The sequence below is a fragment of the Thermobia domestica genome, chromosome 1 (assembly GCF_964235325.1).
Source record: "Thermobia domestica chromosome 1, izTheDome1.hap1.1, whole genome shotgun sequence".
In the NCBI taxonomy this organism is placed as follows: Eukaryota; Metazoa; Arthropoda; class Insecta; order Zygentoma; family Lepismatidae; genus Thermobia; species Thermobia domestica.
This window is the reverse complement of record NC_137454.1, coordinates 124,544,680-124,680,426: the sequence shown is the minus strand read 5'-3', so window position 1 is coordinate 124,680,426 and position 135,747 is coordinate 124,544,680. Positions and strand designations below refer to the sequence as shown.

The window sequence follows — 135,747 nt, the reverse complement described above, 5'->3', positions numbered from 1 at the left end:
GATGAAAGTGGCATACTTGTAGTACGTTTAAAGATATACTAAAGACTAAATGATGGGGTGTGCGCAACAGTGGTCTAACCCCGAAAAATGTGAAAATGAGATTTTCATGTAATCGTTTGTCATTTAAATTGAATTATCTTCCCACTGAGTTAGATAAAATTCACCTAGTAAATTTTATACATATGGATATTTTAGTTCTGGGTCTCAATCTAAGGCCTAAAATATTCAAAACAGGAGTCCGAATCTGAACTTCGAAATTTCGGGTGTGGATCCAGGAACCGAATATCCGGATCCGGATCCGAATCCAAGATCCGAAACTTCGGATCCGGACTCAAGATCCGAAATTCCGGATCCGGATCCCAGATCCGAAACTTCGGATCCGGATTCAAGATCCGAAACTTCGGATCCGGATCCAAGATCCGAAATTCCGGACCCGGATCAAGATCCGAAATTTCGGATCCGGATCCAGGAACCGGATATCCGGATCCAATATCCGAAATTCCGGATCCGGATCCGTCTGGCCATCCCTAGTATACAGCTAATCATTCTACCTACAACCAAAATGTAATCTTCATTACAGGACACCATTTTGAGACGAGACTATCCCAAATCTCGTCTCATGGGCAAAACTATTTGAAATATTCGAATCTATTGTTTTGAGCAGATCTACGATATGTGTATTTGATTCAAGAATGTTACCTATATATCTATTTGCTACACTGGATACTAGATCCTGCCACTGGACCACTTGAGTTTCATTTGTAAAATCAGTGAAGTATTCTGAAGGATTTCCCATAATCTCAAATCCTGGGGCCAAATTGTGAAGCCATAACCAATGAATAAGTTCATCTAGGTACGTGTAATTGTAAACAGGGTTTCCATTTTCTATATTCCTGGAAGAATTATAAGACATAATAAATTTATATTTATAATATGTAAATTTCTTTTCATTGGCATCAACATCTTAGAAACACCTTAGAACCTATGGTTATAGTTTAAATAATTCAAATAAGCTTTAAAAGTCTAAATGATATTTTTAATACAATGAAAAATAAACTAATTAGGCCCTAACAAAATTTTAAACATATATTTTGAATAGAATATCCGTTCATATAAATATCCATCTAGGAAACAGACGAGTACATGTAATACCTTTCTTCTGTTAGTAAAAGTTTCTTATTTGAAATATTCCTGAAACCATCTACAGTGAAGAAAAATTTAAAAAATGGGTACAATGTGGTCCGCGTTTAATCTGATTATTAGGATTAGTCCAATGGATCTTTTAAGACTGTAAAAGTATGTACGCTCGTTACTACACAAGAGAAGTCTTGAACGAACATTAAGAATAACAATAAGTTGTCATAACTATCCGACTTGTGAGTTTTAATAATAATAATAATAATAATAATAATAATAATAATAATTATTATTATTATTATTATTATTATTATTATTATTATTATTATTATTATTATTATTATTATTATTATTATTATTATTATTATTATTAAAACGTAAAACACCTAAACAGAAATTTTATGTTAATTGTGTATTCAGAAACTAGTTACTTATTAATGAAAACGAACAATTTTATCAACTCTATGAGTATACATAGACGTGACTTATATAGTACGTGTTACCTTGAAATACCTTATCTTGATTAAATTAAGTAACCAGTGAATCCTGACTTGTTCTATTGCATTGAATGGTAAAGCTCCAATCAGAGCGAGATTCACTTTTTCATCGTTAGTTAATAGATATTTCTCTGCCTCCTGGTGTGGGTCTGGAGGGCTGCAAATAAAGTAAATAAAATACCATGTTACGAAAAGACAAAACATGCTGAACAAAGAAAAGGAGTTACATAAACTTAAAGGAAATTTCTTCTTCAGAGGGCATTACTCTCCGTATTTACAATTTTATTGCAATAGATAGAAGTGATGTCTAATTCCCTGTTGGTCACCATAATCCCTTTGTTTTCTTTCGAACACAGATACTTGTTCAATACAGACAACCGCCACCAGACTTTCTCCGAGAGAAAAAATGTCGGAAGTGGCAAAGTGAAAGTGTGAGGAGGACTGCATAGGACACTAGCAAGCCTTTTGCACACAAGAAGGCGTTAGTGTTCCCAATCTTAAGATATATGAGCCACAGCAGGTCCACCCTAAATTCATTTGACAGCTGATTGTTGAAGCTAGTAGAAATGCAAACAGTGATGGAATTCTTACAGTCAGACCTAAGGTATTGTACTTTAGAGCAAGGGCGCCGATTTTTCTGTAAATTTGGGAGGGCCGATTCAGATGCAGAAGGTATATGAGGATTTTAAGACAAATTGCATTCAAATTATGCCAAATATTGTATATTCATAAATACAATAGAGGGCATATATGAGCCTTGGGTGGTACCCGGGCCCCCATGCCCCCGCCCAGGATCGACGCCCTTGCTTTAGAGATGACTAAACTTTCTGCAAAATTACACTAGATTTTATAATTCTACTTCGATAAAGGTGCAAATGCTGCATATACCTGTGAAGGAATTTGCTCAATTTATGAGCAAGATACGTTGTCAAAAGCAATGGGCAAAAGGTAGTTCAATCGCTTTTATTTTATAAACTTCCATGTTCACGATACTCCTCGCAGAGGGTGACGAATCACAGCAAATCTGGATGATATTCTAGCAAAAGTTCTCCAAGATTGTCATATAAGCAGTCATGACATCGCCAATGACCTAAGCATCCATCACCAAACATGATTCAATTCTTTGAAGAAAGCTATGCTGGCTGATCAAAAAAGTTCCTAACCCCCTTGGTTATATGCAACCAACCGACTTTACTTTGTTAATTATCTGGTTGCTGTACATCTTAGGATACGTTTTTCTCATCAGGCGTTAAGGGCGCAGACTACTAAAAATGATACAAAAGCTAACCATTTTCCCTTTACCCGTTTTTCGTAAGTGAAAGGAGATAATGAAATGTACACTCATGTCCAAAATTATTGTTGCATGTCTATAAATATGTTATTGTAGGAATATAATTTGATAACGAATTCGCCCGGTATTTCTTATAATGTTAGTATGTGTATAATCTGCAAAGACATGTATGTTGCAAATTTCATGTCAAAAGAGCAGTAAATAAGAACAATAAAACGAAAATAAAATTTTCTTGTCCATTTAGCAACATTTTTTTCCACTCATTCTAATTTTCTTATTTATAATTCCTTTCCTATGAAGTTTACCACAAATATACATTTCCCGATTATACACATATTGTCAGTATTAAAAGTACCCTGCAAAATCATTATTAAATTATATTCTTACAAGAAGACAGTTATAGATCTGTGACAATCATTTTGGACATGAGTGTACCTTACAACAATAGATGGTTACTCTAGAAATATAAATCGGAAGAATTTTTAGTGTTGCCATCCACAGAAATTACCGTGTGGCCAGAATAGGAATTACCCAAAAATCTAGGTTAAGGATGCGAGTAGAAAAACTAACTCAACGGTAATTGATAACTTATTATGTTATCTTGATTCCTTGTTAACTAATTTTTAAATAGTATTTGAATTTATTTTGCAATCAACTAAAAGTGTAATACTAATATTAAAATAACACACACACACACACACACACACATATATATATATATATATATATATATATATAATTAATTTCCATCTTGCCCACAATGAGAAAGAATATATATATATACAGGGTGTTTCAAAACAACACCGACAACGTTTGGGAGGTGATTCCTGACACCAAGATTAAGACAAAAAGTATACACCAACCTGGATGCACAAATGCGTCCTTTCGGAGTTATAGGCTACCGAAAACACGAAAAATAAACTTTAAAGGTCCATCGCTCCCAAACTATGGGACCTACCGTGGTCGGGTCAAGAATTCACTTAGGAACAAGTATGTGCCCTATCCAAAAATCCATGTTTCAGAATCCTAAGGTACTTACGAAACAATTTTTATAGAGGGAGTTTGGCTACGGGCATATAATTTAAAGCACTCATCAACTACCTCTATAAAAACTGTTGTGTGAGTACCTTAGGATTCTGAAACATGGATATATATATATATATATATATATATATATATATATATATATATATATATATATATATATATATATATATATATATATATATTAGAGTGGCCCGTATTTTTTTTATTTCCGACTTTTTATGAGTCTCATCCAATAAAATGGCCCCATACTAACCCAAGGTAACTCATGAAAAAAATTAGTTCAGTTGAATAATTTTAAATGGTGCCCGAAGTGACCTCAAGTTTTTAATGCATTTTCGATATACATTATGAGGTAAAGGTCCCTTGTATGCTTCGAACAGCATTCATATATTATCAATATTCCCTCTCCACTCAACGTAGCAATAGACCATTGCATTGTCAACAGTTATATGTCCGAATGTAATTTTTTTAAACAATCCACAGTAGGTAAGTTATTTCCAAAACAGCTAACGTATCACACCGGAAAATGTATAATAAGTTCTGATTTCTAATTTAATACAGTCAGTAGTAGTAATGCTTAAGGTCAGGTCAATGATATGCTTCAGTCTTCAATAGTTCCTGATGTGTTTTACGTTTTCGAAGTGTCGGGCGTGAGCCCATGCCTTCCAGTTGAGTTGTTTTTGACGGAGTGTTAGTGCTCGTATCTGATATTTTTGGGCTGCTACTGTCGCTAGCTCGTTGTTTCTCGGCTTGTGGTGTTAGATGTTTATTGTGGTCGTGACATGCGGTATGCTCCGGGGTGGTTCAGCCGTTGCGATGGTGTTAATGACATCGTTGTTGTGGTTCTGGACAGTAGCCCAGAACTGTGTTGTGAATTGCTGTCGTACTTCTTCTAAGAGTGGTAGGTCCAGGTCTTCATGTAACTGTTTAATCCTCGTGTCCATGGTGTGACCGGTGATTGCTCGAGCTACACGGTTCTGAACTCGTTATAGTTGACGAAGATGTGTCAGAGCTGCATGCTGCTACACAGGGTGGGCATATAGCAATATGGGTCTTATGCATTGTGTGTAGACTTGTCTTCTTGCTTCGTGAAATTGTTGCTGAGGAGGAGCGGCAGCAGGGCACCAAAGGTTCTTGTCACTTTGGTTGCTGTCTGTTTTTTATATGTTGGGCAAAGGTTAGCTTCTTATCTAGAATTACTCCTAGATATTTTGCTTGGTCCGTAGGTTGCAGCTGGGTTCCATACAAGCTAACGTCGTAGGCTTGTCTTTTGTAGTTTTGAGTGAAGTGCACCAGGGTTGTTTTTGTGGCGTTGACCTTAATCCTTGTCCAACGCTCTAGTAGATGGATGTGCCGGTTCAAAGCCGCTTCTGCGTAACGATAATTGCGGTAACTGGCGAAGACAGCCGTGTCATCCGCAAATGTTGCAAGCAACGTGCGAGGTGTAGTTGGCATATCAACTGTGTAAATAGTGTACAGCAGGGTGACAAACACGAGCCCTGTGGTACTCCTGCTTCTGTTGGTCTTGCGTCCGTTAGTTCTCCTTCGTGTGAGACTCGGAACGAGCGGTTTGAAAGAAAGTTCTGTATTGTCTTCACCAGGTATGTTGGGAAGCCCGCTTGAATAAGCTTGTGTACTAGTCCGTTATGCCACACCCTGTCAAATGCCTTCTCGATGTCCAGGAATAATCCCAGGGTGTGACCTCCAGCATTGTATTGATGTGTTATTCGATCTACGAGCCGGACTAAATGGTAAGTGGTGCTATGTCCTGGTCGGAAACCGAATTGATGGTCTGGTAGGATGTTTGCCTCCATTGCGTGGTGAAGTAGTCGGCGTTGGAGAACCCTCTCGACTACCTTACTCAGGTCGGAGAGTACACTGATGGGGTGGTACGATAGAGCTTCTGTACGCTTTCCTGTTGGTTTGGGGATCATACTGATGCGGGCTTCTTTCCATACAGCTGGGAAGTGGCCAATGCAAACGAAGTATCCCGTTCGTAATCTTGCTCAGGAGAACTATCGCTTTCCGTGGTGCCTGCTTCAGCACAAATGGGGTGATCTTGTGGAGCCCTCCTGCCCGGCGGTTGTTTAGGCGCCGATTGATATTGCTCACTTCTCTAGGGGTGGTTGGATGACCAGGTTGGAATTGGCGTTCCTCGTTGAGTTGAGAGGTCTTCGGTTTCTGCATCTGATTTCGTTTTTTGTGAACGTTGCCTGTAGGTGCTCCGCGAATACTGCAGCATGCTTTTCTGGTGTGAAGACGAGCCCTTGGTGGGACCTGAGCGGTTGAATTCGTGGATTTTCCCTTGGTTTGCCCTGTGCTCGGATATGACGCCAGGATTCTGGGGATGCTGCTTCCATATTCTGGAATTTCTCGTTCCACAATTGGATTTTGGTGCATTGGAGTCGCTTCTTTGACTCTTCGTGAGGGCGTTCCAGACCGCTTGGAATCTTGGGTGACGGGTGTTCTGCCATTTCCCTCGTGCCCAGCGCTTAAGGTGGATTAGCGCTGAGGTACGGAGGTCCTCCGGTGGTGGTGCTGTAGCCTTGTCCTGTTGTCTGGTTGCTTGCCTGTATGCTGTCTGGATCGATACTGTGAGTGCCACTAGTGCTGCATCAATTTCTTCTTGTGTGTTTGTTGCCATTCTCGGGTTGATCATCTCCGCTAGATGTTGCCGGTATTGATCCCAAGCCGTGGTGTTTGTCCGAGGCAGTTTCCTCTGCGGGACGCAGTGGGTGGTTGCCACTGTGAACAGCACTGACAGGTGATCAGATTGGAGGTCGTGAAGGACTGTTGGACCCTCCAGGATAGCTGTGTTTGTCATGAGGAGCATGTCCAGGATATCCGGAAAGTTTCCGTTTTTGGAATAGTGAGTTGGCTCTGTTGGGGCGTCCAGGATGAAGTCGATTTGCTGAAGGGCGTCGTAGAAAATGGTTCCATTCCTGTTGGTCGTTCTGGAGTGCCACGCCGGATGTTTGGAATTCAGGTCACCAGCGATGAAGATGCGGTTGTCGAGTCTGTGGAGGTTCTGAATGTCTGGTGGGTCGAGATTGCTGTCATGCGGCCAGTACGAAGATATGATATGGAGAGGTCCTTCCGGTGAGTACACTGTGATTCCTGTTGCCTGAAGGGCTGGTAGTTGAAGCAAATCGTGCGCTATGGAGCTTTTGATTAAGATAGCTGTTCCACCGTTCTTCTGCTGTATTATTAGAATGTCTTTTTTTAACCTCATTTCTTTTAATGTGTGCAACTTAGAGATTGAAATATTTATGCCGCGAGTGTTTTCAATAATTTCCGTAAATTCAATTTAGTCTATGGCATCTATTTAGTGGAAATATAATATACGTGTAAAAGTGCAAAGTTTATTGTTAGGTTCAATGTGTGAATGATCGTTGTCTACTGTTCCGACTGGAGTGCCATCTGTTAGCCTTCGCTCAAGGTTACTGTTTTGTTTTAATAGAACAATTTTCATCAAACTTCTGCGGCGAGCATGATAAGACGACCCGTTCGGGAGAGTAATGATCCCGGAAGTATGTTTTTTCGCGCGCTACTCTAGCCAGCTGTTTTATGAGCTATCCTAGCCAGTAGTTTTAAGTTGCACAAAATTTATATAATGAAGTACAAGAGGAACAAAACGAGTCCTGCGGGGCTTCTAACGCGTTCCTAGTACTACTACTACTTATCTGCACAAAAGTAAGTAAATCACTTTTTTGAAAACTATTTTCATATTATTTTAATTTAAAAAGTGTTATAATAATGGAAAAAAAGTAAAAAAAACTTTCCTCGGGCCGGGTTTGAACTCACGCCAAAAGAGATTTTCATTACTAGCATATAGCGCTAGCTCACTCTTTTTTATTTTATTTTACTTTATTTTTTTATAGTTCGTCCCAACCGGGATACTGTTCGCCATTGGCAATTCGCGCAATTTCTGCGTAATCCAAACACGACAGAGACACAAACACAGAAAGATCCAGGACAGTTAAAATTCCGACCTTGCTCTTCAGGGGGGATTCGAACCACCAGTGGATTGCGCCTCATGGTCCGAAGCCGAACGCCCAAGACCACTCGGCTATTGCCACCGGCCACTCGGCCACTAAGACTGACAACAACAATCGTTTGATTTCTGCTACCTGAATGCAACGTGGCAAGAAATGGATAACGCCAACCAATCAGAACTGTTTTTCGTTCCTACTTCCGGGAGCATTACTCTCCTGAGCTAGTCCTATGATAAGTAGCTGATGATATGCAGTTGTTATTCGCTTAAAAAAAAGTGGTCTTTGATTATTTTTTTAACTACGAAGTTCTTCCTTTTCGTGTATTATGCTGTTGTTGATTTGATGTAGGGATTTAATCTGAACGTGTTGGGAATGTGTTAGTAAATGGAAGTGAGTGTAGAAAAATATAAATTCGTAATAAAATTTAAGAAAGTGATGCTAGCAAATCCAGCTATTTCGAGACTGAACAAAAGTGAGTGCGTGTTTTTTGCTAGCCATGTCACTTACCTGGTTAACATTTACTCACTTATATTTTTAGTTTAGGAAAATAAGAGTATAGTTTCGTGGCGGAAATGTTATGCAAGGGGATCCACATGTGTATCGATAAAAGTGAATAAAGTCAAATTGTGTTTGACTGTGTTGTGGCTATAACGTAATATAATGATAATAAATAAATATAAACAATTTATCTACGAGTAAGAGATTTTAGACATTAGAATGTCTTGGCCCAAAACTAATGATAATTTATAAGAATATTGATAAATCGCTCCATGTTATTTTATTCGAGTATAGGCCACGGTTAATTTAAGTACATGCGTAATGATGAGTGCGTGTGATATTTCGGCGTCTTGCGATAACTGTATGAAAGTTATAATCTACACTTAAGTATTTCTTACTGCCCAACGCCAAGGAAATATTTTACCCCTTAAGTCCAAACATTATTTCGCGTGGGTGACTTGCGTTGTGTGTTGCTGGCGTGCAGTAGACAAGGTGTTGTATATATATATATATATATATATATATATATATATATATATATATATATATATATATATATATATATATATATATATATATATATATATATATATATATATATGTATGTGTGTAAGTTGATTTGGGGGTATGCAATTTTTGTTGTTTTCTGCAATTTCGTTTTTGTACTTTCGGAATCTGTTAAGTGCAACGAGAAAATCGACAGAGACGATGTTCAAACTTTTATCATTGACTTCCCATTACTATATGATAACACGCCGCTCCCTTGGTATATATTTCCTCTTACGTTCTAGAAAACGGTGCATGTCTGTGGCGAGCATGTCTTTGTGAGTTCATTTTGGAATTTTGGCAGTTTTTCTTTCCCAAAATGTTGGAATTTTGATTTTTTTTCTTCTTATTTTCTTGCATTGGAGTCAGTGCTTTACTATTTTCCTGTCTTCTACGGACATTTAAAACTACCACGATTTTTTTTAAGAATATTTGAAAACTAAGCAGGCAAACCACTCCTCCTATGTACATCGGCCGTAACCAACATGGACATTTCTGGCAAATTACAGCAACTAGGGCGCAGGGAACTTAAGGGCGGCACCTAGAGCGTTTTCTCTTGGTTTTCCATGCTAGGACCCAGCAATTCCAGGGATCATGTCGGGACATTTCAATCCGCCCGATATTTGGGGCGGAATTCTTTCGGAGTTTGTGAAGTAGTTTGGATATTCAGCGAATACTTATACATAATAAAGTACTTATAGATTAATACTTATAAGTATTAATAGATTATTATATACTTATATATAATCCATACCTAAATATATATATATCCTAATCTAAGAAGTATTTGCGGTTGTTATGTTAAGTGGAAGTGCTAAAATGTTAGTTCATAAAGTTATAATTGATCAATACATATCTCCACGAGCATCATCAATTTAAACAAAAAAAATCTCATCACCATGGAGTTTTCTAGAAATGTTTATCAATTCATAGACTACAATCGACCACTTGAAAGTTCCTCTTAATGACTAAATATGCTATTCCCGCATGAGACGATTTTTGTGTGGAAATCTAATTTTCCTTAGTTATAATACGTATAAATAAGTAAACCGATAAGTTCCTTTAAGCAGATCAGTTGGAGCGCTGATCAGTGATATATATATATATATATATATATATATATATATATATATATATGAAAGTGTGCTGTGTACTCTTAGTGAAATTTTAAATTAGAATCTAATCGAGGTAGAACTCAATATAGATTTTTTTTAATCAGACGATTTAAGATCTAATTGGATGTGAGTGAAGAGACTCAAAGTTCTATGTATGCATACTAATTTCACTTATGTTTTAATAATTTGGTTACCGATGTGTTAGATATTTTATTAATCTCAAATGTAATACAATTTTCATTAGTTAAATCTGTTTGGCGAATAAAAAAATTAAATCTTACTTTTGAACTTTATTACATTCTGTTATACAGATATTTTTTCTTTCTTTCAGCCTCTTTCTGTAGGTTCAAATGAACATTTCGTTTCTTAAAATGTTTAGTGGAATTGAGTTATTTGATTCAACATGTATTAGTAGTGGGTAGTAGCTGACCTTTGAGTTTAGTGTTTAGTATAACTTAGGAATATGTAATAAGATAGTTTTGGTGTGATACTAGTAATATATGACAATTCAACAGCATTATTTTAAACTTGGATGTCCATAAAGATCATATTTAATGTGTGTAGCTGAATGCTGATATATATTTACACTCTTGCGATCGTTATAACAATATACTGTCATAAATATCAATATATAACAGAGTTACAATAGCAAGCCTAATAAAACATGAAGTGGTGCATTATCATAACAAAAGGAAATAATGAATATGGTAATTTAAGTTAACAATACCATTTTATTAGGAATTTACTATTCAAATATGATTGGTACATTCATATCAATTCTCAGTTTGCAAAGAAGGGTTCCAATCCATATTCAATTATTTGGTATAATTGAATATGAATCGGCCAAACACCAGACTACTGCTAACTTCGAATTTCTGGTACTACAAGCAAACAATAACATGAAGTTACCTTAGGAAAGGTAATTTTGTGTCGTTCTTTTGATCGAAAACGACTCGTCCTCATTCCTCCATTCTGGACATGGTCATGTATTTAAAAGAAAAGAAAATATAATTTCGGAAGTCCGTTGCCCTTAACATATTAAAACTTTAATACTTTTTATAAATTATTCAAATCCGTTAGGCTCATTACAATTTCTTTGGCGACTAATCAAAATAAACTATAACCAGAATGTAGGAGGAATGGCGTGTTCCAACTTTTGAATAGCCAATATTTAAATTTAAAAGACTTGAATCGAAAATCAAAACGTCTTATTTCTTTCGTTATTATAAATATTCCAGCGAAAACTTTGTTGACTTTACAATTCCCATCTCTTGTCTCGTGTTATAAACATAATTCTTAACAAATTCTTACAATATTTTACACTTACTTGACGATAAGGGATTCAGATTAGTAATTTACAAATTGTCCTTAGGATTATTCAATCAGATATCGCATTTTGTAAATCATATTCGCTCTACAATAACTTAAAGTTTCGACATACAAGAGAAACAAACTATTGAGGTATACTTACAAACGTAGTTTACATGCGTAGATCATGTAGTTTTTAGGCTTAATGTACGACTTACGACTATATGTAAATCCGTGCCACAAATGAAATATTTTAATGTTACTTCTCATGGTTATGCCCACTAGGCTAAAGAGGGCGGGGATGATGAGAAATGAATGAAATAGTGGAATGAAGAAAGTGGAAGGAAAGGAAGAACCCCAGAAAACCTACGCATACGGTGTTTGTCCACCACAAAGCTCACTTGGGGCGAGCTGGGGTCGAACCAAGGACCCCATGCACCAGAGGATGACGCTCTACTACTGAGCCACCGCTGCTCAACACCCTGCAACAAACGTGTAACGTATGCTTCATAACACTTTCCGTATAAGTGTTCCATTTATACGCACTTTCCGTATGAAAGAAAGATAGGAGGTAAGGATCTCACATGTATATGGACGTATATAACATATTGCTGCCGTATATAACATACGTATACGTATGTAATATATGGAAGACAGATGTCAGACATCCTGCAGCAGCACAATGTGACATCTAAGCTGGAAAAAGGCATTACGTATGCATACTATGGATAACGTATGCCCGTACAGATTTTCGTAATGTACATATGGACTCCGTATATTTCTACAATATACTGCTGTTCTGATAACGGATTTTTCTTAGTGTATTAACCGAAATTTACGTTATCTCATTTTGTCTGCAATCCAATAAATAATAAATATATTAATAAATTTCACTCCCCTTGCTGCCAATTATCGTTATTCAATTCTCAATTTGCGCTACCTTAAGCTCCCATCTGAACGAATCTCTAGAGACCACTGGAGGGTCAATATATTCTTTGCTTCAAAGTTACATTTTAGAAAGGTGAAAGGTGTTCGAACGAGAAACGGTCGATATGATTTCACCTTTAACGACGATTGTCGTCTGTGTTTACATAATATATTATATAGAAATACACACATGGTTTGACGCAAAAGAAAAAGCAATCAAGAGGGGAAAGACAAAGCTTACCACAAGCCTGTGCTCTTCCAGAAGTGCTTGAGTGTCCCAAGCGAGGCTTTGTCAAAGTCTATAACAACTCCAGATGATACTTCACTTCCACTAACAGGATTGTCTATCAGTATCCATAGCAACGGTAGGACCCTTGGGATCTTCAGCATCAAAGTCATCTATAACAGAAACAAGAAAATAAGTTTCGAAGCTTCCACTAGTTGCTTTTAATGAGTCTGTTATTTTGGATCAATCAACCAAACATAAGAATCTTCTCAATTCTGTCCTGAAATTCAGCGTTTCAGTAATACAAAAATTACACATTTTCTAACTGATTATCGTATACAACAGAGATAAACAAAAAAAAGTACTTTTTTTTTTTTAGATAACGTAGGCCCTAATTTTGTATCATATTACAGTAACAGGTCATTTCAGGTCTTGGTTCAGGAACAAAAGAAAGCAAGATTCCCGACTTAATTAGTTTCATGTTTTTCATTATGTGTATTATTATACTATTGATAATATAACTCATATAATTCAGATCGTAAGTTAAGCTGTAGATTTACGTCTCATAAACTTGGTTGTAGTCTCATAAAGCGATACTGAACTCCATTATCAACCTAACAAAGGAAATTATTGTTATTGCAGTTGTAAGACCTAAAATAATAACATTGAAATTAAAGGACGCGAATTCATTCACCATAAATATTATATTCATCAACGCTAAGAAAAATAACTGTTTCAATTTCTCATTTTCATTCTTCACTGCTTTAAATATATTTTTAACTATGTCTTGATACCGGTATTTTTCAAGTTTACAAGGGCATGCATGACCTAACAAAGCATGTAATGACTGTGTCGATAACTTCTTGGCTTGGGGAGGGAAAATTATAGAAACTTTTGTACATGATGTGAGAAATGATTATTACTTATATTTCCGTCCTGTCCTGCTCTAAAAAATATAAAATTGAATAATTTCTTAGTCAATTAAATACCTTTAATGTTAACTTTTAACAAATGAGGATGAAAAACGGACTCAAAACGCACACTTTAAGTGAACACAGTCTTCTCCTTTAGCTATTCTCTGCTTGATCTCAAGCTGCTGTGGCACTCTCTCCGCATTTACGGGGTCTGTGCAATACCATCATTTCAGATTTTTCCAGGGGGGGGGGATTGTCCACCGACATAAAAGTTTCATGGTTTTGTTAGTACATTAATATACAATTTGTCAAAAAGCGTCTCTACCTTAAACTAAAGAGGTCCCCCTGCCCTCACGAAATTACGCCATTGGGTCTGTGTTCCAAGATGTCTACTTTAACATTTTATTAAAAGAGAGAGGCACATACTGTTAATTTAATAGTAGTACAGTACTAATACAGTGAAACTTCCTTTAACGGACACCTCTCAATAACGGACACCTCTATAACACGGACAGATTTTTTTGTCCCGGCAAAAATATATGTTCTCTTAAGGAACAAGACCCTCTCTTTTACGGACACTCTCAGATACGGAGGCGGACAGTCCTTTTTTCCTCCCAAACGTAACAATAACCTCTTCATAACGGACAGGAATTATTCTCGGTTCTGCGATATATTACAGTAGAGAGAAAAGTCTGTCCCCTACAAGTGTATCTATCATCACCTATTGAACCATCAAACAGAACAGCTTCAACCTTAACTTGAAATTCTTTTTTTCTGCCCGCAATCAACTGCTTTCTGGTGGAAATCCTAGACAACCTTCAATAAGCAATAGGACTAATGCAGGGTCAGTCGTATGGCCAAGAATTCTATACGAAAGATCTCCCCTTCTCTTTTAGGGAACAAATTTAGTCCTTTTTCATCTGGGCCCTGGATCTTTCCCGACAATTTCATACATAACAAAACAAACATTGTTTGTTTTACAATAACATTTTCAACATGAGTTTTATTACTCTTGTAGAGGAAAAAGCATGCCCTTTTCGCTAAACAAAAGAGTTTAGCCGGTAAGTTAGTTCCTAACGAATCTTTTGAGGTTTTGAGACTTTGAAATGAATGAAAAACAAATGTATTAACACATCCTCCAGCAATAATATTATTAAACTGAAATGAATTTCTCTTCATCCCTCTGTAATTCAAATACTGTACGTACTAAATACAGTATTTTGATATTGAATTTTACGTATTTACGCTCATACATAATGTATTTACTGTATATTACTGCATACAAATTAAATTTCTGTAACCTCTCCGTAACGGACACCTCTCAGTAACGGACAAAAATTCATATCGCACTGGTGTCCGCTATTCAGAGGTTTCACTGTAATAGTATAAAGATATTTTCTCTATTATTATTATTATTATTATTATTATTATTATTATTATTATTATTATTATTATTATTATTATTATTATTTTAGTGTAGAAACATCAGTTAACATGTTATAAAATCAACTACAATAACTCGATCATTTGGTTTTGAATTAAACATCCCTTCTGAGCACTACGCTACATGAGACATGAATTTACAGTTTCGATTGGAATCCGAACCACGTAAGTTTCCACCACAAATTAAACATAGACCTCTAGCGCCAACACTGAATATTTAGCCACAAGAAACCTGAGAAATTTACTGGTTAACGCGGTTAATACACCTCCTATTAATCTCGTAATTGAGACACATAAGATAACCCTTGAATCGTTTCGAGAGGAATAGTGGAATTCTTCATGCAGTGTAGCAGTTAGTTGGATCAGCTGTGATGGAGAAGGAAATTTGAACCGAGCTGTCTGCTCTAAAAGTGACCATAAATTTGCGATGGTATTTAAGTCGAGGGAGTAATCATGCCAGGAGATATGTTAAAGTTCATCTTCAAATGCTTAAAATACACTTAAACATTTGTGGTCATGTGAGTTGGTGCATTGCCAGGCCGGTAGCCAGCCCAAAAATGTAAGGGGGCGGCTGAAGTTAGTGGGGCCGATCCAACCATATTATAGTTCATCATCATGTTATAGTTCATTTGCAAGCCTACCGTGAAAATTTTAGGGGGCCGGTCCCCCTAGACCCCCTGGATACGGGCCTGTGCATTGACATTTTAGAAGATTCTGTGGTAATTAAGGACCAATGTCTGTTCCATAAGATACAGCTAATCCTCTAAAATGTCAGTAGTATGGACATCTGTAAGGGCAACCACATTCTTTAATCACTTAATATACAAACACATTTTACGACATCTGTATGGATCCCAATTTTTGCCCAATAATATTCTTTAAAGTCTCGCCCTAAACTACCCTTAAATAAACCCCTGGCGTCTGTACGGATCAGTTTTTTTGCACCACATTTGTTAATATGTAAATATCCCTATTTAAAACACCATGTCCAAAACACATATTCAAAAGAATACAATTACATAGAACTTTATGATTCGATGGCCCTGGAATCAGCAAGATCCAGAATTTCTGGAACTTGTTTTAACACGCATTGTTTATATCCATAATTTCTATATATAAATCTCGCTATGTAAAAGATCATATCCAATCCCCATGCCCAAAAGAACATGGTCTCATGGATCGCATAGCTATCTATTGCAAAAATCAGACTTCAAAAATTCGCTTTCGTTCAAGATTTATCGTGTGAACTAACGAATAGATGTGTAAGTTACCATTACCCATTAAGATTCCAACGGATTGACATCATTAACGAACTCGGCCGAGAAGAAATAAGGAATTCACTTCCGTTCAAGAGTCATCGTGTGGAGTAACGGACGCACCAACATTATAATATTATAAGTTCCACTTGCGTGATTCTAATAAATAGTAAACATAATGTGCGAGGTAATAATGAGCCTAGTATTTTGCTTCTCAGTTGGGCAAAGATTAATACATCCAGATACCCTGGATCAGTTTCAATTCAAATAGGTACCACAGGTAATTCTCGAAGTAAACTAGTAATCATGAAAGCGGGAAATAGTTCACGAAAGTTACGTGGTACATGTGTTTTAAGCTCTGATTGGAGAAAAGTCAGCCTTTCAAAGGAAATACAGGTACATTCAAGACAATAAATGTTTGCAAGTGTTATCGTGATTTAAACACCCAGACACATACATTCATATAAATGCATTTTTTTCAGTTTCATTTTTGTTAAGATTTTATGCAACGCCGACATTATCAAGGATTGAATTTACTTGTAATACAGGCTCCCAACTACAACCAGAGGTTGAATCTCGTGTAGTTGAAGTGTGACGTATGTGAAGTTGCCCCCCCCCCCCCCACTTTCAAATTTCGATTCGAAACTGAAGCCAATCGATTGTTTTTCGTTTGTTATTGATTGTTTTGAAGAAAAAATCGTTTGTTCCGATAAACGTACAGAAATATTCAAAAAATAAAGTTGGGGAGGCCAACTTCACACTAGCCCCCCCCCCACTTTAAAATTTCGATTCGAAACCGAAGCCAATCGTTTGTTTTTCGTTTGTTATTGATTGTTTTGAAGAAAAAATTGTTTATTTCGAAAAACGTACGGACATATTCACAAAATAAAGTTGGAGGGGGCCAACTTCACGCTGCCCCCCCCCACTTTCAAATTTCGACTCCAAACTGTTGCCGATCGATTGTTTTTCGTTTGTTATTGATTGTTTTGAAGAAAAAATCGTTTGTTTCGATAAACGTACAGAAATATTCAAAAAATAAAGTTGGGGAGGCCAACTTCACACTACCCCCCCCCCCCCACTTTAAAATTTCGATTCGAAACCGAAGCCAATCGTTTGTTTTTCGTTTGTTATTGATTGTTTTGAAGAAAAAATGGTTTGTTTCGAAAAACGTACGGACATATTCACAAAATAAAGTTGGGGGGGCAACTTCACGCTGCTCCCCCACTTTCAAATTTCGATTCCAAACTAATGCCAATCGTTTGTTTTTCGTTTGTTATTGATTGTTTTCAAGAAAAAATTGTTTGTTTCGAAAAACGTACGGACATATTCACAAAATAAAGTTGGAGGGGGCCAACTTCACGCTGCCCCCCCCACTTTCAAATTTCGACTCCAAACTGTTGCCGATCGATTGTTTTTCGTTTGTTATTGATTGTTTTGAAGAAAAAATCGTTTGTTTCGAAAAACGTACAGAAATATTCAAAAAATAAAGTTGGGGGGCCAACTTCACACTAGCCCCCCACTTTAAAATTTCGATTCGAAACCGAAGCCAATCGTTTGTTTTTCGTTTGTTATTGATTGTTTTGAGGAAAAAATCGTTTGTTTCGAAAAACGTACGGACATATTCACAAAATAAAGTTGGGGGGGCCAACTTCACGCTGCTCCCCCACTTTCAAATTTCGATTCCAAACTAATGCCAATCGTTTGTTTTTCGTTTGTTATTGATTGTTTTGAAGAAAAAATCGTTTGTTTCGAAAAACGTACGGACATATTCACACAATAAAGTTCGAGGGGGCCAACTTCACGCTGCCCCCCACTTTCAAATTTCGACTCCAAACTGATGCCGATCGTTTGCTTTTCGTTTGTTATTGATTGTTTTGAAGAAAAAATAGTTTGTTTCGAAAAACGTACGGACATATTCACAAAATAAAGTTGGGGGCTAACTTCACCCTAGCCCCCCACTTTCAAATTGCGATTCGAAACCGAAGCCATTCGTTTGTTTTTCGTCTGCTATTGATTGTTTTGAAGAAAAAATCGTTTGTTTCGAAAAACGTACGGACATATTCACAAAATAAAGTTGGGGGGCAACTTCACGCTGCTCCCCCACTTTTAAATTTCGATTCCAAACTAATGCCAATCGTTTGTTTTTCGTTTGTTAATGATTGTTTTGAAGAAAAAATCGTTTGTTTGGAAAAACGTACAGAAATATTAGGGGGCAACTTCACACTAGCCCCCCACTTTCAAATTTCGATTCGGAACTGAAGCCAATCGTTTGTTATTGCACTAGTTTATTATCTAGTCTATATTCGATTTCGCGATTTAAAACCTCCCTGGAGCAAGATAGTATGCAAAAATAAGCATTTATCACACATAAACATACTTACACACACATATATATATATATAGGGTATAACAAAAAGGTAAGACAAAATTTCAGGGGTGGATCCCTTATGGGTAGACAAGCAAAAAATTTCATTTGACTATATGTCAGGAAATGCATCGTTACAGAGTTACGGCCATTGAGCCGTCTGATGCTGTTAACAGTCAAATTCTGGTCGCCCCTCAACGTGATTCAATTTAAACCTCAATAGTTCACCCACTAATTAAGCTTGGAAGGGAATTTTAATAGCAATGTGTTTCTGAAAGATGAAGCTTTCGGCTGATATATATTTCATGTATAAGAAAGGTATCACGGTGGACAGGGGAGGATAACTAGGTGTTTTTTTTTTTTGTTTGTTTGTTTCTTGCCTCAAGATTTTGGAGAAGGCATTCCTTCCCCAAGGGCGTCATTTCAGACTTCGCTTGAGGGAGCAACAGTATCACCGACATAAGCCTTTCCCGTTTTGTACTAGTATATTACTAGACAATTGATTAAAGTAAATGTATTCCTCAAACTCTTGGGAAGGCAATTGCCCCCTCCTAGCCCCTCTAAATGACGCCCCTGTCCTTCCCCCTTTGGGGTACACGCAAAAAATTTGGTATGTGAAGCAATAAAGTAGTCCACTATATGAAACCCCAAAGGTGTGGTTTGATGATGCCAACTTGTATTCTTGGCTCTGATGATGCACATTTTGTGTTCGTAATTGTACTGATTTGAACAAAATCGTAGACTCTCACAATGGGAACTCTGGTGACATACTTAATTACCAAAGAGTCATGATTCATACATCGTTGGAAACTCTAAATAACGCAGATCCCAACGAGGTAACATTTGTACAATTCCCTCCATATTCTTAGAAAAAGTCGCCCTGAAAATAAATGTAATTTACGACAAAAAACTGAGACTCAAAAACTTGTCCAACTTTGGCCTCCTCCCCCATACAAGCAAGAAGTACACATATAGGGGTATTAGCATATAGTGAACTACTTCATTGCTTTCTAAACCAATTTTTATGAGTGCACCCCAAGGGGGAAGGAATGCCATCTCCAAAATCCTGATGCAAAAAAAAAGGGAGTTTCCCACCCCCGTAAGTTGAAGTACTGCCAGATACATGAAATACATATCGGCGGGATGCTTCATCCTTCATAATCACATTGATACCAAAATTATCTTGCTACTTTAATTAGAGAGTAGGTTATAGAAGTTTAAATTGAATCACATCAAGGGGCGACCAGAATGAATTATACAGCATGAAACTGCTCAATGGCACCCCTAGCTTTATTTTTTTGAATATTTCTGTACGTTTTTCCAAACAAACAATTGTTTCTTCAAAACAATCAATAACAAACGAAAAACAAACGATTAGCTTCGATTTTGATCGACATTTCATACTAGAGAGCCCAGCGGGAAATTGCCCACCACCAAATTTTATTTAGTGAAAATCTCTGTAACTTTTTCGAAACAAACGATTTTTTCTTCAAAATAATCAATAACAAACGAAAAACAAATCATTGGCGTCGGTTTCGAGTAGAAATTTGAAAATGGGGGCAGCGTCAAATTCGCCGCTCTTACTTTGTTTTGTTTATATGTCCGTAGCTGATTCGAAACAAACAACTTTTTCCTCAAAACAATCAATAACAAACGAAAAACAAACGATTGGCGTCAGTTTCAAATCGAAATTTGAAAGTGGGATATAGTGTGAAGTTGGCCCCTGAACTTCATTTTGTTTATGTCAGTACAATTTACGAAACAAACGATTTTTTCATCAAACAATCAATATCAAATGAAAAACAAACGATTAGCTTCGGTTTCGAGTCGAAATTTCATACTAAGGAGCCCAGCAGGAAATTGTCCAACCCCAAATTTCATTTAGTGAAAATCTCCGTAACTTTTCCGAAACAAACAATTTATTCTTAAAAACAATCAATTACCAACGAAAAACAAACGATTGACGCCGGTTTCGAATCAAAATTTGAAGGTAGGGGGGCTACTGTAAAGTTGTCCCCCGAACTTCATTTTGTGATTATGTTTGTACGATTTTCGAAAAAAAAACATTATTTCTTCAAACCAATCAATAACAAACGAAAAACAAACGATTGGTTCGCTTTCGAATCGAAATTTGAAAGTGGGGGCTAGTGTGAAGTTGCCCCCAACATTATTTTTTGAATATTTCTGTACGTTTTTCGAAACAAACGATTTTTCTTCAAAACAAACAATAAAAAACGAGAAACAAACGATTGGCTTCAGTTTTGAATCGAAATTTGAAAATGCGGAGGCCAAGCGGGAAATTGCCCACCCTAAAATTTTATTTAGTGAAAATCTCCGTAACTTTTTCGAAACAAACTATTTTTTCTTCAAAACAATCAATAACAAATGAAAAACAAACGATTGGCATCAGTTTGCAGTCGAAAGTTGAAAGTGGGGAGCAGCGTTAAATTTCGGTTTCGAATAGAAATTTTAAAGTGGGAGGCTAGTGTGAATTTCCCCCCAACTTTATTTTTTTGAATATTTCTGTACGTTTTTCGAAACAAACTATTTTTTCTTCAAAACAATCAATAACAAACGAAAAACAAACGATTGGCATTAGTTTGGAGTCGAAATTTGAAAGTGTGGGGGCAGGTTGAAGTTTTCCCCCCAACTTTATTTTGTGAATATGTCCGTACGTTTTTCGAAACAAACGATTTTTTCTTCAAAACAATCAATAGCAGACGAAAAACAAACGAATGGCTTCGGTTTCGAATCGCAATTTGAAAGTGGGGGGCTAGGGTGAAGTTGGCCCCCCAACTTTATTTTGTGAATATGTCCGTACGTTTTTCGAAACAAACGATTTTTTCTTCAAAACAATCAATAACAAACGAAAAGCAAACGATCGGCATCAGTTTGGAGTCGAAATTTGAAAGTGGGGGGGGGCAGCGTGAAGTTGGCCCCCTCCAACTTTATTGTCTGAATATGTCCGTACGTTTTTCGAAACAAACGATTTTTTCTTCAAAACAATCAATAACAAACGAAAAACAAACGATTGGCATTAGTTTGGAATCGAAATTTGAAAGTGGGGGGGGGCAGCGTGAAGTTGGCCCCCATACTTTATTTTGTGAATATGTCCGTACGTTTTTCGAAACAAACGATTTTTTCTTCAAAACAATCAATAACAAACGAAAAACAAACGATTGGCATTAGTTTGGAATCAAAATTTGAAATTGAGGGGACAGCGTGAAGTTGGCCCCCCAACTTTATTTTGTGAATATGTTCGTACGTTATTCGAAAGAAGCGTTTTTTTCCTCAAAACAATCAATAACAGACGAACAAGAAACGATTGGCTTCGGTTTCGAATCGAAAGTTTAAAGTGGGGGGCTAGTGTGAAGTTGTCCCCTAATATTTCTGTACGTTTTTCAAAACAAACGATTTTTTCTTCAAAACAATCAATAACAAACGAAAAACAAACGATTGGCATTAGTTTGGAATCGAAATTTGAAATTGGGGGCCAGCGTGAAGTTGGTCCCCTCCAACTTTATTTTATGAATATGTCCGTATGTTTTTCGAAACAAACGATTTTTTCTTCAAAACAATCAATAACAGACGAAAAAGAAACGATTGGCTTCGGTTTCGAATCGAAATTTGAAAGTGGGGGGCTAGTGTGAAGTTGCCCCCTAATATTTCTGTGCGTTTTTCCAAACAAACTATTTTTTCTTCAAAACAATCAATAACAAACGAAAAACAAACGATTGGCATTAGTTTGGAATTGAAATTTGAAAGTGGGGGGATAGTGTGAATTTGGCCCCCCAACTTTATTTTTTGAATATTACTGTACGTTTTTCGAAACAAACTACTTTTTTCTTCAAAACAATCAATAACAAACGAAAAACAAACGATTGGCTTCAGTTCTGAGTCGACATTTTATACTAGAGAGCCCAGCGGGAAATTGCCAACCCCCAAATTTTATTTAGTGAAAATCTCCGTAACTTTTTCGAAACAAACGATTTTTTCTTCAAAACAATCAATAACAAACGAAAAACAAACGATTGGCTTCGGTTTCGAATCGAAATTTTAAAGTGGGGGGCTAGTGTGAAGTTGGCCCCCCAACTTTATTTTTTGAATATTTCTGTACGTTTTTCGAAACAAACGATTTTTTCTTCAAAACAATCAATAACAAACGAAAAACAATCGATTGGCTTCAGTTTCGAATCGAAATTTGAAAGTGGGAGGGCCAACTTCACATACGTTGAAGTGTGCACAGACAATCATGCAAAAATCAATTCTCACAATATACATTGTTGAAAATAAAATGAAATCTCTAGTTTAATGTTCCACTGTTATGTCCGTTATCTTAGGCAAAAGGAGACGAATGATTAATTAAAGTCAATGATTTTGAGATAATTAGTGGAATGAAAACGTGGGCGAAAACGAGGAGAAAACTCCAAGAAAAACAACATGAGCACGATGTTGTCCATCACAAACTTACATGTCTTGAGATCGAACTAGGGATTTCTCGTACCAAAGATGAGCGATTTAACAATTTTCAAGCAATTTGCTTTACCAATTTTCCCTTATAGGTCCTATATTTACCATGACAGTACAAGTGTCCGCCCGTCCAGGAGGCAAAAACTCCCGAGAACTACTTGATGCATCAAGCACCAATTATGGCCTGAATGTACACGATCAAAATTTAGGAATTGATTTCTTGGATGGACATGATATTCGAACTGGAAGTGGTAGAGTTCAACTATTTCGATTTTAAGGGGGCAGACTACTAAAATTGATATAAAAGCTATTTTTCTTTTGACCGTTTTTCGTAAGTGAAAAGAGAAATATAAACAGAGAGGTTTTTTTTTAATACACTTTATGTTATTACAAAATAAATGCAAATATTATTTAAGTTAACAAGGAGCCAAGATAACATGTTAAGTCATCAATTACCGTTAAGTTCATTTTTCTAGTCGCTGCCTTAACTCTAGAGTTTTGGGCAATTAATTTCTAGCCACACTATAATTTCTATGGATGGCAACACTGAAAATTCTTTTGATTCGTATTTTCGAGTGTAGAATAACGTTATCTATTATTGTGGTAAGTTACATTTCATTATCTCCTTTCACTTACGAAAAATGGGCAAAAGAAAAATAGTTAGCTTTTGTATCATTTTTAGTAGTCTGCCCCTATAGAGTAAAAAGGATCATATATAGCAGAAAGCAGTTTTCTGCAATCAGTTAAGCGTTCCAAAAATACATTCTATCACCATCTTTAACTCTGTACTAAAACCGGAAGTGATAGAAATTCATTAGAACTACCGGCTTCAATATTGATCTACATTGAGCAAAACTGAGAAGAAAGAGTGAGAAGTTCTAAGAATAGATACCATTTTCTCCTGTAACCTATTCAAACCTGAAGTACCAGAAATTAACCATTTCCGGTTTTAAGTTGATCGCTATAGAGTAAAAATGAAATACATATCGAGAAGCTGTTTTCTTGAATGAAGCGTTCTAAGAATATATTCCAATAGTGGTTCTCAACCTAATTCCTATCACGGCCCCCACTTTATCACATCCTCTTGCCAGTGATCCCTTATAATTTCTGGTTTTTAATAAGCTTGTGTTTGATTTTTAATATACCTATTGCGGAGATTTCATGATATCCATATATTTCTATTCTTGTACATACTGAATGTAGTAACTTCCTTAAAAGCGAATGGATTAAAACCAAATTTGGTCAGTTCATTCATATTACAAATATGGAATCCGATTCGGAACACTGTTTCAAAATGGAGGTCGTTTGAAAATGTTAAAACTTCATAGCTCTCTTAATTTTGGGTCATATGATAAAAAAAAAAGTTATTTCTAATTTTGGACAGTTGTTTTAAAAAGTTATTGAGTATTTTAATTTTCGATAGGGCGCCACTTTAAGTTTACCTCATATTATTGTAAATTTGATACTTTGTTGTGCATATGTTCAGTATCACCAAAAACTATTAAAAGCAAGTTATTTACATTTGAAATTTAGGAAACAAATAAAATCCCTCACCAAAAGTCTAACTACATTGTTCCAAGCTTGCTGGAAAAAAGACTATTCGCTCACACATACGTATCTCATTAAATTTCAATTTTAATTGTATTTCAATATGCAGGTTTTGTTTTGTTGCATTTGTCTTTTCTGGTATTTCAATATGCAGATCTCACTAGTTTCATATCGTACCTCTTTCATTTAAATTGATTTTTAAACAACTCTGCACCTATTGAAAATGTTTAGTAGACCTATTTTTTGTTGTTCTTAACAGTATATGTAAAAATAAAAAAATATGCCTGTCAAAACAAAATTCAAAATTATCTTTAAAAATATTTTCCGATATTAGATTCTAATTATATCTCTTGCTCTTATCTTTGCCACTCGCAGGAAACCCTCTCGCGACCCCCAGGTTGAGAAACTCTGCCATACACCATACAAACAAAACTCCTTCACATGGTGTACACGTGATACTACTACTACTACTTGTTTAAAATATATAAAATTTCCTGACTCTGAATTTCTCAGCTTTATATATTTCAGGACCAGAGATGAATCTAGCCCGGGGGGGCTAGACCAGGCCCGTATCCACGGGGGGGCAAGGGGGGCCGGGCCCCCCTAAACTTTGGCTGGCCCCCATAAAATTTCACAGTAGGCTTGCAAATGGACTATAATATGGTGATGAAGTATAATATGATTGGGTCGGCCCCCCTAACTTCTTCCGGGCCCCCCTAAATTTTTGGGCTGGCTACGGGCCTGGGCTAGACCCCCAGCTTTTTAAGTGGCATAAGTAATTGAAGCTATTGTTTACATATTTTGAAGGTTTAAACTCATAATATACTCATCATAGTTTGTGTACTGGTTGCCCCTCAGTTTTTACCTTCTTGATCCGCTAATGTTCAGGACTACCGGATTCGACTAGGACACGAACACACGAGGGTAGTTTAAAAAAATCGGTCATAAAATACATAGAGACTCGAACCCCCAATGGATTTCCGCTCATGATCAGTGGCTACCACTGAGCCACCATGCTCATCGTACAGGTTGTTTTCCACATCTCTCCTCCAAGAGAGATGTATATACAAATGCATTTTTCTTCTGTTTACGTTTCGAATCGCAGAAATAAATTTATTTCAGTCAAGACATCAAATGAAGTGGGGGAAGGTTGGGCCCCATAAGATTTTTTGGGCGAGTACATATATTTTCATTGAAAATTTCACAATCGATCTTTAATTATATCGTAATGATGCTTTTAGAGATCCGCGCTGATGGCTCAATGGTAGAACGTTCAACTCTGGTGCGTGAGGTCCTTGGTTTGAACACAGCTCGCACCAAATAAGATTTGTGGTGGACAAACATTGTGTGCGTGGGTTTTCTCGAGGTTCTCCCGTTTCCTCCCACTTTCTTCATCCCACCATTTCAATCACTCTCATCATTACCCTCTTCTTTACCCTAGCCGACATAAGCGTGGGATGTAAAACTTAAAGATTTCATTTTCATTTCATGATGCTTTTAAGAACAACAAAAAGTTGTGAAATTCAACAAAATTTTAGTTCACAAAGCAAGTTATCTCTGCTTTGTCACAACTAACTAGAAACCCTTCTAGTATTTTGGGGCTGGGGGTAAATTTAGGGACTTGCTCCTAACTAGTGATGGGCAGTGGGAATATTCCCGGTGGGAAAGAAAATAAAAATGGGAATATTCCCGGGTTTTTCCCCTTGCATATAAATTCCCGGGAAGGAATTTATTTCCATTTCTTTACTTTATCTTCCAAATTATAAGGACCACATGACTAATTACTTCATCTTCATTTATTATGATTTACTTCTAGGTTTTAAATCATTTGGAGGTTAAAAAAAATTAAAATTCGATGACTGTACTTTATATAACTACTAATATAAATCTTTATGTTCCATTTCCATTTGCACTAAAATGTAGCAAAGTACTAATTTACAAATGATGAAAAGGAACCAGTTTGTAATGTAATGTAAAAATTATGTAGAAATAGAGATGAAGTACTATCAATACACTCCAAACCACCGTTAGTAATAGGCGTCGATCTGTCTATTGTCTCTGACTCGAATTTCTGAAGAGGTACCCGGACTTCTCCTACATAGTGAATTAACGCATGAAATTTCGAGAAATAGGTAGGAAGAAATGTGTGGCAATCTTACGTGCAAAATTATAAAGATAAGTCAGTATCTTGCAAATATTGTGAACATAAATATGTATGCGCAAACGTTGATAAAATGATGATACATGTATCTTCTGGCAGTTACCCAACCTAATTTGTTTATAACATTTAAAATTTTAATATGTTTATAATATCAGTAGTAGGTTCAAGTTTAGAAAATCCAGTTACATATAAATTTAAACTGTTTAGCGGTGTAAAAGTATGTGGGCTTACTATACCATTTTTCCACATATTTACTTGCATAGAACATATTGTAAGTAAATATACATTTATATGTACTCTCTAAATATAATAAAATATTAATAAAATAACATAATACAGTTCAGAATATACATTTTAAGGAATCATCTAGAGACAACAGTAATAAAATACTCTGATAAAAAAAAACTAATTTAACTTTGAAACCATAATATAGTAATAGAATGCGATTTTGTTTGTGATTTACATAAATTCAAAAAAAATCCCATGTTTGGGAATCTTCCCAGGAAATATTCCCGAAAAATATCTTCCCGGGAATTTACCCATCATTACTCCTAACCACTTGGAAGCGGAGATGGGTAACGCTGTTCAACAACTATTGTTTCTAGCTAAATTCGTAGGTCGACAGCATTGAAATGAAAAATAATTAAATTTGGTTGTGGTCTGCGTTAGTCCTAACATCAAGATTTAAACACTACTTTCGTCCTACCGAATTAATAAATGACACAATACGATGTAACAAGTGTGAAAAACTAGCTGTATTTAATGTATTCCTGTAGTATGCATGCTTCTTTTTTTTCAGTAAAATAATATTGGTTGTAAAACAGTGTCAAGCATACGAAAACAAATTGATAAATTACTCACGGCTGTAGTAAACAAGTAGGCCCTATCTTTTCAACAACACACTACACAGTCCCATGTGTCCTCTTGCGATCAAATCATTCAACTAGCAAAATAAGATAATTGAAGGTCACTTTATTGGTTTTGTTTCATGTACTTTGATCGAAGGAGGAGCTAGAATTGGAGTATAAATATATATAGCTGGTTCTGGATAGATTGAAGGAATTAAATTAGCATTAGTACAAATTATTCAGCATCGTATATTCAGGGACAGCTACTAAAAAAATTACATATAGCCCACTTCGATTTGTACTATCTGTTGCTTGTTTTTCTTCTTTTATTTAGAATAAAAACGTCTTCCTACTCTCTCTCTCTCTCTCTCTCTCTCTCTCTCTGACCAACTTAAAACACTACCTGTATGTTAGTATTGGATTCTTATTCTCTTCATTGTTTACGAGTCAATTCGGCGTTTTCAATCCTATCTTCCTATTCAATCCTTTCCCAATTTTTGCTAGCGTCTTATTTCAGACTTTCCCAACCCCTGAGTCGCGACATACTGATGGGTCGCATAGCTCCATTGGATGTCCTGAAATTTTAAATTTAAAAATAAATTTATATCATCCAGATGGCCTAGAACTCTAGACTTAATGTGACACATTTTCCGTCTTATGCAGAGTCGTTTTGACGTATGATTAGCGTCATACTAAAAGCCTGACTACTGCAGGAAACATTATGTTAGTCGAACTCTTTAGTATGACACTCATCACGTGTCAAAACGACTCTGCATAAGACCCTTTATTTTTAGCCTGAAGCCTTTAATAGCAAGTTAAAAACAATTTTGAGACAGGTTATACCATTCAATGGCATCAGTGCTCAACTCTATTTACCGATACTAAGATAGTACTTTGTAAAAATCTAATCTTATATTATTATAACTTGTGTTATAATTATGATTCAAACAGTCTTATATTATACTTTTAAAAATCTGATAAGTGTGTTGCGCACGCGTCCTCGACGGGGACATCCGGTTTTGAATCTCGACGGGGGCTCATGTAGTTCGAATCCCCTGTTAAGCTATAGGTCCATATCTCATATAGTCTCAGTACAGAGCAGGAACACTAAACTCGAATCCAACCAACCAACCGTGTCGCAACGTCGTGAGGACCTATAAAGTGTGTCGCCAACCAAAAGAGATTGGGAAACTCTGTCTTATTTTATGCGCTGAAATTTCATATTATGTTGACTCCCAATTATCTGCCTAATGTAGTGGATGGAAGGGCAGGCCGGATAAGCTGGAGTTTTATACAGTATGTAGAAAACATAAGGGGACTTTTTACATTAAAAAATAAGAATCAGGTATTTTACCAACCGTAGTTCTTTTTATTCAAAATACATCCCTTCTGCATCAATACACCGCTAGGCACATTTAACCAATGCTAGCATAGTTTTTCATGTCCTTTTTCGGAATCGCCTCAATGACCCTGGTTAGGGATTAGCACGAGCGAGTTCGAGCGAGTTTTCATTGAGACTCGACTCGAGAACTCGGCTCGAAAAATTTCCTCCAACTCGACTCGAATTTGACTCGAGTTTCGAGTCGAGTCGAGCCAAATGTTTTTTTTTTTTTCAAACGCGTGAAAATGTAAGTTGAGAAATTTCAATGTTGCGAATATAAAAAAAAAGAAGAAGAAGAACTCGAAAATAAAACTGTTGTAATTACTCTTGAAAATTAATAGTCTGCACTCATTTCCTTTATGTGCTTTCTGTCGTTTATTCGTGGTTGTGCATTAATTCCAGAACTTTTACACTTACATACATATCTACCATCATGAAGCTTTTTTGTTGCAACAAATAGGGCTCTTGAATGAAACTACGTTCTTAATGCAAGGTGACCAGAACTTCTACTTTCAAAAACGGGACGCATACGAATCGGCGCCGGTGGGGGGGGAGTCACTTCCACATTGCATTTTGGTACTCAGCAGTGTTTTCAATTTACAAAATACATAAGTAAGAATGATAACACAGCGTTTCTAACTTAAGTACAACCAAACAATACTTTTAACTACTTGAACACTCAGAATTCCAACTCAATTTACACTTGAACCACAGAATACTCAATTTCCATTTGAACATTCAGAATTTCTAGGCACGGCTAAACCTTCCCAATGAGTGTCGGTACGAAAAAGCGTAGAATTTGCATTGACTATTTATATTTTGAATAATAATTACAGGACACCTGGGTCATTTTTGCTTAGAAACGGGACATTTAGGCGTCCCGTTTGAGAATCAGAAAAAAACGGGACAACGGTTGAAAATAAGGGACTGTCCCGGCTAAAACGGGACGTCTGGTCACCTTGTCTTAATGTGCTCCTTGATCTGGTGAAATTTTGTTAATTTTAACCAAATTACTTCTTAAAAGAGTAGCAGTAGGCAATTTTCACTAATACTCATGCACTAAAACATATAATTACTGTTATTTAATATTCAAATATAGACTTTTATATAAACTTTATGTAGCCCTACAAAATTTTGTATGTAAACAAATACCTGTTTTCTAGTGCAATAAATTATCTATATATGTATATAAAAATGAAAGTAACCATACACAAGTGTTCAAATTATTAGACAAATTATTTTTAGACTTGAAAACTGCAAAGTTGATGTTTCAGTCCTAATTTCGGAGTTCTAGAACATGTAATTTAATGGTTGGATCACCAACATAGGATCTTTCATTTGTTTACTGTATAGTTGAAGTGGTGATATCACCGTTGAACAGCAGATGGCATTAGTAGAGGGGAGGGAGTTCTGAAAGTGGTATTTCAGTTGTAGACAACTATTGTGGTTTCTAACAAGTTACAATCCGAAGTATTAGTCGTAGTCGTAAGCAGTTGCGACATTCAAAGCGTTCAACAGTTCGAATGGGCTAGTTTAAAGTGATCGTGACGTGTTTTGTGTATTAATTAATCTTTTATTCTGTGAAGTCCTGTAATCGCAGCATAATGGGAAAAGCCAGAGACATTTCTCCGCGTAAAATGGAAGTTGTCAAAACACTTCTGCCAGAAGGAAAATATACACAACGACAAATTGCTAGTAGAGTCGGGATAGGACAAAAATCTGTGAATAGAATCTCCGTTGCGATGAGCAAGAAGCAAATGTATCAGCAAAATAGGGTTGGAAAGTGTGAGCGAAAACCAAAGCTATCGCTAAGGGGTATCAAAAAACTAAAAAGATTGGCTCTGGGAAACAGAAGCGCAATTTCTAGAGACTTAAGGATAAAAATGTCTGAGTATGGCGTAGACATTTCGCCTGAAAATGTTCGAAGGATTCTTTGTGCTGAGGGAATAAAAGCACTCAGGCCAAGAAAGAAAGCAAAAATTACTGCAATCATGGCAAAGAAGCGCATCGAATGGGCACCAGGTCCAGAACATTGGACTGCTGATGATTGGAGAATAGGTGTTTCAGTGATGAATCATGTGTCTTCGTGTCTGATGGATGTTCAAAATATGTGCGATGTCGACCTGGGGAGGAATTCAAGTTGGAATGCCTCCAACAAACTTTGAAGCATCCTACTTCAGCCATGGTCTGGCGTGTGATGTCTGTCTTCGGGCCTGAGAATTTGTATAAAAAAAAAGGGAACAATGAAGCATGACCAATATTTACAAGTTCTTCAAGAAGAACTGCTTCCCCAGACTGCAGTCTGGTTTGATGACGGACACTTAATCTTTATGCATGATGGAACCCTATGCTATCGGGGCCAAAGTGACAAAATTCTTCGAGTACAACGAAATTAGTGTTCTTCCGTGGCCGAGCAATAGTTTTGATATGAACCCAATTGAAAACTCTTGGAGTTTCATGAAGGAAAAACTAAAGAAGCATATTACAACCAAACATCAATTGATCGAGGACATTGACAATTTGTGGTATCATGATGCTGAATTGAAGTCAAAATGTGCTAAATTCGTATATAGCATGTCACAAAGGATAAAAGACTTAATAAAGAATAACGGATTTTATACGAAATATTAATCTTTGTGTGAGAGATCATTTTCTTGTAAATGTTCCATTTCCTTTTTTTGTTTCCAATTTAGATACACACACTGTATAGCATTTATATTTGAATATCACGTACGCGTTTGTTTTATTGATATTGAAAAGCATGTGCCATGACCACAAGAAATTACTCTGTAGAACAGTTACAGAACAGTAATTTGGACCAAGTTCAAACGCGTTTTCTGACGTAATATTTTAAGAACAGTAAAATATTCGGAAACTGAATGTTGAGTCTAATAATTTGAACACGTCTGTATTTGTAACTTAACAATTCTTGAACCACCAGACCGATCTCGATAAAATTTTTAATATAGATGAGGTTCGGGCCTGGGATGGTTTTTATCATTTCTCTTTGAAGGTGCGATTTGGAGGAAGGAAGGGGAAGATACATAAAAAATTCACCGATATTAGTGTCGAATCCATATTTTCGGGGTTGCTGAGATGAACAGTGACACCTCCGATGCCGTTTAAATAAAATTTCAGGCCCACAACTTAGGGGGAAGGATAGAGGAAGATTACCAAAGAGCACGCACTTAATATTCATCTTGAAAAAGCTCCAAAAGTAATGAAAAAAAATTATATAAATTGAATATAATTTTAATTGAAGTTTAAGCTACATTGTAAGAAATGGAAAACTTTACTACTAAATGTAGATATGGAGATATACGTTAAAAAGTAAAAAAAATCCAAATGCATACTCTTAAGAACCTCTGTCCCAAAGAGTGCGTTTCGTGGTCCCAAAGAGGGCGCACTCAACACCTATCATACTTGAAACCCAAATCCCCTTCGTAAGACGAACACTGATCGTGTCACCATCGTTCACAATTAATGCACTGAATCCAGTCCTCGTCAATTGGTTCCTCATACAATTCGTGACACATTGGGCTTGAAATTTGGTTGATCTTAGCTGCAGTTTTCTCTGTTGAAGTGGATGGTTCATTGAGATGATAAAAAAGTTTTCTCTTTGACTTAACATTTCCTTTAATTCGTTTGTTCTGAAGGACCTTGTGAAATGGAGCACTAATAAAAATTTCAAATCGACGTTTGGTACGTACAGTTTGTCGTATTTCTTTTATTTCGGAAGAGGAATGATGTATCTCGGATGAACAGACATGTTTGAAGTTACAGCGTCTGTACCTGCGAAGTTTGGTACGTGCAGTTTGTCGTATTTCTTTTATTTTGGAAGAGAAATGATGTATCTCGGATGAACAGACGTGTTTGAAGTTGCGGCTTCTGTACGTGTAAGACGTTTCCCTTTCTCTATGGTAATCGGAGCCATGTTTCGCTCAACATCAGGATTTTCATTTTAATCATTTCCTTCGTTCATTTCCTCACTACTTAGGACGTCGTCGCCATACCATGAAAGGCAATAGCAAACTACCATGGATTCACCATGCCTGGGGATCTTCGGGCAGAACAGAAGATCATCATCATTATCATTTAATTTAAGAAATTCTGTAAATTGAAAATACTTCTTATAGAAGATTTACAGTTGGTGCTTGAATCGAATACAAACGATTGTAAATAATTCTACAATCCATTAAAACACTCTGTTACGCTCCGTTTTCTTAAACTAACTAACTACAGAGAATAACCATATAGTCTGTATGATGATTGCCGCTACCCACACACACTCTTAACGAAATTATCTCAAGGAGTACGCACGCGCTCTTTGGTAACTCACTAACGCCCACTCTTTGGGATACAGCAGTCAATTCGAGTTAAATTCATCCAGGTGGCTGCACATGCAATACCCCCGAAACTAAGCCATGGTAAACAATTCTATCTACATTCATGTTTTCTACCATGCAACAAAGGTACTGTAGTTAGCTATTATATCAGAAAAATTTCTTAACTAAGAGTACTAAAATATTACATCAAGAATTCACAAAAGTTATTTTTATCTGTATTGCCTGTTTGGAGCTGTATGTAAACCTCTGTTTTCTTCGTATCAACACTCACACACAACGCATCAAACAGCGTAGCAATAATAATTCTGTGTGTTACCACTTCAGCGCAATTGGCGCTGCGCGCTCTTAGGGCGTGCGTACTCTTTGGTAACCCTCCTATATATATTCGAATAGCCTATATTCGTGTCGAATCCATAGTTTTTGGGGTCGCTAAAATGAAGTGTAACATTTCCATTTAAATCAAAATTTATCCCCGTAACTTGGGGCGAAGAGATCCCCGTAACTTGGGGCGATATATATGATCGAAAATGACAGATATTAGTGTTGAATCCATGTTTTGGGGGTCGCTGAGATGAACAATGACACTTTCAATGCCGTTTAAATCCAAATTCAGCTCCCATTACTACACCTCAAGGGGGCGGTTGACATGTAAAAATAATTGAAAATGACCGATACTAATGTCGAATTCACAGTTTTTGGGGTCCCTAAGTTCATTGATTACAATTTTGGTGCCCTTTATGTCCAAAATTAAACGCACTCTCCCCATGCGAAGAACGGGTATTCTGCTAGTCTTTAATAATAATAAACGGAAGTTTCACGTGTTAAATTCTTTAATATATTTCTCGCTGATCAAATTTACGCACTTGTCCGGTATATGCATGTATGTGTAAATAAGATGTAAATAAGTAAGATGTAACGACTCTCTTTGAGTTGTTCGAAAAATATACAAATAATAAAGAGGGATTTTTACCAGAAATCAGAAAACTAAAACGTAAACTTAAAACGTGTTGCTTTAAGTACTTTTCCTGCTAGCAAAATACATTGTATATGTGCTGCAGACACGTTACAGCAAATAAGATTAGCATCAAGCGAGGAAATAATTTTTAAATTATATTTTCCGTTTTTTTTTTGTCAATATTTCCGAACAAAAGGTTTTTTGTAATGGGTTCAAAATTTCCGGAAATTTTTCACGGCACAAGGAAGATATGTATCTTCATAAAATATATATTTGATGTTAAAACATGTTAACTAAAATGATTCTGGCCCCGTTATTTTAATGAGAACTTCATAAGGTTGCTTAAGATAATTTAAATGTGATTATATTAATTAATCTAACTAGGAATATATTTTAGTATATTTTGTAGCCATAACTCCATTCTATCACGGTGCTAACTGTAAAGGAATGGTACACATATATTTGGTGCCACAAATTTTCTCTGTTCTAATACAAGAAGGATGAGTACTTAATAATCTTAACTATAAACTTGTAAATATAAAGTAGTTTTCATTTTAAACAAGCATAATGTAGTAAAATATTCGAAAATTTTATTTTTTCCCAAATTTTCCGGGTTTTTTTACAAGCTCGGGGAAAAACGGCAAAAAACTGCTTTTCTAAACCCAAAATTTCCGTTTTTTTAGGCCTTCACAACATTAATACTACCACACACACCCACAGTGTTTCAAGTGTTATTTTTCCACACATGTACCTAATATTCTCCCTCAGGTGACACACGGTTCTGGATCTGGTTCAATACAAAATTGACTTTAGATCCCTCACAAATAAAATCCTAATGACGTTATGTCAGGTGGCCATTTCACAGGACCCCTGCGACAGATCTATTGACCAGAAAGTACCTCATTTAGCCAGTGCTGTATTGTACGGACGTAATGTAGCGGTAGTTCATGCCGGAAGTAAAAAAAAAGTCTCGATGCCAAGAGGGTATCACCCAGATGCGGGTGTAGTGTAGTCTAAAGTATGGTGTAAATCACAGTAGAGAAAAAAGTTATATATATTTTTAAATATTTTTTTTTTTTTCATAAAGGTTAAAAAACCAGAGATTTATTTATTTCTCTATGTTCATTGAGTTAGAAGATACCAGAAGTTTCCACCGTAAACAAATTATTTTGGGAAGAGATTTGATTATTCAAAATGTCTGTCACTATTAAATAAGATACGCCTTTAGTTTAATTATGGAAACGTGAATATTTAAATGATGTAAGAAGGGTTGCTTGTATATTTACAATGATTTATTGAAATATAATAAGACTTAATATAATACTAATTAAATGGAGTTATAAAAGTAAGAATTAATTAATTGAGATAACAAAAGTGAAAGCTAATTAACTGAAATTATAAAAGTATGATTTAGATGGGAGACATTTTTTATTACACGGTAAGAATCCTGAACATTTCCTATTTAAAAAATTACAATTTAACATTTATTCATATTTTAGGATAAAGAAAAGGATTGTCACTTACGTTAATATTCGGCAGAAGAGACCAGAAGATCCAACTTTTGGTGGGCAGGAAAGATCCATCTCTATGCTTCGAACGATGGAGACTTCTTAAAGAAAACTGCCTTGCCTCTCCACTGTACTGACTGGAACCCCGAAGCAAATACAAGGCAGTCTTTTATATTAATCATGTAACTCTGGTTAAATTCCACTTAACCTATTTTTGTTATGAAACACTCACCTACAGAAGTCACGTAGCATAGATAATATTTAGAATTTTACTATTAGGTGGAAACTTCTGGTCTCTTCTAACTCAATGAACATAGAGAAATAATAAATCTCTGGTTTTTTAACATGTATGAAAAAATATTTAAAAATATATATAACTTTTTTCTCGGCTGTGATTTACACCACATAAAAACAGAGATTTATTTATTTGTTTATGTTGAATTAAGCGGGTTGAATTTCTTAATGATAGACTCTCTTTTATCACTCTTAAGGGTAGATGGTGTGATATTATTGTTTTAAATGTACATGCCCCAACTGAAGATAAGGATGACGATATAAAAGACAGTTTTTACGAAGAAGTGGAATGGATATTTGACCAACTCCCGCGATACTATATGAAAATTCTGTTAGGGGATTTCAATGAAAAAGTAGGACGAGAGGATATTTTCAAACCGATTATAGGGAACGAAAGTCTACATAAGGAAAGCAATAATAACGGTGTTAGACTCCTGAACTTCGCAACATCCAAAAACCTTATCGTGAAGAGTGCAAAATTTCCACATCGTGACGTTCATAAATATACTTGGACCTCACCTGACGGAAAATCACAATCAAATCGATCACGTTTTAGTAGATAGAAGAAGACAATCTAGCATAATTGATGTTCGGTCGTTTAGAAGAGCTGATTGTGACACTGATCACTACCTGGTAGAAGCGATAATAAGAGAGAGATTATCGTTGAATAAAGGAAATATTCAATGACTGAAAACGGAGAAATTTAATCTACAGAAATTAGAAGAGAGCCAGGTAAGAGAGGAATACCAAATTGAAATTTCGAATAGATTCTCGGTGTCAGAAGTTACGGAGTGTACTAGTGTTGAGGATACTTGGATTGAAATTAGAGATAGCATTAAAATTTCAGCAAAAGAAAAATTGGGACACCCGGAAATACGTAGGTACAAGCCATGGTTCGACCAGGAATGCATTCAACTAGCGGAGAAGAGAAAACAGGCAAAATTACGTTGGCTACAAAATCCGAATGAAATAACTACACAGAATTTCGTAGACATCAGACGGGAAGCTTCCAAAACTTTTAGAACAAAGAAACACGATTTTTTGATAGCTGAAATTAAGGAACTTGAAGATAATAGTAAAAATAAAAACATTCGGGACATCTATAAGGGGATCAACGAATTTAAGAAAGGCTATCAACCTCGCGCTTATATTTTAAAGAAAGCTGACGGAACAGTTCTCACGGACACAGATATGAGGGGCGTTCAGTATGCTCTAATACTCACCAAGAAAGCAAAATATAAAAATGAAAATATGTTTATTTTTCAACATAATCCCCTGCCCTTTCAACGCACTTATTCCATCGCCGCTCCAAAGCTTCTATACCCTGTTGGAAGAAGATGTCCTCTTGCTCCTGCAACCACGTATTAACAGCATCCATGATGTCCTCTTGCTCCTGCAACCACGTATTAACAGTATCCATGACGGCATTGTCATCCCGAAAAACCTGTCCATGGAGATGCTGCTGCAAATGTGGAAACAAGTGGAAGTCACTTGGGGCTAGGTCGGGTGAATAAGGGGGATGAGGTACCAATTCAAATCCAGCTGTATGAATTGCAGCCATGGCAACACCGGACTTGTGAATGGGAGCATTGTCCTAACGCAGCAACACTCCACACGCCAACATTCCTCGTCTCTTGCTCTTTATTGCAGATCGCAATTTTGGTATAAGGTCAGCATAATACTGGCCCGACATTGTGGTTCCATGTTCCAGATAATCCACCAGCAGTATTCCCTTGGCATCCCAGAAAACAGTTGCCATAACCTTTCTGGCTGACTGTTGAACACGAAATTTCTACGGGGTTGGGGAACTGGTGTGCTTCCATTGCATTGAACTTTGTTTGGATTTGGGGTCAAAGTGGTGGACCCATGTTTCGTCCACTGTCACAAATCGTGTCAAAAAGTCCTTTGGATCTGCGCGATACCTGTCCAAAAGTTGCCTTGAAAATGTCACTCTGCTCCCCTTCTGATCAGCATTCAGGTTTCGCGGGACCCATAGTGGCGAGACTTTCTTCATACACAAATGATTGGTCAAGATGTTATGAACTGTGCCGGTTGACAACCCTATACTCTCTGCGAAATATCTGATGGTAACTTGTCTGTCTGCCATAACCATGCCCAGGATCTTCGCAATGTTTTCTTCGGTGGTCACTGTTACTGGTGGCCCATCTGCATGGGCATCTTCGCATGATTGTCTGCCACATCTGAACTCACGGCACCAACTCGCAACTATAGGATATGATGGAGCAGACTGTCCTAATGTTTGTACCAAGTCGTCATGAATTTCCCTTGGCTGTAAGATTTTCAATTGCAGGTACTTGATGACCGCACGAACCTCACTATTTTCCATTTTCACAGAGTTCTTACAGATGTTGTACTGCAAACACCTGGAAAGAAGAAAGTACAATGTCAAATAACTTGCACTGCGGCATAAAGTCATCATAAAATGTCTACTTTCTACACATGTTAAAATCATGATCCTATATGAGGGGGGAGGGGGTCAGTATTAGAGCATACTGAACGCCTCTCGTAGCATCTTAAATAAGTGGAAAGATTTCTTTGATGAACTGCTTAACACGCAGCCAAAAACTAATGTACATGGAGAAAGGGAAATACACACCGCAAAACCATATATCCCAAAACCTAGCCAAATAGAAGTAGAAATCGCTATAAAGAAATTAAAGAAACGCAAATCTCCAGGGGTAGAGGAAATTCCGGCTGAGTTAATTTCAGCTGGAGGCGAAACGTTGTGGAACAAGATACAACGACGAGATACAGATCTGGGACAAGAAAGAATTGCCACGAGAATGAAAAGAATCAATCATTGCTTCAATTCACAAAGAAAGGTGACAAAACCGACTGTAATAATTATCGAGGCATTTCTCTTCTGTCAACGTCCTATAAAATCCTCTCAAACATTCTGTTAGCAAGATTGACCCCATACATAGATGAAATTATTGGAGATTATCAGTGCGGATTTAGACGAAATCGATCAACTATCGACCAAACATTTACCATTTGCAAAATACTCGAAAAGAAGTGGGAATACAATACCCCGGTACATCAACTCTTTATTGATTTTAGAAAGGCTTACGACTCGGTTAGGAGAGAAGCATTGTACAACATTCTTACAGAATTTGGAATACCAAAGAAGCTAATTAGATTAATTAAGGCATGTTTAAATGAATCCCAAAGTAAAGTTCGGGTAGGAAAACTTTTGTCCACGAGCTTTCACGTCGAGAATGGCCTGAAACAAGGAGATGCGTTGTCGCCATTACTATTCAATTTTGTCTGGAATATGCTATAAAGAAAATCAAAGATAGCAACCAGGGCCTAGAGTTGAATGGGATTTACCAGGTTATGGCGTACGCTGATGGTGTAAATTTAATAGGGGATAATAGGAGAACAATAGAAAGAAATGCAGAGGTCTCATTAAACGCTTGTAGGGACATAAGTTTAGAAGTAAATGCAGAGAAAACTAAATACATGGAAGTTCGTCGGGATCGTAATACAGCAAATTATGGATGCGTTAAAATATCAAATAATACTTTTGACAAAGTGGATACTTTCAAATATCTGGGATCAATATTAACAGACGAAACCCATATTCACGAAGAAATTAATTGTCGATTAAAAGCAGGGAATTTGTGTTATTATTCAGTTCAAAATCTCTTGTCGTCGCGAATTCTGTCGAGGAATTTGAAGCTTAAAATATATAAAACGATAATCATGCCTGTTGTTCTGTATGGTTGTGAAACATGGTCACTTACTCGGAAGGAAGAACATAGATTGAAAGTATTTGAGAACAAGATCCTGAGACGAATATTCGGACCCAAGAGAAACGCGAATGAGGAATGGTGGAAACTTCATAGCGAGGAACTACAAAATTTATACGGTTTACCCAATATTGTTAGGGTCATCAAGCCTAGAAGGCTCAGGTGGGCAGGTCATGTAGCCAGGATGGAAGAAAGTAGGAACGTTTTCAAAATCTTAACTGGAAGACCAACCGGAAAACGACCATTAGGAAGACCTAGGCGTAGATGGGAGGACAACATTAAGATGGATCTCGCAGAAATAAGAATACAAAGTACGAGTAGAAACTGGATCCAATTGGTTGTAGCCTCGTTGCCGAAAGGGACGCTAAACTAAAATCAACTCAATGGATCCAATTGGCTAAGGATAGAAGTCAGTGGAGAAGTTTTGTGAACGCGGCATTGAACCTCCGGGTTCCATAGGCCATAGAGTTAGTTAGTTAGTACTAGATGTACTTACATACTCACGTAAACTACTTTTGACGCAAACATGTTAAGTTAAAAGCGTTTAGAAAATTTTATTTCTTTTACTTTGTCACAATTACTTTATCATTGTTTTACTTTAAAAAAGATCCTTGTGGTAAGCGTCTTATATTGCCCAAATATCTAATTTACATGTTTTCCTCACATAAATTAAGACATTATCAACTTTATTCAGAGTCGTTTTGACGTATGATTAGCGTCACACTAAAAGACTGACTACTGCAGCGAACATGTTAGTCTTAACTCTTTAGTACGGTACTAATCACGCTCAGAACGACTCTGCATATGGCCCTATATTTTTCTGCTGTACTTAACACACAGAAAAATATATAATTGAATTATGTATCATCGTACTATTAATGGTGACTTGTCGTATTCCTGGATTTGTGTACCGTGATATGTCAGTTTAGTAACCCTTTGTGAAAGGAGCGACAGCTCCGTTACAGACTCCACAAAAAACAGCTGTGTGATTCTTGCCATTGTTCCTAGGTATTTATTTCTGCCCTTTCTAAGAAACTTGGTTTGCTACGGACCTGAAAGTATTCCCGGCTAGATTAGCTCATTCCTCTTGCAAGTCTTCCTTTCTTGCTAATACTGGGATGCCATTTGTAAATTTTATTGTACTGAACAAATTTTGGACACAGAAATCTTTCATTGCTTCTTCAGTAAATATCACAATTGTCTTAAAACTCTAAAACTGCTATTGTAAAAAAAAAAAAAAAAAAAAAAAAAAAAATCCACTCACCAACTATTGATCCTTGGCTTTGTCAAAGTAGTTCTTCCGTTATCTACACTACACATAAAACACAAAAAAGTAATTACAAATAACTGAGAGTTCATGTCGTTCAGATTCCATGTTAAGCTGTAGGTACTTTTCTCATTTTTAGCGTCGGTGCTGAAAAGGGCGCTACGAGGAGTGCTGAGAACTCTTTAGCTTTCCTAACAACATGTCAAAGTTTTACAATGGATTTATTCAACATATTACTCCCTACAATTCGATGCATTTTTTGCTTTTATCCTGGTTTGTTTAACCAAAAAAAAAAAAATGATAAACCATGTATTTACAGCTGGAATCGCCTCAGAAACTGTGAATTCTTTGTTCCTTCATTTTTTTTGAATGACATAGGCTATTATATTATCTGAATTATATATTATGTTTTGTACTTTTCATAACAATATATAGCTTTTAGTTTTTTATTTTCGATTATTGGTGAACAAATTATTTATATTTAAGCACTATTCCTCAAAGCTAGTGTTGTAAAAAAACGGTTTTTTTTCTGTGAAGTTTTTTTTCAATAAAAAACATCGTTCTTTTTCATGTTTTTTTTCAAAAGTCTGTTTTTTTTCTGGCAACTATTATTTATTGATTTATGTTGCAGATTATTGAAAGAATCAACAGAACTAGAGTCGAAGCCCTCGTAACTTACAAATCGTTTGTTTCTTCGAACCTATACGAGCAAAATTGTGTGATTATTCCTTTCGGTCCCAGGCCATTTTTGGCGTTTTCCTACATTTCCAGTTAGTGACTTATTGCTCAAAAACTATTCATTCGATTGATATGGTTAAGGTCTTGTTTTTAAGAAAATTGATGTGGCTATTTTTTGGTGTAAGTTGCATTGCAGTGTTACCAACGGGTGGGAAATTATTGAGGGAAATGTAGGGGTGAAAATTTACAAAAAATCCCTAACCGAATTTCAAAATTTTTTTGTATCTAGCACCACTGCTGCTATATGGGTTCAAGTAACCTAAAGAAATCTTTGGTGTGTTGACAAGGTACAGTGAAATCCTGAAGTCGCTGGCTTCCATTCAAAGAGGGAAAGAAAAAATTATGTCGTACACATGAAATTTTGACACTTTTTACGCCTAAGAGGCAAAAATCAAATATACCGGGGTACAGCTTCTCTAATTATCCTATTGAAACTTTTTATGGTGCGTTCTGTAGGGCAAAGAGGAAGCTTTTGGGTAGTGGTACGTTTGTTTCAATGTAGCCAGTAAGAGGGTAATAATAGAGGGGAAAAGGGAAATTTTCCGAATTTTTCACCTAATAGCGGGAATTAATGGTTTGGCTGGAAACGCTGCCATCAGACAGACGAAAACTATCTGAAAATAAACCGTAGTACTCAAAGAATATATCCTACAAGTATCATGGCGATATATAACAAAGTAAGTATGAAATTTTAAAAAATCTCATTCTACCTCAGAAATTCACCATTTTCTTACCATTTCCAGAACATGGTTTATTATAAACCTCAACTGTACTTCCCCTACTTGTTCTAGTGAAACTTTTTATGGTGCGCTGTGTATGCTAAGGATGAGGCTGTTAGACATTGGTACATTTGTTCGAATGTAGCCAACAAGAAGGAAATAATAGAAATAAAAAAGGGAATTTTTCCCAAAATTTGCCCCTAAAATCTGGAATTAAAATTTTTTGTAGCTAGCAACACTACTATCAGACACACACAAACTATCTTAAAATAAGCTTTGGTATCCCTCTAATATATCCTACAAGTTTTGTGATGATATCTAATAAAGTAAGCATGTCAATAAAAAATATCTCATTCTACCTTAAGAAAAATCACAGTTATCGGGTTAAATTCCAAAGTTGGGCGTCCGTTTCCAGCGAAAGTTTTAAAATTTACAGGAAATATAGGGATAAATTGATCGTTTGTGTGCTTGATAATATATGAGTCTCGAAAAATCTGTTTATTTGTTATATATAAGCGGTTATAAACATGGGACTATACGGCGAACGGAGGGAACTACTTGGCGTAAGGTAACAGAACAGTTGCATTGTGGGAAAGAAACGAGCATTTATGTTATCAACATGGCGAATGTACAAGGGCAACGAACTAGCAGTTTTAACACTTGTGAAGCAATACGTCGATAACGAGCAAAATCTTTTAAAAGTTTGTGAAGAGCATGGATTAATGAACCTAATAACAAATTGCAGAAAGTGTGGAAAGGAGATAACAGCGAAAAAACTTGACGAAAGCGGACGCCCAACTTCGGAATAAATGCCCAGTTATCTTTCCAATTAGAGAACAAGGTCCACTGTAAAGCTCAACTGTACTTCCCTTAATTATCCTATTGAAACTTTCTATAGTGCGTTGTGTAGAGCAAAGACGAGACTTCCAGATACTGGTACGTCTGTTCCGATATAGCCAACAAGAGGGAAATAATAGAGACAAAACATATAATTTTTCCAAAATTTCCCCCTAAAATCTGGAATTAAAATATTTGGTAGCTGGCAACACTGCAACCCGACAGATGCAAACTACCTTAAATTAAACATTGGTACACCACTAATACATCCTACAAGTATTATGGCGATATTTAAGGAACAAAGCTTCTAGTTATCAAAAAGATATTACGGTAAACAGAAAAGTAAGGAAAAACTAGAAAAATCAAGGGCTAGAACCTAAATATGAATTTTACGTGCGTCCCCTAATTACCCCATTGTAACGATCTGTACTTTCGTTTGTTAAGTAAGGACAAATGTTCGATTGGCGTAAGTTGACTTGCACTCGAACGTATAGGTACGGATTTATAAACAAAAATTTCTAATGTTTTGCCCAAATATAGGAGAATTTTAATTTCCCTAATTGGCAACACTGCGCGCAGGCCCGTCCAATTGATGTCAACAGTTAGGTATCTATCCGAGGTATCTACCTGGCAAGTCTTAAGGATATCTTTCTACAACGAAGGAAGGTACAAGGAAAAAAAGTAAAGGAAATTTGAAATTAGAAAATTCTCGAATTTTTTACTGGGGTGAAATTTTAGAAGGAAATTCGACACCAGAAGAAAAAGAAATTAATATGATAAACTATAGTCCAACCACATTTTGCAAGAACAATATCCCGATATCTTAATTAGTGTCCACACTGGAGCGGATTAAACAAGTGACACACCTGTGTGTGCCATTTTGGACACCTGGGCCACCGAGTACACATTTGATTACATTTTTTTGACTACTAACTCGTGTTGTTGTTGTAGTTATAGTCTCGACTAATAATAATATCATTGTAAACAATAACTTTATAGGGAAAATTTTCTCTCCTTTTTACATCTTAGTTCCAACACTGTTGGTGAGAAATGTCGAGTGTTTCAAAATAAATTTTGGGGTTTTAAGTCTTCGCTTTACTTACTACATTTTACGTACAATTATGAGCAATGCATCAAGTAAAAGAGCACCTCAAACAGTCTTTATTACAAGTGTTCAATGTGAGATTCATTCATCACACGGCACACATCTAGTCGATAGGCGAGAAAGGCCCATAAATTTTCCGCCATATGGCACAAAACACATTCAATTTAGGGGAGTTTCGTTTCAATTGTACCATCTCCTGAGGATTTGCTGACTGCCAGATGCAAACATTATGAGTGTTCACATTAGCTCTTAGGTGAAAAGTCGATTTATCACTGTAGACGATACGATCCAGAAAATTTTCATTGTTATGCAGGAATATTTCACTTGCGAAATTGGCACGTAAACCGTAGTCTGTAGGTTTTAGACCTGTAGCAACTGCAAACAATAAAGACGTAGTTGCAAGCGTCTCCTTAATATTCTTCACACAGACGGTTGCACTGTACAGGTTCAGTCTTTATTAAAACACAAAAAGCTTTCTGGTCTCTAGTCTCCATCTTTGCTACTTGCTCTTTCTAACGGCAGACAGAAGAAACAATGCATGTACATGCTTGCGTACAAAACTGTTTGAGTTGCTCTTTCATGTGATATAATATTTATAATTGTAAGTTAATTGTAATAGATACTACAAAGTTTCAAAACCCTAATATTAATTTTGAAACACCCTGCATTACTTCAAATTGAGTCATCCTATATTCAGGTCCTAGTCAATTTGACGCCTCGTGCAATGGCATAATTTGCCGCCTCCCCCTTTCTCCAGAAAGAACAAATCTTAGAAGTCATGATTTTAAGTATGCTACTCCAGCATGGACAACAAAGGTGAGGGTAAGTGCAGTCGCACTCAGAAAGGCTTAAATACTTACTAAAAGTGCAATTCTGTTGTGTATGTTTCTTTTTCTTTAAATGTGAATCTATTATGATAGTGAAAGATAAAGCAAACACACCTGCAGAGGATAGATGGTAATCCTTTTTATAGAATTCACTATCGAGCTTCAATCTCAATGTATCAGTTTGCAATTCCAGTGCAACTAGCTCTTTTATCTTTATTTCTTGATTTTTCTTCTACATCTCCTAACATTTAAAAAAAAACTTGTTTTTATCTTCAATGATAAGGAACTTGCTTCTGACAAAAACAAGACTTCTTTCATATCAAAACTGTGATAACATACGAAATGGAACTGATATTCACTACTATTCGAGAATTGAATTCTTGCATTTGACAACAATCAAGCAATTTGTGCTCGGATTTATTCGACCATTTGCTTTAGCATTGTCCATGTGGCCTTAAACTAATGCAACCTAAACATAATTTATGAATGTAGTATTCAAATAGAAGGTCAGCTTAGTAAATGTAACTACCATCATCATGAAGTCTGTTTCCAACAAGAAATATTTAATTTAAATAATATACTTATGACAGATTTTGCCGGACCATCCAAGCTTGCCGTTCCACGCAAATGCACGTGTTGCATATATACAGTGGCGTATTTAGGAGGGCTTCCCGGCTTAAGCCCTCCCCCGAAATCTTACTTACTATAGTAAAGTATATGAAATAGTATATGAAATATCTTTCAGAATTTTCACATTTTCAGGCAAAGCCCCCCCCCCCCCCCCGAAAGTTAGCAAAGCCCCTCCCGAAACAAAATCGTAAATACACCACTGCATATATGGTAGAGCCGGCTCTGCATATCATATATATTTAGTCGACAAATTATTTATATATGATATTTAGAAAAATACTATTAGGCAAATTAGTATTAGTTTTTACCTTTAGACAAGTTATTGGAATTTTATACTGTTCGTGACATTATTTTCGTACTTATTAAAGGCCTGCTTTCACGAAAAAACAAAATTTCATTTCTACTTTTATTTCTTAGTTGATATTGATGAAAACTGCTGAAACCCGAATTGTTAATAGGTATGGTATTCATGTAAATTGTAAAATATTTGTAGCGTATCAGTATCTAGCGTTTAATTTATGTTGCATTTTACGGTGATTACCCCTACATAAAAATATTTCATACTTAAATAGACGTAAGATGCATTACAAATGACTATTTGAAAAAAAACGAAATTTAGAAAAGAAACGAGAGGCAATGTTTTTTTTCTAAAAAAAACGTACGTTTCTGAAAAAATACGAACCGTTTTTTTTCTATTTACAACACTACTCAAAGCATAAGAATAAAATATTGTTATAATGCACAGTTAAACTTTTAGAGAAACATCAAAATTAACATATTTAAAACAGCAGTTCCTTCATTTTTTATTTTTTTTATTATTATTATTATTATTATTATTTTTTAATTTGGGAATAGGTGGGCTCTGAGTGAAGTCTATCTAGTAATGATCTAGTTATTTTGTTGTAAGTAATCAACGACTATCCCCACCTTATACCAGAGAACACTAGAAAGAACCTTTGAACTGAACTTTTGCACCCTAAACATCTTTGGCCTCTGTGAACCACTGTCACGTCTTTTTTTTTTTTTTTTTTTTTCTGGATTTCATAAGTAAATCAATGTTTTTAGTGATGAAACGTACAAAATTCTGCTCAAAACGTCTCTGGAAGAAAGCACACTTCCATGCTCGTGTTCTGCATGGGAATATTGGGCACCCGATTGGTGGAAAGCTTTCTCATGTTAAATAGATCACGAATAATGACACTAACACATTCACGGTCCAGATCCTCTGCTATCTTTTTAGTAAAACTTCGTCGGTATGAATCATCTCACCTTTTCCACTCTTTCGGGCAGTCACTATGGAGGGTCTCCCAGGGCGAGTTCATCTTTAGTGTCAAAATGTCGTGTCCTAAATTTGACAATTCCATTCTCACGTGGTGTGGATCCTCATTGCTTGTTGAATTTCATAATGGATGGTCTTTACAGACTCGCCCTAGAGGAAAAGGAACTTGATGAGTACTCTAGTTTTAAAATCAATAAACTCCACTTGCTGACATCCATCTTCACTCTTCATCTACAACAAAAATAGGTCTATTCGTCCTAGTGCTTTGATTTTGAGTCACAAGTATATAAAAAGATGTTGCTTTGAAACAAAACAAAAAATATTGAAACAGAACATTGGGAAGAGGGTATAACTAAAGACTTTCCAGTACCCTTCCCACCCTCGTAAACTTAAATCCAACCAAGTATATTACACAAATCTTGTCACCTTTTAATCGTATTTTAGTGAAGACTTTGCATCTCGTAACAGTTCCACATCCTTTTTTATACGTACAAAACACATCCTTGCAGAACATATCGAAAGTGTCAAGCACTTGGAATTCTATTTGTACTAGTTTACAGTAACTTCTGCTCTTGACATCAGTGTATTACGATCTATCGAAATTGCAATAATGATCGAGATGGTGTTGACAGATGAAGGCTAAGATACTAAAACCAAATTATTTTTAAACGTAAGTATTTACTTTCCTCTGTAAATACTGTTACTTCGTTGGCTTGCGTTGTTAACGATGTTTGAAAAATCACTTCCTGTAGTTAATTTTCTTTCGCACTTTTAAGTTTCCAGGATTATCATTTCTTTTATTTATTAAAATAAAGTAAATACGAAAGAAATAGTTTCACAGGGAACGTAAAAACGTATAACGTGTCAGAAAAATATAAGACTTACGGGGAAAATCTAAGATCCCTACGAGAGTGATATAGATGGTACGATCTTGCGAGGTACAGGGGTGTTGCGATATGCTTACCAAACTGCTTTAGACTAAAAATATCGTACTATATTCGGGCCAATCAAGTAATAAACTGTGGCTTATACAACTAGTTAAAGCCTTTATACAGAGATTGTTTCTGATCTATGGTGACGATTTCAACTTCATTTACCTTAAGAGAAACCATGTCGCCACCATCAAAAGCGCTCTATTTAGTGGTCCTGCAATTGCTCAACAGCGAAGTTTCCACTGTAGGAAGCCCTACCGTCGCTTTACCAACCTCAAACCGAGGTGAACGATGATGTGCACTGTCTTCAGTGATGTCTGTAGCGGTTCGCGATACTCCTCTGTGTGGATGGATTCTCCGTGGTGACTAGAGGTCTGACTTAGCGAATTTAACTCTATGCTGCTAGGGGCAGGCTGGGATTTGGCCTGTTTCTCCCCACAGGAATCATTCCACGCTTCGCCTTACCTGCCCCTTTCAACACCCGTGATATGCCATTTTTGGACACAGTGAATCCACGCTCCTTGCACAATTTGATAATGGTACTATAACTGTAGTTCACATCGGAAAGAGCAGTTATGTAGCCCCCAATAAACACTTACTTTTGGCGGCATTAATCACGATTTGCACTTACCACACCTGTCACGCACAGTCAATGGTTCAAGGTGCCTCCATGACTGGCAGCTTCTTTCTCTTCCCGTTTGGTGGTGCTACACAAGGTGTGTAATTTTGTCGCCATAGATCAGAAACAAGCTCTGTAATTTCGATGACAGTTTTAATACTGCGTATGCGAACATTCTCAAGCATGTGCGATAATTTGGCTACTAGGAAATACTGTACAAATGTTATCATACAATAGGAAAAAAGAAAAAGAACAGTAACATACGAAGATACTGTTTTATTATTTGTAAATAATATATACAGTACATAAGAACATACATCATAGAATGAATACAGGTACTTAGTTTCACATTATGCGCACACACAAACACACACAGACACACTTTCCTCAATATTCTTCTTTCATTCGTAGCACAAATGCTGATAACGTGATCACAGATACAACGGCAATCTAAAAATCCTGCTCTAGTAGCACTGTCTATCACAGTCGAAACAAAAAAAGGTTTATATAAACCAGTCACATGGTATTACATAGATATCTACATAGTCATTTTCCACAATAAACTACGTAAGTTCTTATCACATAGTTGCATTGCATAGTTTATCAATGACTTTAAAAAAAACAAAGCCTTAATATGTTTATTTCCAAAAATAATAGTAATGTTATGATTCGCCTCTAAGTTGTCATTGCATACTTATGATCATCGTTACTTTCCGTTAACTTAAACAATAGAAGACTCTTAATTTTCACTGTATTTCTCAGACTGTTCATTTAATAATTCCAATTGAGATATCACAGAGTGCATATGGATCACTAAAGGTTGAATGGACGATGTATCTGCTTTCTTCAGCGTAATACTGTACATCTTCTTATATAGCTGGGCACTGCTACTGTTTCTGCAACGAATGACAAATAACAACTATTATTGATACTATACTACATGTACACATATACATATATATATACATATACATATATATTGTGTGACAGCACAAGTCAATAGACGTTAACACTAGCACCACTTATTACCTTAACAATTGATCTAACTGTTTGAAGGATTTGTAGAGCAACGCTAATGGTTCCAAGTTAATATGCGATGTTGCCACATTGTGAAATCTTGATTTCCCATAGCGGTTGAAGGAGGCCACGGAGAGCAATCCACCATATAACATTTTCGCTTTATTTTGATCTGTAAAATAGTTTTCTGTGATCCGTGGGCGCCATTTTTAGAACACTCGAATGTGAGGTATTCCAGGTGAGAAGGCTTAACATCGAATCTCTTTTTATTTACACAAAGTAATAATAATAATAATAATAATAATAATAATAATAATAATAATAATAATAATAATAATAATAATAATAATAATAATAATAATAAAAATAGAGGAATGTTTTGATGAGTAAGGCCTTACGAAAAGTTTAAAATGTCTTTCAAAATAAGCCTTTGCTGAGTTCGTCCTTACCACCTGGAACGCCTTTGTGTAGTAAAAACATTATCATACAACATTAACCCGTTTTTTCCCGGTGTTCCAATATTGGAACAATTTTAAAGGTGACGCAAATACCTGCTCAGCTGGCTACATTGTATCGCGATTAGTTGAGAACGTCCCAACTGCATTCACAAGGAAGGAATGAAGAGGTGATGTACTTGTTTCCTGTTCTATTAGCTTTTGCACCTCGCGGTGGTGACGTCATTGTCTAAGAAAATTTTACATACACCATGGAGGAAAGAAAGAAAGAAAATATTCCTTTATTTTTATAATTATGTTCGTTTATTGCCTCAGATACCTTGATTAAGAGTTGTTTCAAGTCATATTAAAGATTTATAAAGAAAGTAATAATTAAAACTTGTACAGTGTAATCTAAAGTACAATGTTCCAATAATGGAACACCAGGAACGAATGGGTCCATTATTTTCATTATTGTAAAATTTCATTTCTGTCTCACAACTTGGAATGTATATTACTTTTTTATTAAAATATAAATGATTTTTGCTTTCCATACGATTTCTATGTTTATATTTACTTTGTTTCTAGCGGCGCAAGCACTCATATCGTTCTAAAAGTATCGAAAATAGCTCATATTATTATTTGGTTGTAATTTTATACTATTGCACTATATGATATTATAAATTATTTTCTGAAAAGGTATGGAGCATTGATGTATTCTGGGTGTATAATTCTTCACTGAACTAGTTAGTATCACGCATGTATTTGGCGCACTGAGTCCGAGGTTCAATTCCCTTTATAGTAGGATTGCACATTCTACAGAGATACCCGATGGTTGTATGATTTTTTTAACTGCCGGGAATCAAATTTGGGTCTCTTGCACCAGATGCGAGAACGTTAACCATTTAGTCATAAGAAATAATAATAATAATAATAATAATAATAATAATAATAATAATAATAATAATAATAATAATAATAATAATACTACTACTACTACTACTACTACTACTACTACTACTACTACTACTACTACTACTACTACTACTACTACTACTACTACTACTACTACTACTACTACTACTACTACTACTACTACTACTACTACTACTACTACTACTACTACTACTACTACTACTACTACTACTACTACTACTACTACTACTACTACTACTACTACTACTACTACTACTACTACTAATAATAATAATAATAATAATAATAATAATAATAATAATAATAATTATTATTATTATTATTATTATTATTATTATAACCGATTATAATTGTGTAACAATTCATTTTTTATTTGTGTGGTGTATGTGTGAACCTCGAGGATACGTGGTACAATTTCAGACATACGTTGGACGAGATGTAAATACACCTAAAGACACTGGCTTGGGAGAATACGTTGTAATACAGTTGACAAATTGAATTACAAAAGATATTCATTTCAAGATATACGCGGATAGACTATTTTCATCACTTTCACTAGCAAGCGAGTTAGCCGAAATGGGTATTGGTTTCACTGGAACTATCATGAAGAACCGAATAGAGAGTTGCCCACTAAAAGATTTACGGGAACAAAAGAAAGAAGGTGGGGGCATTTGTTTCAAACCCGACGCAGCTAGCAAATGCATGATGGTGGAATGGAATGACAATCGCCTAGTTCATTTGGTAACTACATGCAATGCTGTGAAGCCTGCAAAGAGATGGATTGCTAGGGAGAAGAAATTACCAGTTCCACAACCTAAATCTGTTTCAAAGTATAACAAGTTCATGGGAAGAGTGGATAGGATGAATGAAAACATTGAAAATTACAGAATTTCAAGCAGATCCAGAAAATGGTGGTGGCCTGCTTTTGCGTTCTGTATTGATATCCCTTTCCACAATGTTTGGCAACTCTACAGGAAAACAGAAACAAACCCATCATTAGATTATCTCGGCTTCATAAGAAGTATAGTCGAAATATAGTCGAAATATATTTGCAGAAATATAGTTCTCTACCATCTTCAAGCGGAAGAACGAAAACAAGCAAGGAATTTCTGTCACGCATCCGTAGAGGTCTAAGACATGACATTTCGGATCCTTGGTTAGCTCCAACTTCACACCTTACCCACTCAAATGTAATTGTAGTTGTTGAATTGGTCAGATCTGTAGGGAAGAAAATCAAACGTTATTTCCTAAATATCAATTTATATTGATTTTGCATATATCTGAAAATTTAACATGTTAATATTTTATCCTTATAAGAACTACAGGATATATAGTTTAGAATCATTAAAGAATAATTATATTCATATTCTGTAGTAAACATTTATATTTTATACTGTTCATCCTGTATTTCATACTATAATATTCGTACAAAGTATATTTGCAAAATAAAAATATGAAAATTGATCGGTTGTTTTATAAAGAAATTTCTATCTAGAAAAAGTAGAGGTATAGAGGGGTGTTTTATTTGTAGAATAAAAACATACAAAACAAACATTACTGTCACGTTCGTTAGTAATGTCAGAGTTTAGGAAAAAATCTTACTGGTACCGTTCGTTCCTGGTGTTCCAATATTGGAACAAATACTACTGGTCCCGTTCGTTCCTGGTGTTCCAATATTGGAACATGCCCAAACAGCCGAATTAATTACGAAAAGTGGCGGAATTTAATATTAATCGTACAAATAGAAGCCTCTCATTCAGAAAAACACAAATTTTCAAAAAAAATCGACAGTAAAAAAATTCGGGCAAAAACGGGTTAACCCTTAGGCAACAGCTACTTTCGTTGAGAGTTCGTTTGAGTTTACTTACGCGAATATAGCTTTCACTATAATTGCACCAGGAGAGGAAGTAATGGTATCTAGTTTTATTTTTAATCAAACAGCTATCAAACGCCAGTACCTATTTGCCGGTACTACGCACAAATCGGAAGTAACACACTGAAATTTCCCTTTTGAAATTATCCTAATGGAATTCCAACACAAAATTCTCCAAACTATCTTGACTGAAATGGAACACATCCTACCACCGTTTCGGTTCAATAGCATCTTCTTTTTCGAAGATACAAAATATTTGTGCGAATCTAAATCAGTATTTTATGGGATTTTTCAGGTAGTGAATACACATAATCCTTGAAATGGGCATGTTTGTGTTCCATACTAACGTAAGCAATACAAATTATAGATCAACTTACTAGTAATGAAACACTTTCAATAAAAACAAACTTCTATTTGTATCAATGGTTACGTAGTTACAGCGAAAAATATAAAAGGAGAGAGAAGTGAACACAACACATTTACCGAAAGTACGGCTCTAAAAACTGTCAAAAGCATGATAAAAAAAACACTTCATACGTAAAACGTACGCATATTTCTCCTCTTGTTCTTGACTAAACCATGAGTTCTGTGATTAGGGAAAAAAAAAAAAACTGCAGTATCAACAGAAACATTTAGATGTAACTAAAGTCTCGTATTTAAATGACGTCACAGCCCCCTAGCTCGCTGCGAGATGACGACTAGAAGTTCATAGACGAAATAAATTGTTTCCATGAGAAATATACGAATTTGACTGGGCATGTTAAACCCGGCATATGGATGTTAAGCTGCTTTCGCTAAACGTTCCCTATTAAAAAACCGTGAAAATTGTGAATCTATATAGATCTGCTATTACGCAAACTAATGCGTATATATAACAAGCAATCATAGCCTAGAGTGGAAAACAATATTCGACTTCAGGAGTGTAAGTCCAAATATAACACATTAACTATTTCACGCTAGAACTGATGTGAACCGACCAAGTTAACTTGATTACTAGTATATACAAGGAAAAATCAAAAAGCAATTGAGTTTATTTTTCCCATCAAAACAAAAACATTCACAAAAACTGAAATATTGTATAGGTACTTTCTGAAGTAAAGTTGAACTTCGTTATAGTAAGATCGGTTTTTGCGACACCTTCTACTATGTTAAACATTCTGAGGAACTACTAATTTCTCATAAGGCAAATGATTTTATACCATGCTTAATATGCCATTCACAAATGCATCTAACTCATATATGGTAAAGAAAAAAGTAATATATATAACACTGGCTTTATCGAGTGGTCAAATACTTAGTCATTTCCGATTTTCAATGTCTGATACAGCTATTACACATCTAGTTCTAAGACACTATTTTGTAGGTCTTTTTGGCGTCGTTATAATGAAGTTATAATCGTGTCAACTATATATACACATTATTTCACATCTCTACAAGATGGCAGGTGTGTACATCTCGTACATACTGAAAATAATTGTTTCAAAATAATATTCAGCTAGAGACGTTCAAACTGTTGGAGCTGCTGAGTGGGATCAGGTTTCAGCTGTCAAAATGACAAAGACACCACCTGAAATCTATCGTCAATTGGGTGCCATGTGTAGTTACAAACGAATGATATTCACAAACGGATCTGTGAACTGGTGTATAAAGTTCAAAGTAGGGCGCTGTGTTAAACGAAACCCATTTCATATGGCCACAACTCACATACAGGTGAACGTTGACGTTGCGAATGAAATGATTAATGGGATCAGTAGACAACGATCCAAACAATAATGAATGAAATGGATATTTCATATGCACTAACATACATAATCATCCATGAAATGCTTAGTTATCACAAAGTATCCGTGAGACAGGTCCCCAGACCTCTCACTACTGCACATAAAGAAATGGGTGACACGCTATCTTCAGGATTTGGTTCCTTACGTGAGGAATGGAAACGAAACAAAGTATGTCAAACGAAACAAATATGGCGCTTGCGTAATATGTCAAAAGATACAAACTCGCTCACACTAAAAAATTCACACCGTCAACAAACGCTTCAGCGGCCAAGCGTCATCACAGGCGTCTATCACATGGGAATCAATAACTTCATGTCAAGTTGAGACAAATGCATCAAGAAGTTATGGTAGTGGAAGTTACGTAAAGAAGTAGAGAAATGCTTACGCTTCAAAATGTATATTTCAGTTTTGTGAATACATTCCTGTTTTCCTGTGAAAAATTTACTCAATTACTCTCTGATTTTCCCTTGCAGCATCAAAAGGACATTTTTCAAGTGTTAATCCCTTATCTTGATATATGTTTAAAAAAAAGAGAGAGATAAAAAGAAAAAAAGAAAGGAAAAACGAAGAAAGATATTTTTGATAATTATAAACCACCCACTGAAAATTCGAGTCTCTCATAGCTAAGAAACGTTAAATTTTATTTCTATTACACGGCTGAAATATAATGAAGGAATATTTCCCAAGGTTCACTATCTATATTCGTACGCAATACAGAATGTGCTTAATACCTCCATTCGAAGTATCCGTCGCGAATGAGAAAGTGGGGGATATTAAGAGCTACCAGCAGGGATCAAGGCAACTTCCCTACCTGAGTACAGTAGGGAAAAAGAAAAGAAAGAAAAAAATCATCTGTTTTCCAACTGCACTACACACTACATTGTATGAGTTTTATGTTTCATGACTATTCCTATAGGCTAACGGAGACAATAGGAAAATAATTATGATGATGTAATACCGAAATAATGACGAAGGAATGCCTACACTTCAGATGAGATTCGAATCTGCGAATGGCGCGATTTCTTATCAAGATCTTGAACTAGTGATTACTTTATTATCCTGGCCACAACACAACTCACGACTTCACAACGTCACTTCTTACCCTTTCTTGTTTTTCCCTGAGGATAGCTTGGCTAATGTACGAAGCACATATTGCAAACGTTGCTCCAAGAGCAAAAGCAGTTTCTCCTCCTCTTCCTTCTCAGCTACTTCTTCTTGGGTGTGATCTTCTGCTACTGACGAAGACCCACTACCATCCACGGACTCGTCATCGCGTTTTTCCTGTTCTACACCATTTTTAGTCATGCCTTCAGCATCATTCTTCTTCTCTAATGAAGCACCTTCCAGCTTTTCTAGCATCAATTTCAGCATGGGTCGCGTCTGTAGAGCCAGCTCTAGTGCTACTTTTAGGTGCTTGATTTTGGAACTCACTCCTGTGGCAACTGGAATGAAAATCAAATATTAAATTCAACATCCTATAAGTATGCTTTGACGCTACATCAAACTCAAAAATGAATATCAAGTTTAGTAACCAACTGCGAAGTAAGATGCCCAAAGAAATTAATCGCACATGGTTTTAGTTAACCACAAAACCCACCTGAAGTTATTGATGTTCAATAAATACATCATCTTTTGATTATTCCATAGTGTTAGATCACAAGTTTCATCTAAAACTTAAAGTGTCTAATATTCTTTAATATATATATATAAACATTTCATGAAAGATGCTAGAAAACTAAAGACACAGTTCTTGTATCCAACGGCATGTGTTATTTGGGACCCGAAGGCAGATATATTTATGAGTATATGCAAATCTGTACTAATTTACCGTTTCTGTACGTACGTATTACTCAAATAGACACTATACTTAAAACACTATCCGCAAACTGCGAATGTGAAATGGTTAATTTATTCCTTTTATAGTCATAGTTGTATGAGAACCTAGAAATACATTGAATTCGTTTCGCACCAATGCTGTATTATTGGTACGGTGAGAGTCTGAAAGAAGACCCTTTCCAACAACTTTATTATATTTCCATTTTTTCATATCGTTACTCGACGGAGTTGGCCTATGGCCCCAGACTTTTGATACACATGGTATATTTCTTATTCCTTTTCATATATTTAAGAATGTACAAACTAAACGAAGAAAAATATATTCTTACTTTGAAACTGGTATTCAGCCAATGCGATCCGTTCCATTTGAACACGAAGATATTCAGACGGGTGTTCTAACATTAGTAACAACTGACTGGACTTCTCGTAATGAAGTTTAGCAAGTTGAAGCATGTTTCTAGCTTTAGGATCGTCAGTACAACGTGTCCTGTAATAATGCAATAAAAAATATATAAAGCACTTCATTAACATATTCTTTCTTCACAATAATTATTTTACAGAATCAATAGAACTAGAAGTATTCCATGCACTAATAAAAAACACAAAATACGCTTTTGAACGTATCAGTTTTCTTATCTATTCTTTTATGGATATTGTAAAAAAGCTAGTCAATGTGATTCACACAAACACAACTGTGCCGTTACATACCCAGGATACACAAAACACGGTACGATAGATGAATAATCCTTAAAAATACTATCACTTGGGCCCTCCTCATGAGTGCATCACTCATTTATTTCCATTTTTATTACTATTTATTGTTCTATTCATTCTACCCCATCACACATTTTAAAGTAATCCAGTCAAGAAAGCCTTTGCAAACATTAAATGTTTTTCTTGGTATGTATTACAGAACAAATTATTCCCAGGACTTTTCAATATTAAAAGTGATAGGTTAGGTTTTATTAATGGAGCACAACTTACCATAACTCGAATCGAGGAAGATGAGATGAACAATTTAAGCTTACGATATTATACTACTTGCTGTAAACAAAATTGTACAAAATAAACCTTCTAAAAATCAACTGCAACATCGCAAAGATACTCATTTTATTTTTCATAACCCTATACGAAGGTGAGAGTGTGTGATTGTTCTAAAAGTTTGCAACAATGATAGGCATGGTTTGAAGAGTGGTTGACACATGGGGACTAAGTTGGAACGCTATACAAGGGCGGAGCAGTAGTATAAAAAGGGCGGATCCAGTCACAAATAGAAGATAACATCGGAAATCTAAAGGTGCCAACGAAGGTGTTGTCAAACAACTCGCACAGAGAGAGAATGGTATAAATAAATAAATAAATAAATAAATAAATAAATAAATAAATAAATAAAAAAAAAAAGATCCAGCTTAGTTGCTAGCAAGAATAGAAAATTCTGTGCGATCCAGATATTCAAGAGAAGAGTGCTATAGAAGTGCGAGGTGCTATAGAAGCAAGCAAATCTCTCGAGATACGCTTGCTGGTTTCTGAAGAGAGTACTTTTATCAATAAAGTATTACCATAAAACACTACTATATAAGAGGAGTAGGCACTGCTTTCTGTCTGTTAGACCTCCTATTGTAGTGCACGCCGAAGTTTTATCTACATAGACTGTACAGGTTTTGCCGATAATCGGCTGACGGGAACTCAATCTCTTTTTCTTCTTGAAGTGCACTAGAGAACACTGAATATAAAAAATTAGAGACAACTCACTAGGCCCAAGAAACTTTGTACAACCTAGTCATTCTGCATAAAAGTAGTGACAGTGTGACCCTTGAACCTGAAAGATATGCACGAACTCCGGGAGGTGATTTGTGACATCAAAGTAAGACAAAAAGTCCTTTTGCATGTTGTCGAATTCCGCATCGTGTACGAATGGTAGGGGTGCACATCTTTCTATTCCGTTCCAATCGTCAGGATTCGACTTTCGATTCCAAGTTGGTACCCCTGTCACTCGTACACGACAAAGATATTTTGAGTGAGACGATATTGCCAAATATTTATTACTGGATTTTTTTTTATTTAATCCCATTCATATTACACTATACACTTCGATTAAATCTATACATGCTGTTGGCTGTATGACTCTGTAATCTGTAATCGATACCTACCTAAACGAATTATGATACAATGATGCAAGGCGCCGATATATTGTAGCTGCTCTAAATTGATAGATTGGCTGGCGTGGTCCCGGTGTTTCTAAATCACAGTGTTTCAATGCTTTCATCATAAGTTCCACTACCTCCCTTTCCACTTCTTCCTGACTCTTGAAGAAAGAAGAAAAAAAAAAACCTCATTTATCTGGCTTTTCTAAAGTGGAAAAATCTTTTGTGTTTACTTGTACATAATGACATTACCTGCAATTCCGTAAGTCAATTCTTTTGTGAGCTATTCTCACCACACAATCCAAAGAAAAAAAAAGCCTACAAAAGACACAGAATGTAAAATTGTCATAATCTCGCGCCATTGCTTGACGTGGCTGGGAAGAACAAGTTGGCAGTTTATATACATATATTTATTCAGAATGATTTTTTAAAAATATTAATAAAAATGATATAATAATAATCATATACAAAACCTTTCAATGATAACAATAACTACCACGTAATAACATCTTAAAGACACCAATGTGACCTAAAAGCAATATGCCGACAACGTGTTAAAACTGTTCATAAAAACTTCAACAAATATTTCAAATACATTCACTTAACATCCGATTGTATCGTTAACGTAAAATTGAACATAGATTTCATGGCTTATTGCTAAAGCATATTAATAAATTCAAAGATTCAAAAATAAGACTGGACTACCAATCAAATCCTGCTCTTCGCTTTTCCGTCGAAGTGCGTTAACCACTCCCCTATCCAACCGATTTCTCTGACCAGCTACACACTTCCATTCTTGAAATCTGCGATCAAAGCAATGTCCCGCAACTCCTGTTGTCTTTATTAATGAACACCCATGACTAGTGCTCCAAACATCTCGGGCGTCAGTCGCCATAGAAACTGGAAATACGAGTATGGTGCCTAGTTTCCTTTGACGCTAGTATCCCCAGTTTTTAGCTGCCAGTAGCTGAGACTTTATATGCTTGGATAGATTAAAGCATATTGCAATAAATTCATTATAAAGTTCAAATTTTCGAATATAAAATGAATCTTAACATGAGTGACCCATTATCAGAGGAAAAGATCCATCCAAAACTAGTGGACAACTGGTATTGCAGTATTCAAACTACAAGACTACATGGACATAAAACACATACTGATAGTTTGTAAAATTTCACCTACATTACTTCAATTAGGTTATATTTGAAGGAACAGCCTGTGCTTTTTATACAAGTTACTATTCTTTTAACCTTTTGAAACCTAATTTTTATTTTCACCAAAAATCAACATTTCTATATTTTAGAGAATCCAAAAGGAAATCATAAAACAGCAAGTTATCCTATTAATAGTACTAACTGATATCCATCTGAGGTACCAATATTCTCAACTCAATCATCCCATTATAGGAGTAAGAAATAACACAATAAACTACATGTCTATTGGAATGGGGTGAAAACATCTAGGCCTAGTATTAAATTGGACTTTCTAGGAATTTTTTGTGGTGCCTAGTTTTCAGAAATGATAACTAGAAAATTTTTCGAGCCACGATTGTGGAATTAGATATTTATCTAAAATGGAAGAAACAGCAGATTTTTCTCACACCAAGCACAACAGGAGTTGTCGTACAATCCATGTGGTTTGAATAGATAAGCATCGACCTCAAGAGTAAAGATTTATAGGTTGTTAGGAATAGAATTGTATATAGTAACAGTTAACGCACCAACACGGTGGGACGAACTAACCAGATCAATTCTCGGTCTATCTTCTTTTTTTCTACCATGAACTGCATTGAATTCGTACCCATGAAGATGGTATGAGGAAAAATCGTATTCCCTCTGTTTTTCATGAACACTAATATTTGTAGCTGAAGCTACATTTACAATCACAATTTCACTTCAATCATTGGCTCCAAAACGCACTAAACCTCTAAACAATGGGATATAAATTCTTCGGAGATTCTCCAGCAATTTGATAAAGCCTGCACTGAAATTTACGGAAAGTGATTTTTTACTAGCTACATTTATGTGTGAAAAACAAACAGAAACTGTTACATTTAACTTCAATGTAGTATTTTAACTGCATTTTTACTTTAGTACATCATAAATAATAAATTAACTACACGAGGGGAGACACCTAGTTCAAAGCCATGTGAGCTTGTGGTGGTCATTGTATCCGTATATTTTCTCGGGATTCTCCAGTTTCCTCCCAGAATATCACTCCACTAATTGTTTCATGAACATTTATTTTCATTAATCATCCGCCTCCTTTAACCTAAGGCCATAACAATAGGACATTACACTACAATCTTATATCATTTCAAATTTACCCGGAAAAAGGAAACAACAATTTTTTTTACACACACGCCAAATTCTCTGCTGATGTGTAACATACAAAGAGTGAAAAAAAGACTGACTGGACCGGGACTCGAACCCGGGACCTCCGGCATAGTGTCTATGCGTTAACCAATATGCCACCCAGTCCGCTTCCCAGAACAGCCAAACACTCTTGAACCCACGTGGTCCGAGTGCAGAGCACCGACTTCGAGAGTGAGTGGCTATTCTGGAAAGCGAACGGGTGGTGTAGTGGTTAACGCATAGATACTGTATGCCGGAGGTCCCGGGTTCGTGTCCCGGTTGGTCAGTCACTTTTTCACTCTGTGTGTTACTCGAAATATGATTACATTCCATGACCTATGCTTAGATTGATATCAAATAGCTGATTGGTTGGGTAAAATTAGCCTCTCTTTCCAGCACTACGTTATATCATACGTGGACACATAGTTTAGGGTGGAATTCGAACCACCATAATGTATTTAAATTTTAAATTCCTCTCTGCTGGAATTGAGCCCTGAACCTCTGCATCAAAGGCTCGACCTCTAGCCACTAGAACAGCAGATTAATAACGTCACATAATATTCCGTAGTTACGTAATAAAATAAAGTGTTGTGTTTCTCGCAAATATTATATTAAGTTCATAATTTAACAAAGTATTCTATGTTTACTAATTAAAATAACATTATAATGTACGGAAACAATCTAATGATTCTAATATGGAATATTTTCTTATCTCAGATCATCATATTTTCACCTACTCAACATTTTCACACTCATATTACAAAATTTTAGCAAATTCAGGTAATGTGTTCGTATATTGAAAATTATTAGATTGTTTCCTTCTATTAAGTTATATCGAGCTTTTATTGAATATTATACAAGAACACATACCAACTTTTTTTTTCAAACAACTCATAGAATTACTAGCTTACCTTAACATCTAATGGTGGGTAGTCCTGAAGCAAAGTGGCCATAGTAAAAAGTGCGGAGGATAACTCCCACGTTACCGCATCCCAGATCTGAGGATTGCTTGATCTAGTATCCAAGATATTCAGTGCTCGCTGATAGTACCCTAATGCCTAAATAAAAACAACAAAGCAATAAATATTTCAAAATCAATTTCAAAGATTTTACAGTTAGATCAGGTCGAAATATTTTCCATAAGGAAAAAAAAATTTAGAATATGTTAAATACAGAAGCTTGTGGTACTGCACGTTTACAGTAGAAATATCAACCCAAGGAAACGAACAAGGCGTGTGTTGGCTAGCAGGTAATATTGTCGCAGTGCCTGTAAATGATAAAAAGACTTCGAAATTTATTGTCTTTTGGAAAGGCTACATTTTTCTCCTTTTAAATATTGGTTATATCTGCAGTCCTAAGCATGTAAGGACAAAGGATTGAGTGATAAAGATATCAATACTGTGTTGAAGCGCAACAAAACAGAAAACTCTGTTGTTTCTGATATCTCCAACCTTGGCCATTGTACACATTCGAGGTACTGATAGTCCCCTTACATAGTGTGAGGACTTAGGTGCTCACGCGCTCCACAAGTACCAGCTAACTCAGAGAGAAATGGTAAAACGTTCACTAGCGATCAGCTTTGCGTAATTTTGTAGTTAGTGAAATCGACGGAAGGAAATGTTTAAGTCCTTCACATGTCATAAAGAAGAAAACAACAAACAGAAAGATATACGAATACAATTTTGAATGGGACTGGTAAAAGTTTGTATTCTGTGGCAGAAGCATAAATTTATCTGTAGAAAAGAACAAATTAATTGTTCACATGTTTCCAGAAGTCTTTTTAATCTTGTTCGCGAATGTCCTAACAGTTTTCCACATCGTTCATGATTGTCGTAAGCTACTACTATAAATGAAGAATTTCCCTATTCAAAATGAACGTTATCCTTATTGCAAGCTGCGTACCATTCACTACAAGGCATCAAATTCAAATGCCGCACGTAATGGTAACGAATAAGAAGCGCATGGAAAATGAAATAGGAATCCATGCAAATCCTTTCACGAACAACCTTGTGAAATATCTTAATGTCTCCTCTATGTCCAAGCCCGTATTTAAGCACAAACCACTGGAGCCCAGATGAGGGCCGCAAATTTCCAGGGGCGACATATTAGCAGAGAAAAGAGGTTGTCCAAGATATCCAATGTTAGTATCACAACACGACCGTGTTTTCTCGTTTCGATACTACTGGCGCTAGGAGCTGAGACTATTGTTTATTGGCTGCCAGCGTAATCGGTGCATTTGGTTCTGTACTCCCCACCTCGTTGCTGGTGGAACACAAATGAATAAGAACAAATAAAGGGGGAGAGAAACATTTTTTTTTTCTTGTACCCAGCAGCGGAAAATATCTGAATACGTGCCTACTTATAACAATCTGAGCTTCTACTGTTGAAAGATCTTTGACGCTCTGTGGAAAGTTTGTCAAGAGCAATGGTACAGGCTTGATCAGAATGCTCTTCAACAATGGCTCCAGCAACGAAAGCGGAGATGCAGGCCGACAGCTGAAAGACAGTATCTTTACATCGAATGCAAATCTAGTAGCGTTGGTATTCTTTCTTACATATAGGTACTAACTATGCTACTATAGACATGAAATAACTATTCAAGTTTCAATTTTAGTCTTGGCACATTGGTACTGATATAACACATCACCCAAATGTCTGTAATAACAATGCTTTCAATGGATGCCTGAACTAATACTGATGGCATTTCTAAATATATGAAACTTTAATGCACAAGAGTTTGATTTGAAAGAAAAAAAAATTGAACAATCCAACTCAAATGTTTGCTTAAACACTGAAAGTGACGCATTTTTAATCAAATTATTAAAAATGAATAGAAACACTGATTCAGTTGATTACACCTGGAAGAATTTTACTACAGATAGCTTTTGTTTATTTTTTATAGCAGAAAAGTTTGAATGCGGAATACAACAAACGAATGATTTGATTCTTAAGTACGAAGATAAATCTCTTGGTCATACGCACTTATGAACCAAAAAGATTCTACTGTATTTACTAAACTATAAGATGTTTTTTTTTTTTTCGCAAATTCGTCGTAATTCAACAATCTCGGGGTCGTCTTACATTCGCATATTAAACTTTAGCAGTTGACATCAATATTCTCACGTTGTGTAATAGCTTATACTGAACGTTAAAATATACTCCCATTGTTGTAGTCACTTTTGTTTTCATTTTAAATACGGTAGAAAAGATTGTGAAAGTAAAAATGCATGTACCGTAAACTACAGTATTTGATTTTATTTACCAGTATTTGTTTTATTTTATTACTATCATTTAGGCACCCAGTAATTGACGTAGTTTACAATAGGTAATGTTAACTTTTGTGTGTATGTATGTGTGTATCTCAAGACACTTTATATCAATAAAACAATTTGTGATTTTGATTACTCAGAATTTATCAAAAATAAGGGAATTATGAAAAAAGTATATTCAAAGCAGGGATACATCACGCTTGGTTTACTTTCCTAAGTTTATTCGTTTCCTCGCTGGGATTGTGTGGTTCTACGTTAGTAACAATAAAAAATACTTTATGATTATAACAATGATAAACGAATAGTGTTTAAATGTAACAATTAATGAATGCACTGTTGTGGTGTGAAATACTCGCTGTTTTTGAAAAAAAAAAAAAATGAGCTCCTACTACCCTTCTTATTTCACAAATTTTAATGAAAGTGGTAGGACAGAAACCCAGTTTGAGGTAGATACTAATTATACTTAAAATTTATTTCAATCGCTTTTGCCGTTTGGCTGTGATGCGATCGCAAACAAGATTATATTTATTAACAGATAGATTGTTTACAAATTGCAGTCGTGAATCAAGTTTCTCATTCAAAAATGCATACTTCCTTTTCATGTTCGATGGCAATTTTTAAATCTTATTTACGTATTCAAATAGTCGTTTGTGATTCTTTTATAAACGACTTTACTTAACCAAAATGATCTCTTAGAACTTTAAAAAAAATCTACCTTATTGTAATAGTGCTTTTCATTACTTTCCAGTTCTTTTCGATTAGCTACCGGCGAATGATAATAGGCACACAGCCGCATGAGACGTCCAGCATTAGAGTATAACAATGCAAGATTCGCTTCATCCTTTACTTGCTCAAATGCTTGGATTCCTGCCTCCAGATGCTGAAGACTCTTCTGAAATAATATCGTAAACGATTTCGCACCTTCTTCGGTATTTCCATTTTCCTTTTGATATTTCACTGGAAGAAAAAAAAAATGAATAAATAAATATATAAATTAAGCCTTACGAAAGTAATCACAAGCAATACGAGATTTCAAACGTACAATACACAATACGTCAGCGAACCAAGAAATGAACACTGAAAGCTTTTCTTTATTATCATCAAGTACGCATAAATAATTAAGCAACTCATATCCTGAAAGTAAGAATCTTATTTTGATTAAAAAACTGTTGGTACCAAATGAACCCAAATATGGGGTAGCAATAGCTTATTATAGTTCTAAGGTACACAAAGTGTGTATATCAGTACAGGTTACTCTTATTAAGCCAGAAAATTTAACTCAACGCGACTAACACAATTACTTCCACTTAAGCCTAAGGCCAAATATCTAAACAAATATGTCTCAACTCTTCTATATTAGGTAATCTCTTCAAATTACACGTAAGTAGCTTGTTGCTACTTTATTCAAGCCTGTATTTTACGAGTGGGCCACCGGGACCCGAACTCGGAGCGGCAGATTTAAAAAATCGAGATTGGAATTCAAGTATGGTATGCGGAAAAAAGAGGCTATCCGCGACAGGGAAATGTAAAGATATATACTGAAAACAACGTAGGTACTAATGCACGATCGTGTTTTCTCGTTACGACGACACGGTGCTAAAAAGAGCTGAGGCTATTGCTTATTGGCTCTGTACGCTCCGTCCCGTTGCAGATGGTTCAATATAAGCGAGTGCGACCGTGTTGTTTAGGTCTAAGCCTTCACATAACTGAATACGAACAAATAAGGTTGGACCAATATTTTCTTGGGCCAAGGGCGTAAAATACCTAAATACGAGCCTGCACATTCTCTTTAACAGGTAGAATAACAAATATCCATTGTAACGTGCGACCTGTCACATTTTTACCTACCTTTTGTTCCCCCTTCCTTACCCCCTACAAACTGTTAAAACTGAAATTATGAAATTCCACGAGAAACATCGAACCACAATTTTTGAAGTTAAAATAGATCAAACCAAGTTTAAGGACTAGAACAGGAGGAAGTTGATATTTCCTAGCAATCGCATGCACGCTAACTATTCGACTACGAAGCAGGACTATCAATTTACGTTCTGAAGACCAGAGATAGACATATTTTTAAATTACACATATAAGTATACTCGTTCGAATAATAAATTCTTTAATACGATAGCATTTCACTCCATGAGTTTTATGAAACAATATTTCAGGCAAAAATTGACAACTTTCGAAAAAGAAACTGTTTAAAATTAGCTTGAAATGCCTTTGAGCGGAGCTCGAACGAAAAATGAAATGAAATCTTTAAGTTTTTACGTCCCACGGTTATGCCGGTGAGGCTAAAGGAGACGGTGATGATGAGAGATGAGTGAAATGGTGGAATAAAGAAAGTAGGAGGAAACGGGAGAACCCCGAGAAAACCCACGAGCACGGTGTTTGTCCACCACAAAGTCCACATGGCGCGAGCTGGGATCGAACCAGGGATTCCAAGCACCGGAGGTGAACGCTCTGCCACTGAGCCACCGCGCCCCCCGGAGCTCGAATGAAATTGGTATACAACAGTAGAACTTTATGAATATAAAACTGACATTAAAATATATATATATATATAACAATAGGTACGCTTTAAAGAATCTTTTTTCTTTCTTCTTCCTCGCAGACATTATGTATTGTAGGAAAATTATCGATAGTTCGCCCGCATTGTTTTTCCAAAAGTTGTATCTAACCCACTTACAAAAATATCTATAAACATGTACTGGGAAACAGTACAGAACATTGTATTGTATTTCAAAATTCAATTCCATTACAATACCAAAAAAACGAGATTTGATAAATAAACTAAAAATGTCTTTTATTACAAATTTTCCCCAGAAACAAACAGAAGATACGAAAACTCCCCTGAACTTACTTCCTTATAATTAATATATAAAGAAGAAACAATTTGCATTATACTGTCAAACCTGTCTTTAGCGGAATCGAGCGGGACTCACACAAATTTCCGTTGAAGTCAGGTTTCTGCTTAATGGAAGTAGACCTTTTCTTATAAAAAATACAATTCAATTTTATGTTCTTCAATTATGGAAGGTAGTTTAGCAACCTATTCCTCGAATGTTTCACTATTTACATCACACAATTCATCACTAAGTTCCTTAAAAATTGTTTGATGTATTTTGCGGAAACTTTCTAACCATCCATTAGATGCTTTGAATTCAGTTTTACCCAGGTTTTCAGCTACCGTGTTAGCGTATTCCTGTAACATAGGGCCCGATATGCGGTGATTTTTCGCTATGACACTAACAAACCACTCCCACACTATTTCATTAATGAATTGGTTTTCAGTTTTCTTAAATTACCTCTTTATTCTTCTTATTATTGCAGTTTTCCCAACGCATCAAAATTCACGTTTTCTGTTTAGAATTTCCTACACCTGAGTTTCACCGACGTCGAACATCTTCATGATTTGCTTTACATTCAATTATCTCGTTCATTATCAAGCACAACCTGTGTTTTACAAGCGATATGACTGCTGCCGAACCAATGCAAAAATGTAAATTTAGAGGAGTATTGGTAAAAGTTGGATTGCATGATAATTGACAAGGCATGAAGCCGAGAGTTACGAAGGTCAAGGACAATAAACAGGAAATTACTGTAGTATACTTCTGAGTATTGGTTGCAAAGGTTTGTCAAGGAACTTTTTGTTTCCTTCAATCTGATGTTTATGAGACTTCAGAACCATCCCTGCTCAGAGAGAAATGGGACCCAGGAGAGGGAGAGGTCGGAAAGCGGAAATGAGAAACAATAACATAATTCTCAAATGTTCTGCACATGAGTTTTTGCATCAGGCCATGATGCATTTCGTTCAAAACATCGCGCAATATACTTCAGGATAGAAAAGTTTTCCTTGGAATTCTGAGTCCTCTGAACCCTTCACTGCTTGTCTTTACGGCACGTGACAGACATTATGATTCCTTCTTTATTGCCTCAATTCAATTTTTCCAGAATATTGTTTTGTCAGTTTTCTTTTCATTTTTGTCGGTTGTCGCTTGGCGGCACACAAGCGGAACAGAAGTACGCTTACTAACAGCCGACTTGCTCCGTAGGACTAGCCGAAAATTGTGGGGGATGAACATGTCTAGTGACTGGGGAAGGTCAACACTGTCCAGAAAGATTTAGCGAAAGAACGAAGAATTTATCGCAGACACTGTAATGCATATGTTTGCCCTCTCACAGAATGTCTAAAAATTTTCTAAAGGTAGTAGTCCAGAACTCAGAATTTTCTGTTAAAGGTTTATTTTGCTTTCCGTTGTCCGCATAACACAGTTTCCGCTTAATGAAGGGACTTTCACACGTTTCTTTCACTCCAAAATTCAGGGACCGTGAAATATTCCGTGTAAGATAGTTTTCAGTTTAGTAAATGGTCCGCTGAAGGCAGGTTTTACTGTACTTTACTCAATATCCATACAAATGAATCCTTAACCTTTAAACGACGAAAGGATTTAAATGTCGCAGCCCCCTTTATACGGCGCCATTTAAAGCGTTTTCGTAAGAGTTTACAAACAAGTCCATATCTTCACTCCTATTTATCGAAGACACATGAAACAAAAAGTATGTTGTTCACGAATGTCTCTATTTTGTATTTGAGTTATTTATATATACGAAATTTTTAATGTTTTATGCGTTATTAGTATTGCTGTAACTGTAAATTTTCTTTTAGGAAAGGAAACTAAAATTTCTCCCCCACCTCTCCTCAAATATACTGATAGGAACAATATGTGTTATTTATTCCTTGAGTTCCATTATTTGACCTTACAATCCATGTAAAACTTTCCTTCTAAATTCTCCTTTTACCCTGTAAAAAATTAAAGAAAGAAAAAAGTGTCGACCAGTGGAAAATGATATGAGTTGGAAACACTGCTCATATGCAAAAGCATGGAACATACAACGCAACATAAACAATTTTATCTATTCACGTTTGCTATCTATGTAATGTGATGGTGACCTTACTTTACAATTACTTTTGGTTCCTTTTTTTTATTATTATTTATTTATTTATTTATTTATTTATTTTAAAGAGTGTAGAGTGTTTGGGCAGAAACACTCACACACACACACCACATTCACACACACAATTGTTCCCTTCTCTCAGGAATGAAAGAGGGGGGGGGAGAGATCACTATATCTTTGTTTGGGTTACAACTGGTGAACTATTTTTCTGTCACGTGTTCCTTCGATCCTTTTAGAACGCAAAAATCCCACCTGCGTAGAGCTTGTTGTAGGATAGCCAGTGCTACATTAGTAACTGGTCTGAATTATGCTATTGGTCGAAAACGACCAATGTCGTCGACTAAAGTCAGTAAATCCAAAACAAGTCACTAACTCTGTTCTCCGCACTCGACTATCTGTTTTTCCATTATTTAAAATCACAATAAAACTATTTACGATAAGACTACTATTCTCTTCGAAATGTACTCATCACATGACTTTAGTGAGTAGACCTTATGATTCGTCAACCAGCCTTTTCAAGACTCTGGTCTGGTCTTACAACTAATATATACTCTTAAGAACATATCAGACAAAAAAATTATCGATGAGGGTAAAATCAATTTTACGCCATTAACTTAACGAAAATCACTTACATGCAGCTTGATTCATGTATAAAACACCTAGCTCATTCTCAATGCTTCCAAGCCTCCTTTGGATATTAATTCTCTGTTCTCCAGGTGGCTCCAAAGACAACGCATTCTGATAGCACTTGGAACTTAACAGAAGCATCTTCTCCATGCTGTCAATCGTTTGGGGAATAAGGCTATCTACAAGGAAAAATAAAATCTAAAATTATTATCACAACAACAGGCTACAAGACTAGACATTAAATATATATGCAATAATAAATATTCTAAGCCTCAATTATTCCACGGAGCTATATTTTACTTTCCAACTTTGATAAACGATGATATGATCAGTTGATACTTCACAAAACTCCCTAGCTTGAAACTCCGGAGTAATAAACTGACTAGATCTTTCTAGTTAAGAGGTATGTAGTTAGCACATAAATCCCCATTCAAATAGCTCCCAAACTGACCTCATGGTGCTGGGTGAACGCGGCAGTGCCAATACCAGCTGTTTTTATCGATCACAAATCCAAATATGATCACACCCAATGCTATTTCACTTTGGTTATTTTATGTGAACCGGTAGACGGACGCGGCTAGCCTTAGCTGATAATGTAATACAAATATAATACGTTAAGGTATGCATTTCAACATACCATTTTCTATTACCAAGTTTGTTAAACAAACTAAGCGCATCGTGAATTTGAAAAAAAAGAGAGAAAAATATGCTGTGATATTTCGTTGATTATTCGTGTTTACACTGACGAGCATGCTATTACTCTGGGATTATTTATAGAATTGCTAGTCCCCAGAGTAAAGAAATAATCCTAGAGCAATAAAATGTTCGTCAATGTTGGCAAAAACAGTCAACATTTTTTTAAAATTTTATATAGGTTTCTTAAACATCACGATGTACCCACTCAAGTAAACAATCCCAACTTATATTAGAAGTAGTTAAAAAGGGTAAAATAAAATTCAGCAAATGAAGGAAAACGAAACACAAAAACAGACATTTTAAGCATAATCTTATTATAATTTGGCATAATCTAAGTACTATTCTATGCCTATCTTTTATTTTCTCTTACTTGTTTTTCTTAATAAAGACTGCTGCAAAAGCAACTAAAATACTAGGTTCTTCGTCTCTATTCCACGGATAATTACTTTACTTTCTAAAGTTGATAATGGGGATGTCTACTGGAGTTTACTTAGATATTTCGTGTTCTGCTAGAAAAAATTCCAGTATACTACAGTGAGCTGAAGAAAAGAGTGTCACATACGACTGTGTACTGAAGGTCTGAAGGTCTTGCAAATACTATCCATTTCATTTCCCGAACTAGCTAGTTTCTCAGTGGTTGGTCAGTTTGCCCTATCACTGCCTACACCCAGATGACTGGGCTGCCCGCCATCTTGAAGGGTCTCAAAGGGAATTTTTACATTTCTCCACTGTTACACAATAATTTCTAGTACATTTTCAGCATTTCCAGTACCGATACAAATTTCCAGTATTTCAAAACATCAGCAGACACCCTGATAATGTCTTCTGCTCGTATCTACTCATATAAATCAATGCTGAAGCATAATTTTTCTCTTCACAAAGCAGAAAAGGTTCTCGTATTATCCTTAGCAAACATAATTTCAACTTTATTACTATTAATGTTATGCAAATTAAATGATTTGTATTGACATCCTTTATCAGCAATGAGATTATGTAGGCCAAAACCTTGAGTTTGAAGTAAAATCTGACCACCGAAATGAGTTCCATGCTTACTCACCAAGAATCGAACCCGGGAATATACAAATTTACGTTCACCATTTTGTTGAAGAGGAAAACAAGGTGGTGGGCATCATCTTCGAATGAAGTCACCTGATGGATTTATCATGTTGAAAGTGAAGATAATTCAGTAAAAGAAAATTAAGTTAATGGGACGAGTTGGTCGGTAAACGTATTGAAGAACGAAAGAATTACAAATAGAAAGTGTAAAATGAAATGAAATGAAATTTTTGAGTTTTACATCCCACGGTTATGCCGGTTAGGCTAAAGGAGACGGTGAAGATGAGAAATGAGTGAAATGGTAGAATGACGAAAGTGGGAGGAAACGGGAGAACCCCGAGGAAACTCACGCACACGGTGTTTGTCCACCACAAAGTTCACTTGGCGGGAGCAGAGTTTGAACCCGAGACCCCATGCACCAGAGGTGAACGCTCTACCACTGAGCCACCGCGGCCCCAAAATAGAAAGTACAATTATAATAATATAATTACCTAAACACTCGTATTATACACGGTAGACAACTTTTATTATGACGTGCCCTTGTAACTTTTAATTAATACCGTAAGAAACCCGAAATTTCGTACCATGCAAATATCAACAGAAGGGCATTGACACATTCTGCAATACTACCAGATTAATAGTGTTGTCAACCGAACATATATTTTCTCCAACATCAGTATGTCAGCTTATTACATATCTCAAATCTACATGCTCAACGACAACTTACGATACCACACTTATTATTCAGTGTTATGAACTTACCACAAACATGGAAAAGAACCAAACTTTCGAAGTTCTGCAACAATAATAACACAAGTAAGAAAAATGGGGGCAATACACATCCCAAGTATCTTAGTGTCAGCAATGGGTTGGCCGCATTTGCTCAAGTTATGCTCAATGGCTGTTTTTTTTTTTTTCTTTAAACCTTCAAACCTGATTTTTTTTTTCTTTTAGCTTTAATTTGATTTCTTCGTTTCTTGTCATTAAAATTTTGAAACCAAAAGGAAGCTTACCTTGAGAAAGATAGTTAATTGTGTCAGTGACTGACTCCTCTATAAATTTAGAATAAAAAACAAAATACCAGAAGAGGATTAACATAGAGGAACCTTTCACTAATTCACCCACCTCTTCCGTGAATCACACATTCTAATTTAAAGCTTATGAGGCTTCCAAAGATGGTAACAACTCACTAGTAAATTTTAAACCAAATACCTGTTACTTCGATTCTCGTATTATTTTCATCTTCATTTGCAATCTTACAAGTCTTCTAAAGCCATAGTATCAAACACAACAAAAATGCAACTGTTAAATTATTAATGTATAGTACTACTTTACGTTTCCATTCTCTTTTTTAAGCACAGCTAATTTTCCCCTACATTACACTCACCGGTCTTCCAGTCAACAGGAAGGGCCTCTCGTGATCCACGAGGAAGAAGCCCTCACTGTGACGTCAGCTACACACTCGCGCAGCCGGTCTCGGCAGCGAGCCACTACGTAGTAGCGTGACAAGGCAGGGTTGCCAGCCTACTTTTACGGAAACACTGAAAGGGGGTTTCATTTACAAATAGATTTCAATACAATAATAATAATTAATCGTAACGGGTCAAAGTTGAAAGTTTCAACCCAACATGAGACAGTATATATAAATGAAATATAAGCGTACATAACTGCATAGAAAAACTACATCTGTGTGCTACTTAATTATATGCTACGAATGCGATAACAAGCCTAACACCTAGTTAGGAAAAACAACTTTTTACCTCCTGTGTCCATATCCTTCTTAAATTCCTCCAAAACTTCGGAGTCTACTTCATTTAAAGTTTCATATTCCTTCCGCAGTATTTCTATATCATTCCACTGTTGAACTGTCATAAAACACAAGTCCCCAGCCCTATCTAGCACATACCTCTTGAGACTATTACTAGAACCAATGGAAGTAAGTTTTTCCAACACATGACAGCCATATAATACGAAATTTATATGCTGTAAAGCCCTTCCAATCATTCCGTTGCAGAATTCTTTCTCCACCAAAGTGGCATAAATCAACGCAGCTTTTTTGTATAATAATGTTTTTAGATGAACATCCCACGAGGTGACACTTGACTTCGAGGAGTTACACAATGAAACTTTTAAGTTTTCAAATTTTCCATTGTCAATTTGAGTTGAGGCTGAATGTTCTTCAGTAGTTTTCGATTCTGTTTCTTTGGTCTGTTTTTGCTTCAGTGGAGAATAAGGCATGGGAATTGCATGGAAAGGACGAGCCATGTTGGGATTTTGCTCTTCATGAGCCTTTTGCTCTTTTTCTTCCAGTTCCTCATCCTTCTTATGTTGTTCGTTTAATTCTTCATCCACCTGAATATCATCAAAGAACTTAAGACAATCTAATCCTTCTGCTATGTGATGAAGAGAATGTTTACATCTTTCCTCCACTGAACCGCAAATAGGAGGAGCTCGACCCTTCTCCTCCTCACACCGGCACTGAGTAGAAACACACAAAGATTTCACTTCAACACTACTTTTATGACTGTCTTCATTATCTTCCTCTTCTTCAATCTCTTCTTCTTCTTCGCACGGACTGTTGATAGAAGATTCATCATCGGATTGGTCGCTTAGGTGAGGCGAAGACGGATCAATACCATCAGGAATATATAAGTCAGACAACATGTAGTGAGCTGATGTAACAATCTAAAGAAAGAAAAATAAGCAGTCTAAAATGATTGTTCAGATATATAAAACTAAGGTACTAAATTCAATATTTAAAAGTTAAATACTTAAAAAGAATTGAGTGTGTGTTTAACTCCATTCATCGTGATCGTAATACGGGAAATTATGGATGCGTTAAAATATCAAATAATACTTTTGATAAAGTGGATACTTTCAAATATCTGGGATCAATATTAACAGACGAAAACCGTATTCAGGAACAAATTAAATGTCGACTAAAAGCAGGGAATTCGTGTTATTATTCAGTTCAAAATCTCTTGTCGTCACGAATTCTGTCAGGAATTTGAAGCTTAAAATACATAAAACGATAATTATACTTGTTCTGTATGGTTACGAAATATGGTCGCTTACTCTGAGGGAAGAACGTAGACTGAAAGGATTTGAGAACAAGATCCTGAGAGAAATATTCGGACCCAAGAAGAACGGGAATTTGTAGGAAATGGTGGAAACCTCATAACGAGGAACTACAAATTTATACGGTTTACTACATTGTTAGGGTAATCAAATCTAGGAGGCTCAGCTGGGCAGGTCTGTAGCCAGGATGGAAGAAAGTAGAAACGCTTTCAAAGTTTCAACTGGAAGACCAATCGAAAAACGACCATTAGGAAGACCTAGGCGCAGATGGGAGGACAATATTAAGAATGATCTCGCAGAATACAAAGTAGAAACTGGATCCAGTTGGCTACGGATAGAAGTCAGTGGAGAGCTTTTGTGAAGGCGGCACTGAACCTTCGGGTTCCATAGACCATAGAGTTAGTTATACTTAAAAAGGATTAAGTGTGTGTTAACACCAGATAATGAATTTGAATTCTTGCGGGAGAAAACTCACTCATATGTTTTAGCTTCCGGTATTGCGAGTGATATGATCATGCCTATATTACATAATTTGGTTATTTATCACTCTCAGCAACTGCTTATTTTCTTTACCCACATGTGTATATTAAATCTATTTTTACATTTTAAAGTTGAAAGGCACTTAGGTATGCTGAAGTTTGATTCTAATTATACTGTATTATAGCTACTTGTTCCAAAGAATTATTTTGAAATAAAACGAGCCATTCTTATGAGCTTCCAACACTTAGCCCATTCGTCTTTAGTATGCACAATCCCTGATTTACAATGGGAGTTCAGTTTCAATTTTTCTACAGAGCATACCATAAAAATTCAAATTACATCAATCAAATAGGTAAAATAATGGAATTTATGGTCACTTTTCAGTACCAAGGCGGCAGAACCTACAGCTTCAAGAGAATGCACATCACTACTTGGCTATGTATCGGAGCCAAGTACTCCCACTGATAATCGAGCCCGGGACTACGAACACAAAACATACAGATTAATAACTTAGCAAGGAAGGGGGATCAGATAAGCAAAGAATAAAGCCGATGAATAATATTAGTAGAGTGAAAAAAAATGTCTCTCCATAAATTTTTTTAAGCCACTAGTATCCTACGCATACACTAGATGGTGCATAAGTTCATATATTGCTGGCGTCGGTGCTAAATGATGGAATATGGGTATACAACGCAAGGATTTGATCAACTATGTACCCTTCCCCAACTAAGTTTACGATATTCTTTCATCGTTTAGGAAAAGAATCACTTGAAGAGAGCAAAATGTTGAGCTATCTAGCGTTCTACGCGTATCTTGCTGTTGTAGGATATTCCAATCCTATTTTTTCCCTTTTTTTTCTTCTCTCTCTCTCTCTTTCGCCTTTAGTTAGCTAGTAGACATTTTCATTTAGTCAAATCAGTGACGCGAAAGCTCCTTTTTTGGGAGATCTGGTTTATATTCATTCATCTAGATATTCGAAGTTCCGTTAGCTTAATTTTCTCTCCTCTACCGCTAATACTTTGGGCAGCGGCTTTATGTTCGTTATGAATGCTATTACCTCAAACAAGATCTGGAGATTTTTACGTTTAACTAATTAATAATAATAATAATAAAATATAATCACCACCACCATTCATTCATTCATTCTTTATTCATTTTCTATACTGGGTAACCAAATCTTATTCAATCCAGTACTCACAGGCAAATATGGCGAGAGGCAAGTGAAGTATCGCTGTTGACTGACAGTAAAAACGTTAGTTGCTGACGGTGAAAAGAACGACTTTGTGTATTATTCTTTTTGAAACTGTCAGTGACATGTCTCACGGTTTAATTCAAACATGTTATTCTGAATATAGATTTGTGTCTACCTTTCTTAACTTATCCTTTACACTCTAAAAATATTTAAGTCAGGAGTCCAAAAATGTAGCAGACTACAATGAAACAGATTTTAACAGCTGCGTGTCGGTATATTAATTATACTTATTTCGTGAGAACCTTAACTAATTTTAAAGTGGTAAACAGCTCAAATGACTTACCTGTGGATATTTTTCTCTATTGAGTAATGAAATACAGTTCTTTAGAAGCATTCTAATCGTTCCGTCTTGTTTTCTTCCTTGCCGTGATTGCATCATGTTTCGAGCAACCCTAAAAATAGAATACCACGCATAATTACTTATCTTACTTGATAACGTAAGTATTTCACTGTTATTAAACACACATGATATTTTATAGCGTTCAAACCACGCACAAGTACTGTTCACATTACGGGGAAAATGAAATGAAATCTTTAAGTTGTACGTCCCACGGTTATGCCGGTTAGGCTAAAGGAGACGGTGATAATGAGAAATGAGTGTTCACATTACGGGGTACGTCACAAAAACTTGAGAGGGTTCCCGTAGTCAATGTCGAAGAGGAGCACGTAGAAAGACAACCAAGATAGACACTTAATTATACATAAAAATACATAACTGAAAGCGGAAACTTTTATATATATATATATATATATATATATATATATATATAGATAGATATATATATATATGAGATGCTAAATGTCTTTACCATTGCAGATGTTATCTTATCCTACTTCCTATTATATGCTCGATAGCTCAAACTGGAGCAACAATCTTTTTTTGGATCCTCTGATGTTACGTGGCATAAAGGCCAGACAGGAGAAAAAAATACATAGGAATGAGTTCTTGTAACTTTGGTAACCAGGATATAGAAAAGGTACCCCCAGTCATTTACGAGGGGTAGTCAAAGTTTTAATTATCACCTCGAAAAAATCAAGTTACGACGCTTGTCTGGTGGAAACCGTCTGCTTTCGGAAAGGAGTTCACACCTTTCTGGCGTTTCCAGTTCCCTCAAGTAAACTGTCGTTCCAGATTGGGTCATTCGTTTCACGTCACGAGGGAGAGGAGGGGAGGTACATGTTCCTTGCCTTCTGTAGTAACGCCACTGATCACGTCTGATCGTTATGTATTGCAGATGCATGATTTTCCGTTTATCTGCTTATTCGCTTTTTTGTTCCCTTATTGCGTGTAAGTCTGTCCAAGTCAATGCACACAGATACCCGGATCTCTATCCTTTCTTTGTGCAAGTCCTTGCGCCGCATCCCTACCAATCTGCTTTTGTCAATCAAGTATTACTTTCTCCAAAATGTTGGGAACCGCTTCTTCTCGATGTCACATATCTTTCCAACATTTTCAACAGCTCAACTCTGTTACGACAACGTATTCCACTGAGTCGCATGGAACTTTTTCTTTCTATTTATGTGTAGGATCATCTCCCAAGCGCTGTAATATGTATTGTAACACTATATATATATATATATATATTATATATTTGTACCTATTTCTCCTCAAGAAGCCCCGCGAAACTTGAAGGGAAAAAAAGTTTTTTTTGTCGTATCCCAGACAGTTACCAAAGCCCGTAATTTAGTCCTGTTAATAAACGACTAAATTATACTTTTATCAATACTGGCACTTACTGCTTAAAAACGTTGAATTCCAATATTCTAATTACTTTTTAAGAGATTGATTTAAAAAAGGGAATATTTTTTCCTTTCTCTTTGTATTTAATATATGTTCTACAGAAGGTCGTTTCGGTCTTATAGTGAATTGCATCCGCCTGCTCTAGGTTGTAAAACTTCTTTTCTACCACTGATCATGTTCAATATTATGGCCCTAGCAATGAACAATTGCATAACATTGGAGCTTCCATTGGAAGAGGTTTAACCTAGTAATCATTGCGTTCTTCCCAGAATCCTTCAAGTGTTGTTACTCAAGTTTTTGTGATGTTCTGTTTTAATTGACTAAAAGGCAAAAAAGTCCATGGGTGATGCATCCGACGATTTAAGAGATGTCTAAATGGGACAGCCTTGATCCCTGTCTCCTGTTCCACACAGGCAATGTGGGTCAGCGTTGTTTTGGCGGTACGACTGCTGGAAGTGAATTTCGGCGGTCTCATTGCCATACAAAGCAGGGGCATGTTGGAGGTATAAGGGTTCTAAGACGTACTGTATTTTTTTTTATTTTTTTTTTTTTTTAACACCACTCTATGAATAGGAAGTTTCCCCTTAGTACAGAAATCAACCACTACCATAAACTCTTTGGAGAAACTTTTCTTGCATTTGTGAATTCAATGTGCGTGATACTTACATCGATAGGACCTAGTCAAACAGACCCACGCCTCATATAGGATGATGACATAATGCCATTTATTATCCGCTAGGTAGCACTCATACAGACATTTGCATGCCACTCTCCGTTTTGCGATGTGCGTTGGTGTTAGTTGTTAGTTGGTGTTAGCGTTTGTGTCGTTTTCAGACCTAACTTGTTGAATGATCCGATTAATGGTTGCTGGTTACCATGGGATAGTGTTGTTTTACGTTGTGGTGGTGCGCTCTCTTTGGTCACATATTGCCATACTTTAGCAATGACGTCTCGAGCGCGTTACGAAGCTGGTTGCTTCTTCTACGACTTTTGACCACATGTTGTGTCCTTTGGAGCTGGATACACATTATGATGGATTACTGCGTGTATCCCGTTACCTGACATTGTCAACCATTTCTACCTATACTGTTTTAATTTGGCTTTAGCTACACACCATGTCGGGAAATGTTTCTATATAGCCCTCCAAAACGCATCCATTTCTGGAGATATGATGATCGCAGATACCCTTACTCTGACCTAGCAGCAGCTGTAGCACTGTTTGCTTCACTTTTAACGCGCACGAAATGGAACTGGAAAAAACGTAGCGCCTCTGGCGCCGTCTGCAATTCACTATCATAAGGATGAAACAATCTTTGTAGTTCTGTAAGCGTCTTCTAAATGGTTATTGTAACATTTTTTTGATTTGTAGAAGTGAGTTCACATACAAATTTAATTTTTATAAATATTAAAATTTAGTAATATGATGCTAAGTCATGCAACATTATTAAGCGACATTTTATGTGCGTTTTCCCGATTCGGGAGTTCTCTTATTTTCTCCTACTATACTTACTTCACAGTCTTTTAATTTAGGCTACAGGTCATAACTATTCGGCATTTAACCTGTTCAATCAGTTTCCTTCTCCCATATATAACATAAAAGGACAATCGTATAAACTTAAAAAAAATCGACAAGGCAAATGGGTGTGCTCTAAATTAGTGTAAAGACATGTTATTGCTTAAAATTTTCAGCATGTAGATGGCGCGCGCGGAATGACATATGAAAGAGAAAATGGCGGGAAACTGGAACAGATGTGGATGAAGCGGCATAATGAGCTAAGAGGCGGCTCGATGCATAAAAAAATTCTTGCACTTTCAACACAAATCCGCTAAACAATGATATTCACAGTTTACCGTATAAGGATCTGTCCCTCATATAACATTGTGAAGCATTACAAAAATTTGGTCGTCTTAGTTTTTCGAACAACCAGGACTACATAACTGAACTGGAGATATAGGATAATTGGATCGCCTAAAATACATAAAGAAGGACTATAGTTTACATCAATTTTCAGGTACTTCCTTGACTTCTTCCGATTACATTAAAAATAATATTATAATAATAATCGATCAACCTTTGCAGTTACATTACCCTACTTAGTCTTAGGAAGACTACCTTCAAAGCCCTCCAAAGTGTCTTTGAAGCACCGGATACCGCTTCGATTCATGGTGAAAGAACCTTGAAATTTGAATGCAATAAGGTTTAAGCATTCCACCTTAAACTGTACGTCTCAAATACACTCCAATCCAAATAACCAAGACCTTCAAAATGCACACATGTGTATATATGTTAATGATTAGCACCAAAACTGCGCGCACAATACTGCTATGAGTGCAACTGTGACTGCAATGAGTAAAACATACGAAGAAGTAAAATGCATGACTATCCTATACGCTAAGAAATGGTTTTATTGCAAGATCATATTCTGTAAGCAATGATATAATAATAGGTGATGTTGCAATAAAATCACTGCATTCCGAATAGTTTACTGGACATATGAATCTTTCTGCAATCTAGCAATTGAAGAACTATTTCTTATTATATCCAGTAACAGTACTCAGTTTATCTATGAGAATGAATATGGGAAATTTTCTGTACACTTTCCTTATTAGTCAAAATTGTAAAAGCTTTATCTAACAACAATTACGTACCTATATAACAGCATTGCAACAGGTACAGTAAATGGATTCTGTTCTTTGTCATCCATGAAATCGGTACAAAGCGAAGTTAGATCATACAGCTTAACAACATCGTCACCTTTACCTAAAGAAAACACAAAATAAAAAATAAATAAATACATAAAATTACTTATACGACGTACAAAACTACCCACTTGAAAAGGTTAAACGTTCTTCCATGCCTTCTAAATATATTGAAGATAGCAGGGCGCTAGCCGTCGAAATTATCATCAGCAAGTTTCGAAATTAAACACATGAAATGAATAATTTTGTGTGTTTAATTAATGTATTCATTTAGTATCACATTACTTTCCTAATAATAAATTATCAATCTCTTTATGTTTATAACTTTAATACCGTGCAATGTAAATACTGTCAATTACAAAATATTTTCTCGCAGGCTCATTAATTTTAGTACACAATATATTTATCCTTAAGTTTTCTATATACAGTGAGTGAAGCTCAATGTTCATTTAAAGATTGAGGCTGCATACAACTGAACCTACTGCTTAAAGTGGATTCGAATCCTATTCGGGTTAGCATCGTAGTAAACATCTCCAGTGGGAGACGTCCTCACTTAACACCAAGATTCTGAAGGAAGGAACCACTATTAACGTGGACTACGTAAATGTGGTAGGGGGTTTGAATCCACAGTGCAGTTGGCGGGTGTATAGATTATCATGTAAATTAAACCTTCACAGTGTAAGTCATTCCAACCTTTAGTTAATAAAACATAAAAGGAAAATTCGAATTCTCATACTTCTGCTACTTTGCAATCACAACAAATATACACTCATGTCCAAAATGATTGTCGCATATCTATAACTGTTTACTTGTAAGAATATAATTTGATAATGATTTTGCAGGGTACTTTTAATACTGATACTAGGTGTATAATCGGGAAAGGTATACTTGTGGTAAATTTCATAGGAAAATAACTATAAATACGAAAATTAGAATGAGTAAAAGAAAATGTTGCTAAATGGACAAGAATTTTTTTTATTTTCGTTTTATTCTTCTTATTTACTGCTCTTTTGACATGAAATTTGCCACATATATGTCTTTTCCGATTATACACATACTAACATTGTAAGAAATACCGGGCGATTTCGTTATCAAATTATATTCCTATAACAACATATTTATAGACATGCGACAATAATTTTGGACATGGACCTTCAGTTTATATACTTCAAGTGCATATCTATTCTCATCATCAGGACAAAAGCAAGAAGGTTTTGAAATCTCAAAAAGATTAAAATACATTAAGAGCTTTGACAGGAGCATGCAAAAACTAAAAGTACATTGATAAATGTGATGGAACTTCAACAACTAGTCTGTCTCATGTAGCAGAAATGGAAGCAATTAGCAACTTTTTATCATCATTGTTATATCATTAACATACCTTTAAAAAGCCAATACGTATGCCCCGCTTTCGTTGCATTCGATTTTAAAAAGGATAAAATATTCTGAGCAACATCGCGAATGACTTTCGGGGAAAACTTCGAGTCCTCCATCTGTGGCAGATCTTCCGTTTTGATAAGTTCATACTTTTGGACTATTCCATCCAAGTGATAACACATTACTAACTCCGGAACATTACACATTAGATTATCCAACCAATAATCAATTCCTGTGAGTACACTGATTGGTTTTGTCATATCCCTAGAAAGAAAAGAGTGAGACAGAGGTATTACTACAAAACTAGCACACAGCTTATACTGGTTCGTTTAAGCAAAGACACTGATCTATTTTGTATAAATAAGGACATTAATAATGAATGTACCTGGAACACCAACCTATAATCACGATGAAGCTTTCATAACAAAGAGAGGCACAAAATTACGATATGCAAGAATATAAGTTGTGCAACTTCTCCATATGCATCTGGATAGTATCAAATTCTGATTCGGACGCTTATAAAGTAGTCACTATTTATGTGTAAGTGAAGAAGTAGGTGAAAAACTTGCTTTGGAAAATGACCGCAATCAGTATTTCTTGTAACATAAAATGGAAATACCACTAGCTCATTTCTGGTGAGTGGAATCTCTGGTACGATCCCAGCTCTTGAAAAGTGGTCTTTGTGGTGAACAAACATTATGTGCGTGGGTTTTCTCCCGTTTCCTATACTTTCTTCATTACTATCATCATCACAGTCTTACTTAACCTGGAAGTAAAATCGTGGGACATTAACTCAAAAACACTATAATTGTTGTCAAGCGCGTTATTTGAGAGAGGAACTCGGGAAACTTGAATACTTCCCCCAAGTGGACATAAATAAATGTTAATGTTTGATTTTTTCCAGTAAAACACTCAAGCCCTTCCGAGAAAATTTTGCATACGCCAGTGATTATGGTTCTTGTCTCGATACGCGTACACAAATAAAATCTATAATAGAAGTGAAAGGAAATTACCAGTCATTTCAAGATAGAACGAAAATGTAATGATTCGATACGGTTGTAACAAATCAGTGATTCGATACGGTTGTAACAAATCAGTTTAATCGAAACATCCAATCAACACTTTCACAGTTACGTCATTATATTATCACTGTGGATGTATTGAACAAACATTCGTTTCCATTTTTATTATGGTTCTTATTTTATTTATTTTCGTTCTAGCACTATATTTTGTTATTATTCTATCATGTTGGAGATGTGGAAAAAACGATTACTTCTATATAGTCTATTATATATTTTTTATTGTTTTTTGTATTAACGTAAGGACAACAATCGACAGTAACTAGTGTTTCTTTTTCAAGCCTTAAGTAGGATTTATTCTGAATTATTATTTAGGAATATCATGAGAATTCTATATAGTAATATTTATTTACATCTAGAAAGTTGGAGACTGGGTGACGTAAGTCCACGTCCTCCATAAAATATCACCTGAGAGTTAATGACGAACTTATGGCTTTACTTCCGTTACATCGTAGAAGTAGTGACCACGACCGTTTCCAAAGGAAATGTGTATTATTTTCGCATATAGTTGGATGGCGGCCTAATTTACAGGCGTCTGGATCTAATTGTGACATGTTTACAGGCATACAAAGAGGTTACGAATGATATGTCTCCGCACTACGCTCTAGTTTCCTAATGATTGTAGTTTAAAATTGTGTTAAGATTATAAGTAATATTTATAGATTTTCCAAGTAACAGAATATTTGCTTGAGTAAAGAATTATGACGCTATAGCATATTCATTATGTATTTCTCAACTGTATCAACAACTCAAGACAATCTTACCATTCTATTTTGAAGTACCTGGAAAAAGCTATGTTCTCAAACAATTTAATTTTGTGCTTAGCTTTAGTTATTTTAAAAACATGCCTATGGCATAACTTATACTCAGTACAATGGCTTAGTACATAAGGCTCTTCCGCCTTATGTCTGACCGATTCCTTACCACTGCGCGCAGAATGAACTCGCTCCACCTTGGTTCCCCCGGTGCGTCCGTCAGTGTAGTGTAAGCTGACAGCTGAGAAAGAGAGTGCTTTCTCATCGCAACGAAAATCCTGCCCAACTTGAGATGCTGTCGAGAGGAATACGTTGTTAACTTTTCCAAGTGTTTGTATTTTCTTGCTGGCAGAAAAATGCCGCTAAAACTAAGTTGCTTTTGGGAGGCTTATGTTGTAGTTCTTTGCGTCTCATAAGCTTAGCATTTCAGTGATCAGGAAGTAGTGTAAGACGAAAGTATCGGACACTAGCTTGACTCTAATCAAGAATGCCATTGACAAATATAAGAAATCCGCGGCCCCAGTGTTTGGTTCTAAAGTGCTTTCAAAACTAGAAACAAATTGACAGCTCAAAAACACGTGCAGATTTGTTTTGAAGAAGGGACTCTACGTCACACGTTATTGCGGTCACTCAGCGAGGGTCGATTCATAAAGTCTTTATAGCAACAGTGGGTGGAGCGTTTCCCTGGCAACAGACCTTAACATTCCAATGTTGCCGCTAGTAAACACGTGTTTCCAGAAGGAAAGAAGCTTTTTCAGTCTTCGTTTCTTTATGCGTGGAAGTGATTAAAAAACAGCCCCCTTCCCAACATGCACAAACTAGACGACAAACATACCCTTTCATCGATCCAAACAAACCAATATTTAGAGATTTTCCTTTCCGTTAAGACTCATAGGACAGTTCCAGCTGATGACTCACCGGGATGCTCACGAAGTGACAACAGCGTACCACGTACTTCTCCAAACGCCAATTTGTTTCTAGTTTTGAAAACACTATACAACAAAGGGGCGAGAGAATATAACCATGCACACAAGCCACCACCAACATGCAGACGAAACTTCGCAGAATAGTCATGCAAGAGGATCCCCGAACCGAAGGCAGATGTCGAATAGTCTAAGTATGGCTATGGAAACTGTCAGTCAGACCTTGTGCCAATGACAATCTTAAAACTGTGTTCAAGGCTAACAGTCATTATCCTGCCAATGTGCTCACCTACGAGAATGAAAGTGTAACGCTAGGAAGTTAGGATCGGCATCTGGCAAACCATCTGGAAAGGTACGCCGCTGCATTGGATGAGGCGTGAGCGTACCTTTCTGACTGCGGCAAACCAAGAGCCATAATGTAAAGAAACACAGGCGCGAAGCGCTTCAAGAAGTGGGTCCAAGAATGGAAAGAGGCTTTCCCGAAATAATTCATGGCTTTTGGCAGCTGTTACCGAGGCAACTTGAAGACTCGCAGGGTAAAGAACTGCAAAATCAACCTGCTGTATTATTAAGAGGAAATACTGAGACCGATCTACGAACAAGAGCTACCAAAAACGTACGGAAACGAGAACAACATAGTCTGCATCCATCAAGACAAAGCTTCATCACACATCTCAAGATTGTACCTCGCATTCTAGCACAATATGAGGCAGGCTACTGGAATACAGGCCATATTTTTCAACAAGATACTTGTTTAGTCCCTAGACTCAAATCCAATAGACTTTTGTATTTCTGGATTGCCTAAAAGGATTTCGGGCAAGAAATGTGTGACAACTGTGAATAGATTCTCCAAAGCTGTGAAAGAGGAATGGAACATATTCCCTCATATTTCTCCAACGTAAGCTTTGCAATGAAAGCTACATTACTAGACCATCTTAGAAACCTAGGGAGATACATTGAGCCTAACCGCATCTGGCGTCAGGGACTATCGTTATACAAGTTCAATTTGGTCATATATACGGGAAACAGCCTCTATACACATACATGATGTATTAGCTTAAAATCTACTATTTTTACCGCTCCATAAAGTTTCATACGCTGGAGTAGATTATGATAAACAAGAAATTAAATACCTCAATCTTAAGCTGACACAGGGATGGGTTCCACCACCAAAAATGGGCATATCAGTTCCAATAAGCATCTGAATATCTTCAAATGTCCATACAACATTACGTGCAAATTTGTGTTTACATGTCGGATCCGGCAACTCTTCATCTAAGGTTGGTTCTGGTAACGCTGGAGCCTGAAATAATAATTTAAGTGTAAAACAAGGCAAATAGTTGTGGACAGACACCAAAACATATTTATCTCTTCTCAACATGCACCCACACGTTGGAAACAGCCATATTAAGTTTCACAATCTCATCAAGAGGCCAATTATGCTTTTGAGCACATTAGATATAAGAAAATAGATATAAGGAAACATTATCAAACTACACACTAACGTTTCATCCGGTAGAAAACAGAAAAAAAAGTAACAAACAGAGAAATAGCTGAGAAATAAGACCTTCCTGTTATAATGTGAACCGCTTAAAGAGCAATCTTATCAATAAACTCAAAAGATACCCACCTTGCTCAATGTATCCTGGAAAAAAAACAACAAAAAACTCTCTCTCTCTAAAAAAAGCAAAAAAAAATCCTCTTTATTCTTTCTCTCTCTCTCTCTCTCTCGTTTCTTTTCGGGGGGAGGTTGGACAAAAAAATCTCTCTCAGATAGTTTCTTCTTCCCCTCTTTCCCCTTCTTTTTCTTTCTTTTTTTTTTTAAAGTTACATTCAAAAAAAAAAAAATTGTTACGTATCGAATTTTCATTGACACTTGTTAATACTGTCAAGACATAGGCAAGGAAACGTTTAGTGAATTTCAACATATCTTATTTCCACTAAAACCTTTTCTTATCTGTATTGACAATATTAACAGCTGTCAGTGAAAGTTAGACGTTTAACATGTTTTCTTCAACTTAACTACAGAATACAAATGAGCAAGAGGAGTATCTTTTGAATTTATTACCTTTTTTGTGGGGCCGCGGTGGCTCAGTGGTAGAGCGTTCACCTCTGATGCACGAGGTCCTTGGTTCGATCCCAGCTCACGCCAAATGAACTGTTGTGGACAAACACCGTGTGCGTGGGTTTTCTCGGAGTTCTCCCGTTTCCTTCCACTTTCTTAATTCCACCATTTCTTTCATTTCTCAAATTACCGTCTCCTTTAGCCTAGTTGGCATAACCGTGGGACGTAAAACTTAAAGATTTCATTTTATCTTCTTTTTTGTATTTTCTAGTCAACGAACTTAAGTTCTCTATGTCTGTGTGTCTGTTTTTTGCGAGTTTTTCAATTTTGAACCCTGCATTCGATAGAGCATCTAAAACTCTCAGAAAGTGATTAAATTTTTCGCGTCACTCTTACTGTTCCCGAGATATTGGCCAAAAAAATGGCCGATTTCCAGAGATTTAAGAAGCTATATCTCGGGAACCATAGAGAGATGATATTGGTGTTGTTCAATATCTAAGAGGATGGTAAATATTTTGGTACCAAATAATAACCAGTGACCACTGGTTTGGCCAGTGGCCACCAATTAATAACGGTACCAAAATGTTTACAATCCTCTTAGGTATTGATTAACACCAATATCACCTCTCCATGACTTACCGTTCCCGTGATACTGGCCAAAAATATTTCCAATTTCGGGAGATTTAAGGAACCGTAAGTCACAGAGATATCATATTGGCGTTGATGTTTGAACATTCGGTACCAAATATTAACCGGTAGCCACTGATCACCTGGCTACTGATCAATTGGCCACGGCTCCCCAGGTATTGGCCAAAAAAGTTTGAATTTCGGAGATTTAAGGAGCAATATTTCGGGAACTGTAAGTCATAGAGAGAGAATATTTCGCGAAATTGAAGGTGCTGATAAAAAGATTTACTTTTACATGTAGGAACAATCACAGTTATCCTTCAAGCTCCATCTCTCCCTTCTTTTTAAGTTCGTTCTGGCAATGCTCTTGAAGCATTCTCAACTGGTTTTCATTTATTTTCTTTCTACTTCTTTCCCTTCTTATTTAATGAAGCGTTTAGAGAAAGCTTACGATAGTGCCACTTTTATAAGCATGTGTGATAACACTACAAACAAAAATACAGAATTATATACAGAGTGTATCACAAGTAAGAGGCCACAGGTCAACTCAATCATGAGTAAAGGACAAAAAAAAAGGGGGGGGGGGAAGAAGGAAAGTTGTTGGAAATAGGTACTTTTCAATCGAAAATGTTCGAACGGAATGTAAGGGTAACGCAAAAATGACAAGGGAAACATGCACATTGTTATATGGGAGAACCTAAAAATACTTCGAATCCGTTTTCCAACAATGCTCAGTTGTTATATGGTAAGGGCTCAAGAGAAAAGCCTGCTGAATTGGCAATGTTGTTTTCTAAACATACAGTGCCTTATCAGCAGGGCCCGGATATTGTTGACAAGTCAACTTTTTTCTCTTACGCATAGGATAAGGCAACTTCAAATAAAAACGTTATCCATCAACTCAAGGTTCTAAAAGTGTATTGTTTTAGGGTCAACTTTTGGTCACTTTTTGCCTTTTTGAAGTTTCAGGTCATTTTTTAATATTTTAAGGTAACTTTCAGGTCATTTATGGTCTTTTTAATCTTTCTTCTTCTACATAAGAAACTCTTAAACTGAACACTGTTTACGGATTTGAAAAATACAAAGTTATATCTTTTCCTGCTTCCTGACTATTGGGGTGGAAAACTGCATTTCTAAAAAGCTAATGAACACTAAGCTGTAGCTGGTTGATTAGGGGTAAGGATTGGTAGGTGTCCAAGCAGATGGCTTTGGATTATTGACTACAAAGGATGTGATCACGAGAATAACTAACAGTGGATTAGAAGACTTACAGAGATGTTAAACAGTTTTTTTTAAATCTATTATTCTCATGTATTCAGTCTACACTTGCGAACTTCTATTCTTTAAGTGTGCTCCTAGTTTCAATTCGGGAGTGAATTGACGCTTTCAATACGTAAAATGCCGTACAATGGCCTGATCAATAGACTGCAATTAACTGAAACAAAATTTTTGAGAATGAGTGAGAAGTGATAATTAAAATCCAATAGATATTCAAAAAATGACAATGTTTAACGAAATAAACGTTTTAAAATAACGTAAATTTTAAGGTCAATTTTTGTGAATTTTAGGGTCATTTTACAGGAATTTTAGTGTCATTTTATAGGTCACTTTTTAGAAAATTTTAGGTCAACAAGATCCGGGCCCTGCTTATCAGTGTGAAGCCCAAACAAATAGTGCGACTGAAAGAAAATTCATCACAGTTTGAAAACCACTCATTTCCACAATTTTCCTCTCTTTCCATTTTCTCGTATTTTTACTCATAATGGGATTGGCCTATGGCCCCAGACTTTTGATATACCTGGCGTAACATATAGGTTATTCAATTTTCATATAGATTATAATTAATGAACCAATAAAAGCTAATTAATATTATATCGAACCTATATTTTCAACTATTACTACTGTGTAGTACTTTAAGGAATATATAAAAAATGTTTTATACCCTTAGATAATATCAAGGTTATAAAGAACAAGATATATTACTTAAGTGGAATCTGAATCAATCTCACCGAGATGTAATGCTTCTAACTTGCCAAAATGTACATCGGAACCTAGCATTCTCTCTTGGGCTACAGAGAAGTTCCTTAAAAAATAGCACATCAACTGTCATCACTAGGAAATGCTGTAGGGAAGTAAACTGCTGATCTGTCTTAGGAAAACGACTTGAAACCAAATCACATTCCCATATATCTCTGAAACAAGTTTCCTTATGGTATGCTGATTATCATGTAAAAATTTTAAAGTAATAAAATCCGTCAAAAAACGTAAGAAAAGGAAACTTTCAAGTACCATAACAATTTTTAATTACTCTTACTAGGGCTAATGTAGCAATTTATAAATTTACTCTTTTATTTCGCGTAACTCGCCCTCTTATAATCATCAGACTGGGTTTCATGATTATAAAAAGGTAAGTTACAAATTAATACAAACATACATAAATTAATACTCTTAAAATAATAATAATGTCGACTTATTACAAATACAGCCCACCTGTAAAAGTCATAATTCTTAAGACAGTGGTTAGATAGATAAATAAATCGGAAGATGTAGAATTGATACAAGCGAGGGTTTTTTTCGGAATATTTGGGGCTATTTTGCTTTTACAGGACAAGGAGCTAAACAATAAGAACACGCATCATTAGTAATATTCTGGTTTACATACAACACAGCACGAGATTATGGCCACAGAATTGGCCGAAATATCGTGTACAATCAAATTCTAAAAACATAAAGACTGGATTGGGTGCAAGCTATACTAATAATAATAATAATAATAATAATAATAATAATAATAATAATAATAATAATAATAATAATAATAATAATAATAATAAAACAGAGGAATGAGAAAGAAGAAATGCAAATACCATGCTTACATTCGGTACAGCAACTGGCTGTTCTCTTTCGTTATCAGCATTGGAAGCCTCTTCTCTACTGTTCTCTGTCTCTTCCATAGCCAAACTATGGTAAAGAAACTTTGAAATGAGACTCTTCTGCTGCAGAACATTCCGGCTCTTATTCTTCTGAAGCAATCCTTTCTCCTGTTAACACAAAAATTCTAATCAGTTTCTGTTTACGTTCTGTGAGAATACGTTCACAACATATAATATGTTGTTCTCCAACCGGGAAATACAACAGTGTACAGTAAACTGCTACTGTACTCAGTAACGAAACTCCATTTCTTCATGAATTTCTTGTATATATACCACTTTCACATGTTGCCATACGCAATATTATCTGACCCATTCTTCCCCTACATCCTTTCCTTTGCTTTCTTCATATGAATTCATGAATGACAAAAATTGTTACACCACGTAAAATCGTAAATAGTTACTTTCCCTTACGAAACCCCACCAATTTTTCACAAACACCCTATATATAGTTCCTGTATTACAGTGAACAACGCTTGCGCTCTTTCCCTTATTGTGTTCTTCATTAATGCAAGTGAACGACAAATTTGTATTCACTGAACACAATCCTTCACGAACCAAACTACGTGCCATTATGTCCACTGTTAAGAAACATATAATATTGTAAATCAATCATTCAATCTCTCTCTCCAACTCCTTGAATAGATTTTTCAAACTTCTTGCTTGTAATCCACTAATTAAAAGAAGTTTCCCCTTCTTCTATTTACACTATATAGAATTTTACCAACCTTTCCTATCCCTTTGAGATCAAACATCCAATGTGTGTGCAAAAGAATAATATATTCGTATTCTGTAGATCAAAAACTCTTATTTACCAAGTTTCATACCTGCACGTCCAACGGTTTTGTTGTACTGAATTGATACAAGTGAATTATATATCCGTATTCTCTAAAACAAAAAGGTGTCACAACAAAATTCTAACCCGCAATCTTATAATATGTATTTTAAAAAATCCATGAATATAACCATAAACAGAAGCTTGCCTTCTTCCTGGTTCACTTATGAAGAATGTACAGTAACTATTTTGTAATCATATACATACGTAAATTCTAAAATCATGTAACTGTAATCCCCTTATTAATACATAATTATGTAAATCATTTCTACCTGCATTTTGATTTGTCTTCCTGATAACTTAAATAGCTCAAGATGTCTGGTTTAAATGAGAAGATTGAGATTTTCTGACACACAGTGCTGGTTTGAGAGACGGAGGCAACTACTAAAGATGGAAGAAGACCGAACATATGGATGTAGAAAAGAAGGAACCCAGGCTAAGAGCCATGTCGAAGCCCCATTCCCAGAAGTCCATTGAGAATGAGGCCAGCTACGGGTACGTTAATGAGGGTGTTCCAGAGAACTCCATTCTACCTGTCCAGGCAGGTAAGCCATTCGACCCACCGTAGCCCTATGGATGACATAGTTCTCCGAGACCAAGTCCTTGCGCTTCAAACTCATCAAGAAGTCATGATTAGCAGTCAAGTAATACCTGATTTCTCTTTGAAATCTTTATTCATTTACCCTTCCTACTTACTTTCCACCTTTAATCAGTCTTACTTTTCTGAAATAATAAGGTTTTATTCCACACGCAGGACATATGATTACAAACACCTTTACTTAAATGACCTAGCTCGAGGAATGTCTACTCAAAATTTCCTGTATCTATCCAGAAGTGACTTTAAAATGGTAGTCCATTAAATGCTTATAAATATTACCACGAACAAACACATTTTTTCTCTATAATATCGTATAACTGACCATTACAATCCTCAAGATTTGATAGATTTTCAACACCTGATGTAACAAGCATAACTTATGAGAAATGACCCTGAGCTCTTACCTTATCACTCACAGAATTCCTCACGTGTTCATAAAAGAACGTCTTCAACCATTGCCATTCAGTCTCTGCAGTACGTAACAAATACTTGTGGATGTCAAACTCATCAATCAACAACGTTTTCTCCACTCTGTGCACCACCATACTCACCTGAAAAGAATTACTCCTTAAGCGAATAAGAAATTTACACACACAAATCTCCAAGTGCCATATATGTTGTAACATTTAAAAAGGAGGGAATAAACTTTCTTGGCAAAATATCAACAGATTTCTCTCCAAATTATGCATTAAATTTTAGTCGTTTTCTCGTATGTAGAGAGTTCATCTCTAACTTTTGTCTTAAATTACCAATTTCTTCTTAAATAATCCAGCAATAGTACTAAGAAATTAAAGGCCTCGTTAATATTTATTCAACTTCTCTCAACAATATTCTTGTGACAGAGGTTTACATCACAAGTATTTTAATTGTGTAAGCAAATGGATGCCTGTTGAAGAAAGGCAGTCCTTGTGTATGTATTATGTGTACATATGTGTAGTATTTTAAATTCTAATCCCTTATTTCTCTCTAATATACTCTTCTATATACCTCTTTGAATTACAGTGAGAAACTGACAGTCTTACACCTATTCTACTAACCTACTGGTCCGCCTTAGTGTTAGGTAAATGGCCTAGAATCTACTGTACCTTTGAACAACACACTCAGACACGACATTTATTAGTGGAGGTCTTGGTTAGTTGAATGGTTAAAGCGATTGTAGTTCTGTGTTCGATTATTCATGAAAGTCTTGTAAGCAGGGTTCCGATTTCTATTACCTACAAGCTTTGAAAACATGCATGCATTTATGCTGTAAAAAGTGACAAAATATGACCTAAAGTAAAATCTTAAAAACAAAGGCGTCTGTGAGCTGCAAGAGAAGGGGGCAATGATACCTCTTCAAATGATATATTGTTCAATAGGTATTTCAAGCCTACTTCCATCAATGAAAACAACAATGTATTCGGCCTATGGAATCTATAGAGGTCTATTTTGAGAGTTATTAGGATCTTTTCTTTAACCATTCTCTATAGTTGAATTCTTTTTGAAAAAGCCTGTAAAATATAATGTAACTTAGAAACTTATTTCAAAGAAGATGGCCAGCTTTTATAATTGATCCCGGTGAGAGATTATCTTCTAAGCACCCCATTTCAATACATAAGAAAAGTTAATCCACATAATGCTCCATAATCACAATAACCCTTCATGTATTTTTAATAGAAGTCAATATTCAATAGGAAAGAATTACATACACATGTGGCTCTATTACTGAAAAGTTAAATCTATCCTAAAGCTACTTTACTCAGTACAAATACACGATAAGCAAACTAGTACTGTTGTATAAACTAAAAAGGAAAAAAAGTTTACCAATACTTACAGGACCTCTACTGTAGGGGATTTTTAACAACTTCTTAATATTTTCCGCATCCGAGACAACGTCCACTTCACCAACACAATCTGGAAACATATTCGCCATTCTGAAACTAAATATATCAAAAATGATATTATTATTATTAATAATAAATAAATAAAACAAATCGGCAAATTAACACACACATATATATAACATCAATGTCTGGGTGTGCACTCACTGTCTTATCATCTTCATTACTTACTGGTAGGATGCTACTCATTTGGGATTTACAGAGTTCTAGGATTAGTCCTTCGAATATACAAAGTGGACATCTTATATTAAAACGCTCTTGACTACAGTTAATTTTATGTAACTTCTAAATACATAAAAAAGAAAGTTCGATGAAATTTTGGAACACGCAAATTATCGACTGCGGGACATGATTTGACATACTCCACAATATTACGCGATTAACAGTATTGCCAACTCAACAAGTAGGAATAAAGTTACTTGGGATTGAAATTTTTTTTTTTTTACATTATTTCCAAAAACGCTTAGGTAAGTATTACAGAAGGTCGATCCGCGTATATGTGTCCAATTTTGAAATAGCACTAACCTTATGAAAATCCATGGGACCACCATCGGTTGGCCTCAATGTGATGGCCATGTGTTCTAGCAATAGCCCTGCACCGTAACTTCCACTGTAGAAGACTACGACGAAGTACAGGAAGTGGAATCTTTTCCCATTCCTCCCGGCAGGCTTTCCACAGGCCCCCGAGAGTAGCGACACGACGAGAAAGAAAGTGCCCTTTTCAGTAGACCAAACCCGCAGAAATCCATGGGACTGTCATCTGGTGATTTCACTGGTATATCATGAAATGGAATAGCACGAATACCGGTGTCTGTCTCCGATCTGCTTCAGAAAGTTCTGGGTAGAACGAGATATATGTGAGGAGGCCTTATCCATATGCACAGACACTTGCTTTATGGTATGCCCATACAAACGAGGCAGATCTTCTGTATAAATTGGGGTCAGTATATGTTGCTGAAAGAATGCAGAGTTGATTTTACAGCTTTTAGGGACCTGACGAATTGTTAATTTGTCCTGATAAGAGTAACCGGCGACAACCATAAATCCTTTCGAGCAAGTTGCTTTGCAATGACGGATGAACGCAGGACGGCTTTTTGCATCTCGCGAAGTGTGTTATCGAGCGAATTTTGCCACAGTCTGATAAGACACACCCATGCTTCATCTAGTGTGGCCACAAACTTCCACTTTTCCCTAGATAGATGGCGTTCATAGAGGCGCCTGCTGTTGGTCTTTCTCTCACGGCGATTGGCCGCACTTAGGTAATGTCCATGACTTTTAAAGACCCTCCGGAAGTTTAATTTCCCGCTCAGGGCGCGGTTAACAGTTGACTGTGGTATGTGGAGTCGAGCTGCCATCACACGTTGCGGAGGAGGATTTCCTTGTAAGGCCATTCGCCGCAACTTCTGAGCTACTTGTGGAGTCACTGTGGTACACGCTCGCTTCCTCGACCCCTTAGTGGGTGAATGCTTACCTGGTATGTCTTCTTTTTTATACTGCTTGATTATGTTCTTGATAGTCGTCGAACCCAATGCACAACCATTTTCTTTGCACTGCTTTTGAATTTTAGAAACCGAATATTTGGCGTGGAAAAGTCAAATTACGTAGCCCTTCCAAAAACGGTTCACATTTGGAGCCATGATGCATACGATACACAGTTTCGCTTGGCAGACGATAGAATGGACCTCCAGGTATAGCACACGCGTTTAACCACTTGGTTCGGTCGCTTCTGTGGTCAAGGGTACGGGTATAAAATTGGACACATATACGCAGATTGACTTTCTGTATATCCAATCACATAATGGTTTATAATAAACGTAAAGATCATAATATCTTTACAACAACTTGATATCTCAACCCGTTCCCGAGATATATGTTCCTAGCATGGGAATAAGTGCTGTTACAAAGGAAAAAGTGGAAAGGAGCAATATGGTAACAGGTAATTTAATATGCATATAGAATGTGAAGTATATATAGACTGACAACAGTCTGCACAAATCATATTCAAAATATCTGCCGTTAGCACGCACACAGGCTCGGAATCCGGAGGCCTACTTTTTCTATTGCAGTACGCACCGTCTACTGATGAAATGTCGCAACTACAACCAGTAAAGAGCGCTTCAAACTGTCAACTGTGGGTGGTTCTTCTTGCAGGCGATAACCTTAAGCACTACCCACAATTTGTAATCCAGGGGATTAGGGTCAGCGCTACCAGAGGGCCAATTATCAGAGGATATGAAGTCAGGCACATTGTGCTCCAGCCATTCCTGGATTATTTTCACCTTGTGGGCTGGAAAGTCCAATGGGGCTTCCTGAACAGAGTGGTGGTCACGTCTTTACTATAGGCTCCAGTACAGTGTTTTGTTATATCCGACCTACATCCAAGCATGTGTTCTTACAAATATGAAGACATCTGGCGCCAGCAGCTCATACCCCACTACAACATGACTAACGTGGAATGAATGCTTCTTTGGATTTTCGAAGCCTTGACTCCGGTTTGCGAAGAGATTAGGCATACACCTTATCATTTTCACAATTAAAACTCTCTTTGATGGTGAACAGCCTCTTATTGGTAAAGATAATTTGTGCCCACTGTTCACGTACTCCTGAAGCACTTTCCTTTGCGTTATCAGTGTGTGTCCCGTTGACCATTGGTAATCATGAAGACCAAGATCGTCCCTGAGTACCTTGGATATAATTTTCTTAGAGATGTTCCTATCAGGTAACATCATGGCCTGTTTCCGTACGTGATTTCTCCTCACAAACTCCACCATTGCATTAACAATCTGGAGTCCATGCACTTCGTGGATGGCATTCTCTCGGACGATCCTGAGTGCATATAGTACCAAGGAACCGCTGAATTGTGCGTATACAAACAAGTGAGTGATTATGTCTTTTAAGCCTCTGAAAATTTCACTAGCTGGTTTTCAACTCTGTGTAACGCTATCATTGTTACTTGGTTTTCGTAATCATCCCATTCCATTCTGCAGGTCAAGTGTCTTCCTTTCTACAGCAGCACTCACAATGAGCCATTACAAATTCCACCATCAGGTTCGTTCATTCTCCCAACGAACAATGCTGCAGCCTCTGAAACTTTTTTACTAAGGCCACGCGTAATACAGAGATTCATCTTCCTAACTTACGGACTCGTAAGATACTCTAGGTGATGACTGAAGCCTAACTTGAGGTATGCTTCAAAATTTCTCTCAGAAGTTTTCAGTCGTCTTCCTGTGATTCAATCACAGGCAACAGACAACATCGCTTTCAATGTGAAGAAAGAAAGAAAAGAAAAAATAGAAATTGCCTCTTTCCTCTTAAAACGGAAAATTTCAATGAAAGTGGGAGACATGTTCGCTTATTTTAATAAAGAGTTAATATGCCAAGCTTCATCTTCCTAATATCAGGGATTCATGTTTTATTCTATTCTGGGCAAAATATTTTAAATCATCGTGCTTCCTTAGTATATGCATTTCAAAAAATTCCCTTCTTATTCATTGTTATCGTAACAAAAGTGAGTTTTGTGGCCAAATCTCACATTTCTAGATATATATTAGTATTCCTTGGTTGTCTATGAGTGGATAACTTACACACTTTCATATAATAATACAGACTGTTCCCCTTTCTCCTTTCAGTAGCGGTATTTTTGGAAGCTCTGAAGTATGAGAACCTTCATCCTAAACGGCATAATAATGGGTCAAGAAACTAGAAATTTCACATTATTTAATTTTAAAGTCATTATAGATCTGACAGTTTTAACAAACACACAAACAAACTTTAAAATCCCTTTAATTTACTTGCCTCGAAAATCCTGTAGAATGAGATGGCCCATATTGTAATCCATATGAATTGGCTGAGCTTCGAAGCCAATTGGAAGGTGGATGATTCAGGTCAGTATTAAACTGTAGTTGTGCGAAGTTTGCAGGTGTCTGTACTGCTGAATATTTCACTACAGCTGTTGACTTAATAGGTTTCCTCGGTGAGCCAGGAGGTGAAGGAGGTGGAAGCTCTCTTTCGCCATCACCAGGCGCATTTTCATCCTCCACCGACTGCATATCACACGTGCCCTTAAAGAAATTGCATACATTATTAAAGTGAACATATAAACGAAAAGTTACTGTCAGAGTATCCTGTTGCACGACGATTTAAATTATTCATATATAAGGGATATACAACTGTCTAATTATTTCCTGAAGATAACAGTAATGTAGAAGCAAAGGATATCCTTAAATGAAGGAAAACAAATTGACAGTAACTTTCAATAATAATAATAATAATAATAATAATAATAATAATAATAATAATAATAATAATAATAATAATAATAATAATAATAAATAAACTTAATCTGATCCCATAATCTTTTTACATTACGCTATAAGAACTTTGGGCAAGCGCTTTATTAGATAGAGACGAGATAATAAATAGAAAGAAAAGAAAATTTAAAAAAGTAGCTGAGAGTCAAAATGGAATCACGTCACGTGATAATTTTAAAAGGTTAATAGAGATTAGGTTAGTTTCTGGTAGAGAATGATAAAGCTAATGAGATAAATTGGTCGATAATAGTAGTGGACAGAAAAAAAGACTAGTATGGGTAGTACTGAAGGGGAAATAACTACGACTGGAGAGAAAGGTTAAATACTAGCAAGTACTGAAGAGTACTGGAGAAAGACTAGTACTGGAGTACTGAAGTAAGAATACTGGAGAAAGACTGGTACTGAAGACTGGTAGAATGATAACTTTTTGAAAAAGATGAAATAATGAGTTTCGTTTATTTATTGGTATTATTCATTTACTACATTTTTTAAAAGGTTTTCTCTTTCTCTCTCACTCGCAAATGCTTTTCGTTCCCTATTATTTCTCATCATTTCACTAAAAAAAAAAAAAAAAAAAACTCAAAAACCACAAACAGTAATAAGTATTTATATATCCTACCAAACAATAGTGGCAACTGAATACCCCCCCCCCCAAAAAAAAAGTTAGAAACTATACATCATACAAATTTAGATAAAATGTAAATTTGTGCCAAATTAACTATATATTACGTACTGGTTGCAGAATTTATTGTACAAAGAACATTCAGATCTTTCTTGGTATCTTGAATGTGTACGCTATGTTTTCATAGGATTAACTAACACACATTTATAATTTGTCCTGGAAATGTATGATTTCGGTAATCAATCCTGCTGCTTTTACTTTGTTTTTTAACATTTTATTCAATTTGGACCAATCACTAAAAAGAAAAAAGAAAAAGGATTATAGCTTACCATCCCGTTCACCATCGAGGTTACAAGACATGGACCCATAGCATAACACGTAAGACCCGACCACAAAAGGTTTAGTGGAAAATAAATATTTCTGGAGTTGAAGTTCTTCATTACTGTCTAGCTGTCGAAAGCTACAAGATTGAGTGTCAAAACCATACTATGAATATAACAATTATTTTAGACTCTCAGGGCACATTATAGATAAGTGTTAGTTAATCTTAACATACTGTGCCAGCTGTGTTTGTTAAAATATCTTATTTATTGGTATTATTCATTTACTACATTTTTTAAAAGGTTTTCTCTCTCTCTCTCACTCGCAAATGCTTTTCGTTCCCTATTATTTCTCATCATTTCACTAAAAAAAAAAAAAAAAACTCAAAAACCACAAACAGTAATAAGTATTTATATATCCTACCAAACAATAGTGGCAACTGAATACCCCCCCCCAAAAAAAAAAGTTAGAAACTATACATCATACAAATTTAGATAAAATGTAAATTTGTGCCAAATTAACTATATATTACGTACTGGTTGCAGAATTTATTGTACAAAGAACATTCAGATCTTTCTTGGTATCTTGAATGTGTACGCTATGTTTTCATAGGATTAACTAACACACATTTATAATTTGTCCTGGAAATGTATGATTTCGGTAATCAATCCTGCTGCTTTTACTTTGTTTTTTAACATTTTATTCAATTTGGACCAATCACTAAAAAGAAAAAAGAAAAAGGATTATAGCTTACCATCCCGTTCACCATCGAGGTTACAAGACATGGACCCATAGCATAACACGTAAGACCCGACCACAAAAGGTTTAGTGGAAAATAAATATTTCTGGAGTTGAAGTTCTTCATTACTGTCTAGCTGTCGAAAGCTACAAGATTGAGTGTCAAAACCATACTATGAATATAACAATTATTTTAGACTCTCAGGGCACATTATAGATAAGTGTTAGTTAATCTTAACATACTGTGCCAGCTGTGTTTGTTAAAATATCTTTACACAATTTTAACAGCTTTCTCTACGCCGAAGCATTCTGCAGTGTATACTAAATACAGCTTTTTTCAGAACAAGGCCTACTTAGGATCTAAAATCACAATACGCAAATATCAAGCACCGTAACACATATGTGTATAACACGCCACAAAAAGTGTTTTTGTTTGTTAGTGAATACCAGTGGCAAGTATAATTTGGCCCTATCGTCAGTATTGTATGACCTTGCAGACACTGCAGTTTTTTTTTTTTTTTGGGGGGGGGGGTTGAAAACGGCTGTTTTCACATTTTTACTGTTTCCGAAGTATTAAAAGCCCATCAATGTATGTGTCCATGCAAAAAGAACATATCCACTGCAGATATACAAAAAAAAAAAAAAAAAAAAAAAAAAAAAAATACATATACGCTAAATATGAAAATTGTTCACCAAGTTTGGTCGCATGTATCTTTCCAACCGTAACTCATATGACCAAACTGATACTTTGCGCTAAAATGGCTTTACCTTCGAAATGAGACTATTTCTGGCTGTATGTATGTTCAGCCAAGTACTACATAAAATATATATGGCAAAAAAACCGGGTTTAAACCAAAAAACTTTTTTTTTATTTGGTCTAGGAATTAATTCGTGCGGTTGGTACGCACACATTGAAGCTGTAGTACAAACACAAAATACATAAATACCTTAAGAAAAATATTGTCCATCGCTAGCCACCACTTTCGCCCATCTGTCAGGCAATGTACGGATTCCGTGGCGAAAGAAGTCCTCATCCTTGGAAGCGATCCAGTCAGAGACCCATGTTTCGATATCTTCTGAAGAAGTAAACCGCTGTCCAATCAAATAGTTGTTCATGCAATCGAACAAGTAGTAGTCCGAAGGAGCAACGTCTGGTGAATACGGCGGGTGGGGTAAAACTTCCCATCCGACATTTTCTAAATAGGTTTTGACCGGTTTTGCGACATGTGGGCGAGCGTTATCATGTTGAACAATAAGTTTATCATGTCTGTTCTCCCATTCTGGTCGTGTTCTGGCCAGAGCTTGCTTCAAACGCATTAATTGTCGTCGATAACGTTCTCCATTCATAGTTTCACCCGGTTGCAGCAGCTCATAGTACACCACACCTTTCATATCCCACCATATGCACAGCATAACCTTTGCACAGTGAATATCTCGTTTTGGTTGTGATGGACTTGGTTCACCTGGTTTCACCCAGGCCTTTTTTCGTTTAGGGTTCTCGTAATGGATCCACTTCTCATCACCCGTAATAATTCGATGCAGAAACCCCTTTCTGCTCTGTCGTTGAAGCAGCAATTCGCAAATGGTTTTTCGTCTTTCAACATCTCTGTCTTTCAATTCATGTGGAACCCAATGTGACATCTTTTGAATCATTCCCATGGCTTTCAAGCGTTTGGAGACTGTTGTTTGATCAACGCCTAATGCTGCTGCAAGTTGTTCCTGCGTTTGGCACGAATCCTGCTCGAGCAATGCTGTCAATTCTTCGTCTTGAAATTTTTTTGGCTGTCCAGCTCGCTCTTGGTCTGCCAAGCCGAAATCACCACTTCTAAACCGTGCAAACCACTTCTGACACGTTCGCTCAGCTAGAGCATGGTCACCATACACTTCCACCAAAATACGATGACTTTCAGTCGCACTTTTCTGCATGTTAAAGTAATGCAGCAGGACACCCTGCAAAAACACTTTATCAGGCACAAATTGCGCCATGTTCACTTAACTACAAACTGGTGTTGTTGACGCTTTAATCCACTGCCCTATACTACGAACGATACGCGATGACAGGGGTTTGCAACACATGTGTGGATACACGGAACTGTGGGACGCTCCGTTCGTTGCGCCATCTCTTGTCCACCCGCACGAATTAATTCCTAGACCAAATAAATAAAAACCATGGTTTTTATTTAAAAAAAAAAAGTTTTTTGGTTTAAACCGGTTTTTTTGGTTTAAATAATATGCTCTACGTATTTATATCACATATGGACAGAAATATGTTTGTTCCGCCTTGGTGTTATGCAACAACCAGGTTATGCTGAAAGCGCAATCCAAACCGCTTCTCGGCTTACATCCGAGAGAAATTGTCCTCCATTTGAAACTCAAAACCGGTACTAATTGGCCACGAATGCGATACGTCTGCCGACTCACTCACGAAGGACTTGTGATAAAAATACGTTGTACTGATCTTTACATACTTATAAATATAATTGTCAAGTCATTTTAGAAGGAAAAAAAGATAAGCAGTTACACAAGTAAAACCATTATACAGAATTACATATGGACAATTTCAAAGTACTGCAGAGTACAGAATAACTAATTTAGTATAAGTTAAAGAAGTAAAACGACTTAATTTGCATATCAGTAAGAAAAGTGTATAAAGATACGAATTATTTGAGTCCACTTTGGCTCTGACCCATTTATACATAAATAGATACCAAAGATACTTCTGATTTCAATAAATGCCTCTCGTGGAGTTTGCATGCCCCCCCCCCCAAAAAAAGCACGGCATTTCGATGTATTTTATCAATAGTAAACATTATTAAAACGAAACAATATTTATAATTTTTCATTGATTGCAATTGCATAGCAATAATAACAAGCTATAAAAAAAAATCACAAAAGAAAGTCATAAACTTATAAAAAAAAAAAAAAAGTTGCTTTTGTAGTATAATCTCTTTGAGTAATGAGTGGGGAATTTAGGTCTGAATATAATACGAATAATATACGGCAGTGAAACGTGATAACCAACAAATGTGTGTTCATCCAGATTTTACGAACATTTTTCGTTTTTTGGTTTAAACCAGTTGGTCTTTTGAAAAAAAAAAAAAAAGCTGGTTTAAACCAGCCAACCCTGATATATATATACAGTAAAACCTGTCAACTTGGCCACCTGCTTATCTTGGCCTGGTTCGTCTTTAAACCTGCATTTTCCCGTAAGATGTTCGTTACTTATTACTCTGTAAGTTGGCCGCATTGAAGCAATGTTTATCCTATGATGATACTGATAAATTTACCTGCGTATCTTGGCCACACGAAATACGTTTTTTTATTTTTCTTAATTCTTTCGTATTCCCATATGACAGCCAAATGTTCTGTATTTGTTACTGGAGACAGAGAAGCAGAGATTCCCACGATTTGTTCTAGGAGGTCAATGGCCAGAACACTACCCTGATAAAGGGGTGGTGAAGGAAGATGTGAATAAGGAAAAGCACGTACCGGAATTCAGGAAATGATTGTACGTATTTGTTTACCCTGTCTGTTTTGGTATAACTATTAGCCATATCGGCTCCTTTCATCAGTGGGAAGCTTTAATAATTCCAGAAACTGCTCGAGGTTAACGCTAACCATCTCAATTGTCATCTATTGGCACCTGACTGCTTGTCGAAAGGTAGCGGAGGTTTTGAGATATGAATTCCCATAAGATTTTCGCTCCAAGGGAAACACTTGTAGCTCATTAACAAGCGGGACAGGACGTTTGGGCGCGGATGTTTCGGCGCTGCCGTTTGGGCGCGAGGTACATAGTAAAAATCACAATTTACGAAATATAAAGTAAGCTAGGCACTGAAAACTAAGCGCGAATCAAGATATATACATTTCCTACACTTCTATCTTTATCTCACCTCATTTATCTATCTATTTTCTATCTTATTTATTCATTTAAATTAAATAGTTTAATGCGTTTTTAGTATTTGTTGCCTAACCTCGTCATGGATTGATTTTTCGCTTTTTCACGATTCTTGTACTTCTGATCTAATGTTGATCTAATTTTTGTATTATATAAAAAAGCTAGGAAATGAAGGAGGCAGACGAACTGTTAATAATTTTCTTAATGTTAATTAAAACATATTGATTTAATTTTTGTATTTTTTAAAAAAAGTTAATAATTACATACTTATAAATATTAAAATTTGCTTTCTTTCGTATTACGTTTGCCAAACTATTCTCTTCCTTAAGTCCAATAAAGAACTACCAATAAAAGATTTCCGCGCACTCGAGTTGGGAGAAGTGGCCCCGCGTAGCGTAGTCGCTAACGCTCTCGCCTTCTGTGCGAGCAGTCCCTGGTTCGATTCCCGGTAGGGGCACTCGGTCGAAGAAGTGTAACACGCTCTTTCAGGCCGGCCACCCTGACTGAGGTTTTCCTCATTCACCCCAGGCAAATGCCGGGGTGGTACCTAATTTATAGGTCCAGGCCGCTTCCTTCCTTCCCCAATCTTTTTTTCCTTTCCTTTTCCCGGATAGTGTGCCCCCTCAAACGTGACGGGCTAAATGGCCTTACATGTCGAGAGCCCAGAAATCTAAAAATCCTAATCAAGTTGAGGTAAAGCTATTAATTCAGGGTGTCTAAGACTGTGTGTTTAGGAACTGTGGTATGCTGTATTTCTGGTATCACTTTTTTTTTTATTAACATTCCAATATAAAAATCAAAACTTAACACTTTTTTTCGTCCCATTGTAAGCATTTAATCTGCACTAAAGAAAGTGGCGAAAGGAAAAAAAAATGATTTCAAAGTGAAAAATAATAGTTGTGTACATATATTGGTCATTTAGCCACTAGAAATGTGTTTGACATTCACACTTATTGCATAACTACAGTAGAAATCCTGCTTTAAGTTTTTTAATGGAATAGGCTCACTATGTACGTAATGCAGTCAATCATATCTAGTCTGGTCTACTTACCTTTGGCTTGAAAAGTTATCAAAAAGCATACTTAACTTTGGTTGAAACTTAAATTTACAAAATTTAATTGTTATTTCAGTTTTTAGAATTTTCAATTTTCAGTATTTCTAGTATGTAAAACAAAATCCAGTATAATTCCAGGACTTCCACTACAGTAGACACCTTGTGATATCTTGATTCGAACTTAGTACTCAGCGCCTAACATAATGACTTTTTAATTTAACTCGCGCCCAAACGTCCAGTGTCCAAACGGCGGGGCCCAAACGTCACGTACCGCGTCAAGAGGCATTTAACTACAAAATTAAAATTTACATATGTGCCAAAAAGAATAAAAGACACGTCTAGAATGAACCACCATGAATAAATTTGTTATTAACTGATTTGCTACTTTTCAAAAGGTATCTACAGAAAATACTTGTCACTGCCGAAAAAATCACAAGCTGGATATAAATTATTCAATTTATAATTTTGCCTTTCTTGTTTTCAATCTGAATAACTCTGTGCTACAATATCAATTTCAATAAACTGCGTACATATGTTTCGATTGTATGGTTGTTTGTGTTATTGTGTTTTCCATCTGAATAACTCAGTGTACCAGACTAGTTTTTAGGAAGAGAAAAAGCACATATATATTAAATATACTGTAGTATTATTTTCTAGTACTGTGTATTGTTATGATTACTCTATACACATAATTTAAAAGTAGCCGTTGTGTCATTGCTTATTAAAATTAAACAATCAGGTAATACTAGAAACCTACTCTAAAAATATAGAGGTCTACCAATCACAGTTATTTTCTGTAAGTTGGCCACCCAGGGTTTGAAAAAACCCGGGTATTTTTGAAAAAACCCAACCCACCTGGGCCCATGTGGGTATTTTCGGGTTTTACGGGTTTGATTGTTTTTTTTTTTTTTTTCGAAATATTTCAATCTCCTTGGGGTAAAAATGTTAAAATATGATTTACATTTCATGAGTGTCATTGTCACAACTTGCAACAACTTTCTATTCACTGCTGTTTTGAAAAAAAAAAAAAATGCCGCCATTTTGAAATTTTATATTGGATCGCCGAAAAAATCTATACAGCAAATTTAGAATGTCTTGTGCTTCTACTCTCAAAATATCAACTTAAAAAGTCAGAAAATTGCACCTTGTAGCATGGATACCCGCTATTTTGAAAAATGGACGCCATTTTGAAATTTGATGCCGCCAAAATATATGCAGCTAATTTAGTCTCTCGTGCTTCTACTTTGAAAAATTCCACTTTAAAGACCTAAAATCGCGCTTTGTAGCGTGGATATCAGCAGCGGCGCAAATTTGTCTTCAACATTGGGGGGCACGGGTAACGGTATATATATATATGCGATGTACAAAATATTTATGAAGGCGAAAAACAATGCTAAGGAGGATTACCCATGTCGGTCTCGGCGTCCTCCACAGGGGACATAAAATATGACGACATTATTATTGCTTTATAACTTTAAAATCCGCCCGGCAACATTGAAAACTGTTTACAAGGGATGATCCAAATATGATCATTCCCTGTAAACAGTTTTCAATGTTGCCGGGCGGATTTTAAAGTTGTAAAGCAATAATAATATCGTCATATTTTATGTCCCCTGTGTGGGACTCCGAGACAACATGGGTAGGGGAGCAGAGTTGTCTTCAACATTGGGAGGCGGTCAGATTTGAGGCTTATTCTGGGAGGTACCTATTTCATCTCACTTTCCTTTGTGACAGTTGGACACAAATCATCACATTTCTTCCTAAAAGACACATTTCCAATGAGATTATTGAGGGGAACAGTTCCAAGATTGTAGGGGATATGTCCCCATCATCCCCGGGATTTTCGCCAGTGGATATCAGCTATTGTTTTAAAAAAAAGAGCGCCATTTTGTAATTTTACGTTGGTATGCTGCCAAAATCTAATCAGAAAATTTAGAGTGTCTCTGGTTTGTATCCTGAAAATTTAAAAGACCGAAAGTTGAACACTGTGTTGTAAAGGCAGACAAACTAACAAATGTAGATCGAGTCATCCTAGGAGCCTCAGTGACGTTCGCCAAATATGAATACCAAATAGCTATATTAATTTAAAACAAAGACTTAATTCATCAAAATGTCTTAAATATTTTTCAACGTAAAATAAATGGTCTTATTGTTGAAGTTCACTTTCGATGCTTTGTGCATTCAATTACGGGAATTACCCGAGCACTTGTTGCAAGACCGTTCTTTTCCGAAAATTAATTTAAAACAATTAACAAAGATAGGCTTATAATTCATATTTTATAAAGTAAATGTTTAAAACGTCTAAAATGAAATGAAATATCCTCCAGCGTAAAATAAATAGATTTATTGTTGAAGTATTCACTTTCGATGCTTTGTGGGTTCAATTGCGGGAATTTCCCAAACACTTCTTTCACGACGGGTTTTCCCTGAAAATGCAGCTTGCTTTACTGTACATCGAAACTTCCATTAATACTGAAGTTTGATTGCAGCACTTGAAATAGTAAGCGTTACGTAGTCTTCGGAGTTCCGAGCATTAAGCTTCTTAATTTTGACAAGAATTTTTACGTTATTGCTAGTGTTGATTCTACAGAATGCTTATTTGAAGGCCAGCAACAAATGACTGAACTTAACTGTTGTTGGAAAACCAAATTTTACTGAATACTTTTGTTACCATCAAAGGTAAGAAATAATACTAATAGTTTTACTAATGTATTTACATATTTACTGTTAGTACCGGCACCTATGACCTTAAACCCGTCAACGTATAAGGGATAACGTCCCTCGGCGGCGCCGAGTCAGGAAACACACTATTCATGGAAAGTATTTTCTAAAATATACAATCGCTTCAAATAGGCTATAAGCATAATCCGCACATTAATTTGTTCTATAATTATCTCAAGCTAAGGTGAAGTTTTTTAATTATTTATTCATTCATTTAGTGCATTTAGAGCTTTATAATGGTCTTATGTTTAATATTGTCGTCTATTTTAACATCTTAACATGAAAGCATATAATTCGCCCAAAGAAAGTTTAAAATCTGATAAAAATAACTTTCAATGTGATCACCTTAGTTGTACCAATAATACACTAACAAAAAGTCAAAAACCCAGCTGGGTTTTAAGATGGGTTTTTTCAGGTGGGTCCAACCCGAAAAAAACCCGGTGGTATTTTTCGGGCTGGGCCCACTTGGGCAAACCCTGTGGCCACCTGTCTAAGTTGACCATTTTCAATAGAACCGATGGTAGCCAACATAGACAGGTTTCACTGTGTATATATATAATTTTGAAAAAATGAAGTTTACACAAATATTGGGCGCCATTAACACTTTGTGAGGAGGTAACATTCTATATTTGAACCTACTTTGGTCTAACAGCGATGGTCAAACTACAGCCAGCGACCAGTTACCGGTTCGAACTATACGGTCCGCAACACGACACCTAATCCAACGAATGAAAAGAATAGGGTTACTTCGAAAGAGATGTTTTAGAAACAGAGAAATAGACTGAAAGATCCATATTTAACTTAACTTTCTGAGGATCAGTGGATCCCAATTAGAAAAAAATGAAATCTTTAAGTTTTAAGTCCCACACTTATGCCGGCTACGCCAAAGGAGACAATGTGAGAAATGAATGAAACGGTGGGAAAAGTGGGAGGAAACGGAAGAACCCCAAGAAAACCCAGGTACACGGTGTTTGCTCACCACAAAGCTTACTTGGTGTGAGCTCGGATCGAAGCAAGGATCAAATGCACCAGAGGTGAACACTCTACCACTAAGCCACCGCGGCCCCCTGGATCCCAATTCGAATCGCATTATGAGAATCTTTAATCATTAACAGGACTTAGTACTACTATACGAGTTCTGTAAAAGGTACCTTTGTTTTTATTAAAAAGTTTTTTCTTTGGTCCATTCCTAAGAAAATTTGGCCGTCACTGGTCTGTGAAAAATTTCGTGAGATTCCATGATGCAACCAATTTTCAGATTTTACAGATATGATGATTCTCCATGGAATGACCCCAAGGCTACATCAGACAAGCCCTACTACTTAGTAAGTGGGATCCACACCATTATTCAGGTTTGTAACCGAAGTATGCACCCCCACCGGAAATCGAAAAAAAAAAATGAAATGGAATCCTTAAGTTTAACGTCCCACGTTTATGCCGGTTAAGCTAAAGGAGATGGTTATAATGAGAAATGAGTGAAAATGGTGGAATGAAGAAAGTGGGAGGAAACGGGAGAACCCGAGGAAACCCACGAGCACGGTGTTTGTCCACCACAAAGACCACACGGCGCGACCTGGGATCGAACCAGGGACCCCAAGCACCGGAGGTGAACGCTCTACCACTGAGCCACCGCCTCCCCCATTACCCGGGAATCGAATCCGTTGCTGCACGCGTCAACTATGTGAACGCGAAGGAACATAATGGTATAATGAGCATGGAAAGATAACCGTCAGACAAGTGGTATTCAAGCCAAATATAAAGGATTATAAATTCAGTAAGGCCCCTGTTTACACGGAAACAAATATCTGAAAGCAATAACTGAAAGACTTTGCTGAAACAAATACGTATCCTCCAAATGTTCAAAAGCCACAAGAATTCCGGAATTCTGGCAAGTCTAAAAGGCTTTTGACATCACGGGGAGAATAGACATTCAAATATAGAATAAGGATAAATTCATATCAATAAAATGATGGTTGCTGATAAAATTTATTCTTTTATAATTCTTGTACACAAAGTTGTACTATATTTAGCTGAAAACAACCCTTCATTCATTTTTATTTATTTTTTTCTTAAGCGGCCAGGCGCGTAAGCATATTTTGCATTTTACAGAAGTTTGTGAAAAACGCTATAACTCTATTTTTGAAAATATTGATTTGAAACAAAAATCATTTGAAACAGAATTAAATATACGGTACTACATTTTTTCCAGGGCATATTTAAGCTTACCACAACACAAACACCTTAAAAAAAACTTATCGAAAACTAAAAACACGAAGTATCATTTTCGAAATTAAAAATCTTCAAGGAAAACCAAGACTTCCTGTTACTACTCTTTCTAGATGGGGTTTGTGGTATACTACTTCCTTAAAAAGTTTGATATCTGAGAGTCTCATCCTTTTGTGATTTTTCGAAAAATCGGCAATGTTCAACCTGAGATATATCAAAAAAAGGGGCTAAGTGGGCAAGGTTCTAGAACACAGGTCCCCCTTCCCATTTAGCTGTAAGGACAGAAAACAACGTGCCCTGCGGGGTTCTAACTCGCCTTTACTCGCTGACGCTCGCTCAGCAATATAATTTGAATTAAATATTAATCGTTGGTATAGAAATTTTGAACCAACCTATCTACTAACCTATATGAGGGGACCTGTGTTCTAGAACCTTCCCGTTAAGGGCTGTATTGCCGGACCAATTTTAGGAAATTTACCGGGTTAATTGGAAAACTACCTTTAGTTCGTGAGGAATAGTGAGGTGAGAAGAATAGCTGAAGTTAAGAAAGTGGTTGTTTTTGATTATGTGAACGGAAGGAATTATTTGGCGAAAAAGCACAATCCCTATAATTTAGTTGCGGGAAAGGCAGTGTGGAAATGGCGCGTATATTACTACACAATTTTCTACTCGAAATTGGAAAAATTTACATGCCTCTGTTTTGAAGGTCTAATCTAGCCTACTTTAGTATATTTTGGTACTTCTTTTCGACCGCATTCACTATGTCCCCCAAATTCACATATAGGTGTCTTATGGCATATACTATGTTTTGCGCTATCCTCATTTATGTGTATACCTACTGTCGCTGACGGGTCTTCCCCCTACGGACATACCCCTTCGCTTTTGCTTTCGCCCCATGCTGCACTTCCGTCCCGACTCTGTTAGATAGCATTCCTGTTTTTCAGTGTCCACCTAGCACAAGTTACTTAGGTCTTTTGGACAATAGTTCTTATCACGTAGATACACTTATGTCCTCCTAAGGTGAATCTGCACAGGGGAGTGCAAGTACACACCCCCATCGACTACTCCGGATCCAGGTACTTCAGCCAGTCACTACCAAGTGATTTCAGGTAGAAAGTAAGTAATAGTCCTTTTTTCCCGCTTTCCTGGAAAAGTCTACACGCCTCTATTTTGAAGATCTAACCCAAACTAATATAACCTAGTACATTTTGGAACTTTTTTTCAAATTTCGTGTTACCCAGCAATACAACACTAATGCCCAAAAAAACGCACATTTGAAAAATATTAATTTTTTATAAAGATAATTATTATTTTCATAGTAATAAATAGTTAAAACTTGATTACTTAAGACCACAGAGAAAATAACAAGTATTTTCTCTGTGATAAGACTTATGTGTGTTTGTGATAGTGTGTGTAAAAATTAGCTTTATTAGCAGGTACTGAAAGCAACAAGCTTATGCAAGCATATATAGAAAAAGAATACTAAGTTACTAAAAGGATACGAACATGAAACTACCGGCCGATATCCAAATGAGTATATTTATAAGCGTAATAATCGATCCATTATCAACAAGTACGGTAAAAAGTGAAACAGGTGCAAAGCGCGGACAAAATGGAATATTTGACTTCACCTTTTATGACAAGGACAACACTACATTTGCACTCATTACATCTTGTTTGCACGGAAAAATGTTTCACAAAATACCCTTCATTGAATATCATACGGATAACAAGATCAAGGTGTTTTAAAAATGTTGGGATAAATCACTTATATGGAAAAAATACGCACCAGCTGATTCTGTTCGCGACGACTTGGGACGATACTTCAGGCAGATTATGAGGGTGAGAATAGTTAAGATAAAATTTAGAGATGAGAAATGATCTCGGCTGGACTCAAGGCAAAAATTTATTTCAGCAATGTATCTTGAGGATTCTTACGGAAAACTAAGACAATTTTTGTACATGTTATTGTATTTTCCGAAAATCTTTAGAAAGAAATCGGTTAAAGTACATTTTTGCCATTTTTTTTTTTAACTTAATACCTCACACAAAAAAAACTTATAAAACACATACTTGTTAAACTTACCTCCATTTAATCCACTTGGACAATTTCGAAAATTACAACTGTGAACAGGTCTGCTTTTTCTGTAATACAGATTACTATGAATATTAATTATTATATCTTAGATACCGTTCAACAACTTTCCCATCAAGCAGCTTGACCGACTTCCAGTTTCGTTTATCAGCTCTGCTCATGATATTGTCATCATATGTTCGTGCAGACCAAAAATTCTGGAACACTCCGGAAAGATTCTGTCTGTAATAGGGTTCATGAATGTCTAATAATAAGAGCGATGTAGTTTACCGCAAACTAACATAATTATTATACGTCTGACGAATGCACTGCCCTTTTAAATCCTGTATTACAGTTTCCCTTTCTATTTACAAACAAAACGAGCCGAAACTACAATCCTATCACCGTCCACAGATCAAGCATGCTGCGATGTGCGAGCTGCGTGCAGCATCAACAGTGTAGCCACTATTACAAAAATAGCGGACTTTGCCATTATTATATTACAAAAAAAAAAAAAAAAAAAAAAGTCTGATGTTGAAAAGCGCAATATAGAACTTGTAGGAACTTAAAAACCTTAGTGGGTGGTAATCGGAACTGTCCGAACAATCATATCCTCTTACTAGTGACATTGTAGCTTAACTTATGTTCAACGACGTTGCCATAGCTTTGGTCCCCATTACACTGTAATTAATGGCTTACACATGTGGGTTCTTTCTTTCTATATAGAGAAGGGGGAAATAAACAAACACTGACCAATTTGCCTGCATATATAGATCATTCCTTCTCAATGGAAAAAGAAATATTCTGTTGAAAGTGTCAAATAACAAAGCAACATCAAGCACTCGGAGTTTCCAGATTATTTTTTTCTTCGCCAAGACGGAGAAGATCAACTTTTGCTCACTCCCTATTTTTGCCGAGAGCTGCCGTCCAGTTCGAATTTTGTTCCTCCAAAGGAAGAAGGAAGATTTTTCCACTCAAAGTGTCAAATAACAAAACAACACACACCATTCGGAGTTTCCACGCTACTTTTTTTTTCTTCTTTTTCGCCAAAACCTTTCTCAAGTGACAGAGAGGAATGTGCACTCCTCTGGTCGAGAATTGTCAGCTAGCCAGTGTTGCCAGGTTCTCGCTGGTAAAAAACCCTCTAACTAGTGTCAAAAATCCCTCATATTGGAAAAATATCCCTACACTTAGTATGGAGATATATTACATACAAACCATCCACAGGGGGTGGGGGGGTGGAAGCACCGTGTCTGGACCTTCCACACCAATAGTTCGTAACTCATTTTGAATGACATTTTGTGTTTTGTTTGCACCAGGGATGCATTCATGGGGGGTCGAAAGGGTCTAGAACCTTTCCAGTCTCTTGATTTTGGATCGCTCCAAGAAATATTTTGTGTGCAGCTGGTTGTATGTTACCATATGCAACAACATATTGGCATGCAAAAACTGGAGGATTAAATGTTATCTATTTAATTATACTCCACGGTCCTGCCGTGTAACATAAAAATAATTCAAACAATGAGACAGTAAATCATAAACCATGCTCTGAACAGGACTCAATCCCATAACTAGCTCATATTTTACTCGCTCGTCTTTTCTTTCATATTTCTCAACAATTTCCTTAAAAGAAAAAATATGACTTCAGCGATCAGTTCTGACGACAAAATACATTAATATTGATAGTGAAATTTTCCAGCAATTTCATAACAGACTTTTGTATTTTAGCACAAATAAAAAATGTATAATACACAATGCATTTTTGTCTTTGGTCGCTTCACCTAAAGAATCAAATTCTAAGCGTGCTATAGCATTGCAACTAAAACTATTGGAAGTTATACTAAACTAATAAACAATAGGAATATTGGTTAACACAACGAGCATATTATTTGACGTGTGAAAATTCAAGAGGCCCCAGCCCTCCCACGGACCGCCGGGTCAACGGGTTTCTGAAGTCTGAATTGGTTGATCATTAGCTTATTACAACATGTAACCCCACGTTTGTAATGTCATCATGTCTAGGAGACTTAGACCCTGAAGAATGTTGAAGAAGACTTGCGAGAACGTTGAGTGGTGGCTAAAATTCCGCTCAAGCGGTTTTTCTCAGCAGCAGGTAGATGTGGGATGGTACCTTTATAGCAGGTCAAACGGTTGTTTCTAATTACTTCCCTGCATTGTGTTAAGCATAAGAAATGTAATCTCTCTGGACTTGGGATAGTATATTTAGGATGGAGAGTCAGTCACGCAAATAAGAATAGGCAAATAATTGACAAAAAGGAAAGTGACTTATGCTACAAATTATCTTAGAAAATATTGTAGATACAGCACAAATTCAATCACATATGTACTACGTATTAAAATAGAGATGAAAACGACGTCACTTTAAATTATCCTTACAGAGGAACATGTCATTAATTTGAGCTTCACTACAAACATATTAATAAATATTATTACTTATCAAGACTCCTGATAAGACATCTTCCTCTGCTTTTTTACTTGAAATATAGGAAACGCAGAAGTTGAATAGCTGACCACAAAAGTAGAAAAATAATCAGCTTAATTGTTTAATGGTAATAATGTACTGAGAGAGAAGCTGATAAATGATTGTAATTTTACTTTTATCTCAGAATTGATCTTAATAAATAGTTTGCAATGTGAACTTTTTTGGGAGTGTTAATACTCCTTCCTATCCCTTTATATACCTCCGGCTTGAACAGCATAAATAACGCTGAGATAAAAAGATGAAATGAAAAGAAATCTTTAAGGTTCCACGCTTATGCCGCTAGGCTAAAGGAGAGAGTGATGATGAGAAATGAATGAAATGGTGGAATGAAGAAGGTGGGAGCAAACGGAAGAACGCAAACCTACGCAAGCGGTGTTTGTCCACCACAAAATTCACTTGTTGAGAGCTGGGATCGTACCAGGGACCCCATACATCAGAGGTAAACGCTCTATCACTGATCCACCGCGGCCCCAACACCGTCCTAAGATAGAAGAATTATACATTATTTTTTCTCTTTCTTGCCCTTTTCTTTCTATAATTTTTTCGGTTTTATTTGTTCAGAAACTTCATTGCGTCTGTAATTACAAAAAGGACCCTTTTTATAACATAATATATTATTTAAAAATTATATGAGATCAAACAGGTCTACTTACATTTAGTCAAAAATCGGGATGTTGAATGTCTTCCATGTCGTCCTCATCATCCTCTTCCATTGCTAGAAGACTCGCAATCTGTGTATCTTCCGGGTTCTTCTTATACATGTTTTCGTTGAATAATTGGAGCATTTCTTTTGTAACAGGGTAGTCAAAGCACGATTTATTCATATTCTTCATGTCCGATTTGATGCGTACAAGAGCAGCCACGGTGCGCGCATTCAACTTATTTCTCTTCTTAGTCTTAATGTCCGCAACCATAGAGAAAATACGCTCGACTGAAGCATTGGAATGAGGTAATGTCAAACAAATTCTTGCGAGTTTTCCAAGATTTTGAAAGGGACGTTCACCGTTAAAATTTTCACACACTTCAATTTTCTTCCAGAATTCAACAATGGAGAGTTTCAAGTATTCTGCCTTTTCTTCATGAGAAAAATAATGAGGCAGAATGTTCCATTCATTTAAAACTTTGTCCGGATCAACATTATTCTTAAACTGTTGAAGAAGCTGTGACAATTGAATGTTAGACCTTGACACAAATGCATTATCTCCCAACGCATTTGAAGGTTCCAAAAAGACCAAACCACGAATAAGACCCTTCTCTAATGGAACGGACACTCTCTTAACTGTTTCCTCAAAAGCCACCTGATAGAATTGTAAACATCTCAGTCGAAACACCTCAATGTCTTTTGTTATCTCCCGCCCACTACGGTTCTTAAGTTCTTCCAGCGTTTCCTCGGTTTCTGCTCCAACTTTGACTTCAGTCAATGGAAGGAGGTTAGCAGGATGTTTTGGGTTGCATTTGAAAATCAGGTGACCAGCTGTCGATTCTGGCTTAAGAAAACTGCTGGCCAACAATCGTAAAAATCGCTCAATTTCGTTTGCAAGACAACTAATAAGAATTTTGTTGGATTGAAAAAACATGTTCAGGGTATTGAATATTGGCAAAACAAAATTTAGAAATTCAAGATATGCTTTTGTAAATGGATTATTTAAATCCGCAAATATTATTTCTGCTATAGGACTTTTGTCTTCAATTTTTGCCTCTGCAAATAAGCTATACAGCACAGACCATTGGTTCAAAATTCTCGAAACACAATTCCTAAGAGCGAGCCATCGTGTCTTCGAAGGATTTATCATCTTCAATTGAGAAGAACGCATGAATGTCTGAAGTTCTTCCAATATAATTTGACGCTTAGGACTTCGCGAGAAATACGAATATATTAAATGTAGTAACGACTCAACATTTTTTGGAAGAGCTTCTGAAGCTGCACTAGCTACAAGATTTAGTGAATGGCAAATGCAACCCACAACTACAATACTACCAGTTTCCTGAAGCAAACGAGACACAAATGAATTGTGTTCCCCCATCATTACATTGGCATTGTCACTACAGTACCCTACAATATTGTCCAATGATAATCCTGCTTTATTTAGTGAATGCTTGAAAACAGCAAACAAATTTTCCGCTGTGGCGTCTTTTACTCTTACATAGTCTAATAAATATGTATCAATACCGCTACTATCTTCATTAACACTTCTGGTAAGGATACATAAGTTTTTTTGGTTTCCTATATCCGTACTTTCGTCCACCATAATCGAAAAAAAATTTCCTTGCAACTTGCTCTCGTACTTTTTTTGTACCGCTTTATTAATGACATTCGTCACAAGACTGCTCACTTTTGTTCTTTTTAGGTTAGTGTCACGAACTATAGATGAGTCTGGAAATGCACTTTGATGAAGTTTCACAATATGCTCCATCGAATGAAAACTTCTGTCATGTTCAATGATATCAAATACCATTTTAAGTTCGGCAATTTTCACTTCGTCTTTTGTTCCCGCTGATTTTTTAGAAAAAAATGAACTAACACTAGGAACATTTTTCACTTTTAGTGCATTCTTTTTATGAGTTGGAGTTTCACTGTGTCTCTCCAACTCACTTTTCCCGGCCACCAACTCTTTATTGCAACACGAACACTTGGCTTTATATTTATCACTTGTTTTGCACAACCAACCTTTAAATTTTGGATCTTGTAACCATTCCTCAACAAACATTTTTCTTCTCCATGACTTTTCTTCCTTGGTGAGTTCATTCCGTATCGCACGTATTTTCTTTGGTGTCGAAGGACATTCGTCGCTCGATTTGGACATTTTTGTTTATATATTACCCGCACGAAAAAATATATTCACAACTGACCGGCCGGCAACACACCCACGACACGATGTGATGGTACTTGACTCATCTAACAAACTAAGCTAAGATTAACAATTGTCACTGTCGCCGTTGCCCCCACATTGCCTCCCGTTATTCTAACCGTAAGATCAAAACTGGAAACGGAAAAGGAGCATAATTCCGTTGAAACGAACTTCAATAGATTCACTGTTTTCAACTACACACTGCCCCCACAATTTCAAAAGGTCCTAAGAAGAAAGTTTTCCATCCCTACTTCCACCCCACCCCCGTTTATAGGTCCATGCATCCTCTTTCAGTATGAGAGTGTCTACGTGATTGCTAGCAAGCTTTCGGAACAAGTGTCCCATTGTTTTCACCCCTACAGTAAGAGGTCGGAAAAGCTAAACCCAAAATATTCCAAGTGGGTCACTAAAAAGAGGGAAAAACTCTCCAGAAGACTGCAATTTTATTATACTATTTACTTCATTGGCTTCCAACGTTACAGTATTATTTTGTTATGGGGAGTATATTCAGAAACGTCGAACTTTATCGATTAAATACTTTGAAAAAATAAATAATAGCACAGTAATCGAGCTTGGCATAGTATCGGATGCTGCTATGAAAACTGTATATTGTTTGTTTGCTTCAGTAACTTCTAACTTCTCCACAGGTTAAGTGAAAAAAAAATGTTAACTTTCGATCCTGGAGTCGATTCCCGCTGGTAGCATCGTACACAACACGTTAGCCTTCAGGACCAAGACGCATACAAACTCATGACGCAAGAGTTTAAATCTCAATCAAACAAAAGAAAGAATATATATCTGATATGGATAATTTTAAAAGTGGATATTCACTTGACCAGTTAAAACACAAATACAGACCGTAGAGAGAATTAAGTTTCGTACAAAAAAAAAATAAAGAATATTCGATTTTTTCAGAGCTTCTTCGTGCTAATGACTGTACATTATTATTATTATTATTATTATTATTATTATTATTATTATTATTATTATTATTATTATTATTATTATATGACCTGTCTTTCGGCAGGTCCTGGGACTTATGTTTTTTTTTTTTTTTTTTTTTTTTTAATTTTAGATTTAGACCTGGAAATGTTTCTTCCGCGTTTTTCAATCTTCAGCTTCCTCTTTCAACTCCCAATATTTTCTTTTTTCCAAATTATTAATCACTTGTGTTCTTCCTATTCCTCGCTTTCCTTCCACCTTTCCTTCTATGGTGGTATGAAGAAGACAATTTCTTCGCAAGGTATGTCCAATCCAATTGGCCTTCCTACGAAGGATGCTCCATGCTGACATTTAGAGAGTTTTTCTTGCTGCTCATAAATGGTAGTAACAAGTAAATGCTCCCGCATATTTAAGATACCTATGTATTGCCTCTACATTTTGATGACTTCAATTTATTATGCACTCCTTTCAAAAGTTTACTTTTATTTATAAATAGGGTGATCCAAATACCAAGGGACACAGATTTTCGTGTACCAAGGGACATTACTTTGCATATGATGATAGCTATTTGATGTAGCATTAATAAAGTTACGAATTTGTGTTTTTTAAACGAATATGCCTAGTTTCATACTCATTGAATGCTACTTCAGCAAATAATGTGATAAAGAAAACTGCAATATTATTTGTTTTACATAACATTATATTTCTTGTATTTACCTAGGTACAAAGTTATTGACAATGCAAAAATTCCCATTCTATTGAGAATGAGGAAACAAGCTATGGTTTCTGTATGGTTGTCCCTAGGTAAAATAATTTAAGTCTCTTGGTACATGCTTTTCCCTCGTACCAAGAGACGACATGACTCGCTCGGGCTCTTGTTATTGCTGCGATATCCATGTAACTTTTACAGTATGAAACTCAAATATGAGGTTATCACGAACATATTTTTATTTACGTTTCAAAAGCAAAATATAAAAAATGTTCTTAGAGTTCACGACTTCCGCTACTTGGAAATTATTTATCGTTTCCTCGGTTGCAGAATAGCGTCGTGTCTGTCTTGCAATATTGTACTCCTACCAACTTTCGACACCCTACATAAAAATTTCTGGGTGCGCGTCTAGTTACAGTTTATACTTTAAGAATTTAACCACAAACCTCAGTTCATTATTATTATTATTATTATTATTATTATTATTATTATTATTATTATTATTATTATTATTATTATTATTATTAAGGAAAAGCAACAAACGATATTGAATAGTGACTTTTGAATGGTCAAGAATTCGGCTTCTTTCTTTCTTTTCTGTTGTTTTTTAGTCTATCTTAATAATTTGCTCTGAGAATCTTAACTATTCACACATTACTATGCTATAAATAAGATAATAACAAGACTGGTTTATCATACATATATAAACAAGAAAAAAGTTACTACGTGAATAATATGAATTACTTGAAACAATACAAAGTAATTTACATTAATGAAGCTATCAAATAAAAAAAAAACACATATAGCGCAAGTTGAGAGGTCGCTATACTGCCTACTATTACATTGGTCCAGGGATTTTATCAGTGGCGTAACTAAAGGCTTGGGGGCCTCCCCGCAGACAGCGTGGAGTGGGACCCCTTCATTACGTCCCACTTCACGATTTAGGGCCCCCTTATGGCTTGAGGCTCCCCGCAATGCGGGGGCCTTATTTACGACCCTGGATTTTATTATATCCGGGCACCAGACAATATTTTTTTTTTCAAAAAAAAAATCGATGGGCGGACGAGTATAGTCACTATTAAATATGTCGAATGTAAGCATCACTAAAATTGCTATGCGAAAATTGAGGTAAATTAATAACATTATTTTCGACCAGTAGAAAAATGCTGGAGAAGGCCAGCTTGGCTTCTGGGGGGGGGGGGGGCTGGCCCTCCTCTAGTTCCGCCTATGGTTGTTACTATCAACATTTTGTATCGTCTGACGAAGCCATGAACTCTGTTCTTAAGATGGAAAATACGTAAATAAAAAAAAAAAATTCTAGCTTTACATCCCATGATTATGCCCTTTAGATTAAAGGAAACGAATGAATGAAGAAAGTGAATGATTATGAAGAGTTTTTGGGATGAGAGTGTGGGAACGCCCCAAGTAAACCCATGAACACGGTGTTGTCCGCCACAAATTCACATGGCCTGAGATCGAACCAAGGTCCTTTCGCAGGAGAGGTGAGCGCTCTAACACAGAGCCATCTTATTCCCTCCCTCAGAAATCAATAATGAGTTATATGATATATAAGGTATTGATAAACACCGAGGAGATGTTTACATCACTTACGCAAAACTAAAAATGGATATGATATTGATAATAAACATGCAAGCAAATGAAAATATTTTTAAGAGTTAAAAAGAAAATTAATCGTTCTGAGGGTAATTGGCAGGCCTACTTGTCCCGCCAAGACAGCTGAATACATACATTATTTCCTTTTTCCTTTGCCTTGGCGCTATATACATCCATTTATTTATATTTCTGTGCGAATCATTCTAACGGAAATGGTGGAAGGGGAGATAGGTAAGGTTTTCCTCAATGAAGGGTGGGAACGGTCGAGCCGAAGGCAAGGTCAATGGTTTTTGGGGATGCTGGTTTATTACACATACCCACAGCCCGCTTCTTTTATAGCGAGGAGGACAAGTGATTCCAGGGGGCGGTGTACATGTCTCACAAACGACCACGGAAAGGAAATGGTGAAAACTGATATTTGCTGAGAAGTAAAAGCAAAAATTAAAAAAAAAAAAAAATCGATTTCGAGTCCTTGAAGTAAAATATAGGCATCAAGCGTAGGATAGCCAGAAAATCCCTACATTTCAGACGCTTTACCAGAAACTTCCCACAATCCCTCACAACGTCAAAAATCCCTACGCCGTGGGATTAATCCCTCAACATGGCAACACTGCAGCTAGCTTGAATTTCTTGGCAACACCGGATTTCGGAAAAAATATCGGATTCACTACCATGTTGTAGAAGGAGAAGGTTAATAGGTCAATTTTCCATACCTCCCCCCAAGGTTTTTAAGACGTTTCAAAAAGTCTATACAAATTAAAGTTGAACATGAAGGCCTTATGCAGAGTCGTTTTAAAGTATGATTAGACTCATACTTAAAGCCTGACTACTGTAGGATACATGTGTTAATCGACCGTCACTAATCACGCATCTGAACGACTCAGCATTAGATCCCCTTCACGAATTAGTATATGCTCAGTTGAACTTCAGAATAAACTCATTTAAAATCAGAAAATATTATTATTTAATGTGTTACAATTATTCATCTTGCTTTCACAAGATTCTACAGACCATGGTATTATGCTAGCAAAATTGTATTCTTAGGCTAGTTTTAGACGGAAGCATTTATCGTAGGAGATGTGCTGCCAAAAATTTCATATAATATTCTATGGCATCAAAAGTATATGGTGCTACTCCCGGAAGTACGTTTTTTTCGCGCGCTACTCTAGCCAACTGTTTTACGCGCTATCCTAGCCAGTTGTTTTAAGTTGGTCACAAAATTTATATCATGGAGTACAAGGGGAACAAAACGAGCCCTGCGAGGCTTCTAACCCGTTCCTACTACTACTACTACTACTTATCTGCAAAAAAGTAAATAAATCACTTTTTTGAGTATTATTTTCATATTATTTTAATTTAAAAAGTGTTAAAAAATGTAAAAAAAAAATCCTCGGCCTGGGTTTGCCCGCCAACTCACGCCAAAACAGATTTTTATTACTAGCATATAGCGTTAACCCACTCGGCCACGAAGACCGACAACAGCAATCGTTTGATTTTTGCTATTTGAATGCAACGTGGCAAGAAATGGATAACGCCAACCAATAAAAACTGTGCTTTTCGTTCCTTTTTCTGGGAGCATTACTCTCCTGAGCTAGTCCTGAAATTAAGCGTGAGGTAGATGGAAGCTATAGTAATTGTAACAATCGTTCTCGCCGGTCATATTAAAGAACGAAAATCACAAAGAAGTATGTGGGCAAAGAGTATCCCTACTCTAACTCATTTTTCTTTACTACAATTCAATTTCCCACACAAAACAAAGAGCATGGATATTTGGCACAAAATCTTTCTCTTTTTTTAACACACCACGGCGCTGCAATCGGACCAGAAATGCTGGGGAAAATGCTACGAAATAGAGCAGGTCAAGCAGGTTCTATCGACAAAAAATGTCATAGGAAATGCCATGACATGGGAAATGCTATAGCATTTGCTACGATTTTTGCTACGAGAAATGCTTCCGTAGGATGATACGATTTTTGCTACGAGAAATGCTACGATAACTGCTTCCGTCTAAAACTAGCCTTATGGTATCAGAGGTGTGGCATACAATTGGATAAAGTCGTATTTATTTGAACATAGTCAAACGGTTAGCATCTGTAAAGAGGTAAATGGCAGAAGAGAAATGATCAAATCATCTATGCTGAAAGTGACAAAAGGACTACAGGTTTCTTTTCCTTGTTATATATATATATATATATATATATATATATATATATATATCAGGGGCGTCATTTTGGGGGGGAGGGAGGGGCATTTGCCCCACTGAGTTTGAGATTTATATAGATTTTATCAATAGAGTAGTAGAAAATGATTGAAAAACGCGAAATTTTACCTATATCGAGGGGTTTTGTCCCCTCAAGCAAAATCTGAAATTACGCTCCTGATATATATATATATATATATATATATATATATATATATATATATATATATATATATATATATATATATATATATATATAAATGATTTAGTTAACAATTTAGGCTGTGTAAAATCACCATTATATGCTGATGATATAAATATTCTTGCTAGTGGAGTCTCACGGTCAGTAGACGAAGCAGGGAGGCTCACTACAAAGACGCTAACATTAAAAATATTACTTTTCTAAACTTAAATAAATTAACTATGAATTTAGGAAAAAACAAAATCGTTAAATTTCGATTCCCGGGCCAAAGGAATAAACTTATACCAATAAGCTACCTAATTACAGAGTTTGCGTTGCGTGACGCAAATCTTTGAGGAATTAGACCCGAGGAAAACGTTTTGTTTTGACTATGTTAATACCAGAAAAGAAATGAATCAATCAGGTTTAGCAATGTATAGTTGATAGTCGGCTTCACCAAGGTACTGGAATAAAGATGATACATTGGAATATAATGCAATACAATTATGGGCATCCTGTTATAACATGCTGGACCTATTCCTCGTTTTAATGATAAAAATGGGAACACCTAGTTCGTCTGATATTACCGATTGTTCATAAGTTCCGACACAATTACGTCTATAGTGATTACTATCCACAAATACATTGCAAAAGAAGATAAATAATGTCACTAACTCTGTTCGACTCAATCATGTAAATTTTGTTCGTGATTGTATTTTTAGTTTATTACTCTTCAAATGACTAACAGAAAACAGTGGCAGAAACGTTTGGATATTTCAAAATTCAATTGTGATTAATTTATAAATTCTTTATCTGTAAGAAAAAACTGCTAATTCTTTCTTTCAATTTGTTTCCAAGTACTGGAATCATCTATCTTAGACAAGTCATCGTGTAAGTTCACGCATCGACAAATATGATTAGTTCGTAGACATGTATGTTCGTAGATACACGTACTTATTAATTCACCATGTATAAAAAACGAATAACGCTTAACGTCAGTGTTTTGTTAACTATTAATCGGCAGCTTTACAGGCTACAGTCTAGTTCGCAGTAAAACTGAATATACAGATATACAGGATTAAACTGGATATACAGGAAGTGCAGAATTTTTTTGTATAGTACAGGGAAGGTTAATCAACATTTGTAGGGCAATGATCTTGCAACAATATTCTGTTGAACTTGTGTCAACCGTGCATTCGATAGTGGAAAGTGTGTTGCATACCTGAAGCAAATGACGAAGTTACCACTAACTCCTTTCGACGTAAGTTTGCAATGTATGGTGGAGCAAGTGTGCAAAGAAAGTGTCCTGCAAGTATGTAATTTACTACCCAATAGAGCACTTTAGCGGGTTAGGCTAGTTTTAGACAGTAGCATTTATCGTAGCATTTCTCGTGGCAGATGTGCTGCCAAAAATCTCGTATAATATTCTATGGCATCAAAAGTACGTGGTGCTTTACACGGTAGCATTATGATAAGCGTCTTGTCGTAACGCAGCAAACAATTCACTGGAGAAGAGCGCAATTATGGCTCCAAAACTAAAGCGTGAGATAGCTAAAGCTATAGTAGTTGTAACAACAGTTCTCGTCGGTTATATTAAAAAACGAATACCACAAAGAAATATACGAGCAAAGAGCATCCCTACTCCAACTCATTTTTCTTTACTACAATTCAATTTCCCACACAAAACAAAGAGCATGGATATTTGGCACAAAATCTTTCGCTTCCTTTTAACACACCGCGGCGCTGCAATCGGACCAGAAATGCTGGGGAAAATGCTACGAAATAGAGCAGGTTCTATCGACAAAAAATGTCATAGGATATGCCATGGCATGGGAAATGCTATAGCATTTGCTACTTTACACGGTAGGATATCGATGATACGATTTTTGCTACGAGAAATGCTACGATAAATGCTTCCGTCTAAAACTAGCCTTAGTAGCACACACTAAATTTTCTATATAAGAGAGACAAAACATGTCTATATAAAAAAAAGTCACATATTGCATGAATTCAAAATTCATTTCGCTATCACTGCACAAAAGAGGAGAAGGCTTAAACCGAGAAAGTCCTCTGTCTGCACCATAGATATTGATTAATCAACAACTTTCTTACTCTCATTTCCCTAACTGGATGCACATAATTTTTACCTATTTTTAACTTACTATACTATTGAATAACTGTCTAATGTGACTTTTTTCTTCATTTTTCTTCAGTTTTAATTTCGAGGACGATAGGAGAGAAGAAAATACGATGATCGTGAAAAAAATTTAATAAGAGATTTCAACAGATTTACACATTTTATAGCTTCTACATGCCGAAAAACGATTTTATTTATGTCTGTGCGTCTGTCTGTTTGCCCCGATATAAAGATAATCACTCACCTAAAGGTCATACCCTAACAGCACAATTACATAGCAGACATATGCCTATCATGTTCCCTCAAGTACATGCGAATGTGTCCAGTATGTTCCTTATATACTTCTAAGTAAGAAATCACATGGATGGCAAGTGATAGTCACAGTTTATGTCCGCCCCTAGACACACGCCTGACATGTACCTGGGGAAAGTGCCTAGTATGTTCTAGGTATGTTCCCCATGCCGTAGGCGTCAATGAACCACAAAATTACTCCCCCAAAATACGTATGTTAAATCGCGTATATGCGTAATGTGTTTACATTAAGGCGAGTCTAAACAAGTAAAAAATGTAGGGCTACCTTAGGGTGGGCGCGAATCACCACCCTTTGAATTACTATCCGCGTGCTCTTCCGACTTGGCCACAGAGGCGATGAAGAGAATGTCGCTTGTAGAGGGATAAATTGTAGAAGTCTTTTTAATTTGGCTAATCAGGGTGCTCCTTTAACCGTGTATATTCGACGATAACCGTTTGGGATCAGATAAAATCTGTTCGCCATGTAATTTTATAACAAAATGACGAGTTCCTATTTAGCCCTACTTCCTGCATTTGTTGCCATCTAATAAAGTTGATGCGTTTGTTGCTTCTACATAGTACACAATCTCTTAGAAAAAGAAGCACAAATGCATCAAATGTGGGAGATGAATATTATTTCAATGACGCATGCCTAGCACATCTTGTGCTGTTATGGTATCTGAAACAATATGTACCTAAAAAACGTACATAGAACATGACAGATATATGTCCCAAGTGACGACACAAAAACAAATGACTGTTAGAGTGCGAAACTGAGCTAGAAATATAAATGATATATTTGTGGTGCATAGTTGCAAATATCAATTAGGTATAACAAGTACCTAAAACTGTAGACAGCTGAAGTACATACTTAGCACATGAATATCGTATGTGCCAAGTGTCGGATACCTAAAAAGTAGCTGGGACACCTAAATGGCACATGTCCAGAACATCTTGTGCTATTAGGGTACCGTTCAACACAACACAACCAAATTTAAAACTTTAAGTGTCTATAAGATTCCCTAGGGCCGTTTTTTAATTTTCTTCCTGGAAAATAAGAATAGGGTGAATATTAAAATTTGATATTTTCTCGAAAAAGGGTCCAACGATTTTATTCATATTTCATTAATAGAATATTTTATTAATAGCCTAACAATATGACAACTCATTTGTATTGAGGAATTCACAGGTAGTATTTTATTCTTGAAGATGAGTTTAAAAACCAACGAAGACGATTTTGTTTATATGCAATTAATAACTTTGTAATGTTGCCAAAAAACATTTGCCACGAAAATATTTACAGTGATAGTTTTATTAATAATACTATTATTTCCTCAAATACACCTCAGGCAAATTTGTCGCTATATTATAAACAAATATTTCATAAATAACCTTGATAATTTATTTTCAGGTTGAGTTTTCTTCGAACGAAATTTTCGAAAAAGAAATGTTCGTATTTCATGTTTTAGCACAAACTGCTCCATAACATGATTAGTTTCAAAACAAAAGAAAGTTCAGTCCAGTGGAGTCTGCTCCTATATAGGGGACCGGGGATGGTTGACACTTTTTCGTTTGTCTACTATACCTAGTGAGGTAAATTTTCTAAAGAGAAAAGGAAGTATTGGCAAACTCGTTTTACTTTGTCCTACTAATTAAAACAATGTGAAATATTACCTGTATTACATTATGGAAGCTAGACTTGTGAAAATAACATTAAGTGAAATGTGTCAACTAGCCCCGAGTATGAGTTGATTGACACACTGTATGGAGTAAGTGGACACGCTCATATACTGAAATATTTTGTATCTATTTCTTTCATATTCAGTGTATTTCCAAATTATACATTCTAGTTAATAAGTACGAAAATGACTACTAGGACTATTGGGTTGAGTTCAGTTGAGTAGATTTTAATGTCCCTTTCAGCGGCGAGGGTACATGAGACGGGACCTAGTGATTAACGAGGAATCCGAACCACATGAGCTCCCGTCGGGAATCAATTAGCTACGAAGGAGCTTTAGTAGGACTATTATCTTTAATAACTGAATACAAATAATGCAAATGCAGGTTAACTTCACAATTTCTTTAAATGTGAATCAGTCCTGTGCTTCCTACGCAACAAGCACAACCAAAAGTATTATCAAAACTACGTATTAATTCTTCCTACCACAAAAAGAACTATAGATTGGAATAGGCCTATAATTGGCCTTAGAATATTCTTTTCACAACTAGAAGAGAGTAAAACAGAAAGAGATGCAAAATAGTTTAACCTATAGCTAACATGGACCTAGTAGCTATTCCATAACAAAGTAGGCTTAGGTACACCAAATCACAAAACGTTATATACATGTGTTTTTTCACTCAGACATATCATCCATTGAATCACAATTTTGGCACAAATAGAATTTGCCCCTGTCAATACATGTCTTGTTAGCCCAGTTCTTGCAACGTGAGCATTGAACCCATGATTCATTTGCTTTCTTATTGGTAAAGATACCGATATGTTGCAATCTGTACTTCTTGTGGTAGCCTATTATAAACCTAATGACGTAAACTAAGAAAATTTATTGTTTGAATATGTTTACTTCTCTCCGCCACTTCCAATTTACTTTTCCTCCATTCTTCATTGAGTATTTTTAACAAACAGTAGGTCTCTGCCTATACAATAGAAAAATCATTTCACCGTTTCTGGCTCCATCTTACCTTAAAAAATCATATTCTTCCGTTTGGCATTGATTACTTTCAAACTCTTCTGCTGCTTTAGGAATGCAAGAAACATTGTCCTTCGTTTCAATGCTCAGAAATGCAAGACAAATATGCAGCAAACACCCCCTGAAAGTTCCTCCCCCTGGTTATTCTTACGTACTTAGCCACTGAAATAAAGTGTGGAAAATAATGCTCTCTTAGACAAGAAAATAGACCTGCTAAATCGGAAGCGACTGCGAAGGGTTGAGTTAAGGGAGAGGGCAAGGAAGTGCCGATTGACGTGAAGCGAAGTGAAGTTCAGATCAATAAATATAAGCCTACAGTACCAAACTGAAAGAAGGAAATATCAAACTTCTGAAAATGAAACAACATTCACTATAAGACTTAACAAAATACATTCAAATTATCTTCCATCACCACACGGGGTTTGTTGAAACACGTGCCAATCTACCACAACCCCTTTGTGTCGACCAGCCCCATCGTGCTATGTTAGCTTATGTGCTTTCGCAAACAATGACTATGAGTCATACACTGTTTATCCTAATGCCTATTGTAAACTAGTAACCTTTGAAATCATCGTTCGTTGTTTTTGTTTTCTTTAGTAATAAATGATTACCTCAAACCACATAAAAACTAGAATTACAAAAATTTACTTGCCTCCTCTAAAAACGTTTTATTTCCTTCTCAACTCCTGAAACGTTTTCATATATCCATGAAAGTACAAGAGCGACTGCGTCAGGCGCAGCCACTCCTATGACATAAGTATCGGGGGTACCAACCGGTGACCGTGGATTTAATTTGCAGTGTGTCAATCTACCCTTGTGTCAATCAGCCCCGGTCTCCCCTATGTAATCTATGCATGGAGAGGGTACCCTACTATACCATACTCCAATGGTATGATTGACATTCTGAAACAGAACTTGCAAGTCTACTTTTAGTATGTAGAAGTCGCCCCGTGAAAATGTCTTGGGCCCCTCAAGAAGAATTTGCTGAACACACTTCTGATCTATTCCCATACAATCTATTCTATGCTGAGCAAAGGCTGACGCTTTCTGTCGCGGCACGTATGACGTTGAATTGTGCTTTTCTAACGGAAGATTCAGAAGATTTCTCTCCCTTAATACTTTCAAATATTGAAAAGTAATTGAAAAAATAATTTAGGGGAAATTTCTTATCGATGGTTTACATTTAGTTCTGAATTCAAATGTTAAATTTTGTATTTTAGTGGAAATCCCCGTTGGCGGTTAGCTACCGAAACATTTGTTCGTGTCCAGTGTTACCATAACTCCGTGTGTAAGTAGGAGGAGTTTCACATTGAATAGCACAGACAAAGGATAGGGCTTATATCCTTTGTCTGTGTTGAATAGGCTGCTCCAGATTTGATATGTTGCTTCCGATGAGTGGCGTACGCAGGGAATTGTGGTATGTTGCTTCCGATGAGTGGCGTATGCAAGGGGTTGTGGTTTTAACTCCCTTTGAGATGGCAAAAATCAACATTTAAAGTATTACGCTATTTATACTTGAACGTGAGTGCTGGAAGCCTCCTTTGGCATCATTTCGGACCAGTCTTTAGAAACATCTTGGAGCGAAATGCAACGCAAAATATCCTAAATATAATTATAACTACCTTCCCCTTTGTCGGGAAATAAAACAGAATTTGCGTTGTGTTGACGCATACTTGTGCGGAATGGCCTCCTGGATGAACTTCTGCGTACGCTACTGCTTCCGATATCTGTTAAAAAGATATTTGTATAACTAAGGGATGAGTGTATATGCAATCCAATGTCTTATGATTTCACCAATATTTTCCTTCACAATTACTTGAAATAGCACCCGCAGCTTTGATCTCCAGTCCTTCGTGGTGCTTGCTTCATTCGCTTGCTAGTTTCTGCTTAGTCTCCTATTCTTTCTAAATTGAAACATACGCCTCTTCAGGGGTGAATCCAGGAAAGAGATCGCCCCTCCCCCAGAAGAGGAAACTATCTTATTTTATATATAAATAAAACCCATCCCAGAGTTTGGATCTCTTAAAAGTAGCTCTAAGTAGCAGTATAACACCTGTTCAATAGTACGTAGACATAGTGGCTTGTAGTATTGGAACAAAAAATTCTGGGTGCGCTTCTGCTCTGGTGGAATCGTATCAGTAAAATTCGAGAGTTGCTAATCGATTTTATTATTATTCATGGTGGTGATGCTGGTGTTAATTGTAGGGTTGCCAGATTTTGTAAACGAAAAATCTTGACACTAATCTCAGACTACATATAAGGCCAGGCTCAGGTTGCTACTCATTTGGTCAGAATCAATTCATTACCTGTCTTTTCCCGGTTACTACTCACAATTCTACAGTTCATTCTATACACAATTAACACAAATTAAGCCCTACAAGAATGTATAAAGAATGTGAAACGGTTACATAAGAAGAGCTGCCTGGCGTTCCTTATTCCGAATTCTAATTTGTTGTGTTCAGTGCCGTATTTAGGTGTTTTTCTTTGTTGCGTCCTCACTTGAATCAGAAACACTACCCTAAAAGAAATACAAATTTAGCATTTACCAAGAAAAACAAAATACATTTACTCTAAATTCACAACGATAAACAAAAAGTAAAGCTCTTTAACCCTTTGCGGCTTAATGGTTTCAGTGTGAAGCCACACATTTAAATTTTTCTCTCCATGCAGCCTTATGGTTTTAGAATGAATGTACCGTTTTAATATGAATTTTGCAAGCCATTTAGGAACAGGAGTTTTAATTCTTTCCAGGAATTTCCATTGGCGCTGAAACTGTATAACCAATTGATGTTCAGGGTTTGTTGTTTGTAGCATCTTTGTTGATCGTCGAAGAAATTTCACTGTTTTATCCCTTTCAGGTCAAATGTTTCAGGAGGAAAGATAATATATGAATATTTTATTCTATATTATTGATACTGTAATGTTCCTGTCGAATCATCTGTCCTAAATATGTTACATTCTTGTGAACATATATGTGATTCAGATTGAAACCAAGGGATAACAATGACATGTTACTAGCACACCGTAGGTTGTACCATTTTTTAAAATTCGGGGCGCGGTGGCTCAGTGGTAGAGCGTTCACCTCCGGTGCTTGGGGTCCCTGGTTCGATCCCAGTTCGCGCCGTGTGGACTTTGTGGTGGACAAACACCGTGCTCGTGGGTTTTCTCGGGGTTCTTCCGTTTCCTCCCACTTTCTTCATTCCACCATTTCACTCATTTCTCATTATCACCGTCTCCTTTAGCCTAACCGGCATAAGCGTGGGACGTTAAACTTAAAGATTTCATTTAAAGATTTCATTTTTTAAAACTAGAATTCATACATTTTCTTGGAATATTTATTTGTATTTCTTATGGAAATTAATATTCTCCAGTGACGGAAACTGTATATAGTGTAAGGAAATTTGAAAATCTTTGAGTTTTACGTCCCGCGCTTATGCCGGTTAGGCTAAAGGAGACGGTGATGATGAGTAATGAATGAAATGGTGGAATGAATAAAGTGGGAGGAAACGGGAGAACCCCGAGAAAACCCACACACACAGTGTTTGTCCACCACAAAGTTCACTTGGCGGGGGTTGGGATCGAACCCGGTACCCCAAGCACCAGAGGTGAATGCTCTACCATTGAGCCACCGCGGCCCCCAAGAAAGTTTGATGTCACTTCTGGCGGATGGGAGGGGAGTGGAGGGAGGGAATAATTTTGTGTTATAATACATTTCTGAATCATAAAGAATAGTGTGGGAAGCCATTCTCTTTGAAGAAGTTCCGACTTGCTGTATTTCTGGGATGATTGGAACACCAAACCCCCGAAAAGGAGAGCAAACGCAAAGTCTCAGTAAACATAAGCCATACGTTCTACTTGAAACAAGATTTACAAAGCTTCGCATACGACAGTAAGAGAAACATCTCGCTGATGTGCGTTCTGAAGCACTGTCCAGGAGCCTCATCGAACGCGAAGAACGTGCAATATCTGGAATATTGGGCTATGTATAACAAAAACCACCATAAGAACTGCTTTTGTCAACACCATCATAAGAAAGTACAATGCTAGATATGGCCTGTTGCATGGTGGAAGGACTACAAGGTGGATGCAATGCAGTGCTACATTCTTGTCGCTCTGGCGTATGACGTCATCTTGGTCGCAGACGTGGCCAGCGAGAGTCAGATGAACTTTTAACAAGGGCTTGCTCGCTGATATTTTTTTTATAATCATAAATATTTAATAAAATTGTTCTTTATTACATTTATAATACAAGAATTGAACATTAATGTTTGGGTTGATTGTGTATCACAGATACAATCTTATCACAATCACACTAAAACAAAACAATAAAATCATATTATCCATTATTGGAATATAGCATATATGTAATTTGCATAGTTTCATATAATTCTTTGTACAAAACTACATGTATAAAAACAAGCAAAATTCTTATTGTTCAATATATGCTGTCAATTGGTAACATCTATACATAATGATTTAGATACTAATATAATACTGAGTGTCTCCGAATACTTCAGAGTAATAATTTTCAAATAGATATAAATAAATATTTCTGGATCACAAAACAATCTTTTACTAAAAGTTATTTTTTGAAACCTTATACTAAATAAGTAAATTCTTTAGTTGCAACTTTCATATTATATCTTAGTGTGAATTGTGGATTAATTTAATTTTTCTGTTAAAATACAGCACAATACATGTATTTCAATTTTAGTTGAAAATTAAGTACAAATTGAAAATAATTACACAAATCTGTGTAATAATAGTTTTTTTATTATATTGTTTAGTTCATAATAATTTGCTTCCTTTCTAACATTCTACTTGTTACATCATAGTTGAACAAGCTATTCATTTTTACTTAGAAATAATATGTATCTGGATTCTTCTTGACTTCTTTATAGAAGTAATACGGTATACATCAGGTAGTAATACATTAAATGTTAAAAACAAACACAATGAGGCTTACACGCAAACTTCTCTTCTATTTATAGTGATCTTCAACGAAGTAAAAATTTTAGTACAAACAATGGATATAGTATACGTAAGACCGTCTGAGTTCCAGAAGAAGCTGGACGCTCATACTTTTAGGGATTATTCATTGAGTATCTACGAACTTAGAAAGGGGGTAACAAACCCACTTTCATTTACTTATCCACTGATACGAAAATAAAAAAAGAACGTACCTATTTGCCCTTGTACTTTATATGCTATAGCGCATTACATTATATGCAACAAGGATTTTGGTCTGCATCATGATATAAATTTAAAAATATTTAACATTTTTCGAATCGAAATCAAGAAAATTTATTCTAGAAAGTAAAAATAGAATGTTAAGCACATATAATGAAGACAACGCAGTGATTTAATTTGGTAACGTATAAATATATAATATGAAGTATCCTCGCGCACGGAAGACAGGGGGTTCTCATGTATACTATTACCCAAACAATAATTATATAAACGTAATGTAATCAATGCTTAAGCTAAGTGAATTCAAAGGAAGATATTTACAATAGCAAAAGAAACAGCAATATCAGTTCATAAATTTATTAAACTTTGAAACTAGAACAAGCCAATATTACTCACTACATTTTCTCCTTTTTCTTTCTTTTCTTTTTTAAACATCTGAAGTAATACACTCGAGTATGTATAAGCCTGAATAATCTATAACACAGCGTGTCGTTAATGCATTTCATTATTATATATTTATGTATGCTCAAGTATATTATCGTAACACGTTGATCGGTTTTGATTTACTATTATTATTATTTTGCTTGAAAAGAGAATTCTTTACTGATGACCCCATATAAATTTTGAGAATATCTCAAGGGAGAATTCATGGTTTTCGTAAACAGAAATGCACGTACGTATATTTTCGTTATGCTTGGACAGTTTTTTTAAGAGGTTGCTCCCACTTAAGTTGCGTCAGAATCTGAGGGGAGGAATCTGAGCAGCTACGCGCGTATTTAATATTTTAAACATTGTTTTTATTTTTGATTTATAAAAGAATCATTTTATTTGAAGCCGCTGATCGCTTATTTATAGAATTTGTATTTTAAAAAAAAAGGTTTGGTGAAACTGACAGTTCTCTGAATATTAATGTCAGAATTTACGCCATAACAAACTGTATTATTAAACATTTGTACGAAATAAAACGTTACATATACTATTGTGTTTTTAAAAAGATATAGAAATAATTATGTAACTTTATATACAAAGCACCTCAAACAAAGAAATTGCAACTTGACTATTACAAGCAAGAAACAAAGTACTAGGCGTAGGTGAAGACGATGTAGGGGTGTTACAGCTAGACTAGAAAACATATAAACCATAAAATTACATCATTTTCTTAATTTTCTTGATAATTTTTCTCTTTTCTGTCTCGTGGACTAAAGACAAAAGATAAATGCAAGTGAATGATTATGTGGAATTTGGTGGAATGAGAATGTGGGAGTACTCCGAGAAACTCACGATGTTGTCCACCACAAACTCAATTGACCGAGAAGCGGACCAGTATCCCTTGCACCAGAGGTGAGCCTTCTGCCACTGAGCCACCGTGCTTCCTTGATTGGTTGAGAATCTACCATATTTTAAAATTTATTGCAGTTATTCTTAATTTTGTAATTCTGTAGGGGGCCCCTAAATATGTATATATAATTATCCAAAGTTATGATTAAAATGAACAAAAATTTCAAAATCTGAGTGTAAAAATGTCCCGACAATGTCGCCCTGACATGGTAGGTGGATACTTTATTCTCTTGATCTAATACATTGTTATATATCTTTGCAACCGTTAATCGTTATTACGAACCTTCCATTCGTTAATTAATTTGAAGTGCAACGTCCCGTTTTAACACCGAGGCTACAGGGAATGCAGACCTCCAGAATGAAATGGGACCTGAACTACTTTAACGCGTTTAGTGCTCTGCATCTGCGTAACTCGAGGGAGGTAAGCCTCCTAGATCATCGTGCCTCCCTTCTCGAGTTACATGCCTGCCTCTGTGGGGAAAATTTTGTCTCAATATCTTATGTAGAAGGAAATGATGATAGAAATTATAACCTCTGTCGGTTCCCCTCACTCATGATTTCGAATCCGGGTCTTGCCTCAAAGTTCGTCTTTTTAAATCGTACTATTGGATTTTTGTATGCAGAATCAACACAAGCTGCTGTAGTCCTATATACTATTATTACATACTATTAATACTAAAAAGAAACTACATAATGAAATCGCTTTTTTATAATTTCATTTAACATTGCATTTATTTATTACTTTTAAGTAAAACTTACCATATTTTAGGTTTATTTTGTCCTGTCGCCTGCAAGCTAAAATCCATTTCTGGAGACATTCCTCCTCTTTTTGAGGAAATCTAAAGTATTTTATGTTAGTTCCCTTAGTTTTTCTGTAATAATTACTACAGCCGTACACTGCACACTTAGGCATTCTCGATATCATTTAAAAGAACAAAGTAACAAAGAATTTCCACTTGTCACTTATAGCCGCGCCTTTTCCCGTTGTCTCTTGCAAAGCAGATGACGTCACAGCCACGACAG

The 135,747-nt window shown here is 36.1% G+C and overlaps 3 protein-coding genes across 6 annotated transcripts; all 3 read right to left on the bottom strand.

Moving 5' to 3' along the window:
• Positions 1–574: 574 nt before the first annotated feature.
• On the bottom strand, positions 575–27,710 carry LOC145662304 (alpha-L-iduronidase-like). Its single transcript, XM_081727784.1, has 4 exons — positions 27,606–27,710; positions 12,603–12,760; positions 1,651–1,791; positions 575–893 (listed from the first exon to the last, which is right to left on the bottom strand). Exons 2-4 carry the CDS (start codon positions 12,758–12,760, stop codon positions 575–577), a joined length of 618 nt encoding a protein of 205 aa, XP_081583910.1. The 5' UTR covers positions 27,606–27,710.
• Positions 27,711–37,868: 10,158 nt separating this feature from the next.
• LOC145662242 (uncharacterized) lies at positions 37,869–47,336 on the bottom strand. Its single transcript, XM_081727650.1, has 2 exons — positions 47,242–47,336; positions 37,869–38,460 (listed from the first exon to the last, which is right to left on the bottom strand). Exons 1-2 carry the CDS (start codon positions 47,334–47,336, stop codon positions 37,869–37,871), a joined length of 687 nt encoding a protein of 228 aa, XP_081583776.1.
• Positions 47,337–49,063: 1,727 nt separating this feature from the next.
• LOC145688892 (erythroid differentiation-related factor 1) lies at positions 49,064–113,160 on the bottom strand. Of its 4 annotated transcripts, XR_014132015.1 has the most exons (18): positions 112,075–113,160; positions 97,894–98,159; positions 94,032–94,137; positions 92,623–92,769; positions 90,723–90,896; positions 86,300–86,469; positions 82,414–82,673; positions 80,982–81,093; positions 76,875–76,983; positions 73,542–74,466; positions 70,035–70,208; positions 65,162–65,403; positions 62,089–62,235; positions 58,830–58,984; positions 57,009–57,166; positions 55,946–56,285; positions 52,261–52,407; positions 49,573–49,698 (listed from the first exon to the last, which is right to left on the bottom strand). XR_014132015.1 is itself a non-coding variant. In XM_081763058.1 (17 exons), the coding sequence occupies exons 1-17, from the start codon at positions 112,078–112,080 to the stop codon at positions 49,542–49,544; spliced, it is 3,648 nt and encodes a 1,215-aa protein (XP_081619184.1). In that variant the 5' UTR covers positions 112,081–113,159; the 3' UTR covers positions 49,064–49,541. The 4 variants fall into 4 exon arrangements, 3 of the variants coding, with proteins under 3 accessions (XP_081619184.1, XP_081619192.1, XP_081619200.1); XM_081763058.1 differs by lacking the exon at positions 52,261–52,407 and having other exon boundaries at positions 49,064–49,698; positions 112,075–113,159; XM_081763066.1 differs by lacking the exon at positions 52,261–52,407 and having other exon boundaries at positions 49,064–49,698; positions 90,732–90,896; positions 112,075–113,158.
• Between the last annotated feature and the right edge of the window lie 22,587 nt (positions 113,161–135,747).

Excerpts from the sequence above, each read along its gene's own strand:
- LOC145662304 (XM_081727784.1), bottom strand. The coding sequence starts at position 12,760 with ATGACTTTGATGCTGAAGATCCCAAGGGTCCTACCGTTGCTATGGATA. Across the intron at positions 1,792-12,602 it reads TGGAAGAGCACAGGCTTGTG|CCCTCCAGACCCACACCAGG; the intron begins GTAAGCTTTGTC and ends CTTTATTTGCAG. Across the intron at positions 894-1,650 it reads CTTAATTTAATCAAGATAAG|GAATATAGAAAATGGAAACC; the intron begins GTATTTCAAGGT and ends TAATTCTTCCAG.
- LOC145662242 (XM_081727650.1), bottom strand. The coding sequence starts at position 47,336 with ATGGAATTGTCAAATTTAGGACACGACATTTTGACACTAAAGATGAAC. Across the intron at positions 38,461-47,241 it reads TGCCCGAAAGAGTGGAAAAG|GTGTTTGCAGTACAACATCT; the intron begins GTGAGATGATTC and ends TCTTCTTTCCAG.
- LOC145688892 (XM_081763058.1), bottom strand. Across the intron at positions 90,897-92,622 it reads GGAATTCTGTGAGTGATAAG|GAGAAAGGATTGCTTCAGAA; the intron begins GTAAGAGCTCAG and ends TTGTGTTAACAG. Across the intron at positions 49,699-55,945 it reads TCAGGGAAAAACAAGAAAGG|AAACAGTAGCAGTGCCCAGC; the intron begins GTAAGAAGTGAC and ends CATTCGTTGCAG.